General features: G+C 36.7%; 1 protein-coding gene across 4 annotated transcripts; it reads left to right on the forward strand.

Annotated features, from left to right (window-relative positions):
• Nucleotides 1–13,789: 13,789 nt before the first annotated feature.
• PICALM (phosphatidylinositol binding clathrin assembly protein) lies at nucleotides 13,790–117,417 on the forward strand (the record flags this gene model as incomplete). Of its 4 annotated transcripts, XM_079708180.1 has the most annotated exons (22): nucleotides 13,790–14,162; nucleotides 44,963–45,105; nucleotides 48,462–48,537; nucleotides 51,942–52,044; nucleotides 68,160–68,253; nucleotides 71,324–71,435; nucleotides 73,048–73,154; nucleotides 75,437–75,478; nucleotides 78,787–78,872; nucleotides 80,952–81,075; nucleotides 81,348–81,484; nucleotides 83,644–83,747; nucleotides 88,893–89,042; nucleotides 92,437–92,517; nucleotides 96,637–96,744; nucleotides 98,289–98,420; nucleotides 98,513–98,543; nucleotides 98,724–98,823; nucleotides 102,594–102,617; nucleotides 104,006–104,065; nucleotides 105,558–105,662; nucleotides 117,325–117,417. In XM_079708180.1, exons 1-22 carry the CDS (start codon nucleotides 14,033–14,035, stop codon nucleotides 117,415–117,417), a joined length of 2,142 nt encoding a protein of 713 aa, XP_079564306.1. In that variant the 5' UTR covers nucleotides 13,790–14,032. The 4 variants fall into 4 exon arrangements, with proteins under 4 accessions (XP_079564306.1, XP_079564307.1, XP_079564309.1 ...); XM_079708181.1 differs by lacking the exon at nucleotides 92,437–92,517; XM_079708183.1 differs by lacking the exon at nucleotides 92,437–92,517 and having other exon boundaries at nucleotides 98,304–98,420.
• Nucleotides 117,418–141,013: the final 23,596 nt, after the last annotated feature.

The following is a 141,013-nucleotide window of genomic DNA, read 5'->3' on the forward strand; positions in this document are numbered from 1 at the left end:
ATGGAGGTTCCTTAAAAAACTAAAACTAGAACTACCATATGACCCAGCAATCCCACTATTGGGCATATACCCTGAGAAAACCATAATTCAAAGAGTCATGTACCACAATGTTCATTGCAGCTCTACTTACAATAGCCAGGACATGGAAGCAACCTAAGTGTCCATTGACAGATGAATGGATAAAGAAGATGTGGCACATATATACAAGGGAATATTACTCAACCATAAAAAGAAATGAAATTGAGTTATTTGTGGTGAGGTGAATGGACCTAGAGTCTGTCATACAAGTGAAGGAAGTCAGAAAGAGAAAAACAAATACCATATGCTAACACATATATATGGAATCTAAAAAAAAAATTGGTTATGAAGAACCTAAGAGCAGGACAGGAATAAAGATGTAGACGTAGAGAACGGACTTGAGGACATGAGGTGGGGGGAAGGGTAAGCTGCGATGAAGTGAGAGAGTGGCATGGACATATATACACTACCAAATGTAAAATAGATAGCTAGTGGGAAGCAGCCACATAGCACAGGGAGATCAGCTTGGTGCTTTGTGACCACCTAGAGGGGTGAAATAGGGAGGGTGGGAGGGAGATGCAAGAGGGAGGAGATATGGGGATATATGTATATGTATAGCTGATTCACTTTGTTATAAAGCAGAAACTAACGCACCATTGTAAAGCAATTATACTCTAATAAAGATGTTAAAAAAAATGCTGGTGTCTCAGTGTGGACAAGCCTGAGAGTTAAAATCTCCAGGGGAACTCAGGAATAAGGGGCCCCCCATTTCTGTGAGTTTTACTTCTAGGAGCTCCTCCAGGCCCTCACAGCAAATACCAGAGAAAATTCCCCTGGTGTTTCCAGCAGAGGGAGGAGAAAAGGAACCATTTTGAAATACACCAGAGCATTCTGTTATTCTTAATAAGGTCTATCTTCAGGAGAAACTAGAAGAGTCTAACCTGCTGGGTTTTATCAGAGCCTAACCTACCTGGGGCAAGGGAAATACACAACTCCAGCCCTCTCTGGCCATCCTGTCCTACCTAAGGGGGGAGAAAAACTGAGAAGCACTGGCAAAGTTCACAGTCCATGGGCACAGGCTTACTAAAAGACTGAGACCCAAAATCATAGAACTAGAGCATGCTTTTCCTCCCCTGACACCTTAACACCACACCACAAAAGGCCTATTCACTGGAGTTTCTTTCACTCAGTACCTCACATCCAGATTTCAACAAGATATTACAAGGAATACAAAAAGGTAAAAACACAATTTGAAGAGACTGAACAAGCATCAGACTAGAGTCAGGTATGGCAGGGGTGCTGGAATTATCAGACTGGGGACTATGATTAAACAACTATGATTAAAATGTTAAGGGATCTAATGGAAAAAGTAGACGACATGCAAGATAGATGGATAATGTAGGCAGAGAGATGGAAACACTACGAAAGAATAAAAAAGAAATGCTAAAGATCAAAAACACTGTAAGAGAAATGAAGAATGCTTTTTTTTTTTTTTTTTTTTTTGGTACGCAGGCCTCTCACTGTTGTGACCTCTCCCATTGCAGAGCACAGGCTCCGGACGCGCAGGCTCAGTGGCCATGGCTCATGGGTCTAGCCACTCTGCAGCATGTGGGATCTTCCCGGACCGGGGCACAAACCTATGTCCCCTGCATCGACAGGCAGACTTCTCAACCACTGCACCACCAGGGAAGCCCCGAAGAATGCTTTTGATGGGCTCATCAGTAGACTGGAAATGGCAGAGGAAAGCCCATGACTGCATTCTGAGCTTGAGGATATACTAATAGAAACTTGCAAAACTGAAAAGCAAAGAGAGAAAAGCCTGAAAGAACAAAACAGAATATCCAACAACTGTGGGACAACTACAAAAGGTATAACATGTGTAACAGGAATACCAGAAGGAAAAGAAAGAGCTAAAGGAACAGAAGCATTATTTGAAGCAATAATGCCTGAGAATGTCCCCAAATTATTGTCAGACACGAAGCTACAGATCCAGGAAGCTCAGAGAACACTAAGCAGGATATATGCCAAATAAAAAACAATAAAACAAAACAAAAGCTACATCATGCCATATCATATCCAAAGTTCAGAAAATCAAAGATAGAGAAAAAAATTTTGAAAGAAGCCAGAGGAAAAAACACCTTACCTATAGAGGAGCAAAGATAAGAATTACATCTGACTTCTCAGAAACCACGTGAGCAAGAAGAGAGTGGAGTAAAATATTTAAAGTGTGGAGATTAAAAAAAAAAAACTATCTAATGAAGGAAGACAAGAAAAGGAGTTAAAAGATATACAGACTGGGAAGGAAGAAATAAAAATATTTTTGTTTGCAGATGACACTATTGTCTATATAGAAAATCTGAAAGAATCAACAAAAGAAAAAACCTTCTGGGCTTCCCTGGTGGCACAGTGGTTGAGAATCCCCCTGCTGATGCAGGGGACCCGGGTTCGTGCCCCGGTCCAGAAAGATCCCATATGCCATGGAGCGGCTAGGCCTGTTGCCACGGAGCGGCTAGGCCCGTGAGCCATGGCCGCTGAGCCTGCGCGTCTGGAGCCTGTGCTCCACAATGGGAGAGGCCACAACAGTGAGAGGCCCGCATACCGAAAAAAAAAAAAAAAAAAGAAAAAACCTTCTGGACCTAATAAGCGATTATAGTAAGTCTGCAGAATACAAGGCCAATAAACAAAAGTCAGCTAGTTTCCTACATTCCAGCAACAGAGAAGCAGAATTTGATATTGAAAACACATTATCATTTACATTAGCACTCAGAAAAGTGAAATACTTAGGTACAGATCTAAAAAAATATGTATAATGTTGATATGAGGAAAACCACAAAACTCTAGTGAAAGATATTTTTTAAGAAACCTAAATAAATAGATATTCCACATTCATAAATAGGAAGACTCAGTATTGTCAAGATTTCAGTTTTTCCTAACTTGATCTATAGATTCATTGCAATCCCAATCCAAATCCCAGCAAGTTATTTTGTGGACAATGACAAACTGATTCTAAAGTTTACATGGAGAAGTAAAAAACCCAGAAAGTCAACTCAATATAGAAGGAGAAGAACAAAGATGGAGAACTGACACTACCCAACTTCAAGACTTACTATAACACTACAGTCATCAAGACAGTGTGGTATTGGCTAAAGAATAGTCAGATAGATCAATGGAATAGAATGGTGAGCCCAGAAATACAGCCACATAAACATAGTTAACTGATCTTTGACAAAGGCACAAAAGCAATACAATGGAGCAAAAATAGTCTTCTGTATAAATGGTACTGGAATACATCCACATGCAAAAACAAAAAGACCTAGACACAGACCTTACACCTGCCACAAAAATTAACTCAAAATGAATCATAGCCCTGAATATAAAATGCAAAATTATAAAACTCATAGGAGAGGGCTTCCCTGGTGGCGCAGTGGTTGAGAGTCCGCCTGCCGATGTAGGGGACACGGGTTCGTGCCCTGGTCTGGGAAGATCCCACATGCTGCAGAGCAGCTGGGCCCGTGAGCCATGGCCGCTGAGCCTGGGCGTCCGGAGCCTGTGCTTCGCAACGGGAGAGGCCACAACAGTGAGAGGCCCACATTCCGCACAAAACAAAAAAAAACAAAACAAAAAAAACCTCATAGGAGATAACATAGGAGGAAACCTAGATAACCTTGGGTATGGCAATGACTATTTAGATACAACAACAAAGGCATCATCCACGATAGAAAAAAAATTGATAAGCTGGAATTAATTAAATAAAAAACTTATGCTTTTCAAAAGACAATGTCAAGAGAAAGAAGTCAAGCCACAGGTTGGGAGAAAATATTTGCAAAAGACACCTCTGATTAAAGGACTTATTCAAAGTGTACAAAAAACTTTAAAAACTGAACAATAAGAAATCAAACAACCCACTTAAAAAATGGGCAAAACACCACAACAGGTACATCATCAAAGAAGATAGATACACAGATAGCAAGTAAGCATATGAAAAAATATTAAACATCACACGTCATTAGGGAATTACAAATTAAAACAACAAAGAGATACCTCTATACACCTATTATAATGGCCAAAATTCAGAACAATGAAAACACTAAATGCTGGTGAGGATGTGGAGTAACAGGAACTCTCATTCATTGCTGGTGGAAATGGTACAGTCACTTTGGAAGACAGTTGGCAGTTTCTTACAAAACTAACCATACTAATACCATACAATCCAGCAATCGTGCTCCTTGGTATTTACTCAAATGAATTGAAAACTTATGTCTATACAAAATACAAAAAACAGTATACAGATGTTTGTAGAGCTTTATTTATAATTACCAAAACTTGGAAACAACCAAGATGTCCTTCAGTAGGTGAATGAAAAAATACCTTGTGGTATATCTAGATCAGCATGAAAAAAGGGGAGCTATCAAGCCATGAAAAGACATAGAGGAACCTTAAATGCATACCACTAAGTGAAAGAAGCAACTCTGAAAAGCCTACATACTGTATGATGCCAACTATATGGCATTCTGGAAAAGGCAAAACTACAGTAAAAAGATCAGTGGTTGACAGAGGTTGGGGGTGGGGAGGAAGGAATAAAAAGGGAGAGCACAAAAATGTTTAGGGCAGAAACTTCTCTTTATGATACTACAGTGGTGGATGCTTGTTATTATACAGTTGTCCAAACCTATAGAATGTACACTGCCAAGAGTTAACATTAAAGTAAACTTCAGACTTGGGCTAATAATGATGTGTCAGTGTAGGTTCATCGGTTGTAACAGATGTACCGCTGTGCACGTCGATAGTGGGGGAGTTTGTGCATGTGTGGGGACAGAGGTGTACGGGGACTGTCTGTACTCTCTACTCCATTTTGCTGTGAACCTAAAACTGCTCTTAAAATATCAATTTTATTAGTTAAAAAATAAATTATATCCAAATTGAATGCATCATTCTCTCCCTGCCATCTTCCCAACTTCCTCTCCCTCTAGGTTCCTCCGTTTCAATAACTGGAATCATGATGTATCCAGATGAACCCTATCAGAAACCTAGGAATCAACCTTTACTTTGTGTCCTCCCTTGTATATTTCATGCAATCTCTTTATCAAGTTCTATGCATTTTCCCTCATATATCTAGAATCTATCTTCTTCTTCCCCTCTCTAATGCCACTGTTACAATGCCCTCTACCCACCAACCAGTTTTCCCTTGATCTACCCTTGGGCTAAGTGTTATGAACAAGTACAACTATTTTTATAAGCTTTTTGTTTTCTAATCTATCAGACTTCTGTAAATCAGGCCCAGTGCAGACCATAAAATGCAAAGCTTAGCTGTTCAGAACTTTCTTGATAACTTTTCTCATAACAAGGCTTTAATTAAATTAAAAACCAAGGCATTACACAGGTAGAGAATGAGGAAAGAGATGGGATAATGGTTTATGGCTTTGGGACATCTGTTAATGTATTAATCGAACTAAGAAAATGAAAGGGACACAAAGGTCAGTTAGACCTCCATCTCATTCCTGTACTTAGAATATTTCAATGCATTCCCTTTGCCTTCAGGACAATATCCAGATTCCTAAACACAGCATACAAGGTTCTTCATGACCTGCCTACTGTCTTCATTCCAGCTTCATCTGCCCCTATTCTGCATTCACCCACTTGTTCAGGCCAAATTTTAGAAGTCATCATTGTATAATCTCTTTCCCTTGAGTCACTGTCCTCAGATTCTCTCCCCACCATTTGAGCCACCAGCAAATTCTGTTGATTCTACATTAAAAATATACCTAAATCTATCTACTGTTCATTTCCATGCCTTCCACTCTAATCCAAGTCACTGTCACTGACTGCTCTTCTTGTCTAAAGCAATTCCTTCCTACTTTCCCTGCTTCTATCTTGCTCTAAATTCCATTCTCCACACAGCAAGAATGTACATTAAAAAAAATATATATATATATATATATATATTTTGAGATCCATCTGATGACTTCTCATCTCACTTAGAATAAAATCCAAATTCCTGCCAAAGTTCTCTGCATTCATTTCCTATTGCTACTGTAACAAAATTACCACAAACTCAGTGACTTGCATAATAGAAATGTATTCTGTTGTCTTATTTTAGACCTGTAACCTCCAGAATTCACTTCAAGGTGACAGTACGGCTGGTTCCTTATAGAGGCTCAAGAGACAACGCATTCCTTGTTTCTTCCAGCTTCTAGAGGTGACTGGCATTCCTTGGCTTGTGGTCACATCACTCCAATTTTTGTTTCTGTTGTCACATAGCCGTCTTCTCCCTCTGACCTCCTCTTTCCCTCTATAAGGACCCTTTACATCAGGCCCACCCAGATAATAAAGAATAATCTCCCCATCCTCAACTTAATCTTATCTGCTACATCCTTTTTAATATGTAAGATAACAAATTCACAGGTTCTGGGAATTAGGACATGGACACCTCTGTGGGGCATATGATTTAGTCTGCCACATTCCATACAAAGATCATGAGAAAAATATTTCATCATAAAAACATGGATTTGTTAAAGTTGCTAATAAGGGGAAGCATCACAGTAATAGAGTCTCAATAACGTCTCAAAACGGGGTGGTAAGGGGAAGATATTTATAGGATCAACCATAGGGTGCCTTTGTGGTGGATATTAGTAGCCTAGGCAGGAATTTTACAAATTAGAATTTGTAAAGTAACTGAATTACTAGAATCTATGAATCTGTGCAGAGTTACAGTTAAATCAGTTTATTTGTGGTCTTATATTGTTACAAATGGGCCTAAATAAGCTGGTGTTAAAACAATAAGAGCTTAAAGAGTTTTTATTACATATCATGGAATGGTACAGTGGATCATTTCAGTTTTTGCTTCATTTCATTTTGCAAATCATTAGTTTTGGCTTCATTTCTCAGTCCCCCTTCTTTTGGTCACTCTGCAGCCTAAGCCGAAAGAAAGACGATTATTTTCCTGGGGAGGTGATAAATCCAGATCTGCACTGCTATTTAGTAAGTTGCAATTACATATTGAATTTTTCATGGTAGTCATATTGACCTCTATAAGTATCAGGCTTTCTTGTTCTTTTTGTTGGATGATCATTTGTAAATCATCTAGTGTTAGCAGTGGCTGTGCAGCAGCATTTAAGACTCTGAAGATCATATATCTGGTAACTGCTATGCAGACAGACACTAAGACAAAAATTATTAGAGTTTGAAAGGCATTTGAAAGCCATATTCTTAGATTTTGAAAACTGAACAATGAAAGCATGTGACAATCTATTGGGACTTTCCTTATGTAATCAAGTTTCTTTTTCCCTTTAATTTGGGTAGGGTTTATTCAACCTTACTAGTGTATGAGGAATACAGGTCTTGGGGATACCATGAGTAAAGGACGCAGATGTCCATTAGCTATCTAGGACCTTAATCCTGAAGTGGGGGAAGAAAATAGCTGAGAAGATAAAGATGCAAAACCCAAGGGGATACAGGTACAAAGAAGAACATGGCAACAAACGGGGTCTTGTTCCAGCTGTCTTGGTTGGAAACAGCCTACTTCATGCAGTCTTTAGTTGTTCCAAGGACCTAGGGCTGTCTCTTCTCATGGGACATCTACCTCTAGATGTTACCTAGATTCCTCAACATGCCTTATAAAGCCCTTCATAATCTGGTCATATCTCTGGGATCATTTCCTAAATCTTTTTGTCTTCACTCTCTCTTTGGTGGCCACACTGTTCTTACTGTTCCACAAACAAGTTAATCTTGTTCCTGTCTGAGAGACATTGTACTCATTGTTCCCTTTATGCAAAATGATCTCCCCAATATTTGCACCGCTGACTCCCACAATCCACTCAAGTCACATGTCACCTTCTTAGAAAGGCTTTCCCTTGTCATCATCCAATTTAAAGTCCTCTTGATTCTTTTACCTTGCTTAATTTTTCTTCTTAGCACTCTTCTCTCCCTGCATCTGTTTCATATTTATTTGTTATATGCCCCACTTGACTATACACACCATTCAAGAAGGCAGAAAACTTTTCTATTTTGTTCACTGATGTGTTTTCAGGACCTAGAACACTATTCAGCATACGTAGGTGCTCAATAACTACTCGCTGATTGACTGAATAAATAAAAACCTCACATACACTATGTTTCAGCCGTATATAACAATTTGCAGTCCCCAAATGGCTCCTTCTTTTGCAGATGTGGTTTTCCTCTGCCTGCAATAACTTCTCCTTGATTCCTTCACAATTCCTAATCATCCTTCAAGAGTCTGTTTATGTGTCACTGTCCCTGATAAACCTTCGTTGATCCCATCAGGAAGAACTAGGTGTCATCTCTCTTTGTTCTAATAGTACTCTAGGCATACCTCTATCATATTACTTAATACAGTTGACCCTTGAACAAAGCAAGAGTTACCCCCCATCTCCCACCCCACTGTCAAGTCGAAAATCCGTGTATAGCTTTACAGTCCAATCTCTGCATCTGCAGATTCAACCACAGGGATCATGTAGCACTATAGTACGTATTTATTGAAAAAAATCTATGTATAAGTGGATCTGTGCAGTTGAAATCCATGTTGTTCAAGGGTCAATTGTACATTGCATTAACATTTTGTCTAATCTATGTCTGTATCCTGAGACTCTAGTAGAGGGCTTTGCCCATAGTAAATTCTGAGCAAGTGTTTGTTGAATGATTTTATTCATTGAGTGACAACTGTGTGTCAAGCACTGTACTAGTTTTTATGCACATTATTTTATTTTTTAAAATTTTTATTGGGGTATAGTTGATTTACAATGTTGTTTTAGTTTCAGGTGTACAGCACAGTGAATCAGTTATACATATACATATATCCACTCTTTTGTAGATTCTTTTCCCATATAGGCCATTACAGAGTATTGAGTAGAGTTCCCTGTGCTATACAGTAGGTCCTTATTAGTTATCTATTTTATATATAGTAGTATGTATGTATCAATCCCAATCTCCCAATCTATCCCTCCCCCACTCCTTACCTCCAGTAACCATAAGTTTATTTTCTACATCTGTAACTCTATTTCCATTTTGTAGATAAGTTCATTTGTACATATATACAATGGAATATTACTCAGCCATAATAAAGGATGAAATAATGCCATTATCAACAACATGTCTGGACCTAGAGATTGTCATACTGAGTGAAGTAAGACAAAGACAAATATCATATGATATCGCTTATATGTGTAATCTAAATAAAGGCTACAAAGGTACATTATCTTAATCCTGACAAGAAATCTGTAAGATATATGCTACTACCCCTGTTTTACATACGACGAAACTGAATAACTTGCCCAGAGTTTCAAACCTAAGTGTGTCTGACTCCAAACTGGTATTTCTCCCATTGCCTCAAATGAATTAATAAATCTCCTTAATTTTAGTGATACTTACTGGTCAAAATTTAATATCCTAATTTTACCATTAACATTGAAACTCTGATCTTTTAGTTCAGTGTTGCATGCTGTAATACATTTTTACATGATTCAGCCTCTTTATATTACAGGGAAGAATGGACCCCAGGTACCTTAACAGCACAGGTATCCTATTTTTATTCTGCTTCATAATTAAAGAGTTTTTGATGATGATTCAGGGTCAAGGTTTGGTTACTCTTTCCTTTTAAGAGAAGGATTATATATATATATATATATATATATATATATATATATATATATATATATTTTTTTTTTTTTTTGCGGTACACGGGCCTCTCACTGTTGTGGCCTCTCCCGTTGCGGAGCACAGGCTCCGGACGCGCAGGCTCAGCTGCCATGGCTCACGGGCCCAGCCGCTCCACGGCATGTGGGATCTTCCCGGACCGGGGCACGAACCCGTGTCCCCTGCATCGGCAGGCGGACTCTCAACCACTGCGCCACCAGGGAAGCCCGAGAAGGATTATATTTAAAAGCTAGTCCACATGTCATCTTTCAAGAGGTATAAAAGGCCCAAATACATGGAAAGTCATATTGAAATTATAGAATTAATATACCTGGAAGAAAGGAAAATGTGGCAGGAATGAGTTAAAAATAGTAAGACAGTCACACATATGTGGGAGAACCTGGTGGTCACCCTGATTTCTGTCTTTTCTGCATGCTAGGTGAAGCAGTGTGTACTAAATTTTAATAAAGTTTTTAGAAGTACATAAAATAGTATCACAAGGATCTCAAGCAGTGAGAGCCCAAGCTCTAAAGTCAGACACCTGAGATCTAATCCTTGCTCCCCTACCTAATAGCTGAGCAAATTTAAGCAAGTTACTTAACCTTTCCTAAGCCTCAATTTCTTCATCAGTAAAATGGAGAGAAAAGGGCATTAGGTAGGGTAGCTAATTACTACTATAACACACAGCATTAAAATTTTAGAGGCATAATTTAATAAAACAAGTAAAATCCAATACAGGCGTTCCTGGTCATGCAGTTCTCTGGGGCACGATTCCTTCAAGGACTAATTTGGGGCCCCATGCTTCTTCTATTTTGCAGTTTTGACTTCCTCTAGATTTTTTGAAATCTTCATTCAGCTGGTAGGTAGGGAAAGAAAGAGAATATGGCACATGTGTAGGAGGTTTTAGAGGTTTTGTGGGTCCAAACTTAAACAGCTTTCATTGTTTCTGTCCACAGTCTATTGTGTATTGTCAGTCACATGACCCCAACTAATCACAAGAGAGGCTGGGAAACATAGTATATGTGCTCAGGAGAAAAGGAAACAGACTTCGGGGAATTCAGAGGTGTCTCTGCCACTTCAGGTCATGAGGTGGTCTCAGGGTTTAACTGAGATAATGCATGTAACATGCTTAGCATAGGGTAAGTAATCAACACAGTTGCATGTAATTATTATTATCACAAGGGTGTATGCTGCGAGTCTGAATAAGGAAGTGAAGTCCTTGCTTGGAGGTTCTAGCAAGAGAGCTCAGCTACATTCAAAGAAAAGTCCTTACCTTTGTGTAAGGTTATATAAGATTATGATCTTTAACTGATTTGGCAGCATCAGGAAACATAAACATTGAAAGGTGAGGGATGTAGGGGTTGCCAAGTTGTTCATGTCAGCTTAGCTAACAGAATGTCAAAAGATTATAATTTAGATAAGCTTAATGTCTAAGAAGAGTGGGAATAGGGAACTGGTAGACTCTTTGGATTTGGGAATGGGCTTAACTGAAATAATAAAGGGTAAAAATTCTGATTAATCCCCTCTTCCATATTCTTTTTCTCCCTCATTTTTCTTACTTTAAAGTTACAGACATCATAAAGATTCTTCAGGTGCAGCATATTTTCTTCTCCCCACTTATTTTTCTCCCCTGTTGCCATTTTAAAATAGTGTAAGAACTCTGAGAACAGAGACCATGTTTGCCTCACACATTATTACATCTTAGCACCTAGCAATGCCTAGCACAGGGTATGCAGGCAAGAAGTATTTGTTGAATGAATTTAATATATATGGTTGTTGCTTCAAGTCTTGCTTAAAGAATCTAGATAAAGTAATGGAAAGACAATGAGTTTTTAAATTTTCCTTCTATCACTTGAGTATTTGTGGGATTCTGGGGCTTCTAAGACTTAATTTTTTTTTTTTTTAAGCAATAGAGAAAAATTGTATAAGCATTTAATCTCTAAGACTTTTTTCTTCCCTGTATTAAGTGGCACAATTCTTTTTAGAGTTATAGTAATGAGAACTAAATGAAAAAATTCATGTAGTGTTCCTAGCACACAGAAAGCATTCAAAAAACGGTTGTTCCCTCCCCTGTACCTCGCACCTCTCTACAATATACTTTTTAATTTAGGGGACCCTAACAATTAATTGACACTAATTGTTTACATATTTAGAAACTTCTAAAATATACCCTTGGAAAAAAGTACAGTGATATTTCTAACAGAAGCTAGTTTATTTATAAGGTGAACATGTCTACAGTTATTTGAATAATGGTGGTTTATACGAATCTCTTTGGTAAAAGTAATGGTGAAATACCTTCCTAGAATGTCATTCATAGTAGTGCAAAAAATACATGTTGCCTTCTGTGTGTTTAGGTATAACTTTTACATTTTCCCTAAAGATGAAATATTTAGCTACTGATTTAGCTCCTGTTGACCTCAGCAGGGGTCTACCAATGCAGAGGCTCAGGCCACCTGGTAACTTATTAAGTGGAACCCACAGAAGAATAGTAAGGATGTCTTAAGAATTGGGTAACTCCATGGCCCAATGGACACAGGGCAGCAAACTGGGCACCAAACTGCAGATGGATTGCAGATGCACTGAAGGAAGTCATTACAGTTTCGAGAAATTTGGGGCTGGCTTGACAAAGATGAAGCCTGCTGGTTTAAGCACTTTATGTTCTTGGCAAAAGCATGGTGTTGCAAATTTTCACCAGCCATAGTGAAAAAAAGGGGGGAAAGGGAATGGGAGGAGACCACAAAATTCATGATGATACATAAAATGTTAACCATTAGCTTTGCATCTTTTGAGAGTCACCAGATTGAAGCACAGTATTTTGGACTTGGCTGGCAGATGGTGTACACAGACTTTCTGAGTATGTTAGCATTTCATTTGAAACTAGCAAGATTACATAGGACTATCATGATAATTTAACATTCATGGAGATTTTAAAATTTATCCTTAAACTTGTGTTGAAAGTGGGGCGTTTTAACATTTTAAAAGGCTTTGTGAAATAGATCTGGATCTCATAGAACAGATTCACAGGATATAATAATTCCTCTAAAATGCCCACAGGACAGTTTCAAGTGTCTTCTTTCCCTGAAAATCCGGCTTACGCAAGAGAAAAAGAGGCCAAAGAGAACAAAGACTAAACCAGGGGAGATGGCAGGTAGTGATGTCTGGATTCTCTGAATGGGACTTCTCCACTTACTACCTTCTCACTTCCTTCTATGGTCTGGACCTTTAATCACCACAGCAGTCAGCCTTGTAGGGTCAGCTAATCTCTGGTGACATCACCGTACTACTTCCCTTTTCAAATTCCAGTGAAGCTATGTGTTTCCTGTCCTATTTGACACTCTAGAGAAAAAATACTGGCCCATTAGTATCCAAATTTAGACTGGCAGCAATGTGTCAAGTTTTCAGGGAAGAGATAAACAAAAACAGGTGACATTTCCAAGCCTCTCAAGAAAAGGGGAAAAAAACCCCAACCCTTCTGGGGTAAGTAAGCAGGGAGAGCTTCAATACCCACTGTAGGGAGAGGCCTGCTGACAGCCTCCGAGAATGGGCCGACGGAAGCCTTTTCCTTTTCATTAAAGCCAGGAGGATGGTTTTGGGGGCCTCCCTAAACACATTCTTGATTCTGCTAGGAAAGCCCAAGCAGCTCTGACACCCCCTTGCTCAGGGGGAGCTGTGAAGGTAGCTGCACCTCCTCTTCGGGAAGCCGTTGGTTTCAACCACAGACACTAGGACACCCTTGTGGGGGAAAGGGGAGAAGCCATACGTCCCTCGCCCCGCCCCCTCCCCCCCCGTGACCCCAGCGAGCCCAGCCTCGGGCGACCTGTTGGCAGCGAGCATCACGTGACGCGGCGGGCCGCGCACTGCCCCCGCGGGGGAGCCTCCTGTTGCGCCGGCCGGGCGGGTTCCAGCACGTAACGCGCGGGCGCCGCCCCGCTGTTCCCTCGCCGAGCGAGGGAGGGCCTGCGTCGAAGAGGAAAGAGAAGGGAAAAGGGGCGGGAGACGGAGAAGGAGGGGCGGTGCCCGAGTCACGTGACCCGGGGCAGCCCGGAAAGCTCCGAGGAGGAGCCTGGCGCCGCCATTTTCCTGCAGCTGCCTGTCCCTTTTGCCCTGCCCGGCTTCAGCTGACCAGGGAGGGGGTGGGCTGAGCTGAGGCGGGGGCAGGGGAGTGCCCGATATCGTGCCTGACCCCGCGGGTGACAAGAGCCGGTTCTTTCCGGGCTGGGTGGCAGCGCGCGGCCCTGAGCCCCGCCCCAGGCCGGCAGGCGGAGAAGGAGCCGGTGGGGGTAGGGGGGGTGGGGGTCCTCCGGCGCTTGGGGGTCCCAGTCCCCGCCGGCTGCCGAGCGGGAGGGGTGGCGGAGGAGCCGCAGAGATGTCCGGCCAGAGCTTGACGGACCGAATCACCGCCGCCCAACACAGTGTCACCGGCTCCGCCGTGTCCAAGACAGTATGCAAGGCCACGACCCACGAGATCATGGGGCCCAAGAAAAAGCACCTGGACTGTGAGTGAAGCCGACCGCTGCCCCCGCGACCCGCATCCTTCTCCCCATCTCTTTTCTTCCCCGCTTCAGCTGCCTCTTCCCTCCCTGCGTCTTCTCTGGCGCGGCGGGTCCTGTGCTCATCCGAGCTGTGTTCTTTTTGCTTCCATCACACCTGCCTTCACGGCTTCCGTTCCCTGTCGAAAAATCCCTGACAAGCCACTCCCCTCCGGGTTCCTAGGGGACCCTCGCTTCTCTGCCCGGTGCTCCGCGATACACATCACAGCCGGCCAACTTGCCTCTCCACCTAGCCCCTCACCTCCCGGCCTCCTCTGTCTGCTGCAGCCTTCTACTCTTTCTTCCCACCCGTCCCGTGCTGCCTAGCCGCCCTCTCCTGAGCGTCTCCCCGCTTGCTCTCGGCCTCACCGCCCTATTGTTTCCCCACTAGCATTCTTCGGGTTTCCGTAAACGCCCGGTTCCGTGGGCCCGGATCCCTCTTTCTCTGCAACCCTGAGGGCCGCCTCCCTTGAAGTGATTCCCACTTCCTTTGCTCCACTAGCCTCTTCTGTCCCTTCCTTTCCCGGTTTTCTCGTCCACCTTTCCTCTCCCCCCCCCCTTCTTTGCCTCTGTAGCTTCACTTAAGTTCCTTCGTCTCATTGTGAATATCATACTCAATATCCGACTTTTTTACCCTGACTACTTTCTTCGTGGGCGTGAAAGTAAAAGGGATTCCATTGGTGTGGGGAAAGCTTTGTGGAACGTCGGGATTTTTAATCACCTCTGGTGGGGTTTAATCATTGTATTTTCATGCTTTTGACTGGGATAATTTGTGAATGTCAGTCACCCCCCCCCCTTTTTTTTTTCTAATGGGGATATGGAAAAGGGTTTGCTGATTTTGGTATCAGTTCCTAGAGCTGTTAAGTCTGGCGGTTTGAATTCAGAAGCTTGAGTGAAGCGTAGACTATTGGAATTCAAAATAGATTAATAATCAAATCTACAAATAATACATCCTTTAAAAAACTGGTAAAAAGATATTTGGTGATGCTTGAGTTTGGACTCCGTTTTAATTTATGCTGGTTATCTTTTGAGGAACTAGCTTTTCTTACACGCATGATATTACACCATTCACTAACTTAGCTACAGTTACTAGAGCTAACTCCTCCCAACTTTTTCCAAACCTGGAAGCCACCTGTAATATCCTCCTTTTTTATTCCACTCCTTTACCTCAAGGTACAAAGATCAGTGGATTACTCAAGCTTTGAATCAATGGAGATTTGACCTGAAACTTTTCAGGGAAACATAGGGGAAAAGGCATTGTAATAGATAAGTTCCTTTTTTAAATGGCTACTGGACACATAAGCCTGACTGACTTCATCCTACGTGAAAGTTACTTTGCTTTACTGTTTGAAGCAAGAGTGAGCATGTCCTGAAAGGGAATTCACTGACGGGAGTCCTGTTTTGAGTTCTCGTTTGGACTTTGGCCATAAGGTTTGCGCTTTTTAAAAAAATGTACAAAATGTGAATTCTTCCAAGATACTTTGCTCATGAAGTACTGTTAGAACAAGTTACTGCTACAGACAAACCCATTATTCATTGTGACTTATTCCTTCCTTGTGGAAAAGTTTAAAAAAGCATCATTATTGCTTGGTTCTTCTTTTGATGTGCGGTTCATGGAGGCTGCTTGTTAACTATCAATCCTTGACTGTTTTAAAGAATTCAGAATATATTTAAATGGTGACACATTTATAAATGGAAAATTCTTTAAAATATATTATGAAGCCGTAAGTGCCTCTTTTGATTGTCTGATATTTGGAGTAGACATTTCTACTGTTTACTTCTCTTCAAATGACTACTTGGCTTGCTCTACCTAATCTATGGTTTGCCCTAATACTGTTAATGCTTTTGTTAGGTTGGTTTTGTTGTTTGTTTGCTTTTGGCGTTGAAGAAACTACTTGTGACTTTGTGAACTGTTATCCTCATCTCTCCCTTCAAAATGATAAATTATAACACGAATAGATACCACTTTTAAAAGTCTTTTTAAAGGTTCTTGTCTTATTTCAAATGTTGCAGTTCTAACACATTGTGGAAAAGGTCAGAAAATAGGCTAGGTAAATTTAGGAGAGTGAGACTTGCTTGTGGTTTTATGAATGTTAGCCTTTTCTCTTGTAATGGAAGCTGCTGCAGATAAGAACTGGGATTAAGTTTGGTATGGATAATCTCACATTTGTAGTCTTTTTCTCTACCACTGCTGTGTTTATAAATTCCCACTTTAGAACCTGAATATTCCTGGTAATGTTTGATTTTTTAAAAAAACCTGTATGAATAAGGAGCCACTTACTCTATGAGGTTTTTAAAATACAGTAATACTATTTTCCTTATATTGTTGTTTAAAACACCCTTATAACCAGTTCCACTAATGGAATAAATTTAAGTCTGACCAATGAGTGGTTTTTGTAAACACCTTCTTCCCCCACACACTTTAACATACTTTGAGGAAATTGAAAAGGCTTTCACAAACAGTTCTGTGTTTTGACATCATGGACTTTTAAGTCTTTAATGTAGATACAATTTTTCCTCTTTTAGGAATTTTTCTTTCTAGTGAAGGCTTAGTTCTCTTGCGCCTTTTAATATACTGAGAAACTGTTGCCTAATTAGTTGACCCTAATAAAAATGATTTCATTTTTTAAATATTAGTATTTAACAAAAATATGCTTAAGACTGTTTTTTTCCTATAAGCCTTTAGAGTGTGGAGGTGCTTTCTGTGTACTTCGCCAAGGTCTGTCTATATTAGGAAATGATGATTGTAATCCATGAATTATGGCTTAATTCATACTACATTGTATACTTGTTTAAGCAAGAGCTTTTGCTTTGCTTATAAGGGTCAGTAGATAATAATGTTAAGTAGTGTCCCTAGTGTGAAAAGAGTTGTCAAACCTGAAACATATTTTTAAAAATAAGCATGGTTTGCATTTAATTTCAGGCCTCTAATGGCCGTAATCAAGATAGAAGAATAGCAGCCTTGTATTTGAAGGACTTCAGTTTGCCAGGCACTTATTAACCATTATCTAATTTAATCCTTTCTCATAGCTATGGGAGAGGCAAGTCATATGCATAGAAGGTCATCTCTAACTAAATTTAAAGAGGGTATAGAATACTTAAAACATTATTGGTTGAAGTACAGACAGAACAGAGTTTTAAAATTTATAAATTCTTAAAGTAAAAACATTCCTACCTGATTTCACAACCTTTACTCTTGTTTTTTGACAAGAACACTTTTTTCTATACTTGTTTACTTTCCTTGGGCATTTATGTTGGGGCATGTTTCACTGAGATGAAATATTATGTTAATGGCTCTAATGTTTTCACTTTTTTATCCATATTTTTTCCAGTTAATTTCAAGGGACACTTCATTCCAGCCACCATCTGCCTTACATTCTGTACAACAAAATCAAGATCATGTTCTTATTAAGTATCCGTTATAAGCATATCTCTAAGGTAGATACAGTGTGGGTACTTGTGTGTTGTGTACTGGCTCTAGACTCTGCCTACTTTTAATTGTGGAAACATATTTTTTTTTAAAGTAAGAATTTCTGAATGTTTTGAATATGCAGAGGGTGGAATTTGTATTTGGGTTCGTGGTTTGTATAACCATTGAAAATACATATAAAATATTGACATGCACCCAAAATAATTATCTTTCTAAGCAAATTATTGATTTTTAATGTCTTAGTTAATGATATCCAATGGGTGCTTAGTTTATGTATTGTCAAGAATATATCTGGTAACTGGGATCTGATTTGAAAGAAGGTACCTGTGAGGAAGATAGTAAGTAGAAGATCTGCCCCTAGATGGCGCTTGTTTAGAAATAAGGTAACTGGGGCTTTCCAAATGGACAATTATTTCGTAGTTATGTTTGGGCTTACTGTTCTTTCCCATAAGAATTAATCGTATAATTTATATTTTCATTTTCATTATTTGACCTATTCTGTCCCTTACTACTTTAATAGTTCTGAAATACAAAAAAAAAATGGTAATTAAGTCATCAAAGTGGTAATAGTAAGATTTGACTACTTATGACAAATGCAGGAGGTATATAGTAGAACTACACAAATGTAAGTTTTTCCTCCTTGACATATTTAGTTATGTTTCTGAATAGTATGTGTTTTAAAAGAGAAACCTGAAGAGAATTTTACCTATAGCCATTTCGGTAGCTGCCTTATTTGTAACTAGCAAATTAATTCTAAAATTTCTTTGTAAAGTAATTAGGTTTCACTGGTGGACTTGTTACTTTAAGAAATACTGTTTGGACTTTATTCATCTATTTTTTATCCTTGTAGCAGTTCTTTTTATGTTTATATATTTTATATATCTGAATACTTTTTAAAGATGTCTTAGAATTTAATTTCAACTGAAAAGAAGTGAAACTTCATTATGAAGTAACATGCTTTTTTTCTCTCATTTGAGTTGTAAAGCACTTGTATGATATTTAATTAGATGTTTTATTTTTTTAACTTTTTTAAGCTCTTCCACTTTACTTTTTAAATTAAAAAAAATTATTTATTTATTTATTTATTTATTTTTGGCTGTGTTGGTCTTCATTGCTGTGTGCGGGCTTTTCTCTAGTTGCAGTGAGCGAGTGCTACTCTTCGTTGTGGTGTGTGGGCTTCTCGTTGTGGTGGCTTATCTTGTTGAGGAGCACAGGCTCTAGGCATGCGGGATTCAGTAGTTGCGGCACCTGGGCCCAGTAGTTGTGGCTTGCAGGCTCTAGAGCACAGGCTCAGTAGTTGTGGCGCACGGGCCCAGCTGCTCCGCGGTATGTGGGATCTTCCCGGACCAGGGCTCGAACCCGTGTTCCCTGCATTGGCAGGTGGATTCTTAACCACTGCGCCACCAGGGAAGTCCCTATTTTTTTTTTTTTTTGGCGGTGCCGCACAGCTTGGGGTATCTTAGTTTCCTGATCAGGGATTGAACCCGTGCCCCCTTTAGTGGAAGCGTGGCGTCGTAACCACTGGACCGCCAGGGAATTCTCTAGATGTTTTAAAAATACATTGTTTAATTTATTTTAACTAATCAGAATTGCTTTAATTTAAATAATGTGAAAGTTCACCAATTTGTTTAAAATAATTGATTTTAATTATTCATCAGAATTGCTTTAATTTGAATAAAGTAGTTTATTTTGTTTGACTTTGATTATCATTTAGAATATTTAATGTGAAAGTTCACCCTAATACATAGAAAGTCTCTTCTGTTTTCTTCAGTTTCAAAGTGCTTAGGTCCGTGATTTTTCCCTTAAAGTCAAAGAAGCAAGTAAAATAAACTTAAAGACTTCTTGGCAAGAGGTTAGAGCCCTACCAAGAAGAAGTAGGGTTAGATTTTCAAAGTAAAGGCTTAATATTTGCTTTTCCTGTTCTTTTGGTGGCTGAAGTGGCATTTCCGTTACTTTGTGTTCTGTCTCAGTATGTTCCCAGTTAAATGGCTTTATATATTTCTTTAGAGAATTGAAATTTTTGGATTTGATCTTTCAGAATTTTGTATATTCACTGTGTATATGGTTCTTTTCGTGGAGAATTGTTTGTAGGCAGTTACAATTTACTAATGATATTCCTTTAAAAGGGAATTTTAATGAACTTAAACCTTTGTATTAAAAATTATGTTCAGAATTGTAATTTGCCAGGTTATCAGAATATTAAGGATTTCTCGTTACATTAGAATATAGTGGCAATACTCACAGCTAGATGTGTTTTTTGTGTTTATGCCTAGGTTGTGTTTATATTTATTTAACAAATGTTTATTTATGCTTACTTTGTGCTGGGCACTCACATTACTGAACACTTTGCATTTATAAACTTGTTTATTCCTTTCAGCAACTTTGTGAGAGATTTTATTATTATTATTATTTTTTTTAAATTTATTTATTTATTTCTGGCTGTGTTGGGTCTTCGTTGCTGTGCACAGACTTTCTCTAGTTGCAGCGAGCGGGGGCTACTCTTTGTTGCAGTACGTGGGCTTCTCATTGCAGTGGCTTCTCTTGTTGCAGAGCATGGGCTCTAGGCGTGCGGGCTTCAGTAGTTGTGGCATGTGGGCTCGCTCAGTCGTTGTGGTCGCGAGCTCTAGAGCGCAGGCTCAGTAGTAGTTGCTCCACAGCATGTGGAATCTTCCCGGACCAGGGCTCGAACCTGTGTCCCCTACATTGGCAGGCAGATTCTTAACCACTGTGCCACCAGCGATGTCCAAGGGATTTTATTATTATCACCATTTTACTGAAGAGGAAACTAAGGCACTGAGTTTCGTAATTTGCCCAAGGTCACATTGTCAGGAAGAGGAGAACTGGGATTTGAACCCAGGTAGTTTAGCATCAGGTCTGGCTTTCACTTTAGTGTAACTTTTTATGTAATGCTTTTCTATTCTAGAGAATGAATAGACCATGTTTATCTATTCATGGCTGTTTCTTAAAAGTGTGGTCCGGGGATTCCTGGGAGTCCCCAAGACCCCTTCAGCGTATTTGTGAAATCGAAACTATATTCATATGCTGAGACATTATTTTCCTTTTCCATTTTCATTCTTCCACTATTGTACTGTGGAGTTTTCCAGAGGCTATGTGATACTGCAACAAATTGAATGTAGTAGCAGATATGAAAATCTAACTGTTTTCTATTAAGCCAGATAGTAAAGAGTTTTGGAAAAAATGTGAAACAATGCCACTGTTCTAAATTTTGGTTTTGGAAAATACAGTTATTTTTTATGAATAATGCTAACATATGATGAATTTTATTATTTTAAAATGAACTAATATTTTAAAATTTCTCAGTTTTAATTTCTAACACAGTAAATACCAATAGAGAAAAACCACATAAGCAAAAGCTCTTTGGGGTCTTCAATTTTTAAGATTGTAAAGGTTCTGAGACTAAAAAAATGCAACTCTAAGGAAGGGTGTTTAGAAGAGGGGAGAAAAGAATACTCAGAGAGAAACTAGATGTAAGTGGTCCTTTAAATTCTCAGAGTAATTTTGATTTGATTTGATGGGTATCAGGGGCCCAATCATTGTAGGACTGAGCAAGAGATGTGACGTGGTCTTTTGATTACGTCATACTGTTGAGTAGATTGGAAAGAATGTGCTGTTTGACTTGGAAAGGAGACCTCTGGGGGGCAAAAAGAGTCTCTAACAGTAATATTGTAATTTTTCCTAAAAGGCCTTGATAGAGTCCATCATTAATTGAGACTCTTGATCTATTTTTCCTCACTTGTGTTGTTTTGTTTTAAATATATCTAAGCTATTTCTTTTCAGCCAAGCAGGTTAGGTACCAGTTGAGCCAAAATAAGTTCTTGACCCTCAAACTATTAGCCAGCCTTTGCAAATCCCATTCCTTGGACACAAAATATCTTCACCTCTCTGTCAGTACAGATGCATCCTTCCTTTTAAATCTTCTTTAAAATAACTTGCTTTTGTTAACATTCACATTTAAAGTAACCTCTTTCATAAAGACGTTACTGAATAAGTCCCCCTGGTTCTGTCAGTCTAACATTATTATCACCATTTAAAGTTTACATATATATATATATTTTTTTAACTGTACTTAGTATTATGCTTTTATATATATATTGGGTTCATGTGTGTTTTCTCTGTGAATAGGAACTGTTCTTTTTTGTACTGTTCTATGTCTCTTCTCAAAGTACCTAATCAGTGACCCTTTGGGTACCCAGTAAGTACTGAATGATTACACATAATCTCTGGTCACAGCTCAGGCTATTCCATGAACAACGTATGGACACACCATAGAGATCTATTCCAGTAGATATTTTAATAATGTTTTTATGGCCATTATCTTAGTTGCAGTGAATGGTAATCACCTGGTTACAAAATTATATATGGAGTCATTCAGTAGCATTGATAAAAAAGATTATAACAAATTGCTATGGCACCCATGAGGCATTGAGGTTTAGTTTTGTTTAGGTATTATGTGGTTTTTCCAAAGTATTGTTATAGCAAAGAAAAAAAGTTTCTTAGTTACAGCTACTCAGTTTGAAAGCTATATTCAAATGCATGTTTTTGAGGATATGGTCTTAAAAGTAGAAATTAATTTTAAGAATTAAACAGGGGACCAGAATTAGATTTGAAATGTTCATCAGAGCTGCTTCCTTGTACAACTCTAGGAGGTGCTGATCACATTATAATCTATGTGCACGGTGCCTCCAGTATATAACTGTATGGCAGCCTCACTTTAGATATAAGGAAGGATAAAGTACACTTAATAGATGATGTCAAAATGCAAAAGAAAAGAAGTGACTGTTTTAGAATTAAGGCTTGTGAGGTATGAAGCAAAGGTTGGAGTAGTAGTAGTGATGGCCTAAAGTACACGTAATAGATAACATCAAGATGCAAAAGAAAAGAAATGACCATTTTAGAACGAAGCCTTGTAGGGTAAGCAAAGGTTGGAGTGCTAAGTAGTGATGGCCACGATAGTAAGACCACTAAATCCAGATCATCAATTCATTCCAGGGGCTGGTAGGAGTTGCTGCAAGTCTTCTCTGAATGCTTGGAATTCCAGCAGTGATTTCTGAAATGGTGCTGGTATTTATAGTCATAAACTTAGTACTTGAAAGTTTGCTAGGGGCCCTGATTTTACTGAAGGGACATTTCTTTCAAGTAGTGGTTGAGGAAGCTAGATATGCTTTCCATACTTCTTCCCTCACTAAAGATTGCAGGTATACTTTACAAGTGACTTCCTAGGGTATACTCAGTTGCTGTATTTTAATGTACATGTTTCTGCTGATTATAGATCTCCTCATGTGATTTATAAGCTCTGAGAACAAGGGTGTGTGTGTGTGTATGTATGTTAAAATTTTTATGTGCTGGTAATAGAGTTAGTTATCCTGTGGAAGCTTGAAAAATACAAATGTAACATTTTAAGTACATCTAATATGCAAAAATATTATCGTAATTCAAGTATATACCAAAAAGTAAATAGGGTGGTATTCACACCGGAGAGGATTTGCAGACCTTTTTGGTGTATTAGAAACAATTGTTTGCAGAAATTTATTATCATGCGTGGTATTGACTGATTTGAGATATTGTCATTTAATCCAAAGCTAATGTGAAAAGGGGGATTGTGAGGCAAAGTGATTTTTTTAATGCAATTTTTAAATTGAGATGTAGTTCACATAACATAAAATATATTCACAGTGTTGTGTGCAACCATCTCCAGTATCTAATTCCAGAACGTTTCCCCCCACCCCAAAAAGAAACCACCTATCTGTTAGCAATCACTCCCCCCACCTCTCCACCCTCATTCCCTGGCAACCAGTAATCTACTTTCTGTCTATGGATTTTCCTATTCTGGACATTTCATATGAGTAGAATCATACAATACATGGCCTTTCATGTCTGGCTTCTTTCACTTAGCATAATGTTTTCAAGGTTTATTTATGTTGTAGCATGTAACAATACTTTATTCTTTTTATAACCTAATAATATTCCCTTGTATGGATATACCACATTTTGCTCATTCATCCATTCATGGACACTTGGGTTGTTTATCCCTTTAAATCCAGAAGAATAGTATTGCTATGAACATCTGTATAGAAGTGTTTGTGTTAACGTGTTTTCAGTTCTCTTGGGTATGTACAAAGGAGAAGAATTTCTGGGTCATATGGTGGTTATATGTTAACTTTTTGAGGAATTACTAGACTGTTTTCCACAGCAGCTGCACCATTTTACATTCCCAACAACAATGTATAAAGGTTTCAGTTTCTCTGTATTCTTGCTAACAATTGTTATTTTCAGGGTATTTAAAAAAATTTTTTTTCATCGTAGTCATCCTAGTTAAATATATATAGTATATATCATGATTTTGATTTGCATTTCCCTAATGACTAATGATGTTAAACATCTTGTTAATGATGTTGAGCTTATTGACCATTTGTATATCTTTGAAAAAACGTCTATTCAGATCCTTTGCTCATTTTAAATTTGGTTCTTTATTATTTGGAATGCTGGAAGAGTTCTTTACATATTCTGCGTACTAGATCCTTACATGACTTGAAAATATTTTTCCCATCCTGTGTCTTGTCTTTCCACTTTTTTGATAGTGTTCCCCCTGCCCTTTTAAAAATCAAAGTATAGTTGATTTACAATATTATATTAGTTCCACATTTACAACATAGTGATTCATAATTTTTTTAATAAATGATAGTGTCCTTTGATGCACAAAAGTTTTTAATTTTGAAGTTCAGTTTGTCTATATTTTCTTTGAATATTTGTGCTTTTGGTATAATATCTTAAGAAACCATTGGCTAATCCAAGGTTACGCAGATTTACACTTCACCTACTCCTAAGAGTTTTAGCTCTTTTAGGTTTGATCAACTTTGAGTTAATTTTTATATATGGTGTGTGGACACAAGGTGACGTTAAGGAAAATTAAGGATATTTGAGTTTTTCCCCTTCTTTTGAGTTTTACATGGGGTACAACTTTGCTACCTCTTGTAATGTGGAAATAGAGATTAGTGAGGGAGAAAAAATTTTCCTTGATGGCATTCTCCTGTACTGGTAATAGTTCATTGACTATGGAAAATTCAAGTCAAACATTTTTCAACTGGATGGACTAATTAGTCTAATCCAACAAACTTTTTTTTTTTTTAAGGTTCTTGGGATACTTTAAATGTGTGAAGAGATAATACATAGTTGCATGAGTGTCCATAAGCAGTTATTTTTGTCTATACAGAATGGTGTGTATGTTTCCATAGTATCTTGCACTTCTCTATAATGACTTGTACTTCTTTTTTTTATTGGAGTAAAATTGCTTTACAATGTTGTATTAGTTTTTGCTGTACAATGAAGTGAATCAGCTATATGTATACCTATATCCCCCCTCTTGGACCTCCCACCTCCCCATCCCACCCATGTAGGTCGTTACAGAGCATGGAGCTGAGCTCCCTGTGCTATACATCAGGTTCCCACTAGCTATCTATTTTACACTTGGTAGTGGTGCATTTATGTCAAACCTAATCTCCCAATTCGTCCCACCCTCCACTTCCCACCCTGTGTCCACATGTCTGTTCTCTATGTCTACATCTCTATTCCTGCCCTACAAATAGGTTCATCTGTACCATTTTTCTAGATTCCACATATATACGTTAATATACGATATTTGTTTTTCTCCTTCTGGCTTACTTCACTCTGTATGACAGACTCTAGGTCCATCTACATCTCTACAAATGACCCAGTTTCATTCCTTTTTATGGCTGAGTAATATTCCATTGTATATATGTACCACATTTTCTTTATCCATTCATCTGTCATTGGACATTTAGGTTGTTTCCATGTCCTGGCTATTGTAAATAGTGCTGCAGTGGACATTGGGGTACGTATAGCTTCTATAATTATAAGTGTTTACAGAAAACCCTTGTGTGTCCTCTTTACTGTGCTAAATAGAGCATATAGCAAGTATGTAATAAAAAGATGCTGAAAGAATGAAGGAGGGATGAAATTTCCATGAGAGGTTTCTAATGTGTTATCAAAGAACGTTTTAGGATTTTTTCCATAAAGGAAGAGAAAGATTACTGTAGGGGTAATGCCTTTGCTATAAGTAGTAGTTGTTTGTTTAAACTTCTTTCTGTTTCCGTGATGAAGTAAATTTTTATTCTTTATTGGTTGAAAACGTGAAGAATTATGGAAGTTAAGAAGTAAATTTCCAGAGTTAGATTATATAAAATTAGGGTAGTTTGACACACTTAAAATATTATTTATTCCAGGACCTACTTAATATTGGTATATTTGATTTCAAATGTTTCTTTTGTTTTTTTCTTTTTTTTTCCCTGTTATTATGAGTATTATTTGCTAATGTATGGTTGTTGTAAGTGAATTCCAGGCAGTCTTTGATTTTAGAGTTTGTGTTATTTGTGATAGTTCACACCTGATAGCAGAATGCTATAGGCCTTATTTGCTAAATGCTTGTGTTTTTTGTTATAAGATATTGGCAAAACTTGTAAAGTGCAAAGAAAGATAGAAATGAAGTATATGTCTTTAATAGGCTATAATGAATGAACTGGATGTTGACCTTGATTGGCTTCTTCCTACTACCTACTTCACCTATGCCCTTTTTGTCCTTGTCTTAGGGCTCTGTGGTGAATTGCCTATGGAAATCCAAATTAATTTTTTTGGAATGTGTAATGTAGCTAAATCTTAATTCATTTGTGTACCAACAGACTCAAGAGTTTATTATTTTGTGTGACTTTATATTTCTTGGAGAAGGCCTGAGTGGAAAAAAGAGAATTATAAGAGCAGATCTTTTTCTAAAATTTCATGTTATTTTAGTAAAATTATCTAGGAAACTGTATTAAAATCTTTTGCTTGTTCTATGAGCAAGAATATGGGGTGAAAGTTCTGAGATTGAGTTCTGTTGAATTGAACGGTGCTGGCAAAACCCCTGGTTAGAAGCATTAAATGGGGTGCTGAGGAAAAGTGATCAAGGTCTAGAAAGTAATGTAAAATGAATGGCACTTAATCGTTACTCTAAAAGGAACATGAGATCTGATGTTGAAAATGTGTAAACAAATAATTGTAATAATTGAGATAAATGCATAATACTATTTACATGAAGTATCAAAGTAGGGGCTGGAGTAATTTTGAAGGAGTTAATGACAGCTTCGTAGAGGAGGTAACAAGAATTTTAAGGATGAACAGTGATTTGCCAGATGGACAAAGGGATTCCTCCTAAATTGATTAGCACATTTAGGGACACAGAGGCAAGAAAGCATTATGATGTGTTTGGGGAAAACTTTAAGTAGTGCTGTATGGTGGAATGTAAAGTGTTAATGAGAGTAAGAGGGAGATGAGGTTGGAGAGAGAGCCCTTAAATGTCTTGTAAGGACAGGAGTTATCTTGATAGACTCTGGTCTCTTCTCCCCAGATCCTGATTTTAGGATCCCCTTTCCTCCCATTTATTAGCTGCTTTCCTAGCTGTAGATGCCAGCATTACGGAACTGGAGAAGTACGCTTTCCTTTTTCCTGGTAATTTGTGGCAGGGTTATTGAAAGGGAAGGAAGATAGGAATCTACAATCCTGTTGCCATTTGTGCAGGGGCTAGATGAGCTTTGGCACCTGAAGTGTACTTCTGAATGTTGTTATACATGGTGGTTTGGCTCACTGAATAAATAAAATCAGGTACACTGATCTCATGGCTTTTGTGGGCTTGGGTGCAAGTGAAGTTTTTTTGAGTTCCAAATTTATGAATGAACTTAAACACAAACTATCTTATCATCTGATGATGGTCAGCGTGAAGAGGAAAAGTTTGATAAGATTCTTGGGGGCATGTTTGATTTATGTGGTTTAACAATTGATATCAATTTATCTACAAAGGATACATTAATTATTAGTTTCTTTAGGTTTTTAAAGCCTGATTTCTACCAAACAAGACTTTATTAGTCTAGTGGAAATTAATATACACATTAGCAATTGCATATTGAGTGTCTGTTATATAAACAAGTTACCGTGTTGAGATTATTGAGAAATCTAAAACTGAAATTGCTGATCACGTCCTCAGTCTAGTAAGGAAGATGACATATACAGATAGTTGTATTACCAGGCAGTGTGAGATAAACTCAGATCAAATGTCATTGAAAACTAGAGGAGAGAGAGAGAGATAACTGCTTTCGATAAGGGGAAGAAATGGACCTTAAATGATAATTAGGGAGGAGCGGTAGGCATTTCAGGTGGAGGAAAGAGCACTGAGCAAACATCTGTAGGTAGGAAAGCTGGAACTGTGCTTGGGGAACAAAGGAATCTGTACAACTGGAGATGGTAAATGGGGTGCTTTGAGGCCAGAGGAAGGAAACACTAATAAAAGGAAATAGAGAATAAATTTAGCACTTAAATGGCAGTGAAGAACCTTGAGTAGAAGTCAGGCAATCTGGGGAATCTCATAGCTCACAGAGAACTTTTAGGGAATGGGATGTAGTTAGGAGAAAGCCTTTCTTTGAGAAATATAATTTCTGTAAATATGTAAGATTACATTTGGAAACAGCAACTTCTTATACTTCCTATGCTTTTAGAGGAATAAGCCCTGAACTGGAATGTGGTGTGCTGGCCCCAGCTCCATATGACCTTAGGAAAATCCCTTACTCACTTAAATTGCTTTTTTTCTAAATTACCTCCCTGCTCTGCTGTTCTGTGATGCTATATTTGTGCCCCTTTAGCTTTTTTGTTCTTGGCTTGGTGCTTTGGAAACTAAGATTAAGGATGGTTTCTTTATGAGCTTTTGCTTCATTCTCCATTAATTAGAGTAGTTCACCTACCAATATATCATCTTTCCTTGAAAAACAATTTTAACTTACATATTTTACTGTCATTGGGAGGGAGGGGTAGCACTGTTTTCTGTGACTTTGTTTTAGGAGAAAATGGCCAACAAAAATGTGAATTTTCTTCTATCATATTAAAAATGTGTGAATTATGTAAAATATTAAAATACTTGATAATAAAATACTTCCTATTAGCCTTTCCAACCATGTTTCAAATGCTTTCTTTTCTGAATTTTTCACTTCAGTCAGCCAGGTTGACCACAGGATGTTTATCTTCCTTTAATGTTTGCCCCCTTGGGGCACGTATGTTTGAGTTGGATGCCCTTATTTGGTGAGGGAGAACAGGAACCTTCTCCCCTCTTCCCCTTTCCCTGGTTGGTCAGATGAGCCATATCTGTCAACCTTTCAGTAGCAGTTGTAATCAAATTGCTCCTCTACCCCTCTGCAGAGGCATTTTCTTTTTTCTGTTTTCCTTTTCTTCTTCTTTTTCTTTTTTTTTTTTTTTAACTCAGAGCATCCTGAGCATGTTTATTTCTCCTGAAGACAGGGACTCTGCTTTGTCTTGGTATCCCCAATACCCAGAATATAATGAATGCCTGGTGCATAATAATATCTTAGTAAATATTTAATAAATTTTTGATGACGATAATGGACTTAATATACTGGGCTGATGAATGAACTATTTAGTCAACAGTTTTTTTTTTTTTTTAAAGGGCTTCAAATGCTTGGCTTTTTATTTATTTATTTGTTTATTTATTTATTTTTGGCTGTGTTGGGTCTTCATTTCTGTGCGAGGGCTTTCTCTAGTTGTGGTAAGCAGGGGCCACTCTGCATCGCGGTGCGTGGGCCTCTCACTATCGCGGCCTCTCTTGTTGCGAGCACAGGCTCCAGATGCGCAGGCTCAGTAGTTGTGGCTCACGGGCCTAGTTGCTCCGCGGCATGTGGGATCTTCCCAGACCAGGGCTCGAACCCATGTCCCCTGCATTAGCAGGCAGATTCTCAACCACTGCGCCACCAGGGAAGCCCTAGTCAACAGTTTTTTGTTTTATTTTTTAAATGTGAATTTCCTGGACAGAATCTTTATTGCAAATACTCAGATATGATCTTGGTCTTTAGCTAGTTGGTTCACCTGATAAGTTCATAGTGTTCATGCTAGGATTATGAATTTGATACCTGAAAAGCGGTGATGATGGTGGTCCCTTAACTACTGCCACAGACTAAATGATGTACACTGGTGATTGTCTTGCTTTTGTTGGCTGTTGGTTATAATGGGAGATCAGTTGAGGGTATATAATGGAGCATCACTAATCCATCCCCTTGTGTTCATTTGCACAGTAATTTAAAATTATTTGGTTAAGTGATGAATTTGTGAATTAATGCCTTACACCTTATTTTTATCCCTTAGTTTAATTTCATAGAACCATAGAAATTAAGCGTTATTTTTGTTTCAAAGGTTATTTATTTGTTGGGGAGACTGTTTCTTGAAGTATGTGTATACTATGGATATATATTGTGGATGGGGGTTGCATATGTCTACTTATTAATGCTGGAACTTGTAATAGACCAACACTGCATCCGTTTTTCCGAGTATAGCTGTCTACTCTTTTTTGGCCTGCAAACTTTTGTGTTCTTAGGACCACCACTAAGAGAAGATCAGGGAATTCCCTGGCGGTCCAGGTTTAGGACTCCATGCTCTCACTGGCGAGGGCCCGGGTTCAGTCAGGGAACTAAAATCCCACAAGCCGTGCAGCGCAGCCAAAAAAAAAAAGGTTTTACTTGCAGGTACATGTATGTGTAGTTAGTTTTGAATTAACTTGTCAAATACAGTGTGAGCTATCTTTCTTTTTGGCATTTTTTTACCTTTTGTAACTTTAATTAAGCAACTTATTGAAATCATTTAGAATAATCTTTAGTTGTATACAATATGAATTATACCTAGGAAACTTGTTTTAATATTTGTTGGTATCTTTTTTAACTGCTAAGTTTGTCTATCTTCAGGTAGCATTTTTGGGGAGGGAGGGGCAAGATTTTGGAAATGTGTAGCATTTATATTAGGTGAGTAGAAAACAAAACATCTCACTAATTGCAGTTACTAGCTTTATTTCAGATGAGATGTTGTGGGGAAATGGGTCTAGTTTTGATTTATAAGGCCAGTGTGAAGATTTATTGGTATAAATACGAAATTGAATGGATTGCTCTGCAGTGAATTTGTTTTTAAGAACTGCATATCCAAGAGGGTTACAGGATAGCTGCGTTTCATCTCTTGGTATGAAACTCAAGGAGGCAAGATCTGGTTTGTTCTTTACATGGTCACGTTGTCTTCAGTTTTCAGATCTGGAAGATATAACCACATTATCCTTATTCCCATTTGTACATTTCTTTTTAGAAGTAACACCAGCTTTTCAATGACTGAGAACTTAAGGTTTAGCAGGCAGTATTTCCTTTTTTATTTTTCTTTTCTCAGCATTAACTTTTGTAACTTTTCACAGAACTATGTAATTGTGTATTATCAGGTTTGGAATTTGTGTTAGGTATTAATTCAGTATGAGACTTTAGACATGGTATGGTATAAACCCTCCTTTATTATTTATTTATTTATTTATTTATTTATTTATTTTTGCGGTGCGCGGGCCTCTCACTGTTGTGGTCTCTCCCGTTGCGGAGCACAGGCTCCGGACGCGCAGGCTCAGCGGCCATGGCTCATGGGCCTAGCTGCTCCGCAGCATGTGGGATCTTCCCGGACTGGGGCACGAACCCGTGTCCCCTGCATCGGCAGGCGGACTCTCAACCACTGCGCCACCAGGGAAGCCCAACCCTCCTTTATTTTTGTTCTTCATATTCTTGCAGAATGTTTTGAATTGGCGACCTAGAGTGGACCAAGGCATTATTTGCAGGTGATTTCTGTAGCACATCCCAGGAACACTGCATAAACATAGCTGAGTGGCAGTAAACAACAACCATAAGTACTGATTTAAAAATCAGTTACAGAAAAAGAAATTAGTACAGAGTTGCAACTGGCAGCTAAGTTAGAAAGCTATTGATATTTATAAAGCAGCTGAGGAGGCTGAGACACTCCTTGTTTAACTGCTGGGAGAAAACCATTTCTTCCAATCAGGAGCTGGAAACCTTTTTAAGACAAGCTTAAGCTGCTTCCTGTCCTTGGGCTTGTAGACTTAACCTAGAAGTGCCTTTTCTTTGACTTTCTTCATCAGAGTTATGTTTTCCTAACTTAGCTGGTGACCAACGAGAAGGTATGGTAGTTTTTGAGGCCCTTTTTAACATAGTTTACCTCTTCTCCTATTACTTAGAATTGGGAATGATTACATCTCTGGCAGATGACTGGAAAACTGCCTTATGTGTTCCTCTCATGTAAAATCATGTAAGCCCTACTCACCTAAAATCTGGTGAGTTGACTTTGTTTTGTAATATTCTTGGCTTTTTAAACCTTGCTTATAAATTAAGGCTTGCAGTTTCTGAGTCACTTGGAGATGGGGATGCCAAAACTCTTTAAACCCATCCCTTGTGAACTTCAGTTGAATGATATTCAGTTTATTGTAGTCAGAATGAAAACGAGGATGCTAATGAGCAGAATATACTATACTAGATAAGAGGTGGTTACTGGAGCAGAATATACTGTACTAGATAAGAGGTGGTTACTGTCTGTACTAGTAATTATATTTGTGAGCGCTAAAAAGAAATGTGTGAATTTTAGAATAATTAGAGAAGGTGAAGACAAGACTCAAACCATGTGAAATGAAGAGAGAGAATGGAGAGGAAAATATGTATATATCTTCATCCATTCCTCTAGTGGAAAATACTCTTTTAAAGACTAATTCCAGCACAGCTACTAGTTTGTGTTACTTTAGGTAGGCAAGGTAAGCAAGTATTTAAATCTTTATAATGGAAATAACAAAGCATCCCTTGCCTTGTCACAAGGCTGTTGTAATACAAAATCAAAAGACTAAGGATGTGAAAGAACTTTGTTATAAAGTATGAAGAAATCCCTATGTATAAAGATTTTGCCCCTCTTACGATCCAGTGCAAGTAACTGGTTAACACTTCTCAGTGGAAGAAGTTGGGCTTTATAAACATTCTGAAGAAGGTTTTGCAGATGTCCTTGAGTTTGAGGTGGTTTCATAGTACTGTATTGGAAAAGTGATGGAGGAATAATCTACTAAAATGAGGGAAAACTCACCAGTAAAATATGATACTAAGTAAAATGAATGATATCTAATATTTAATCGTGCTTTAAAGCTTGTAAAGTACTCTAAATATGTTGTCTTACAGTATATATTGTGAAAATTAATTACTGCCATCCCTGTTTTTAAAATGGCGATATTGAAACTGAGTGGCTAATTAACATGCTTGAAGTCATAATGGTAAAATAGTGAATCTAGAATTTGGTTCTGGATCTTTTGGTTATTCTGATGTCACTTCATCCTGTTATAGTACAGTCCTAGCACATGGAAGTGGATTCAGCCATGCATGGGAGTGTTGGAAGGAGAGCCTAGAGCAGAATTTTAGTGATTGGTGGAATTAGCATCCCCGTCATTACTGTTCGATGCATTTTGGAAATGAATAGCACTTAGGATAGACTGTCAAATAAGTGGAGTCAGAGAAGAGCTCTACTAGGGAGAAATGAACTTTAAAGGAATAGAAAGAACTAAAAACAGACATGCCTTCTCCTCACTGGCCAATCCCAGTCATTCTGGAAGGTATCCAATATAGCAGGGTCCCCAGTCCTGCTAGGCCAGGATTCCTGGCCTAGCAGGACCCGGGCCGCACAGCAGGAGGTGAGTGGTGGATGAGCACGTGAAGCTTCATCTGCTGCTCCCCATCGCTCACATTACCGCCTGAGCCATCCCCCTACCTTCAGTGGGAAAAATTGTCTTTAGGCAAGGATCATAGCCTAAAAATAGTAGTCTTCAAAGTGGTAGCATTTTAGTTGGGTAGAAGGCTACTTGGGGAACCTTTGTCACTGCAGCAAAAGGGAAATTGGTGAAAGGGTGGTATTGTAAATTGAAAGGAGAAAGGTGGTTAAATTTTCCCTGCTACTTGTCTGGACCATTTAAGATTTGTATTACCTTACCATAACAAATCAAGTGAAAGATACATTCTTTCAAATTTGAGGAACTCTTCAGATATCCATCTACAGACAGAATGTGGGTTTTGAAAATACATGTGATATTATCTGTCTACCTAAATACAGATACTTGCATGAAAGAATCGACTGTTTTTATTCTTAGTCTTTTATTATTAGTGTTATTGAAGTTGGTACATAAAAGCAGAACTAAATTAAAACCCACTGTAAGTACTATGTACAATATATGTTGTGTTAAATTAATTGTTTCCAAATTCTCTAGCAGCAGAGATCTGTTTATCAAAATGTCTTGTATTGAGAAATACTTAAAGCCTATATTTAGGGGAAATAAATCTGTAACTAACTGTGTAGAATAAGTTGTGATCCTGCCAACTTTTAACAGAAGAGCTAATCGGTTGATGACTTTTAAACAACTCAAATAACTTTATTTTAGAATTTAAATAAATGTACCAAATTCCTTCCCTATTCTCCTGCATAATTTGAAAAAGTGTTGTTTTCAGATCAACAAACAATTTTTAATGGCCAAAGCTTGGATTTTTAGATTCAAACTGGTGTTTTTTTCTTTAATATTATTGCATAATTTACATGGAATTTTTTTTTTTTTTTTTTTTTTTTTTTTTTTTTTTGCTGTACGCCGGCCTCTCACTGTTGTGGCCTCTCCTGTTGCGCAGCACAGGCTCTGGACACACAGGCTCAGCAGCCATGGCTCACGGGCCCAGCCGCTCCGCGGCATGTAGGATCCTCCCGGACCGGGGCACGAACCCGTGTCCCCTGCATCAGCAGTCGGACTCTCAACCACTGCGCCACCAGGGAAGCCCTACATGGAATTTTTAAGTTAAAAAAGTAATATCTTCAATTTTGACATCTTATAAAGCATATTTTTATCTCAGAAGATATTATGCCTTTCAAGAAAGTCATTTGTCATGAAATTTTCAGCTTTTTTTTTTTTTTTGCTGAGAAATAGGCAAATGTGGGTTATAGTGAATTTCATAAGAACAGTTGTATGGTTACGAAATGTGTGAGAATGGAGATCTTTTGGCTGAAATACTCTGAGTGATTATTTTTTCCTGTAGAAACTTAAAGGCTCAAGTTTAAACTTACTAGGAAAAATACTTTGGCTTTAGTTTATTGGGATTTGTTAATAATATATTAATTGCTCACATTTTCCACTTAGCATTATTTCAAAACTTAAAGCCATGTAGGTGGGTTATTCTTTAGTGCTTACTATTTTTGGTTATATCTGTCATTACTGTTTACATCAGTTTGGAAAAAGGTTTTTCAGAAATGGCATTCACTTTGTTACCCACTGGCTTTGAGGGGTCTCTTGATGCCTACTTCATGAACTGTAGTAGATGGCTGGTACCATTTTGACTCACTGAAGGTGAACGTATTGCTTTGATTTAATTGTGAAGTGTGTGAATAAATGAGATTTCCGCTGTCTCTACTTAACTACGTAAAACTAGAGGCTTTGCAGAATCAACAAGATTGTTGTTCATCATGACTTTGGTTTGGTAAGGGAGAAGCACACATAGGTGATGTAGAATGAATGGGATGCCTCCGTACTTCCCTACTATGTGGAAGATGGTAATTAATCATGGTGGTCAGTTCCATAGGCCTCCAAGCCACTGGTGACACCCTACCATTGTTGCTGTTAATTTTTAGAAGTCTCTTTATGCAGGACCCCTGATTATCATGTATAAATAGCAACCTCCCCCAAGCACCTGCCCCATTCTTCTTAAGGGCTAACAAATCCTTAGCACTTCTCACCATCTGACATGTTTTTGTTCATTTGTTTATTGATTGTCTCCCCCACTAGTATATAAGCTTCATGATGGCAGAACTTTGTCGACTATTGTATATTTCTAACTCGTCAGACTATTTGGCATATTATAGTATGCAGTGAGTATTGTAGAAGAAATGGGATTTCTGTTTGTTTGTACTGAAGTTTGCAAAGTTGTGGGAAGGTGGAATATAAAGATTCTATTGTTGTAATTGCATTGGGGACATGAAATTTGTGTTTTCTGGGTGAGTAGACTTTGGCACAGAGGCTAACTGCAATTTGTTATTCCCTCTGTCTAGGCAGATTTAAATTCTTAAGAGAAGCCATTAAAATTCTTTTGGATTCCTACTTTTTAGATGTGGGGTTGGCTGTTACTGAATAACATTAACCTAGCTATGGGGAGGACTTTTTGCCTCTTATTCTCTTCTTCCCTCTGGATCTTAGAGTGGAGAAATGGACTTTTGTTTCACCTATAACTCTACAAGTATTTATACCATCATATCAACACATGTACAAGAAACCATGCCACACGTTGTGGAAGATAAAAGGAAACAAAAGATTCCTGAATTTATTTTAAAAAAGCAAAGAATGAATCTTTATCACTTAAAACAAAAATGGTGGGACAATCAGGTTACAGTTAAGATTATGTTCCTGTTTTTTAAGCAAAAGATATTTTTGGACATAGAGGTGAAAATTTCTAGTATTTCCAATTCCCCAGAGAAGAAACTTGAGACTCATTTGCATAGAGGTTTCTGTTGGGGATGAGAGGACAAAATAGAATGGTATAACCCTCAGAGAAAGAAAAATGCAAATATACTCAGAGTAGATGGTGATTGTCTATTAATTCCTTAGCTACATGTAGACTTTTATTAGGTCATTTATAATAGAGTGACATATGATTTATTATCCAAACTGGGTCACTTTCAAGAGTGAAAGTATATGCTATCTGAAGTATATGCTATCTGAATGGAACACTGGGACAACAGGTGTAAACCAGGACTGTTACGGGAAAATCAGGGCACTGATCACTGCTTCCTAATAACATACTTTTCTACAGACTTAGTCCCAGTTCTTTGAACCTCTCCACATAATTTTTTTCTCCTTTAGAGAACTCTGATCTGCACTCATAGAGTCTCTCAAGCTTTGGTTCCTTTTTCCTGGTCTCAGTGGAATGAAAGAATTCTTTCCATATTTTCTGCAGCCCTGGACTGTTCTGGTTTACAGCATTGTTGGAGGTAAGTACAGAACTTGTAATGTATTGTTAGTTGACCTTTTATTTTGCTTAGGAAATCAGGTTTTGTGTGTTTCTGATCCAGTGTTCGATTGTTTTTGAGAATCCTGGTTGTATCTCCTTAACTGGGCTGATGAACTATTATTAAGTTCCTAGAATGTAGTACAAAGAGAATTTGTAATTTTGGCATTTACTCTTAAATTATTCAATCCGTACTTTGTTTTCTTTTCTACAGGTGGGATTGTAATTCTGAAATTTCAGATCTCCAAAGAAGGGAAGGAGAACGCCTTGTGCTTATACCATAGACATGTGATTTTTTTTTAAAGTTGGAACACTGTAATGTTTTTATTTTGTTTAAATAAATTTAAATAATTTTTTTATTCTTATATTAAGTGATGTGTTTTTATTCTGTTAAGTAACTTTCTATTGTTACCTTACATTATCTGGTAAATTTAACATTAACACAGAAGTAATAGTTACCTCTGAGGTAGTGCTTACCAAAATGTGATTCTCCTCACCTCTAAGATCTTATTTGGAATCTGGGTTGGGACTAAACTTGTCTAGGTTTGGAAATTACGTGGAATCCTAAGCAGTCTCAAAATTAAGGGGTCTGTTTATAGGTAAGCTTGAACCCATGTCTGTTCTTGCCAGTCCTGTTGTTTCTCTGTACAGTCTCCCATCTAGTGGTAGGAATGCAAAGTACACCACAACACCATGGAGAAAGCTTTAGGTTTTCAGACTTTTTCATATTAAGAATGCTTTTACATAGTAGGCTAAAACATTTTGATAGTGGGGGGGGGGGAGAAAGAAGAGAAAGAAGGTAGTGGCAGTGAATTCTGAGAGTATTCCAGGAGTATATGTTTCTCTGTGTAGCGCTTTCATGACTTAAACTTTCTTCTGCTCTTGTTCTAAGACTTTTATGTATGACAGATTGCTTGGTAAAGAGGCAGATGCATAAATAATAATAGATAATTTAAAGAGACAGGTTGAGCTGATTTGAAGAAGATGCTTGGTGTGTGATTAAAATTTTACGGCAACTACGTGATGATTCCATTAACTAAAACAATTTATTTTGAACTTTTAAAATTAAAGTATGGACAACTCAGCAAACTTGGCTTGTGTTAATCTGTGACATAAGAGAGCTAAATTTCAGTGAAATATTAATGTAGAGTACCTTAGGGTTGGCTTTGTTTACCTAGTTCCATCTGAATTCTTCTCTTAGGAATTCCCTTTTTAGTTCTACTTCTTTCTTCTGCTACAGATGTAAAGGAGGTCAGTCCTTTATCTTCTATTGGTTTTTAGAGTGTTCTGAAGGCACCGAACACTTCCTAAATCTGTTGTTTTTAATTCCTCTTTCTAAAAAAATTGATTTCTTTTGGTGGCCTCCATAAGCACCTGAAATTAGCACTGATGGAGGTGTTTTCAGGTTAATATCTTCTTCAAAAAAACTTTGTTTAAAATAAACAGAATATCAGGTAATGAGAGAATTTGTGAAGATTTATAGCAGCTTTTCTGTTGAATAGTTTCTAAGGGGTAAAACACCTCTCCTTTTACATGGTGATTAAAAAAAACAGTTAAAGAAAAACTTACTGCTCAATAACCAGGTTAAAAATAATTATACTATCATACTATTAATATAACTATACTAATACATGATTATCAAATTGTAGAGTTATCTTTACATTTCTTAGTTTTCACGTGTGAATCCTTAGTCCATTCATTTTGCAGAAAACACGGTGACAGAAATAGCATATCTAGTTGTGCTAATAGATTGATTTTTCCTACAGCTGCAACTTGTTTCTTTTTAGTAAGATGGGAGTTTGCCTTACTTTCTTTATGGGTTCTGGAGATTCCTCAAGACTTACCTACCATGGTGAGAGATTGAGCTTGTATTCAAAATATTGGCCTACCTCTGCAAGAGTGGCTGCCGAATTTCCAGCTGTTATACCATGCAACTCTTGTACCACCTCTTCCTCACATCCTTGAGGAAATAAAGGAACATGTCAGTGCTGTCCTTTCAACCATTGATCATAATATGCTCCAAAGGGTCTGGAATGAATTACAGTACAGGATTGGTGTTTGCTGTGTGACATGAGAGGTGCTTACTGAAATTTGTGAAATTATGGAAATAACAGTGATATAGTTCTGTTACATATTGGTTTTAAGTACATGTTCATATATAACAATTGCTGAGTAATTTTGAAAGTTCAATTCTTTTTGCATCATCCCATATTTGGGCAAATACACTATATATCAAAATATAGTATATCTATGATTTTAAAAAATGGAATCTTACTCTGCATTGTTCTTTAACATGTGTGGTTTTTTTTTTTTAATCTATTTATTTATTTATTTTTGGCTGCGTTGGGTCTTTGTTACTGTGCACGGGCTTTCTCTAGTTGTGGCAAGTTGGGGCTACTCTTTGTTGCGGTGCACGGGCTTCTCCTTGCGGTGGCTTCTCTTGTTGCAGAGCACAGGCTCTAGGCGCGGGGTCGTCAATAGTTGTGGCACGCAGGCTTAGTTGATCTGCGGCATGTGGGATCTTCCTGGGCCAGGGCTCGAACCCATGTCCCCCGCATTGGCAGGCGGATTCTTAACCGCTGTGCCACCAGGGAAGTCCCTTTAATGTGGTTTTGATATAATATACTGTGAGCGTTTTCCCCACTCAGCTTTTCTTGCCATGTATTTGTTGGCCTCATAGTATTTCACTGTCAGACTGCTGCCATTTAATGAACTATTGCTCCATTATTGGACGTGTCCACTCACATTGTGACTTAGGTATCCTAGCATCATAGTACTTTTATCAAAGCCTTTTAGATACCTTTGTCATTTCTTTTTAGTACTTTGAATGCTCCTTTCTCTCCTCTTTTCAAATTAATTCAATCCTTATTACTTGTACTGAGCACTCTATATTTTGTGAGTCTTTCCCTAGTTTTAATTTTAACATCCAACTAAAATGTTGGTTAGATTTATTTCTTAAGGTATAAATCAGTCTGTGAAGACTGTATTTTTGAGTGAATTCTAATGGAAGTTATGTTAAAGTGCAACATGTTTCTCACAGAGGATCCCACAAACGTTAAAGATAAAATTGTAACAGTTACATCTTAATTTGGACCGTGTTTTGTGACCCCTTACACAAAAAATTGAATGGAGTAAGGTATAAGACTGTTCATTTTGTTTCCCAGACATCTTTTGGCTGAGGTCTGATTTCAGCTTGCATGTTTTCTAAATACTTTCACACTTCTGCTAAGTGAAAAAAATTGTGCCAGTACTTTATAGCAGAAGTTCAGAAACTGTTTTCTTTATCCTCTAGTTACTGGATATTTGGTGAATATTTCTTCTTTTTATTTGTACTCCTACCCAGGGAAAATTTCAGAGATCTGATCAGTGAAGGAGCATTTGATGAACCACTTAATTTGTCTTCCAAACTGAGTGTGTCTCCAGTTTTCTGGATGGTTGACAAAGTCAGTCTTGTGTTACTAAAATCAATTATGAAAGCATTTGCAAAAAGAGTATCTTTCAAAGTGACCCTTTTGAAAGAGACGATGATATGTGGCTAAATGATTATATATATATATATATATAAATTTTTTTTTATTTTAAAGACGAGTTTTAGGCAAGCTCATTTATTAGAAAATCTACTTGAGTGTCAGCATAGTTTTGATATAGCCTAGAGAGTGCCTGTTTAGATGGGAACTTGAGGCCTCTACATTCTGCTAATGGTGCATGCCACTGGCTGGGTTGCCTGACTTGCTGTGGAAGTCAGCCCCAAGTCCTGTAAGTTTCTAAAGTTGGTGAACTTTGCCTGGGGAGGTCTATACAGATGTGTGGCCTGTTGTACAAATACGGCTGTAAGATTAATGAAACCATCTGGTAACTAGTTACTTCTGAGTTTTTGTACTTTGCTGAACATTTTCCCTTGAATACAAAATATTTTTTTTTTTGCATTTCACTACTTTTCTTTCTGTTTTTTGTTTTTAGTTAGCTAGAAATTTAGAACTTGCATTAAATTGGCTGGTTAGGTATTCACTTCGTATATGTTTCCAAGCACCCTTATCTTTTACAAAAATTTAATTCTATTAATAAATCTGTTATATTTAGTAGTGAGCTCCTGTGACCTTACCGATGGGTAAGCACCTAACCTGTGTTAATACAATTAACATTTATTTTATCTACCCCAGACCTTGTTTGTTGGAGAGGCATATTAAATAATAAAAGTGAGAACATTTTTTTAATATAGTAGGGATTGGTTCCTTCTGCTGTCTCTGTATGGAAAAATGCTCTTCATTTCCATAGTGGGCCTATTTTCTCCCTGCCCTTAAATACTGGAAATCCTCATGAATTCTCACCTACCTAAAGCAGAGAATCTATATGCCATATAGTAGTTGCTTTTTGAGTGTAGAGTTTAGAATTTGTTACTAATGTAATATTAAAGAAGGTTTTACAGTTTTTAATATTTGTAAGGTAAATAGCTAAAAGAAAATATGAGTTTCTACTTTGGAAGCCTTTTGATTGGTAAAGGAAGTTTAATACCAAGTTTGTGCTTTTTAAGAAGTGAAATCTGGATTGAGAATGAAAAAAGCAGTAGCTATCAAGATTCCTATGATATGCTTGACTTTTGTTTGAAACAGTTTGCTTTTGGTTAGTCAGAGGTGGGGAAAACATTTTCCTTCCTGAGTTGTTGGAGCTCAGACTTAAAAGCGTTTTCAGGTTACTACTATAGTAGAAACATTGTTCAGAGGAAAAATTACCCCTGGAGAAAATGACTGCTTGAGTTAAAGTACTATGGGGAAGTGTGTTCTGCAGAGTTTGTATAACCCGTGCAGTATTTTTTCTCCCAGTAATGTTTGTATATCTTTGGTTTTGCTTTTGGTCTACTCTGAATTCATGGCATGAACTCTTATCTCATTTCTCCTGTTATATGTGAAGTGTTACATTTTAGCTTCTGGAGTTTTCCTTCAGTTTTTATGTGGTCATTTCTAAAGCATACTATATAGTTTTCATAGCATTACGATAAACCATTAATTGTTAGATCCCCTTTAACTTGAAATTGAAAATTTTTACATGCGATGGGCTCAGGTTTGTTTTTCAACTTTTTGGGAACAGCAGGTTGTGCAGAGAGTTGTGGATCGTTGGTTTAGTCTACGTAAAAAATACCATTTTGGATGGTCCTGTTACGACTGTTCTCCTGCATACTAAAATAAGTGTATTTATTCAAAAAGTATGGGTGACCACTGTATGCGTTGCACTATTCTAGGCCTTTGGGGATACAGCAGAGAACATAATAGAGCCCTACCTACATGGAACTTATACTTTAATTGGGAGAGAAAGACATTAAACAAATTAAAATGAGTTAGGTGATGATAAGTGCTTTGGAGAGAAATAAAGCAGAGTAAGAGGGTATAGTGAGGGTATGGAGGTAGAGGAGTGCCCTTAAGGCTTTATTACTTTTTATAAATATTGAGAGATGTTCTTCTGATGGATGACATTTGAGCAAAGATCTATAGTAATAAAGCCAGGGAGTAAGAGAAGTGTGGATATCTGGGAGAAGAGTATTCTAGGCAGAAGGAACAGAAGTACTGAGCTCCTGGGTACTTGACTCGTGGGAGGCATTGCAAAGGAGACATTAGTGTAACTGAAGCAAAGCGCTGCAGAGAGGAGAGCTGATCACAAAGGGAATATAACATAGATAGAATATATATATTCTAATATATAAAATACTGTAGTTGTTGAAACTGCAATCTATACTTTTGGCTTCATTTAGGATCAGGCTCTATCTGACTAATCTAGCAGTTTACTTCCCTCCCTGATTAAGAGTATGGAAATTACTAACAAAAGTGTTTGCAGGTTACTTTTAAAATCTCTCATTCTAGAAGAAGAGAATGATGTGGAAGTAAATAATTAAAATGTAGAATTATGTACCAGCTTTAGTGTCTGTTTGGCGGGTACCTTAGTCTGTGGAGGAGAAGATTTCACAAAGGAAAAGACATCATTCATTTTGAAGAATGAGCAAGAATGGAAGGATTTGGTTGTGTAACAGCAAGGTACATTACAGAACACTGGAAGGTGGTTCTGTGTTGGAAGCTAAGGTTCAAGAAGGAGGATATGGACAAAGATGAAATGTATGCCAATCCTGTAAGCAGTTGGGACATCATTGAGGTTAGGCAGTGACAGTCAGTGTTGTGTTATAGGTCAGTTTATGGCCAGTTTAGAGAATGTTTGGAAGTGTGGCGTGGGTAAGACCCCAAATTAGGTATCGTTAGAAGTGAAGAGACCAGTCAGTCCAGTATTTTCTCAGTGGGGACAGTTTTGGGTGGGGTAATTTTTAATTGTGGAGTGTTAATTGTGCATTGTATGACAGTCTCCCTCATCCTTGACATTAAGTGCCAGTAAAACTCCTCAGAGAGCGTGGTAATCACTCTCCCCAATTTCTGAATGCTCTCGGAAGTGGTGACCTCTAGTTAAGGAAAAATAGGATCTGAGCTCTGGCTTTGGCAGTGATAACGGGTTGGAGAGGAGAAGGTGGGATTGCTAGAGGTTTAAGAGACTTGGTTACTGATTGGCTCTAGGGAGTGTTTATAAACACACACACACAGGTAGGAGCACCTTTGGGCAAGTATTGCGACAAGAAATTTTGTGACAGGTTCAATTTTGGAAACTAAAATAAGATTCTGAGGAGTAAAATGACTATTGATGTCATTGTGAGAAAGTAACTATTATATTTAAGAACTGAATAGCTTATCAAGATAGTTTCTAGAAGGATATAGAAAAATATATAAGGATAAATCCATGGGAAAAAAGGAAGCTAGAAGTATAACTTCTTATAAAGTTCAGAACTTGACCACTGTGCTTGAAGTTTTAAAGGATTCAGAATGAGCAAGACATGGATAGGCCTTGCCCCCAGTAAATTATATTTTGAGAGAGACAGAAAATTTATCTTTGGGAATAAGGCAAGTACAGTATATTCAGTACCATAGGACAGGTATAAAGTACTATTCAAGAAGTTTCAGAGAAGGCAGAGGTCAAATTATAAAATACCAGAAGTAAAATATCAGAAGCTGAGCCATACAAACCAAGTTGAATGTACTATTTAATTTTTGTTGCAGGTAGTCTCAATTGTGAAAACCTTGTGTTCTCCTGTTCCATGGGCATTCTGTTTGACTGTTTTGTGCTTTGTTCTTCAGGCATTGTGGGCCAGGGTAACTGCTTATCTAAAATGCATTTGCTTATCAAATGTTACTTTGTATAGTAATTAGACCTATTAGAACAAACATTTTTGAAAGATTATAAGCAGATAAACGGTCGTAGTTAACATTGATGTTTCTTACTAGCAATCACAGCCAAGTTAGGTCGCTTGAATTCATATTTAATCATTAGGTACTAAAGGTTAAAAGTGGACAAAACTGCTGATAGTCACAGATAACTAATTTTTTCCCCTTTATGGTAGTTATAACTGAGGTATTTATACACTTTGTTTTATGCATACTTTAAAAATAAAACAACTCATTTCTTGGTCTTCCTCTTCATTAAGTCTCTAAATTGGACCATATTTTGTATTTTCTTCATTGAATTTGCCAGTAATATCTCTGAAGCAGATTGGAGGTGAAACTCTGAGGTATATTAACTTTTTTTCAGTTTTGGTGCTAAAACAATTGTGTATTAGATGATTTTATGGTAATGCTTTCCAATTATTTATATTTTAAAATATAAAATTAGAACTTACATTGTTTTAACTGTTCAGAGTAATAATCGAGTAGAATTCCTGGATCACTTCTTTGGAAATTTGTTGCATTGAGAAACTTTCAGTTCATTTTCAGTTTTGTTTGTCAGTGTTAGCTAGTTGATATCAAGTGAAAACTGAGCTAACTCAGTAGAACTGAAGGGAGAAAAGAATGAGAATTATTTTATATAAACAAACTGAGAATCCTATCCACTCACAGACCACATATCTGCTCTTTCTATTAGTGCAAACACAGCATTCTAGGGGGGGATATTAATAAAGTGTTTGAACCTCAGCTTGTTTATGCTTCCATATGTATGAATTTTTAAAGTTTTTTTTTAAATGTAGGGATGAATAATATTAGTATTGAAACTCTGAAGGTTTATGAGTAGTAAGAGAACTGAAAGTGTTACTCAAGGCCTTGAAACAGTTCCTTTTGAGATAAATAAAATACTTAAGGGTGAAAGGAGTTTGATTTACTTTCTGGTATTATTGATCAATTGTGTGATATTAATCAATGCCCTGTTTACTTCTCAGGTAGAAGTACTGTCTCAATTGTTCTCTTGAGAAATTTTTAACAACTTCTGCAAACTGTCCATTGTTGCTCCACTCTTTTTAGATCTTTACCCTATTAGTATGCAGATCTAGCATTAAAAATAAATGAAAGCCAGAGTAAATTAATCTTTTTTTTTTATTGCAGACTTAATTCAGTGCACAAATGAGATGAATGTGAACATCCCGCAGTTGGCAGACAGTTTATTTGAAAGAACTACTAACAGTAGTTGGGTGGTGGTCTTCAAATCTCTCATTACAACTCATCATTTAATGGTGTATGGAAATGAGGTAAGCAGTGTTTTTAGTTAACAAGTATACTGGGGAGTTGACTGATTCAGCTAGTTTCTCTCACTGACACTACAGAAATGGCTATAGCAACTGAATAATATAGGTAAAAAGGGCAAGGTGCTTATACAGAAATATAACTGTAGACCCTACACTTTGAGGAAAGATGGCCTTTAAGTCAGAAAGCAGAAAATGGGTCAGAGCACAGGGCACTTTCAGTAATGGGATCAAGAAGCAAAGATTAATGCCTAGAGATGGGTTCTATAAGCATCACTGATTTTTTGCAGGCCTTTGTGTATAGATTGTATGTTCGTCTATTTTAATTTGCTTTTTTATCATAGCCCAATCAGATTTCTGTCTGATCTGATGTAGTTGTCTATAGACGCTCTTTGCCTAGTTCAAGGCTGTGATATTAAGGACTAAGATGGCATTTTGCTGAGGAGACTGACTGAAGAATGCCTTCTTCAGCAAAGAGTTGTGTCTAAAGCCTTTGTTTCCCAAAAAAGGGTAACAAATAAGATGCATAAGCTTTTTCAATTTACTGTTTGGAGAGAATCATCTTGTTTTCCATGATAGCTAATTTTTGAGTTCTTACCTTAGGTGATTTTCCCAGCCTAGCATACTTACTTGTAAAATTCTGTCAAAAGGAATATTTTAAATTGTGTTAAAAGAAAATTTGAATGGAACTAGATAAATCTAGTACCTTGGTATGTGCCTTAGAAAAATGCAGACCACTGGTTGCTGGGAGATAGCTCCCATAGAGATGGGGAGGGACTTTATTCATTGGTGTCAGATTTATAAACATGACTTTCTGACATCCATCACTTTACTCATTATTTTGGGTTTTGCAGTCATGAGACTCTGCTGTTATCTTTGACAGATACCAAAGAGAACATCATTAGAGTTCAGAATTAAAGCAGAAATTTACCCATAACTCTTACATTGCAACAGATCTGTTTGCATGTTTTGGTGTTCCTTTCTGGTCCTGTCCAAAGTATTTTTTATAGCTATAATCATAATCTATATAAAATATTATATTTAACTTTTTTACATATCACACCATAAGAAGCACCTCCATGTTCTGTGTTCTTTCTGTTTATCATCTTCAATGACTACATAATTGCTCATATGGTCCATCATTTTCTTAATTCTTCTCTTTCCTGCAAATTTAGTTTTCTGATTATTCACTGTTACAGTACCACATTGAATGATTTTATTTCTAGTTCTTAAGTTTTAAAAATTAGTTCCAGAGGCGTTACCTGAAATATGATTACTTAGGTAACAGACGTGACCATTTTTAGGACATATGTTACTCAGTTGCTTTCTCATTCATTATAAGCAGTATATAGAGTCAATAGAAAAATTTGGATATACTAACCTCCGTGTAACTCGAAACGTTTTGATCTTAACTAGGATATTAGTTTCTATTTTCATCAGGAATGTGTTTGTCTAAGATCATGATCATTTATTCAGAAGAATTTCAGGCTTGTATGTATTTTTTACCTTTTAAAATATATATATAATTTATTCTTTAAAAAGAAAAAGCCACAAATATAACCAACTACAATGCTGGATAAAGAGGCACACTATCAGTGGTGACTTTCAGAGGTAAATAAGGTGATAATACCAGAAGCAAAAACTTTATAAAGGCAAAAAACCCAGAAAGTTGACTGTCATTCCTTACAGTTGACTGATAGAAAGAGAAAGGTAGCATTTCAGTAGTGGTTTTCAGATAAACTCTAGTTTCCCGTCAGCAGCTAAGAGAAATCCAATGCTCTGCTCTTTTTTTGGTGCTAGTTTGTACAGCCCTCAGGTTTTTGCATTGGCAGGTGTTATTAGTCTGTAAGAGAGTATGCATAGGATTTCACTATGCTATGGTGTTGGAAATTACATAGAACAGTGGTTCTCAAATAGGGCAAGGGCGGAGAGTGATTTTCATCCCCAAGGGACCATTGCTCATAACTGGAGGGGATGCTACTGGCATGTAGTAGGTAGAGAGGCTACTGGCATGCTAAACATCTCATAATGCACAGGACAGGCCCCCACAAAAAAGAATGATCAAAACTTATAAAAAATCATAGAGTGTAATATTTTCTTAGGATATTTTAACACCTTTTTGAAACAGGTTATTTTAGGATAAATGATGAAACAGGAGTCTTCGATTTACAAATTGTTTTTCAAAATCCTGGTTTGTTTGGAGTGATCTCTGATGAACAAGATTGAGTCAGAGAAGTGATGATGTGCATAAAATTGATAATAATCCTCTGCATACATTCACAAAAAAGTAATCCTTTTAAAGGAAATCGAAAGGAGTTTCTTTAGCTATTTTAGAGGTTGTATGTAAAGGGAAGCTAAGGTAGTGTTCTGTGGTAAGCACTTTGGAGAGGGTTTTGACAGTATTTTGAGAAAATGAACTTTCATACGCATACTGACCCAACAATTCAACCCTAAGTATATATCATGAGAAACTCTTGTATGTTTGCAGGTGGGAGACCAGTTCAAAGATGTCAGTGAAACATTGTTAATAATGGTGAAATTGCAAAGAATTTAAATACCCATATAGAAATGGATACATAATGATATAGTAGTTCATTTAAATGCTCAAACATTGTTTAAAATGAATGAACTAGATGTACATGTATTAATAATTCTTGGGAAGAAGTTGTTAAAAATCACATTGGAAAAGAATAAGTACGGTATGGTATTTCTGTAAATTTAAAATAGAAAACAAAATTATGTACAGTTTATAGATACTTATATATGTAGTAAAATTGTAAAAACATTTGTGGGAATGATGTAAACCTACTTCAGAAAAGCCATTGCCTCTGAAGAGGGAGGGAAGGAAGGGAATGGTTTTGAAGGCGTGTGTCTTCAATACTCTGTAATTTGATTCTGTAAGGGGTCTGAAGTGATTATGGTAATGTGTTTAATCTGGACAGTGGGTAAGAGGATGTCTGTAATATTATACTCCAGTATGATTACAGGTATTTTGTTTTTTTAAAAAAAGTCATAAAAATTGTTGAGTCACCAGGTATCTCTGTAAAATAAAGGCACCATCTGAGTATGATTAACTATAGCCATAATATGCTATAGTAAAGCCAAAAATTACTGCTTGTAGTTTAAAAGTGCCTGTTTCCTTTTATTTTAATACCATAGCTGTGGGCATTAGACTTTAATAAATTCCTGCATGCTAGTGAAAAATATATTTTATGTTTTTAGGAGGATTGAGGATGATAAATTTAAACTAGATAAGATTAATGGAATGTGTTAACCACCAGTTTCTCCCCTAATTCTCAAATTAGAGTTTCTTAGATGGCAGTACTATTTGACATAATTATTTGTTTGTTTTTTTTCCCCAGCGTTTTATTCAGTATTTGGCTTCAAGAAACACATTGTTTAACTTAAGCAATTTTTTGGATAAAAGTGGATTGCAAGGTAAAAACAACTTATTCATTATAGAAAATCAAGAGTGACCCCATTTGAGGATTACTGCAGAGTTGAACTCTTTCCTTTAGAACATGTGCTATGGAGGAACCTCATGTTTTAGTGAGGGTTGTAGGGAAGGAAAAACTGTATTTTCATGTGAAGATAAAGATGGACTTCACTACTTGACACCCAGAGCTTTTTGAAAAGTAGCATAAGGTAGCAGTTTGAGAGCATGGGTTCTGGAACTGGACGGACTGCATTCAAATCCCATCTGTAACACTTACCAACTGCATAAACTTGAGCAAGTTACTTCACCTCTCTGCATCTGTAAAATCAGGAATAATGATAGCACCCACCCTGTAGGATTATCATGAGGCTTAACCTAGTTATACATGTAAAGTGCCTAGAGTGATGCCTGGCAAATAGGAAACACTATGTAAGTATCTGCTTTCATTGTTGTTGTTCTTATTATTTTATGCTTTATTCCAAGAAATGTAGTTGGGAATATCATACATTTTAGTAGCAAAGGTAAGCATAATGTGTTATTCAGATGAATTGTTCATTGATACTTACCTGTTATTTATTTTACTTTTAGTTCAGTAAGTTGAAATTGCTGTAATCTGGTATTCTCACCCTCCATGTACATTCTGTCTTAATGGGATCTGTTATACTTAGTTCCAGAACTAGGCTGTTAGCATTATAGAATGTTAACTCTAGGAAGAGCCTCATAAAGGACATACTAAGACCATACTAAGACATACTAAAGGAGTACTCAGCAATAAGGTTCAACTGGGAAGTATCTTTAGAGATCTGTGAGATGTGTGCTGCGCGGTGAGAACATGAGTTGGCTTAAGCAGAGGTACACAGATGGACGTGGATGTGAAAGAGAAAGAGCATGGGGTGTTTAACATTTATAGAGCAAATGAATGTGAATAGAATGTAGGTTGAGGTATTAGAGAACATGTAGTGACAGATAGCCCTCAAGAAGCTGTTTGGGGCCAAAATCATGCACAGAAGATTTTGATATAGTTGGGATTTTGTAATGCAGCGAGAAACCATCAAACTGTTTTGAGTTGAGGGAGGAGGAGAGAGGGAGTGTGTGTTATAAAGAAAGCACCATAGCACAGTGCAGGCTGGATTCGAGTGGATGAAGTCTTAAAGACCTTGAGACTGCTCTGGTCATTATTTTGGTCATCTGGTAGAGAGTTAATGAGGGCTTGAATTGTGGCTTTTGTGGCAATAAAAATCAATGGAATTTAGTGACTAACTGTGTTTGTGTTTAGGAACTGTCCAGTTCAATACTTACTTACTTTTGGCAGATGGAAGTATTAATTAGAATGAATTGAATACCCAGTCTTCCAGAGATTCTGGAAGGTCAGTAATCTATACATAGGACCAAGTGTTATAAGATTGATTTTACTTTAATGAGAGATATAATGCCTTAAATAGTTAAGGGGGAAAAAAATGAAGCAATGGAATCCCTTTTTCAAATAAAATCTTTTTTTTTTTTTTTGCGGTACGCGGGTCTTTCACTGCCATGGCCTCTCCCGTTGCGGAGCACAGGCTCTGGACGCGCAGGCTCAGCGGCCATGGCTCACGAGCCCAGCCGCTCTGCGGCATGTGGGATCTTCCCAGACCAGGGCACAAACCCATGTCCCCTGCATCAGCAGGCGGACTCTCAACCACTGCGCCACCAGGGAAGCCCTCAAATAAAATCTTAAATATAAGCTAGATATATATAACAGATGAAACTGGAGCTGCTATGTTTTCCGGAACATGGAGAAAACTCTGCCTGTTCATCTTTTTATTTCTGGTTTCCCCCTTATTCAGTTCATTTGAACTATGAGAGTCTGTGGAAAGCAATATGCAAACCACTACTCTAGAGCAGAAAATATGCATATGTCCAAGTGGGTTTTTTGTGTCTTATTAGCTACTGATTTTCTACTTTCTTAAGATGGAAATTAAGCACTTCTAGTGATAAGGTTTTAAGGCTTTCATTCCTTTTATGTAGAGAACAGTTTTTGGGCCTTTTATTTAAAGCTCATATTCTAAAGAGATTATGAAGGTAAGACTGAAATGGTAATTAAAAGTATATAATTCAGTGGTGTTTTTGTAGTTTTGATTGCTGATGTATTTTGTTGGGTGGAGTCTGATATGTTTTCTTAAATATATACTGGGTGTATATAATATAAACTTCCAGTCTGGTGAGTGAGATAGACACTGTGTACATCTAGTAGCTTTGAGCTGTACTTGGAGTAAGAATAATATGGGAGCACAAAGAGTTCAGGGAAAGTTTCAGAGATTGAGCCTTGAAGGATAAGAGAGATTTCTCCCATTAGTGAGGATGGAGTAGAGTGGATTAGAGGGAACAATATTAACTAAAGAGCTGAAGGATGTGAGTATGTAACACCTTATAAAATGCACTAGTAGCTATGAGAATATCTGAGGACAGTGATTTTTTTTTTCTATTTACTGATTTTTCTCCAGTGGCAAGTTAGTAGCCACTCAAGAAATATTTGCTGAATAAATGAATTGGTGATTACATTAAATCCAGTCACTTTACTTTTCTTTCTTTTTTTTTTTCTTTTTGCTTGTTTTGGTATTATCTTTTTAAAGTAGCAGAGACCATCAACAACTAAAGTTGAATGTGTTAGATGAAGATGACCTAAAATAGAATGATAGAATGGACCTGCTTTTACAATGAGAAGCAAAAATTTGTAGACCTCACTGAGCCAGGCAATAGCTAAAACACAAGTTGTTTTTTTTTTTAATAATATTGATTAGATTTTATGGTGCTGAAGTTTTCAAATCTCATGATTGTGATGAAACAAAATCTTAGAATGATTTAGGTATTCATTTTGAAAGTTTAGTTGAAAACATTCACATAATTGTTTTTTGTTGGGCCTTAAACTTGCATATTGCCATTTCTTTCATTGTACTATGCAGTAATTTTCTCTACTACTTATAAGGTTGGCACACATAAGTTATAATTGTTCTAAGTCATGTGCAACTAAAGATTGGTAAGTATGAAAATTATTAAATTGATTAATGATTTAAGGAGTGGGGTTGTGGTTCCATAGGACGTTAAATTTGAGTTATGAGTTTATCAGGTAGTATAAGAAAACAGGCTTTTCAATTCATGTTAACTAAAAGATAGGAATATTGGTCAGAAGTAAAACAGAATTATTATGTTAGTGAAATTCTAAGGGGGAAGATTTTTCTAAGCCACATATGACATAACTGACTTTAAAAATGTTAAGTATTAGAGATTTTAATGTCACTTAATTTACATCACTAAATTGAAGGTGGGATAACAAGACAATATGGCCATTGGATGAAATGAGTTAGTTTTCTAAGCTAATTGGGATTTTAATAATTTATGAAGAAACCCTTTTCTGTTTCTTTTCTTACAGGATATGATATGTCTACTTTTATTAGGCGGTATAGTAGATATCTAAATGAAAAAGCAGTTTCATACAGACAAGTTGCATTTGATTTCACAAAAGTGAAAAGAGGGTGAGTTAAGCTTGCTTTTTTTTTGACATCTGATGTATTTGAATATTTTAAAATATAAATCATAGGCATTATTGATTATGAATTATTGAATTTCAGGCCAGTTTTAAAAGGTGAACTTCATTTTTCTCTGAAGAAGTATCAGATACTTTTTGCACTAGGATTTTCAAAGTTCTTTTCAATTTTATAACAGCTTTATTGAGAATTCATACAACATAAAATTCACCCTTTTGAAGTGTACAATTAAGTGGTTTTTTGTATATTTACAAAGTTGTGCAGTATCACTGCTATCTAATCCCAAAACATTTCATTGCTTCCCATTTTCTTCTTCCTCTAGACCCTGGCAACGACAAATCTACTTTATATCTCTATGGATTTGTCTGTTCTGAACATTTCGTATAAGTGGAATCGTACAATGTGTGGCCTTTTGTGTCTGACTTCTTTCATTCAGCATAATGTATTCAAGTTATAGCATCTTTGTTGTAGCATGCATCAGTACTTCATTCCTTTTTATGCCCAAATAATATTCTATCATATAGAGACACCATATGTATATACATACCACATCTTTATACATTCATCTGTCCTTGATGGACACTTAGGTTGCTTCCATGTCTTAGCTATTGTACATAGTGCTGCTGTGAACATTGGGGTTCATGTATCTTTTTGAATTAGAGTTTTGTCTGAATATATGCCCAGGATAGGATTGCTGGATCATTTTTTAAGGAACCTCCATACTATTCTCCATAGTGGCTGCTCCAGTTTATATTCCCACCAGCAGTGTAGGAGGGTTCCTTTTTCTCCACACCCGCTCCAGCATTTATTGTTTGTAGACTTTAATGATGGGCATTTTGACTGGTGTAAGGTGATACCTCGTTGTAGTTTTGATTTGCATTTCTCTAATAATGAGTGATATTGAGCGTCTTTTCATGTGCCTGTTGGCCATCTGTATGTCTTCTTTGGAGAAATGTCTATTTAGGTCTTTTGCCCTTTAAAAAAAATTTTTTTTTTATTCTGCCCATTTTTGGATTTTATTTTTAAAATTTAATTAATTTATTTTTGGCTACATTGGGTCTTTGTTGCTGCACAAGGGCTTTCTCTAGTTGCGGCGAGTGGGGACTACTCTTCATTGTGGTGTGAGGGCTTCTCATTGAGGTGGCTTCTCTTGTTGTGGAGCATGGGCTCTAAGCACATGGGCTTCAGTAGTTGCTGCACGCAAGCCCTCGAGCATGCGGGCTTCTGTAGTTGCTGTGCGTGGGCTCAGTAGTTGTGGTGTGCGGGCTCTAGGGCTTGCAGGCTCAGTAGTTGTGGTGCATGGGCTTAGTTGCTCCGTGCATGTGGGATCTTCCCAGGACCAGGGGACAAAGCTGTGTCCCCTGCATTGGCAGGCAGCTTTTAACCACTGCGCCACCAGGGAAGTCCCGATTGAGTTTTCTTTTTTTGATGTTAAACTGTATGAACTGTTTGTGTACTTTGGAAATTAATCCATTGTTGGTAGCATTGTTTGCAAATAATTTCTTCCAGTCCATAGGTTGTCCTTTTTTTGGTTTATGGTTTCCTTTTCTGTGCAAAAGCTTTTAAATTTAATTAGGTCCATTTGTTTATTTTTGTTCTTATCTCTGTTACTCTAGGAGATGGATACAAAAAAATATTGCTACAATTTACGTCAAAGAGTGTTCTGCCTGAGTTTTCTTCTAGGAGTTTTTATAGTATCTGGTCTTACATTTAGGTGATTAATCCATTTTGAGTTTATTTTTGTATATGGTGTTAGAGAATGTTCTAATCTCTTTCTTTCCATGTAGCTGTCCAGTTTTCCCAGCATCACTTACTGAAGAGATTGTCTTTTCTCCATTGTATCTTCTTGCATCCTTTGTCATAGATTAATTGACCATAAGTGCATGGGTTTATTTCTGGGCTTTCTGTCCTGTTCCATTGATCTATATGTCTCTTTTTGTGCTGGTACCATACTGTTTTGATTACTGTAGCTTTGTTTTATAGTCTGAAGTCAGGGAGCATGATTCCTCCAGCTCCATTCTTCTTTCTCAAAATTGTTTTGGCTATTTGGGATCTTTTGTGTTGCCATGCAAATTTTTAAATTTTTTGTTCTAATTCTGTGGAAAATGCCATTGGTAATTTGATAGGGATTGCAGTGAATCCACAGATTGCTTTGGTTAGTAAGGTCATTTTAAGAATATTGATTCTTCCAATCCAAGAACACAGTATATCTTTACATCTGTTTGCATCATCTTCAGTTTCCTTCATCAGTGTCTTATAGTTTTTGGAGTACAGGTCTTTTGCCTCCTTAGGTAGCAAACTGTTTTTCAAAGTAGTTGAACCATTTTACATTCCCACCAGCAGTGTATACAGGTTCCAATGTCTCCACGTTCTTGTCAGTGCTTGTTATTTTCTGTCTTTGATTATAACCGTCCTAGTGGGTGTGAAGTGATGTATCGTGTTTTGGTTTGCATTTTCCTGATGGCTAATAATGTTGAGTGTCTTTTTATGTGCTTATTGGCCATTTGTATATCTTCTATGGAAAAATGTCTGTTCAAGTTCTTTGCTTGTTTTTTAATTGGGTTGTCCTTTTACTGTTGAATTGCAAGAGTTTTTTTAATATATTCTGGACATCAGTTCCTTATCATGTATATAATTTGCAAATATTTTCTCACCTCCCATGGCTTGTCTTCACTTTCTTAATGGTATTCTTTGAAAAACGTAAGTTTTTAATTTTGATGGATTCCAATTTTATTTATTTATTTTTCTTTGGTTGCTTGTACTTTTGGCATTATGTCTAAGAAAGCATTGCTTAATCCAAGATCACAAAGATATACTCCTACATTTTTTCTGTTTTGTAGTTTTAGCTCTTACATTTAGGTTTTGATACATTTTGAATTAATTTTTGTATGTGGTATGAGGTATGGGTGTAAATTCATTCTTTTGTATGTGGATATTCTGTTATCACAGCACCATTTGTTGAAGTCTTTTCTTTTCCCATTGAATGGTCTTGATGAAAATGTATTGATCATAAATGTAAAGGCTAATTTCTGGGCTCTCAATTCTATTCTGTTGATCTATGTCTGTCCTCATGCCAGTACCACACTTGTCTTAAAGAATGTTGCTTGGTAGTAAGTTTTGAAATTAAGAAGTGTGAGTTCTCTGGCTCTCTTCTTAATTTTCAAGATTGCTTTGCGATTCTGTATCTCTTGCATTTTCGTATGAATTTTAGGATTAGCTTATCAATTTTTGCAGAAATGGTAGCTGGATTTTGATAAAGATTGCATTTAATCTGTAGATCAAATTGGGAAGTGTTAAGTGTCTTAACACATTGTTTCTAATCCATAAATACAGGATGTCTTTCTGTTTATCTCGTGTAATTTCTTTCATTGCTGTTTTGTATTTAAGGTTCTTTTTAATCTTGAAGGCAGAGGTTGAATTTATTTCTTGCTATGCCCTAAATCATAGTCTTCTTGTCATAAGAACTAATCTCATGAATGATAGAATCAGTGCTTCTATACCTGATAAAAAGTCTGGTGTACAGGCTTTTTTTAGGATATATAATGAGTCCTCAGGAAAGAAGACATTCTTTTTTTTTTTTTTTTTTTTTTGCGGTACGTGGGCCTCTCACTGTTGTGGCCTCTCCCGTTGTGGAGCACAGGCTCTGGATGCTCAGGCTCAGTGGCCATGGCTCATGGGCCTAGCCGCTTCGCGCATGCGGGATCTTCCTGGACCGGGGCACGAACCCGTGTCCCCTGCATCGGCAGGCGGACTCTCAACCACTGTGCCACCAGGGAAGCCCAGGAAAGAAGACATTCTTAAGGGGCATCAATGACCCTTGTAACTATGGAAGCCTGCCCTGAGGGGAATCTGGCTTCTGCGGAAATACTCTGAGTTTCTGAATTTCCCTGCTCTTTTTAAAGATCCCAAAGATCTACGCAATTAATATGTTCCTTTAAATTGTTCTCTTGACATGTTAAATTACTAGACTGAAATGGAAAATTTAATACAAATGTAAAGTAACCTCTCAGTTATTCAAGAAGTTTTAAAGCTGAATTTAAATGTTTCTGTGTCACTGTTTCAAATTAATTGGGAGGTGGTGAGTTTGGAACCTACCAAAACTGAATTCCACAGATTTTTTGTTTCATATATTTAGGTACTTTGTAGGTGATTATGATAGTGGAGGTCATATTAGAGGTCTGATTCTTAACCCTCAGTATTCTGTCCAGTAAACCACTTTCCAGCTGGGTTTATATTAATACTTCCTGTAAAGCATGTTCAGTTAAAACTGATCAAGATATTTGCAGATTTCACATCATATATATATATATATATATATATATATATATATATATATATGTATAAAATATTTGGTTGCACTGTATCTTAGTTGTGGCTCGCTGGCTCCTTAGTTGTGGCACACGGTCTCCTTTGTTGTGGCATGTGAACTGTTAGTTGTGACATGCACGTGGAATCTAGTTCCCTGACGAGGCATCGAACCTGGGCCCCTGGCTTTGGGAGCATGGAGTCTTAACCACTGTGCCACCAGGGAAGTCCCAGATTAATATATTTTTAAAATTGTAACTTTTTTTCTAATCTGAAAGGCCAGTTTCGCGATTGAGGAGTGTTGCTGCATTTTTATATTTAGTAGAGCAAACTTTTATTACTTGGATGAGAACAGCCCTTGATTATACACAATGTAATTAGTACTGATTTAAAGGAAATTACTCTTATTTAATGCTAAGGAAAAGGAAAGTGAATCAAAGAGGACCTATGATTGAATGGAATCAAGAATAGCACAACATGTGTATGTATCTGGGTGTATAAAATACCCAGATACCTACACATACACATATATATCAGTATAAATAAGAAAGAAAAATATAGAACATAAGAATATAAGATGAAGGCGTGAAATTTATTATATGATGGCAAAAACCTGAGTAGACTGTTTCAGTTTTGGAGAGGGTTTGTGTAGTAAGTAGTAAAGTTTTATTTACTAGGGTAACGAATTTTTATGTTTACAAAAGTAATAAACTATTACAAAATTTCAGGCAACATAGCATTCTGACTTAAACAATATTTTGGTGTATCTAATCAGTTTCCTGTGTGTAAATACATGTATGAAGGGACACAGAAAATTACATAATCACATTATTTGAAGACTGCTTCCCTCCCCTAATATATATTTTAGGTATTTTCAATGTCTGTACACATAGTACACATAGATCCATCACATTCTTCTTTTTTTTTTAAATTATTTATTTTGGCTGCATTGGGTCTTCATTGCTGCACACGGGCTTTCTCTAGTTGCAGCGAGTGGGGGCTACTCTTCGTTGCGGTGCGGGGCTTCTCACCGCGGTGGCTTCTCTTGTTGAGGAGCACAAGCTCTAGGCCACATTGGCTTCAGTAGTTGTGGCTTGCGGGCTCTAGAGCACAGGCTCAGTAGTTGTGGCGTACGGGCTTAGTTGCTCTGTGGCATGTGGGATTTTCCCAAACTGGGGCTCAAACCCGTGTCCCCTGCATTGGCAGGTGGATTCTTAACCACTGTGCCACCAGGGAAATCCCCATCTCATTCTTTTGAATGGCTTTAGAATTATGTTCTAGATGTACATTTGATTTATTCCCATTTTTTTTATCTTACAAAAGTAACACATTGACCATTCTTTTACATATGGTTGCATTTTTTCTTATGTAAGTAACATTTAATTATATGTTAGATGTATATACAAGTATTACTGTTTTAGAGAATAAGGGGGAATAACAAACTAGATTTGGGCTTACTCCCTAGGAATGGACATGCGGAATAGGAACCTTTACACAGCATCAGAATGTATGGCAGGGCTTTCAACAAGAAAACTGTGGGCAGAAGGATTAATCAGCATAGTAGTTCTATGATTTACCAAAGGCCCACTCCTCATCTTGACACCTTGTATGTGGATGCTGCTGTGGCCCCAGGGAGCCATTAGCTTTGGGCTTTGTTATAAATTAGCTTCCAGGGATCTGATCAGAGATCCCTGGAGAAGATCCATTCTTCTGCCTAAAGAGGGCCAAACCATATGACTGGGCAGTTTTTTTTTTGTTTGTTTGTTTTTGTTTTTTTTTTAATTAGAATATAGTCATTTCACAATGTTGTGTTAGTTTCTACTCTACAGCAAAGTGGAGTTCCCTGTGCTATACAGCAGGTTCTTGTTAGTTATCTATTTTATACATATTAGTGTATATATGTCAATCCCAATCTCCCAATTCATCCCACCCTCCCCCACCCCCAACTGCTTTCCTCCCTTGGTGTCCATATGTTTGTTTTCTACTTCTGTGTCTCTATTTCTGCCTTGCAAACCGGTTCATCTGTACAATTTTTCTAGATTCCACATACCTGCGTTAACATACGATATTTGTTTTTCTCTTTCTGACTTACTTCACTCTGTGTGACAGTCTCTAGGTCCATCCACGTCTCTACAAATGATCCAATTTCGTTCCTTTTTATGGCCAAGTAATATTCCATTGTACATATATACCACATCTTCTTTATCCATTCGTCTGTTGATGGACATTTAGGTTGCTTCCATGACTTGGCTATTGTAAATAGTGCTACAATGAACACTGGGGTGCATGTGTCTTTTTTTTTTTTGTGGTACATGGGCCTCTCACTGTTGTGGCCTCTCCCACTGCGGAGCACAGGCTCCGGATGCGCAGGCTCAGTGGCCATGGTTCACGGGCCCAGCCGCTCCGCGGCATGTGGGATCCTCCCAGACCGGGGCACGAACCCGTGTCCCCTGCATTGGCAGGCGGACTCTCAACCACTGCGCCACCAGGGAAGCCCCATGTGTCTTTTTTAATTACGGTTTTCTCTGGCTATATGCTCAGTAGTGGGATTGCTGGGTCATATGGTTGTTCTGTTTTTTGTTTTTTAAGGAACGTCCATACTGTTCTCCATAGTGGCTGTATCAATTTACATTCCCACCAACAGGCAGGAGGGTTCCTTTTTCTCCACACCCTCTCTAGCATTTGTTTGTAGATTTTCTGATGATGCCCATTCTAACAAGTGTGAGGTGATGCCTCGTAGTTTTGATTTGCATTTCTCTAATAATTAGTGATGTTGAGCAGCTTTTCATGTGCCTCTTGGCCATCTGTATGTCTTCTTTGGAGAAATGTCTGGTTTGATCTCCTGCGCATTTTTCGCTTGGGTTGTTTGTTTTTCTGACGTAGAGTTGCATGAGCTGTTTGTATATTTTGGAGATTAATCCCTTGTTGGTTGCTTCATTTGCAAACATTTTTATCCGATTCTGTTGGTTGTCTTTCTGTTTTGTTTATGGTTTCCTTTGTTGTGAAAAAGCTTTTAAGTATTGTCGATTTTTGTTGTTATTTCTGTTACTCAAGGAGGTGGATTAAAAAAGATATTGCTGCAGTTAATGTCAGAGAGTGTTCCGCATATGTTTTCCTCTAAGAGTTTTACAGTATCCAAATCCTTGCATCCCTGGGATAAATCCCACTTGATCATGGTTTATGATCCTTTTAATGTATTGTTGGATTCTGTTTGCTAGTATTTTGCTGAGGGTTTTTGCATCTATATTCATCAGTGATATTGGTCTGTAATTTTCTTTTTTTGTAGTATCTTTCCCTGGTTTTGGTATCAGGGTGATGATGGTCTCATAGAATGAGTTTGGAAGTGTTCCTTCCTCTGCAGTTTTTTGGAAGAGTTTGACAAGGATGGGTGTTAGCTCTTCTCTAAATGTTTGAAAGAATTCACCTGTGAAGGCATCTGGTCCTGGACTTTTGTTTGTTGGAAGATTTTTTTTTTTTTTTTTTTGCAGTACGCAGGCCTCTCACTGTTGTGGCCTCTCCCATTGCGGAGCACAGGCTCCAGATGCACACGCTCAGTGGCTATGGCTCACGGGCCCAGCTGCTCCACGGCATGTGGGATCTTCCCGGACCGGGGCACGAACCCGCGTCCCCTGCATCGGCAGGTGGACTCTCAACGACTGAGCCACCAGGGAAGCCCTGTTGGAAGATTTTTTAATCACAATTTCAATTTCATTACTTGTGATTGGTCAGTTCATATTTTCTATTTCTTCCTGGTTCAGTCTTAGAAGGTTATACCTTTCTAAGAATTTGTCCATTTCTTCCAGGTTGTCCAGGTTGTCAACTCTATGTTTACTGGCATAGAGTTGCTTGTAGTAGTCTCTTAGGATGCTTTGTATTTCTGTGGTGTCTGTGGTAACTTCTCCTTTTTCATTTGCAATTTTATTGATTTGAGTCCTCTCCCTCTTTTTCTTGATGGGTCTGGCTAAAGGTTTATGAATTTTGTTTATCTTCTCAAAGAACCAGATTTTAGTTTTATTGATCTTTGCTATTGTTTTCTTTGTTTCTATTTCATTTATTTCTGCTCTGATCTTTATGATTTCTTTCCTTCTACTAACTTTGGGCTTTGTTTGTTCTTTCTCTGGTTCCTTTAGGTGTAAGGTTAGATTGTTTATTTGATAGTTCTCTTGTTTCTTGAGGTAGGATTGTATTGCTATAAAGTTCCCTCTTATAACTGCTTCTGCTGCATCCCATAGGTTTTGGATCGTCGTGTTTTCATTGTCATTTGTCTCTAGGTATTTTTTGATTTCCTCTTTGATTTCTTCAGTGATCTCTTGGTTATTTAGTAATGTATTGTTTAGCCTCCATGTGTTTGTGTTTTTTACGTTTTTTTCCCTGTAATTTATTTCTAATCTCATAGCATTGTGGTCAGAAAAGAAGCTTGATACGATTTCAATTTTCTTAAATTTACTGAGGCTTGATTTGTGACCCAAGATGCGATCTGTCCTGGAGAATGTTCTGTGTGCCCTTGAGAAGAAAGTGTGATCTGCTGTTTTTGGATGGACTGTCCTATAAATATCAATCAGTTCTGTCTGGTCTGTTGTGTCATTGAAAGCTTGTGTTTCCTTATTAATTTTCTGTCTGGATGATCTGTCCATTGGTGTAAGTGAGGTGTTAAAATTCCCCGCTATTATTATGTTACTGTTGATTTCCTCTTTTAGAGCTGTTAGCAGTTGCCTTATGTAGTGAGGTGCTTCTTTGTTGGGTGCATATATATTTATAATTGTTATATCTTCTTCTTGGATTGATCCCTTGATCATTATGTAGTGTCCTTCCTTGTCTCTTGTAACATTCTTTATTTTAAAGTCTATTTTATCTGCTGTGAGTATTGCTACTGCAGCTTTCTTTTGATTTCCATTTGCACGGAATATCTTTTTCCATTCCCTCAGTTTCAGTGTGTATGTGTCCCTAGGTCTGAAGTGGGTCTCTTGTAGACAGCATATATATGGGTCTTGTTTTTGTATCCATTCAGCCAGTCTGTGTCTTTTGGCTGGAGAATTTAATCCATTCACATTTAAGGTAATTATCGATATATATGTCCCTATTACCATTTTCTTAATTGTTTTGGGTTTGTTTTTGTAGGTCATTTTCTTCTCTTCTGTTTCCCACTTAGAGAAGTTCCTTTATCATTTGTTGTAGAGCTGGTTTGGTGGTGCTGAATTCTCTTAGCTTTTGCTTGTTTGTAAAGCTTTTGATTTCTCCATTGAATCTGAATGAGATCATTGCTAGGTAGAGTATTAGTTATAGGTTCTTCCCTTCTATCACTTTAAATATGTTGTGCCACTCCCTTCTGGCTTGCAGAGTTTATGCTGAGAAATCAGCTGTTAACCTTATGGGAGTTCCCTTGTATGTTGTCATTTTTCCCTTGTTGCTTTTAATAATTTTTCTTTGTCTTTAATTATGTCAGTTTGATTATTATGTGTCTCGGCGTGTTTCTGCTTGGGTTTATCCTGCCTGGAACTCTCTGTGCTTCCTGGACTTGGGTGCCTATTTCCTTTCCCATGTTAAGGAAGTTTTTGACTATAATCTCTTCAGATATTTTCTCGGGTCCTTTCTCTTCCTCTCCTTCTGGGACTCCTATAATGTGAATGTTGGTGCATTTAATGTTGTCCCAGTGGTCTCTTAGGCTGTCTTCATTTCTTTTCATTCTTTTTTCTTTATTCTGTTCTGTAGCAGTGAGTTCCACCATTCTGTCTTCCAGGTCACTTATCCTTTCTTCTGCCTCAGTTATTCTGCTGTTGATTGCTTCTAGTGTGTTTTTCATTTCAGTTATTTTATTGTTCATCTCTGTTTGTTTGCTCTTTAATTCTTCTAGGTCTTTGTTAATCATTTCTTGCATCTTCTCGATCTTTGCCTTCATTCTTTTTCTGAGGTCCTGGATCATCTTCACTATCATTATTCTGAATTGTTTTTCTGGAAGGTTGCCTGTCTCCACTTCATTTAGTTGTTTTTCTGGGGTTTTATCTTGTTCCTTCATCTGGGACATAGTCCTCTGCCTTTTCATTTTGTCTATCTTTCTGTGATTGTGGTTTTCATTCTGCAGGCTGCAGGATTGTAATTCTTCTGTCTGTCCTCTCTCTGGTTGCATTAAGTGAAGTTTCCTATAGAATAAATTCTTAGACTTGACAAGTCAAACATTATAGACATTTACCATTTTATTAGAAAATATTAAGTTGCCCTGGATAAAAGTGGTACCAGATTATTGAGTTAATTACAGTTATAAATACCTCTTCCTCTGTTTTCGTCCATCATCGTGAAAATGTATCTCATTAGATGTTCATTTTATGTTGGTTGATCAACTAATTTTTAAATGGTGATATTGAGCCTCTTTCTCTCTTTTTAAAAATGGCATTCATGCTTTGTTAATTGCTTTTCAATGTCCTTTGCCCACTTCTCTGTTGGGCTTTTACAATTCTTTTCTGTTGTCTTAAGACTAACTGGCTGTTTAATCAGATAAATTTAGGTTGATTTCTAGCTTCACTCCAGTTAGATGAAAGATTTTAGTAGGATACTTCAGCCAGCTTGTTAAGTTTTAAAAAATAATTTTATTTTGAAATAATTTCACTTCCTGAAATTCTGCAAGGATAATACAGATAACTCCTATACACTCTACTCCGATTTACCAGGCTTTAACATTTTGTCACATTTGTCACATTCTTTGTGTATGTGTGTTTGTATACTTCTTTTTTTGATCCATTTGAAAGTGGATTACATACCTCATGCCTTTTTACATTGTATAGCTCTTAATACTTCAGTGTCTATTTCCTAAGAACAAGTATCTTCTTTTTACATATCCATCAGTTTGCTAACTATTTCCACATCATGCCACACAAACTTATGTTATTTGTACAGGACAGTGGGTTAGTTACATGGAGAAGACTGTTTGAGGCTGAAGGGTTAGGCATTAATGTGTTGGCATACATATGATCCAGTTGTACCATAGTAGTCTGCTGTGGCACAACTGGGAAGCCTTGACTTAAGCTCCAAGTTATTTCATCTGTAAATATTTTTTCATCTGTAGAATGGTGATGTTAATAGCACTTATCTATTAGGATTGTTATGAGAATTAAATGATATATTTTATGTAATGCTTATAGCACATGGCAAACTAACAAATAAGCTTTTGGTTTTATTGGGAAAATAAACTGTCACAGGTTACAAATACTGCTCCTGGTTTTATTTTAGCAGTATTGAAACTTAAAAAAATTCTTATGTGTTAAAAATTGTTCTCTTTATTTATTTATTTATTTTTTTGCGGTACGCGGGCCTCTCACTGTTGTGGCTTCTCCCGTTGCGGAGCACAGGCTCCGGACGCGCAGGCTCAGCGGCCATGGCTCACGGGCCCAGCTGCTCCGCGGCATGTGGGATGTTCCCGGACCGGGGCATGAACCTGTGTCCCCTGCATCGGCAGGTGGACTCTCAACCACTGCGCCACCAGGAAAGCCTGTTATCTTTATTTTTATGGCTGTTGTCTTTTAAGCAAACTTGGAGCGGGGTTTTCTACCCCAAAGTGATCAACTAGCTATTTATATTTTCATTGAATATTTTTATGGATCCAGTATTTTATATTTAAATCTTTAATTCATTTAGAATATATCTTGGTATTTAGAAATTGAGGTGGAGATTAGCTGTAATTTTAAATAGAAATATAGGATATTCAAAAGCAAAATGAATTATTACCCTTGTATGGTTAAATGACTTTTCACTTAAATATACTTCTTTTATCTAGCCCCTTATTCGTTATTCTGGCAAATTCTTAGTCATTCTTCAAGAATTCACTCAAACATAATTTTTTTGAGGAAGCCTTATTTCTGTTAGATTTTATATGAGATTGTCCATCCATGAAGACAATATAGTCTTACTCAGATTCATATCTTCAGGACTTTCCACAGTATCTAAACATAGTAGATATGTAGTAGTTTTTGAAAAGATGACTAAGTGTTTCTAAATAGTATATTAAATGGTTCTATGAAAAATGGATCTAATAAATTGCCTGAAGATTTATCTTTTTAGTTGGTTGTGTTAAAGATTGGTCCCTTCATTTTCTATTTGTTTAACATTCCATTTTTTGATAGTGTTAACTTACCATGTTGAATGATCTTGAATTCTAAATTAGTACAGTTCAAAGTAACAAGACATTGTTACATAACAAGCAAAAGAAAGAATAATAGAGGTATTGTCTGTGAGTAAGGATATGGATGATCATCCTTTAACTCGTTGCTCTTATATTTGGGAAGCAAGTATCTGAATTTAATTATAATCTATTTAAGAAGTAATAAAAACTTGTGTTCTGCATGGAGTATGAATTGTCATACATTTGGTCTGAATCATATTTAAGCATTTGGGTTTGTGAGTTGAGTTTTTTGAAGTCTGATGTAAGCATGTGATAACTTAGGATTTTTCTTTAATTGAAAAATTTTAAGTTCTCTGGGATGAAATGATGTGTAGGCTAGTGAGAGAGGGAAGAATAAAAAAACATCCCCATAGTTTCTGGCCTAAGTCATTGGGGAGATGTTACCTTTTACTGGGAAGGTTTTTGGGAACAGGGTAGGGTAGGGTATAGTGGTTAAAAATTAAGGATTTCATTTTTGAAATATTAGTTTTTAGATGCCTGTGATTTTTATAAGTTAAGGTATCAATTAGGCAATTCAACAATACTAACTAGGCACTTTGAGATTTCTAGTCTGGGAATATAAATACATCAGTGGCAGTTTGGTAATTTCTGCCTTGGGAATGACAGTATCCTAGGGAATAAATACAGAATGAGAGGAGAAGGCCTAGAAACATCTTGAGATACACAGCATTTATTTTAGAGAATGAGTAGAGGATGAGGAGTCAATGAAAGAGACTAAATAAGTGATAGTGAGGTAGGAAGAAAACAAGGAGTGGGGGATATAGGGGATGCTAAGACAGAGTATTACAAGAATGAGGGAAACTTTTGAATGATGCTGAGAAATCTAGTCAGGTAATGTTAGACAAGTACCCATTGGAGAGGCAAGAGTGGATCTTATACTGGAGTGAATTGAATAATGAATGAAAAGCAAGGAAGTGGCAGCTCTTTTAAGAAGTATGCTTGACTATGCAGTAGAAGTGGTAGCTGAATGGGAATGTGGGGTTAGTGCAAGTGTGTGTGTGTTTGTGTTTAAAGTGTGGTAATCTTTAAAGTGTGGTAGACTTCACTTGCATGTTCATGGGAATGATCTAGTGTAAAAGAGATTAATGATCTGCACTGTCCAGTATGGTAGCTGTTTGCCACGTGTGGCTGTTTAAATTCACCTGAAATAAAATTAAAAATTCATTTCCTCAGTTGCATCAACCACATTTCAGGTGCTCAGTAGCCACATGTGGCTGGTGGCTACTATACTGAACAGTGTAGGTGTAGAACATTTCTACCATTGCACATAGTTCTATTGGACACTGCTGTGTTAGAGAGAAAGAGGATAACCAAAGATTGTGACAGAGTGGGATCCAAAGGATCTGTGTGAGTGATATTTACATTTGATAGAAAGAAATAGACTTCCTCCAATGTAATATGAGCAGATCAGATAAATGTAGTTTTGGTGGCAAGTTAATCAGACAGTCTCTTTTTGTCATTTTCTATTTCTGAATGAAATACTTTGAGAGTTATGAGCTGAGAGTTTGTGTGTTGGATGTGGGGGAGGGGTGGAGAAGGACAGGTGGGAGAAGGTGGTTTGAAAGTACTCAGGGGAGGGATTCACTAGAGAGGCTAAGAGGGCTGCTGGCAATGCTGAGTCCCCATTTGAGGCTGATGATCAAGAATTTGTAGTTTTACCAGCTTACCCAGTTTTCTTTACTAGCACTCAGCTGCATGTGTACAGGCATGGAGAAGATAAATGTGTGTTCACCCAGGATTGTGAATTTGCCAGGTGACTGCAAGGGAATGAGAGGTATAAGAGAGTTAGGGTATTAGCAAGGGAGTGATTATAATAATGATCTGTGGAATTATAAGCTAGATTAAAGAAGGAAAAATGAAAAGGGATCAATGTGGGTAGTGGTGGGGTTGATGCATTGAAGTTTATGATAAAGTCAAATAGTTTTTGCCATGGGACACTTGACCAAGGCAGCTGGAAAGTTAAAAGGTTATTGTCAGGATAAGGTGTCTGAATTTTGTCTTTTTCTTAAGGTGGGGATAAGGGAGTAGGAGTGGGAGTAGGGATAATGTTGTTTCTTGGGGGGATGGGCAGTTAAGGTCAGGATCTGACTATGGGAATAGGGGTTGTGGTTAAGGGATTTTGCGATCAAGATGTTGGATTGGTTGTGCATGTTAAGATGTTGAAGTTAACTGAGAAAAACTGAGCCAGTATTCAAGTCTTCTGTGATGGAGGGGAAGTGACCAGGAGGTCAAAAATTACTTCAGCAAGGAGAGCGAGGAAGAACTAAAAGGGGACTAACGGTGACTGATAAAATGAGAGTGTGATGTGTATGAGAATAAAGAAAGGGTTACAAAGAGGGAGTGGTGTCCTTATCCCAAACTCCAGTCAATGTAGTTTAATACCTGAGAGGATATAGGTGTCCGTGGGTTAACACATCTTATGTGGGAGAGTTGTTGGACTAAAGCTGGTCAATAGCTGCCTATGTAAGGCAGTCCAGTGTTTGTTCTTTAAACTCTTGTTTTGCCCTGCAAAGCACTGTTTTTGCTTTTCATAGCTTAATTGTTTTTCTGGTATCTGGATTTGTGGTTGAAGGGGTAGCTTAGGGTAGAACAGCTGTTTATAAGTATGGATCATTTGTGAATTAGGGAAAGCCTATATATTTTTTGAAAGGGTCTTGTTCCTCTGCCAAAAGGTTAAGAAAAGCACTGTTTTGGAGCCTCATACACCTGGGTTTACATACTGGCCCTAAAATGAATTTGTTTTCTGAACTTAGATAGTCATAACCTTCCTGAACCTAAAATTTCATTGTCTATAAAATGGGACAAGACTGTCCACAGGATTTTTGTGAGGATTTGAAAAACATACATCAGGCCCTTAATATGGAGCCTGATATATAATAAAGACTTAGTGTTAGTTCTGCACCTTAACCCCAGTACCTCTTATGTAGTGTTTTTGGTGTCAGTTTTGTAAAATTCTAGTTTATTTGGTACTGCTTATATTTCTCTATTTTTAGAAATATCTAAAGAAATATTTAAAGAAATCTTTTTGGAAATATTTAACAGAACATTTTATTAAAAACCATTCCTCTTAATTATCACTTATTTTAATGGCCAGATTAGAATGACTTGGTAAAATTGTCCTTTATAATAAAATAATTTTATTTTGATTTGAGTCACAAATAAAGTACCTTAAATAAAGTGGTGCTCACCAAGACTTGTGTTCAACTGCAGACTCCATTGTGTCCTATTTAGTGATTTGAGGGAAATGATTTTTTTAAATTTATAATTAAAAAAAAATCTATAAAACTGCCCTTTACACACATGAGTGGTGTGAGGATCAGATGATTTTCTCATGTAAAAAGTGTAGTATAAACTTGGCTATATAATGTAAGCTTTTATTTTTATGTCTCATGCTTTACATCTTTTTAGTTATAAACGAGCACCTTGATATTGGACATAGTGGTGTTTGCTGTTTTTGTTTTTTCTATGTGATTTCTATTGATACTTGAGGTTTCAGGTTCAATAATGACTTAAAAACGTGCGATGTTTTGTAGCACCTTGTTCTCTGTTTAAATAGAGAACCAGATGGGAGTTCAAAATGTAGATTTAATAACAAACTCAATTGTTTTCGTTTTTTTGTTTTAAACAGGGCTGATGGAGTTATGAGAACAATGAACACAGAAAAACTCCTAAAAACTGTACCAATTATTCAAAATCAAATGGATGCCCTTCTTGATTTTAATGTAAGTTCATTGCGTAAATGCTTTTATGATTTGAGATTTTAAAAATTATATCATTTTAATTGGTTAGAGTTTTTATTCTCGAGTTATCATAGACTAATTTTTTCACACTAATATCCTCTTTGCCTAAGGATTTTCTATAAATGTGGTCCCAAATCAGATTACTTTCCATTTTTATAATTGTTTTAGATTTACTCTCATTTCTTTGGTGGTGCTTCTCTAACCCCCAAATTATAGGGTATACTAAAGAAAGTGATGGAGAGATGAAGAGATTGATGTGAAAATCTACTTTCTTTTGATAATGGTTTTTAGATATTAAAAATATATAAAGATTTTCTTTATGATGAGCTAACTTAATATTTCACTTTTTGTCTGCATTGTAGAACTCAAAGCATGACAGTTATTGAGAAATAAAGGGAAGTTCAAATATAGCTATTGCCTAAGGACATTGTGTTCCCTGGGATTTTTGTTTTACTGACTGTTACTTGAACCAAGTTGCCAGCTTTGTCATTTGTTTGTAATATGTTAGGTGTTAGCATTTACAAGTCTTTTCTTTTTTGGTGCATCTAGCTTAAAGACATTGTATTTTAGAGCTTGTAAGTGCAAGTTAGTGATTGGAACTGTGACAGTTTTATGCTGAAATTGATTTTCCTTTAATGGTGTGCTATTAATTGGTAGTCTTTAAGCCTCTGGAGGGCAGGGACTAGGTCTTCTTTTTCCCTGTTGTGTCCCCATTGTCAGTAGTGTGTGGCACATAGATAGTGTTCAGTAAACATTCAATAAGTGAATCCTGAAGGTGCTTTATAGACTAGGACAGGTTCTCAAACTAGTATTTTTTTATAGGCTTGTGAACTGAGAACATTTTTAAATGGTTGCAAATAATAAAAAATATTTTTACATTTTTAAATAGTTGCAAATAATAAAAAGAAAAGAATATTTTTAACAGGTGAAAAGTATATGAAGTTTATTTTTCAGTGTCCACAATTGTGTTTTTAGAACAGGCTCATTGGTTACATGTTGCCTGTGGCTGCTTTTTTTGATGTAATAACGGGGTTGAGTAGTTGTGACAGAGACCATATGGCCTGCAAGTCTAAAATACTCACGATCAGGCCCTTTACAAAAAAGTTTGCTGGCCCCTAGTCTAGATGACAGGGGATTAATGTAACTACTGAGCTTTATTTTGGTTTTTATAGAGAAAGGGTCCAACCATGAATTTTTTTTTCACTTAATTTATTGTGGGTACCTTTATAAAATTGCATATTCTTTTCAGTGTCTATTATACTGCATTGTGTGTAACAACTATCTGATCCTCCTGTTGATAAATATTTAGGGTATTTTGGTTTTTTAATTCAGAAAATAAGTGGAGAAAAGAAACAAGAGGGAGGGACACTACATACTCTGTGTGTGTTAGATAATAGTGTATCTACACATTTATAAACCTATTTCTGTAGGGTTAATGCCTAGAAAAAGAATTTGGTGGTTCAAGGACATAAACATTTAAATTTTTTTTTTTTAAGGAATACAAACTTTATTTATTTTTTATTTATTTTGTCTGTGTTGGGTCTTCATTGCTGCGCAGGGGCTTTCTGTGGTTGGGGCGAGCCGGGGCTACTCTTCGTCGTGGTACGCGGGCTTCTCATTACGGTGGCTTCTCTTGTTGCGGAGCACTGTCTCTAGATGTGCGTGCTTCAGTAGTTGCCGAGTGTGGCCTCAGTAGTTGCAGCTCACAGGTTCAGTAGTTGTGCTTCCCGGGCTCAGTAGTTGGGGCTCGTGGGCTGTAGAACGCAGGCTCAGTAGTTGTGGCGCATGGGCTTAGTTGCTCTGTGGCATGTGGGATCTTCCCGGACCAGGGATCAAACCCATGTCCTCTGCATTGGCAGGTGGATTCTTAACCACTGCGCCACTAGGGAAGTCCCAGCATTTAAATTTTTAAGAAATTTAAATTTTAAATCTTGCCAACTTAACACTCCAGAAGGGTTGAGCCAGTCACTTGTCAATAGGTGCCTGTTTTTCTTCATCCTTTTCTGTATAGAATAATACCTTGGTTTTGATTATCTTGATACCTACTAGTCTGGTGCTCAAAAAAGGATAGTTCAGTAATTTAATTTGATTATTTTAATTTACTTGATCAGTGAAGTTGAACTTCTTTTCACATGTTATTAGCTATATGTATTTTTTATTTTGTGAATTGTCTTATAGAATTCTCTCTATAATGGAAGTCAACCTTGTCAGATATTCTGCAAATATTTACCAGTTGGTTGCTTACCATACAGTTTTGTGCTTATATTTTTCTATACCTAACAAGGTAACTGTCATGTACTTAGATATCTAAAAAGGAATTTAAGATAAATTTGGTTGATCCTTTTGATTCTTTCTTTAAGATAAAACTAAAGGTATTTCTTGTATTTCTTGGTAAACAAGTGCTTTTTTTGTTAAAGCATAATTCACTAATAATAATAAATATTGATCATTTATTTGTAAAGTACTGCATCAGGTTCTTTACACTCAGTATATCATTTAATTCTCCCAGTAACCGTGTGAGGTAGAAATATTATTATATCCATTTTGAAGGTGAGCTTGTTTGTAATATTGGGAAAAGCTATATTTTTAAAAAAATACATATTCTGCCTAGCTTAACTCAGTGCCTTGGTGATTGTAGTAGCCATTTAATAAATATTTTTTGATTTAAAAATATTCAGTAAATTCTTCATGACTCAGAGTGAACTTCTACCTAGAAATGGCCTTTATTTTGCAATTAGAAGTATTTAATGTTGAACTTAAAAGACTTTTGAGATGTAACCTAAGAATTTCAAGAGTTAAAGGGTACTTTTGTTCTCTATGACTTATTTCTGAACTAAATTGAATGTTGTAGGATTTGTGTTTGTAGCTTTTAAATAAATCTGAACTCTTTGATCAAGATTTTTGCACTATATGGCTATAACTCTGATTGCTAGAGATAAATGTCTTCCTCTCATACACCTAAATGTTTGAATTCATTGTATTTTAATTTGAAGGAAGTAATTGTCATTTTAAAACAAAACATTAGCTAATCTTTCCTTTTTTTTTTTTCCAGGTTAATAGCAATGAACTTACAAATGGGGTAATAAATGCTGCCTTCATGCTCCTGTTCAAAGATGCCATTAGACTGTTTGCAGCATACAATGAAGGAATTATTAACCTGTTGGGTACATATTTCTATAGTTTAATAACATTTTATTTCTTATCTTGTGTCATATAGTAAATAATATTGTCTAAGTTGTTACTTAAAGCTGCCTAAAAATCCACTGAGATACAGTCATTCATTGTAACAATTTGGAGAAAAGAATTTTATATCTGACTACACATGCTAAGTGATTAAATACTTATACAACTAGAATGTTCAGCTAGATGAATTTTGTATTTTTTAGATATATCTGTTTTTTCTATCAGTTTTATTATTTTTAGAAATACAGAAATTTCATAAAAATTAAGTTGGAATTTTCTGTCTCAGGAAAATCATTTCCTCATAATTTACTCCAAAATGAACTTTAACTGTAAAATTGGTATTTTTTTCTAAACTTAATTTTCAGATTGCAAATTATTTTAAAATAATTAAACACGCATTTTTAAGGATGCTTTTTACTTTTGAGGCATTTTAGGAATGTGGTGCTTTACTGTGTATTCAGTATATATGGAATGCAGTTAATTTTGCCTAGAGATGCTAATTTTTTTAATGGGATTTGGTTGGAGTAGACAATTAACAGTCTGCCAAGTGTGCCAAAGTATCAAGTGTCAGATGTCAAATATTCCAATGTAATTGTTCTCCCTTTTCATTCCTTTTTTTTTTTAGAATTTATTTAAATTTGTTTTTCATAGTCTGGCTTAATACAGACTCATTCAGGGATGCTTTAATCTATGGAGATAGGGGGAAAGGGTTGGTTTTTTTTTAACAAGTGAAAAATGGAAAGTTTTCTTTTCTACAAAGTTTTGGAAGGCATAGTCTCCCACCCTGTGATTGGTATAAATTAAGCTCTTTACTGCTGTTTATATATTAAGTTAAATTAGCTTTCCAAGTGACATTTGGACATGGAAAAGTTGCCATCTTTCTCTTTTTTTTTCTTAAATTAATTTATTTTTGGCTGCGTTGCGTGTTTGTTGCTGCGCGCAGGCTTTCTCTAGTTGGCAGTGAGCGGGGGATACTCTATGTTGCGGTGCGCAGGCTTCTCGTTGCAGTGGCTTCTCTTGTTGAGGAGCATGGGCTCTAGGAGCGCCGGCTTCAGTAGTTGTGGCACACGGGCTCAGTAGTTGTGGCTCGTGGGCTCTAGAGCGCGGGCTTCAGTACTTGTGGCTCACGGGCTTAGTTGCTCCGTGGCATGTGGGATTTACCCGGACCAGGGATCGAACCCATGTCTCCTGCATTGGCAGGCGGATTCTTAACCACTGTGCCACCAGGGAAGCCCCCATGTTTCTTTATCATTAGTAAGAATATTTGGAAATAGATGTTAGCACTGTTTTAAATGGAGTCAAATGTGATCTGTATTAACATGCAAGTATATATTTAGGGAATTGTGAGCGAAGAAATATTGTAGAACATACTAGTAATATGAGTAAAGTCATAATTTCTTAATTTTTAATATAGCAGCATCTCTATTTTAATTTGCTTTAAATATCTAAGCTTATTTAACACTTTTTTTCTGTAGGGTGAATGTGTTCTCTGAGACATCAATATAATCTCTTTGGAGCTGTTTTAAATCTTTTTCCTTTTTGAGTGTTATATTTTGAAGTCAATAAAAGTATATTTACATCTACTTTTGGCAGAAAAATATTTCGATATGAAAAAGAACCAGTGCAAAGAAGGTCTTGACATCTATAAGAAGTTCCTGACTAGGATGACAAGAATCTCAGAGTTTCTCAAAGTTGCAGAGGTAAACTGTCTTTAAATGACTGTATCTCTTAAGTTGCTTTTTTTGTCTTTAAGTGTGCATTTCAAAGAAATCAGTCTATATCCAAGTGAAAGAAGTGTCTTAAGTATAGTAAGGTATATATTCAATTATATCACTATGCTATATTGAATTCTGTGCTATGGTATGAATATGATATAATATTGAATAAAAAATATCCTGTATATTTAATTCAGTATTGAATACTGAAAGGTAATCTATTTTTAATTTGTTTATTTCTCTATAAAATCAGGTAGGTGGCAGTGACTTTTATGTTTGGAATTGGCCATGTATTGTAGAAGATTTATTCTATTCAATATGGTAGAGAATATTCTATGTTAGTGCAAGTCTCTTTTCTCCAGCGAGAGTTGCAGCTGGACCCACATGGTTCAAAATGTTTTGTTCCCTTCAGAAGTGAAAATAGTGCATTTATTGTTTGTCATTGATTATGAAAACCATGAACGTAGGTTATAGGATAATCTAATTTTACAAATCTGTTTAAAAAATAATTTTCTGAGACTGTCACAGAAGGTAGTTGTCGTAATGCTTGTGTGCATTATCTTTCTTGCACAGAGGCAGCACTTGAAGTGTTTTTGTTTGTTTTCCCTTTCTCTGCCCTCTATGCATTACCACCAGAGGTGTCTTGCTAGGATAATTCTAGAAGATGAATAGACTATATAACTGATTAATAATATCAAAGTAGTTAATCTGAAACTAGCAAGTTGGTGATTCTAGCTCTATTACTACAGTGATGTTTTATTCTGTAGCAGATGGAATAGGAGAAAAGGATGATGAGACCTTTGAAGAAAATAGCTTTGTGGTGTTAATCAGCTATTTTATGAAGTGTACTGAAATTTATTTTGGATTTAAAGTATCTCTCAAGGAGAAATCCATGTTTTTTTCCCCGTTTCTTTAGCGTCAGTCACATACTAAAACCAGAAAAAGGTAGTGTTTATGCTATGATTCTAGTAAATTCTTTAAATAAAGTTTTAGTTTGTTGGCTTTTCCCTTTGGCTTCTTTTGTTCTTTCATGAGGCGGTCTTTGGGCTAGCAATTTCGTTATGAGACCTTAGTTCTTGGAGTAAAGACACAAATAACTGGGACTTCCCTGGTGGTGCAGTGGTTAAGAGTATGCCTGCCAATGCAGGGGACGTGGGTTTGATCCCTGGTCCGGGAAGATCCCACATGCTGCAGAGCAACTAAGCCCGTGCGCCACAACTACTGAGCCTGTGCTCTAGAGCCTGCGAGCCACAACTACTGAGCCTGCGTGCCTAGAGCCCATGCTCCGCAACAAGAGAAGCCACTGCAATGAGAAGCCCGCGCACCGCAACAAAGGGTAGCCCCCGCTGCCCGCAACTAGAGAAAGCCCACACGCAGCAACGAAGACACAGCGCAACCAAAATAAAAAAGTCAAAATGATACTTAAAAATGAAAGAAGACGCAAGTAACCTTTTCAAATGTGTTTGAAGAGGACAAATATATCAATTAGTGATTAGCTCTTAAGATCTTAGTATGAATTATTTTATCAAGTTTTCTACTGCTGTCATTCTGGGACTGGCCCTTGAGAGGTTGAGAAAATTAGAAGATGAAATATAGTCATATAGTCATGGGAGGGAAAAGAATTTTTAAATTTGGGTGTTGGAATAAATAGAAATGGTTCTTATCTTTTTTGCTAGAAATTACCTAGTACCTGAACATCATGAAAGTGTATGGGGATTGCTTTGTGAGGACAGTTATATCCTGGTTAAATATCACTTGGTATTTGTATAAAACCTGACCTGCTTGAGTGAACATAGGTTTTAAAAATTGTTATCTGTGGTGATTGCCAGGGAAAGCATACTATATGGAGAGAGAGTCATTGTCATTAGGTTTGTTCCTTAACTTCTTATGCCCCAGGGGACTTGTTCATGGTCAGCCTTGCTCATTCTTGGTGTAATGTTTTTGTCATAGAAGTGATAGATTTTTCAGATTGTGACAAGGTAGTTTATATAGGTGCTTAGAAGATGTGGAGATGGTAACTTAATAGCCTTGTTGAATTTCCAGCTCTTGCTCCCCTTCTGTTAGAACTTTTAGAGCCATCAGACAACATCTGAGTCCTTGGAAGTACTGAATGATATCTGTGGGGATTAAATATTCTTCTAATTTTAAAGAATTCTTTCTAAAATATTGCTCATAGTACTAGTCATAAATGTCATTTTCTAAATTTTACTTATAAAACACCCTATTGTAATTTTATCTATTAAATACAATGCTGCTTCTTCTTACAGCAAGTTGGAATTGACAGAGGTGATATACCAGACCTTTCACAGGTAAGTATTGTTATAATACCAATCACTGCCTGCTATATTCTGCTAGGTATGAAGGGTACAAAGATGAATAATAAGCAGCCCCCGCTGTCAAGGAGATCAGTGTAATTTTTCTTGACAGATTTTAACATTTTGATGCATTCCTGACAATTGTTCTAACATTATTACCGTATGAAATCTACTCATCTCTTACATTGGTGGAGCTAGCCACTACTCTACTATTCCTTTAGTTTATTCTCTTTAATCTCTCTTTGTTTCTCATCATTATCATTATCAAAAAAAAAAAAAAGAAAGAGCTGAACTTAGAGAATGGTATTTTAAAAACAAAATTTTCAGTGTACTGTTGGTAGAGAATTATCTTATACAGGATTTATTTTTCCTGTTTTAAACCTTCCACTTTGGCTCTTTGGCTCAGGTAAATATATTAAATGGGATAAACCTCAAAACATGATGTTGGGTTAAGAGAGCAGGCTTTGTCTAAGTTTGAGTCCTGGCTGTTCCACTAGCTGGCCCTGTGATTTGGAGAAGTTACTCTCTATGCTTCAGTTTCATCTCTAAAATGCAGATATTACAATACCCATCTCATTAGGTAGTTGGGAGGATTAAATGAGTTAATTCCTAAAAAACATTTAGAGCATTAAGTACTCAGTGTTAGCTATTATAATATTATTTTTATCATCATTATCTTTTAAAAATTTCTGGGAAGGAAACTTTAAACCTGAAGTTCTGGCCTTTTCTGGTGTTTGTTTACTGAGTATTAAGAATGAAAGTACCTGGCATAAACTATCCTTATGTATCAAGGTTCTTACTGTTTTTCTCTCTACTCATTTGTTCTGATTCATCCCTTTGATCACCAGGCTAAGAGTATGCGCTAGTTATGGATTGTATGTAAATAAAAAATTTCTGCATATGCCCACATGAGATAATTGATGTCATTAAGATTAAGCACATTACTGTAGGCTAAATGTGAGAAGAGTCATTGTTTGAACAATATGTACTATAAGCTGATTTGGCAGCTTCAGATAAGCCATTACCCCATTTGTCATGTCAGCTTCACCTATCTTTGTTTAAAAAGCATCAGCCTCAGGCCAGACTGTTATCATCGGTCTGTACTTTAATATTCACGGTATTGTGATTGGGTAGGGTTGGCTAGCCTCTGACCCTCTGTCCCTCCCTCTTCATTGATGATCTCTGAATGATTCAGAAAATTTTCAAGTGAATTAAAACAAAGCTTTTTATACTTTAGGGAAGATGGTAGTTAAACACAAAAGAGGAAATTTGAGATTATTCTTTTTTTGTTTGTTATAAATTGCTCTTTTTAGGATGTGAAGCATCACATTTCCTTCACTCTTTGTAATGTGGGTTTGACTTTTAAAGAATAGCCAGATACATTTAGAAGGGATTTGGGAAGTAGTTTATTAATTATCATAACTAGGTAGTTTAATATTTGTAAGCACAGCTTAAACCCTTCAGAAGAAAATAAAGTACAGTTTAAATGACCACAGTTTTAATTTAGGATTCTGTAGCATAGTAGTTAGTATCTAGGCTTTCAGATCAGACAAACCTTGCACACTGTGTTAGCTCTTGCTATGTATCAGATATGTGATCTGGGACAAGTTGCTTAATTTTCAGTTTCAGGTTGTTTATTTGTAAAATGGATATGTAGTAGTGTCTTTCTCGTAGAGTCAGTGATTACATACAAGGTAGCTTAGCTTGCACAGTGCCTGTGGTGTTACAGGAGCTTTTAAAATGTTAACCGCTATTGTTAACATTCCCATCATCATCTCCGACAATAGCTCTTGGGACAGTAGTTGGCCTGCTGATTCGTTGGGGGTGAGGGAGTGCACATGTATTCTCAGATCAACAAAGAAGTCAGTGTTTTCTACCATATCTTTCTTGTGCTAAAGTCTTGATGTGTAGAGAGAAAATACAGGATGAAGGAAATTGTTCAGGTCATAATTGGCAGAGAAGTTGGCTAGTATTGTCTCTTCCAACTGCTTTTGGATCCCTGTAATTGAGAAACTCTATCTGAAATCCTAAAGAATATCTGATGTAAGTGAATGCCACTGATGTATTTGCTTCACTTAAAAATAGTGAACAATTCCTTTTCAAGTCACAGAAAAGATTTCCTTTTGAAAGTAATTAACTGTTCATATTAAGTTGAGATTTGACATATAGACTGAAGGTTTAAAGCTAGTCTTTAAAAAAAATTGAGGTAAATATCTATTTGAATGAGGATTGATAACCATTAACACTTGTGTAATCAACACCCCATTCAAGATATAAATCAGTTCCATCACCCCAATCCTCCTGTCCTCCCTCCAGTCACTCCCTAATCTGCTCCACACAAGTCACTATTTTGAATTCTAGTAGAATAATTTGTATCAGATTTTGAGTTTAATATAAATGGAATCATGCAACTATTTTCATATCTGGCTTCTTTTGCTCATAATGTTTTGAGATCTGTCCATATTGTTGAATATACCATTGATTAATTCTCTTTAATTGCTGAATAGTATTCCATCCTGTGAATTTACCACAATTTTATCTATTTTCTAAATTGGAAAATTTGGAAAGTTTTGGATTATTCGCAGTTTTTTAACTATCATAAATAAAGCTGCTTGAAACATTCTTGAACAAGTCTTGTGGAGATAACGTTTGTCTCTCTCTTGAATAAATAGCTAGGAATAGAATTGGGTAATTAAGGTAGTTGTATATTTAACTTTATTTTTTGTAAAAACCCATAGCTTTTTTCAAGGTGGATGTACTCCCACCAGCATTGTATGACAGTTGCATTTGTTCTATATCTTCATCAACATTTGATATTACTAGTCTATCTAACTTTAACCATTCTAGTGGGTAAGAAGTTATATCTCACTGTGATTTCAGTTTGTGTTTCCTTGATGTTAGTCTTCAGTTTCATTTATCAATAACTATTCAGAAATAGTGTTTGGACATTTTCAGTTACTCAGTGAGTAGTTATTAAGTACCAGGACCATGCTCAACAGTATGTCTGATTTTTAGGATTGTGTTTCTATTTAAAATTTAAATAACTTAAATATAGAAAATTCTAAGATTCTCTTAATGTTTCATGTTCACATAGTCTTAGTTTTTATATCTTTATGTTTGTTAATACCCCTTACCAGGTCATGCTTATGTAATAAAAATAATAGAGTCATTCTTAGGTGGCTGAAACTGCACTGTTAATTAGATCATGAGGAATATACCTATTTATTTTTATTGCTCTCCTGTGTTAGACGATACTTGATTTATTTTGATGAAAGAAAGTCTTAATATTTGTACAATTTTAGGCCCCCAGCAGTCTTCTTGATGCTTTGGAGCAACATTTAGCTTCCTTGGAAGGAAAGAAAATCAAAGATTCTACAGCTGCAAGCAGGTACATTATTCTTCGTGGGGCAAAGAACAGTAGTGATGTTTCTGAGAAAATAGATGAGTCTAGCTGAAGTTCCAAGTTATTGAACTTCTCTCTATCTTGATTTAACCATTTGTAAGTCGGTTTAATAATAGTATCAACCTCAGAGCTGTTAAGGATTAACAGATGTAAGTTTTGGGGATAGTTCCTAATTTTCAGTAAATGTCAGCATCTGTTAATATGATGACAGTGAAAACTACGTGGTTTAGAATGGTGTTCATAATGTCAGTATTTCTCTTGAAGATGAAATGCATAGGTTCATATGGTGTATTATAATTACAAGATGCCTTTTTTACAGATTTGACTAACCCTCACAATAGCCCTGTGAAGTATGCAATAGTAATTCTGGGACTCAAACCTAGGATGTCTGACATAAGATTTCATCATCTTTCTCTAATGCCAGTTCATGGGGTTGATTGTGGACATATTTTAATCATTCTATTAGACTTTTAGCTGATTTCCAAGACCAAGACCAGCAAATTGAAAGTAATATAGATCATCGCTTATTGACCTTGTAACGTGATTTTTGTGTTGGTTAGTAACTTGAGTAATTCTCATGTTTTCTTATGAAGATTTCCTTTTAGCAGTATGAAGAAGAAATTTGTATGAATTATAATGAGAATTCTTTTTGATTGTTGTTTCAGAACTTTTTTTTTAGCAACAAAATTTAAGTAATTTGTAAAGGAAAATGTCATTACTGGATTTTAATGCTTTTTAATTGCCGATTTGTTCTTTGAATTTTCTAGTAGGTTTTTAGAAGTATAAACCAAGTTATAAGGCCCGATTATTTGAGAAAGTAATGAAAAATATAGCCAGGTAGCTCAGGTACACCGATTTACCTCATATGGTTTTTTGGTTGTTTTTTTTTTTTTTGCCGTACGCGGGCCTCTCACTGTTGTGGCCTCTCCCGTTGCGGAGCACAGGCTCAGCGGCCATGGCTCATGGGCCCAGCCGCTCCGCGGCATATGGGATCTTCCCGGACCGGGACACGAACTCGTGTCCCCTGCATCGGCAGGCGGACTCTCAACCACTGTGCCACCAGGGAAGCCCCTTCATATGTTTTTTAACATAAAATATTCTGGGTTTCTTGTATTTCTTCACAACAGTATTACTCTTCCTTTGTCTTCTGAGTTATATCTTTATATTGGCTCATTTATAAAATTTATTTTACATGAAACTTAGTTTTTCCACTTGTGTGCTTAGAGTAGAAATTAGTGGTGTTTGGTGTGTGGGAAAAGGAAAATTAATAGCAGTCACTGAGGAGTAGTTTCCTGTTAGAATTCTTTACCACACATGTTTATTTTGCCTAGAATTAACATTTGGGAATTAAATGTTGGGGTTTATGATCTGGATAAGGTTTTGATATAAGGGAAATGAGGTGGTTTGCTGTGAATCCACCAGTAAGGGATGATGTATTGTGCATATATAATATGTTTGAAAAGAAAATTCTAGCTTGGCAAAAGGGTAACAGACAGACAGGGGGTGCCAGATGGACCAGTGACTGGAATGAAACTGATCTTCCTTTGAGAGAACCTGTGGGTCCTCTGGGAATGACATCTTTGGGTGTTATTATAAGGGAAACATACCTAGACATACATTATTTATTGCTGGTACTTATGTTTTAGTATTCTGTAGTAGTACTGCCAAACCTAGGCTGTAAATTAGCAGAAGATCATTTCCTATGAGAAATTCAATACTTTTTACACATCAGGGTTTTCCTAGAAGTATGTAAGCTCTTCTCTAATTGCATTGGTTCCCTACCTTGGGGCTTGGAAGAGGCAATGTCCCTCACCTTTACTGTGAACCCTTTCCAAAGTCTAACACTTACTTTAAAAAAATAAATGAATGTATGTGTAGATCAACTAATTTCTAATAATCCTCTAGGTCAGTGGGTAGAATATTTCATCTGAAGTATGGGTTTTGACTCCATAAGTTTATTTCATAATTATGGTGCTTATCCATGGCTAGCTTGCTAGACCATTTCATAACCAGTGAAATAAATGTTCGGCAAAAAACCAAATTACCTTTGTCTGATTATCCTAGGGCGACAACACTTTCCAATGCAGTCTCTTCCCTGGCAAGCACTGGCCTGTCTCTTACCAAAGTGGATGAAAGGGAAAAGCAGGCAGCATTAGAGGAAGAACAGGCTCGTTTGAAAGCTTTAAAGGTAGGTGTGTGCATTCTCTTTATTTGGAAAACCAAGTATAGGAGTTGATAAAGTAATTGGGACTTCTGTACAGACTAACAGTATTTAATAAATATTTGTACAAATGGGGTGAAATTCAGTAGTCTAATTTTTCATCCTGACATTGAATGACTAGCAAAACAGAGAATACCTTTCTGCTATCAAAACAAAATTAGAAAATGCCTTTTTTTTTCAGAGGCCATACAAACACATCTGGTTTCTGGATTCCTTATGGTAGTTCCCTTTCTCAACAGGAACAGCGCCTAAAAGAACTTGCAAAGAAACCTCATACCTCTTTAACAACTGCAGCCTCTCCTGTGTCCACCTCAGCAGGGGGTATAGTGACTGCACCAGCCATTGACATATTTTCTACCCCTAGTTCTTCTAACAGGTAGGTGGAGTGGTTAATGATTACCTTTGAATACTTAGGCTTAAAGACTTCTAACAGAAATTTTGCAGAGTTTTTCAGGTTTAGTTTGATACATGATTTTGTAATCATAAATTCACACAAAGGAGGTAGTGATAAATGGTGGTAGTGGTATAATAGCTAAATATAAAGTGATAGACTTTATATTTCAAATATTTAAGAAATGGGATATGGCTAAATGATAGACTTATACCAATTGGAAAGGTGGTGGTATACCAATTGGAAAGCTGGTGGGTTATCTGGGCAAACGTTTCATTGTAAAAAAAAATTAACTATAGTTAAACGCATTTGTGAAGTGTCTAATGGTTCAAGACCCTGTGTATAACATGTTAAATGTTTTTCATTTCTAGTCCCTGGTGTTAAACTCAGTAATTTGGAACACAATAAGAGTTTAGTTGCCAGATTTCTATGGTATTGAAGCCTACCAGCCCAACTTCAAGCTACTTAACAATAGGAATATTATATTTCCAGGCAAATTAGAATAACTGGATTTTTCTAAATTCCTCCTATGTTTTACCTCAGAGTGGTTTAGAGAAGTTTGAAGTTCAGATTCTGGTTTGAATCCTGGTTCATTTATTTCTTAATCTTTTCTTTTCTTTTCTTTCTTTTTTTTTTTAAACCTGTTTCCAAGCAAGATAATGTATGGTATAGGTCAGTGGTTCTCAGTCTTTACCTAACGTTAGAATCACCTGGACGGTTTATTAAACCATAGATTTCTGAGCCCCACCTGCAGGGTAAGGCCCAAGAATTTTCATTTCTGCCAGGGTCACAGGATCACTAGTATAGGGTTTAACACAGTGCTTAGTGCATGGTAAATGCTACATAGAGAGTGATGGGGTGTTTTGTTTGCTTGTTTTTCTTTGATTTTGTTGTTGTTGCTGTTTATTTTATTAACTCACCCTTAAACGGTCTTCCCTTCCACCTACCGACTCCCGTCACAGCTCAGTGTAACTTTTACTAACTCAGCTGCTACCTGCTCCCTGAAGTCTTAGTAGATGTTGAATTTAGCTATGTGTTTCTCTTTCAGCTTTATCTTTTTGTTTTGATTTTTGTATAATACCTTCCTTAGTCTCCAATAACATTGAACCATTAAGTGTCAAGTTTTTCACTTAGGGACCTTAAAAAGAAGTCTGTCTTAGTGGGGTGGGGGGATGGGGGTAAATGGAAAAGAATGTTGACGGTTTGAGGATGAAACAAATTATTAGATAAAGAACTAATCTTTTTACTTCACTTAATACCCTCAACATTTTCACCTTTTTAATAGTAATTGAGGACAACCGACAGCCTATTACAGAATGCTTATTGCATATTCTGTACTTTTCCCCAAAGCACTAAATGCTTTTGTATTTTGATTTATATACTTATAAAACTATGTTTTACATCTGAAAGATATGTCTTCAAAACTTTTGTTTTTGAGTAAGTGTAAGTTAAAAATAATCTATGCTGAGATACACATAATGCCTCAATTCATGGAAACTGGGATCTTTTTTTGTGTTGTTCCTTAATCACGTAACACGAAATATATTACGTAAGTAGTACTCCCCTAGAGTTGCGTAATGGGATGGCTTTGTTATAAATTTATATCATATATGCATGTATAATTTTTTCCATGTATTGTTGATATATTTGATATTTGAAGCAATAAAGGTAAGGTTAACAGGTATTTTACTTTGTAGGGGTATTGGTGTTGCAAATGTAATTGAAGTTTTTTGAAGATTAAGAGTAAGAAAACAAATTTCTTTTAAAAAAAATTAATTGCCATGACGTTTCATATTTTAAAATTATGTTGTTTAGGTTCTAGGTTCTTTTCAATAAAGAAATTAGTTTTTTCCTGGGGAAGTCATTGATTCTTTCCAGAAGGGCTATTATTATTTGAATCCTATGTAAACTTAAGATATGGTACTTGAATAATTTTCCAGGCCTCCTTAGAAATATGCTGTTACATGAGGGGTATGCAGCTGTTAGCTTGCTGCACCTGTTCTTCCTTTGGAGATTTATATTATTGGGGCTTTTTTTTTCACTTTTCTTTTTAATGTTTTTATTTACTGGGGTGGATGAGGGGAGTGGCTAATGTAGCAAAGTTTATCTAATAAATAAAGCATCTTTTCAAAATATCTTCCTAGCACATCAAAGCTACCAAATGATCTGCTGGATTTGCAACAGCCAACTTTTCACCCATCTGTACTTCCTATGTCAGCTGCTTCTCAGGTAGCAAGTACATGGGGAGGTAAGCATTAATGAACCTACTTTGTTGTATAGGCATCTCCCTTCCCCATTCTGTGGGGTTTACTTGCCTTACACTTGATACATGAGTACTTGAAAAATATTAATATGACAGTGAAGTTGTTTTGCCCCTTGAAGACATTTCCTTTCATTTATAAATGCAGTTTTGGAATGTATGTTCAATTAAATTATGAAATGAAGTTTAATGAAGATGAAAAAGGACCAAATATATGTTTAATTGTGAAATCATTCTTTCAGTGTTGAATTTCTGTTCTATTACCCAAAAACATGTAATGGTTATCTTACCTTTGGTATAGAAAAAAATTTACTTGCAGAGGGGAAAACTCATCTAATAAAGTTCTAATAAAATTCGGATGGTGTTATCAGGCAGTGCACTATCTTCTCTGCAGGAATGTCATGACAGACTTTATGCTACTTGTATCTAAAATGTTGATTTAATTCAGACCTGTAAGATTTTGGTATTCAAAGAATTTTTCCCCTAGTGCCAACAGGAAAGTTTGCTGACCTTGAGTAGTTCTTTGATCTTAAGGTGACCATATAATGATCATGACCTGGCATCTTTGAAGGAATGAGCCTAGTCCATGTCAGTTTTTAAGCAGTTTTGCTTAGACATTTAGTATGTTTTCAAATCATTTCCTTTGTTTGGTTTTGGTACTTCTGTTTGTTTTTATGTAAGTATCAATATTATTTTATAAACACTGAAAAATTATTTGGGAGGGAAAGATAGTCTGAGGAAGGACACTGTCTAGAGAACCGTTAGAGAACGGCAAGCTACCTTAAAATTTATGTTGGCTCACATGTAAAATCTGAATTGACTGGCTTACTTCTCATAGCGGGATTCATTGTTCTAATGAGTTTTTATGGTGTATTAGACTTTTTCATCTTTGTTTTAATGATTTGAGTTAATAACTTTTGGGGGGTTTTTTAATAGTTATTTCTTAAGACTATATTTTATATAATAGAATGTAAACTATTTGAAGGGAAGAACTCTAAAATATTTTGTTGAGTGATATATCCCTGATGCCTAGAACACTTATTGATATATAACATGTACTTTGTAAATATTTGTTGAATGATTAGACATTTTCTTTTTTGGGGGGCAGGTTATTTCTGGTTCAAGACAGGGCAGGGAACAGGAATAGTGAAACACTAAAATACTAGATTTTTAGACTAATTTTGTGAGCCATAACTTGATTTTTAAAACTAATTGATTTTGAAAGCTAGTTTAATTTAGCTAAATCTTAAGATCTGGGAGTAATTTCTAAAAGTGATAAGCTAGTTTAAAGTCAGTAAATATTTTAGAATTATTTATCTGAATGATCTGTAGACAGCAAATTAAGGTTAAGAAAGCAGTTTCTTAATATCCTAATGGTCATTACAATTTTAGGATTTTTAATCTACCAAAATTTACATGCTTATTTACTACTTATTGTGAATTGCTTTAGGAAACATTAGTAGGATTAACATGACCGTTTAAGCAGTTTTAGCTTGCTCACCTTTTAAAAAGACAAACCAGCTTTTCTAAAACTAAGGCTGAAAAGTTATATTTTTAGATAGATGAAAAATTTTACAGAAGGTTTAATGAGAACTAATATAACATTTCAATGAAACTGAGCTGTGAAATTGTTTTGTCTGGATACTATGTACAATTAATTCTAACAATGACAAATTAAAGTTTCTGCTTGGAATTATTGAGCTCGTATATGAAGGCAGATAGACTGTTACTGTGGGAGAATAATTTTAAGTAATTTCAGCCTATAAAAATTGTTTTATATTCTGTTAGAAGAAATATTCCATGGCAATTTGTGTGTGAATACAGTGTGGGAGTACATTTAATCATGATTTCCTTTTCTATTTTAGGTTATTTTGGTTTATGTACTATTTTCATCAAAATTTCTCCCATATTTTAACATTAAGCTTGCTGTGTCCAAGTGACACTGTTAAACTGTTTAGAAAAAAAAAAGTATTATCAAGTATAGTTGAGAGCAGAGGCAGTAGCAACTGACTACTGTTTTTCCAAAAGCTTACAATTATATATGAGGAAAGGACAGTGATCTTATATAAACCCCTCAATTTAAGAAGAATGAAATCTTGTCTTATATTTCATATAAAGATATTTGGTTTCTGAGTTGGTGATAATTTCAGAGTTTTGACTTCTGCATAATTGGATAGTGGAAGAGTATTTTAAGCCAAGAACTTTGAATACTTCCTAATTTCGTCATTGTATTGTTCATACCCATGACATTCAGATTAAGACTTTTTACTTTATTTTTAAAATTAAAGTTACTAAGATAAATAAATAAATCTTTTATATAAAAAGCTTTGATCATAACAGTAAATTCTAAAAGGCATTTTTTTTGACGTTAACCATTTACCTGAACATTTGAAATATGTAGCATTTTACATCATGCTTTTTTATAGTATGTGACAAAACAAAGGTATGCTTTTTTTTAAATAATTCTAAAATCTTATTCTATGCTTTCCTTGCTCTCATTTGCTAAAAATGGGTGTTAACAACAGATTTGGTATTTAATTTAGTTCTTATCATAAGCACCACAGAAACAATGTGTATTCCCAATCACAGCTAGGTTAGTGATACAGAGTTAAGAGGAGGTAAAGTTCGTATGTTTAATGTGAGAGGCATTTTAAGGTTCCACCTAAAAGTGAACATTGAAGAGAGAGAACACAAGCTCTCCTGTTTCTCTCATTGCATTATTAGTGAGCCTTTGATTTTTCAAGAAATGGTCTGGCATCTAAACAAGCACTTGGTGTTGAATACTAATATCTTGAGATATCAGTTTTCATCACCTTGAAAACTTTTGAGTTACAGCAAATCTAAAAATATACAGTATTACCAGGTTAAGTATGCTGTTGTATATTTTAAGCAAGATTTCAGAATTTAATTCAGGCAAAAAAGAATGACCCTTTCTGAAGTTGAATTTGTTTTAGCCTCAGCTGGCATGAGACACACAACACTGTGAAAACACTCAATTTTCTGTGAATGAATGTAGATATCAAATATTTACCTCAAGACTGTAATATGACTGGTACTATTTTTGTTTTAATTTTTTGGATTATTTTTCTATGACTCTAATGTAACATAAAATTAAACTTTCAAGTGAATAATGATAAAAATAATGGAAAAAGTATTTATTAAAAGTATAAGGAATTTTAGAGTTGCCAGTCTGATAAGTACAGTTTAAGTTGGAATAGCTATAACATTATTACTATATTTTTTTATCTTTAATGAATTTGAATTAATCATTTATGGTATAGTAGACTAACATCATTTAGATTTAAAAATCATCATCTAATCTAAATGATGTTAATCTGCTATCCATAGTAGTAGTGTTTTGTCAAGGTAGATTAAGAGCTGTTTTTTCTTATTGTCTGACTGATCTAAATATACAGATTCACTTAATGCATTTCTGCATATTCTTCTTTAGGATGTTTCATATAATAGGAAATGATTGATATTAAGTGCTTAGGTAAAAAGTGTCAATCAATAGAATAGCAGATAACTAGTAACTTTTTCCAAACATGTCTTTTCTCATGAACCTAATAGATCTGTTGTAGAAATGTGTGTACTCTTTTTGAATGACTTCTCTCATGACTTCTTTTGCATGGAAAACCAGAGAGAAGTTTTGTTACTTGTCCAACAAAGTATGATGTACTTTAAAAACTCCATGCCTCTATCAAATATTTAAAAGTAGTACTTTCAACCAAAACAGTCAACTCTAAACTTAACGCAACTCTTTCTTATACAAGAAGGAGTTAGAGCGGTCATCATTACATTTTTATTTTAGTACAAAAAAATGAATCTTGTTTTTGACTATTTTCTGTTTTTTATTTCTGAATTATTTTTTCTGTTTCTTTTCCCCCATTGTTCCATTTATTGAGAAGTGGAGGGGTGGGAAAGATGTTTAACATGATCATTTGAGTTAGAATGTACCTCAGTGAGTTTTGATGTTTGTAGGACTTCATACAATGACCTCAATATTATCTTGATATTTTTCTTTTTAAAGTTGCAGTTGCAGGATTTGTGGAACACTAGCTTTGAATTTATTGACTTTAAGGATAAAGTGTGCCTATATTGTTTTGCAGAAGCTGATCCTCAGGCCATTGCTTCCTTATTGTTTTATCATACAGTCTTAGAGTAAAATACAGTGCTTAATACTGTATTCTTAAGTAAGGACCACAAACTAGACTAGAAGAGGCAAGAACAGGCACTGGTTGGAAGTACAGGAGTATCTTTTCATTTTTAATTGTGTTATAAGAGAAAAAATTATGACACTATATTTTCGCTGCTCTTTATTTTTTCTTCTCCCCATTTACTTAAAGTATGATGAATGGCTTTCAATCATTACAGTGACAGTTATCTTGAATGAGGTATAGGTATAGTAAATACGTGATTCTAAATTTGATAATAAAGTACATATTTGGTACCATTCTAGTAGGGAACAATACTTTTGTTATTCCTTCCAAATCATTTAGGCTTTAAAACTCATAGCTAGGCCTTCAAAGCTAATCCCAGTCTACTGGGATGGCCAGTCTTTTGTCTCTGTTCTTAATTTTTCTAAAATTCCTTTCCCATCATTAGACCTTTTCTTCGTCTTTATTATTTTGTTTCCTACATCTGAACCTATACAAGAGTTTATATTCACATGTTAGAAACCCCTAATTCCCTTTGGTTTTTGAAATACTGCTTATTCCACATTTGAATTAATTATTTATATCAATTATGTGAGTAAACATAGCTATGCCACCAGAACTGATACACTCCCACCTTGGGTGGGAACACGGTTCAGGGTAGATGGCTCTTTTATAGAAACATTTTTGTTCTTACATATCTTCTTTTTTAACTACATGACTGTTGGCTTTCTGATGTAAAGCAGATCTAGCCTTCGTATGCTACTGTTGTTATGGACACATAAGTATTTTTTTCTGAGGGTTCATTTTGAAATATGTTAAATGCATTTCTTCTATCTTGGTGATTAGATTTGATCATTTGCATTTAGATTAATAATAATATAGCTACTACTTTTCACTTTGCATCTTTTGACTGATTACAATACTAATTAATTTACTTCCTTTCTTCATTTTGCTATAATGCACTTGGACTGCACAGATCCTTTCTCTGCTACTGTAGATGCTGTTGATGATGCCATTCCAAGCTTAAATCCTTTCCTCACAAAAAGTAGTGGTGATGTTCACCCTCCCATTTCTTCAGATGTATCCACTTTTACTACTAGGACACCTACTCATGAAATGTTTGTTGGTAAAGTACCATTTAACCTTTCTTTCCAATTAATGTTTATACTGCCTAAGTATTTTTTTAACGTATCCATTATTTTTAAAGCACTGCAATAATTACTTTGTATTTTAATAACAAATTTTAAAGTAAACTAAACAGCAATAGTGTAGTGAGATTTTTTACGCCAATATCCCTAATTTTATTTAATGCAAGTTTTTAGGAAAGAAAATTTCCTTTGAAATTGGACTTTGTTTTGTTCTCTATCATACTGTAGCCTCACATGCTACATCCTGTTTATTAGTTCAGAGAGATAGTTATTAGGAGAGTTGATTGAAGGAGTAACATCTCTTAAACTTAGTTAGGTGTTTATACGTGCTTATATTTTTCCCTCTCTGCTTGAGAAAGAGGGTGATTGTCACTCTTAGTAGCTTTCTGAATCTTTCTTTTTTTTTTTCCCTTTTTAATTTCAAATAATGGTACAACTTTATATTGTCTAAAACCCACTATACCCTCTGTCCAATCTTAAGGGTCTCATTTCATTGTTAGCCTGGGGTGAAAAGTAGAAAATGAAAAGCAACTTGACTGAATAGCCTTAATTGTGGTATAAAAATCTGTAAAAAGGCAAAATTTCATACCAAAGTTGTACAAGGAAGAATAAGTTTTTAAGTACATACTAAACTGAAATAAATGTTTTTGAATCCTGCTAAAAAGATGCTAAACCCCCTTAAAAGATGATGAAAACTGCTTTTATTCAATTCAAAGAAACAGCGTAAGGTGACACATTTAAATCTTTGATTAAAGCAGCATGCAGAAAGTCATCTGTGTACCCTAGGTAGATCATGTGGCCATATTCTGTTCGATATATCTGAGAGAGGGGAGGATGGAAGGTGACTAGAAAGCAGTAGTTGGAGATCTGAGAAAGTTTCAAGGCAGGTGCTCCAGTTATACAACTAGTCTAATAGTTCTAAAATGTAATATTTGGTTGCAATAATTCCTTTATTATATTGTAATACATTTAAAAATTATATAAAAAGTAATTGAAACTAAATTATACATTTTGTTGCTCTAGAAATTTGTCAAATGGAGTGCCTTTTTGCTTGGTAATAAGGGGTAACTAGAGTTATCTTTGGAGTGTTCTGTTGGGGTGGTGGTTTTTTAGGTTTATCTTTTCTTCATATTTACTGAATATGAGTAGTCTGTATATTATAAATATGGCTGTTTGTATCTTTTTAAGTCAGTTGCCTTAATTTGGGGATATGAAACAGATACATCTTTGCTTTGGGACTATATATTTAGATCTTTTAGGTCAGAGCAGTGCATGGGCTTCAGGATGTCATATCTGTATCCCCTGAAGGGGGACAGAATGGAGGGCAGTAACCTTAAGTGCTGAAGGTTGTAGCTATTTCACACATAAACAGAAACAGAGTAAAAAAATATAAAAGTCATGTGAGAGAGTTAATTATTATTTTGACTTTTCAAGGAAAGCCTATAATAAGAGGAATATACTAGAAATGTCATATTCCTAATGTTTTTTAAGCTTAAGGCCTATAATTTGGGGCAAGAGGAAGACCAGAAATCAAAGCAGATTAGTAAAGTTGATGGCTATATACTCCAAGGTCAGTCGGTCCATTTGAAAATTAAAATCATAGAATTGGTGACTTAGAGTTTGCAAAAACCTGCAGAGAATGTTTGGTCCAGCTCTCAACTCTCACAGTGATAAAAGAACAACATTTTATGGATGCATCACCTGAGCCCTAGAAAAGTTAATCAAGATAACCCAGCTAGTGGGAGCAAAGCCTAAAGCAGGAGACAGCAGCTTTGCTCTGCAGTGCTCTTTCCCTTATGGAAGTGCAGACTTTCATTTAAACCCTATCTTCCTCTTTCTGAGGGCAAATAATACAAATGAAAGTATGAAGTATACTTAAAAAAAAAATCACATCTGCCAAGTTTTGTCATTAGAGAAAAAAAAACTTGTTAAATACTTTTCTTTTTTTAATGAAAATGAGTGCAGAAGGGGAAATTAAAAACCACTGATGTCAAACCATTAGGCGTTAGTCTAGAATAGGGGTCAGCAAACTTTTCCTTAAAAGGTCAGATTGTAAATATTTTTGGCTTGTGAGTCACACGATCTCTTTCTCAGCTGCTCACCTTTGACATTATAGCATGAAAGCAGCCGTAGACAAGACATAAACACATGAGCTTGGCTGTGTTCCAGTAAAACTTTATTTACAAAGACAAGCAGCTGTAGTTTGTTGATGCCTGTCCTAGAAGAGGCTTTTTATAAGTCTTTCAATGCAAGTTGAAAGTTCCTGAGAAGTAGAGTTGTGTAATAAAAATTCCAATACTTTCTTACTCAGAGTAGTAAGAGCATGAGAGGACCACCCAAGGTGTGCCATTCCTGGCACTGTATCGTCTAATTAGCCACTAGCCACATGTCATCATTTAAAGGTTAAAATTAAATGTTAAATAAAATAAAAATTTTACTTCCTCACTTGTACTAGCCACATTTCCATTCTTCAGTGGCACATGTGCCTAGTGGCTACCATAATGTACCATATGCACATATATGCATATTGTGTGGATTTATAAAACATTTCTGTTATTAGAAAGCTCTGTTGGATAGTGCTCTAGAACAGTGGTCAGGAAACTTTTGGTGTAAGGAACCAGATAGTAAATGCTTTAGGCTTTTATAGGATGCATAAAATCTTTGAGTCGTCATCTTTTCTTTTTTCTTTCTTTTTTTTTTTTTTAAAAACAACCCTTTCAAAAGGTAAAAACCATTTTAGCTCACATGGGCATATAAAAATAGGCCCCAGGCTGTAGTTTGCCAACCCCTGCTCTATAGGATTAAGAACGACCAAGAACAATCAGAGTTAGGTATGTAGATACCTTCCAACCCTTCCAGGGGAGAACCTTGATTGGATGATATGGTTCTCAGTGTACTTGGTAGCTTGTCCTCATTAAAGCTATAAAAATACTGAAATTTGTAAGTCAAGGGGAGTGGGTTGTGGTCCCAGCTATACCATGTTTGTGACCTTGTCTAGGCCTGCTTCCTCATCTGCAAAAGAAGACATGTTGGTATTGACTAAAAAGCCAACTGGTTCATATTTCTTTATCTAAAGAAATGCAGTATTGGTTATTTTTAAAAATTTGTTGTGAATATTATTTATATATATTTTTTAAATATAGTACTTATAATGGAGGTTTAAGTGCTTTTTTTTTTTTTAGTAAGTTGTAATTTGAAGAACACCAATGGCTTGGACTCCTCTGTTTTTTCTTTTGTTTTGTTTGTTATTATTTGTTTCTGTTTGTTTTTAATTACTCCATTCCACTCTTAACTGTTCCTCCTCACTTTCTCACTTTTCTCTTTTTTCTTTTTTTCCTGTCCTTTCTTTTCCCCCCTTATATGCCTTGTCAGATTCTTTTTGTGGTACTCAAGCTTATCGTAATACTACCCTTATGTACCATGAGCCTTCTACTGTAGCTGGTTTATTTGGAGGTAGGTAACAATAATCTCTAAAATTTATCAGTTCATTTATGCAAGAGGGGTTTCTTTTTGTTGCTTTCCTTAAAATGAGTTGGTAAGAAAAAAATACTTGGTTTTGAAGAACAGGTAGTTTTTTGCTTAATTTTGTTTTCCTTGATTAAACACGATTGTTTTATGAATGGATGCCTGTCATCTTCCTGCTTTTATTCATTCTCAAAACTTTCAAATTTTCAGAAGAGTTTATAACATTTTAATATTACAAGCTTATGGAATTTAAAGCTCTGTGTATAGATCTTAGTGATAGAATGGCAGATAATTTTGATTTGAACAGTTGTGCCACAGGTGAAGGGAGATTATACGGGAAAGAAGCATGCTTTTCCAGTGCTATGCAAAGGCCATAGAAATGGGAAGTAGTTTCCAGGAAGGTGTAACCAATTTGATCTGTATCTTTCCAAATGTATTCTGTCTAGGCCAGTGCAGTAGCAATAAGACCTCAAAATCCAGCTGAATTTTTTTGTGTATAGGAGTTGTTACCTTAGTTAAGTTGGCATTAAAAAGTAGGTTTGACACAACTGAAGAACTGAGGTTCTTGACTGGCAGTAAGAATTAGACGTGGTTAAAAGTGTTTAAAAATGGAATTGTTGAGGGCATTTAACGGAAAGAAAATGTTTGGAATACGGTGAACTTGGGTGTGAATTCCAGTTACACTCCTTTACCTGTGTGACTTTAAGCAAGTATTTAACCTTTCTAAGACTATGAAAATTGGGATAATAATGTCTTGCAGGATTGTTAATGAGGTGTACATATATGCCTGTATAACATCTAGCACAATGCCTGACACAGAATTATCATTAAAACTACTTGTATTGAGAACTATCCTGTGGGGACTTCCCAGGTGGTCCAGTGGTTAAGACTGCACGCTTCCACTGCAGGGGCAAGGGTTCAGGCCCTGATCGGGGAACTAAAATCCCACATGCCGCAGGGCAAGGCCAAAAAAAAAAGCAATTATCTTGTGTATGCAGATCATTTCATACTTGGAGTGTACTTCTTACCTAAATTATTTAATCATCAGATATAATCTTGAAAACTCATTGTTTTTGTATTGCTTATAGATTTTTAAATTGCCAAGGGCTATTTAATTTTTAGCCCAGTATTTGCTATTTCAAAGCTCAAGAAGTTCATAAAACTTGAAGAGTCCTGATAAGTAGATATAATTATTATAACTATAATAATAAAAACTAATTTTCCTACCTACTAATTTATATAAGATGAAATACTCAGGATAAACCACAAACCGTTAATAGATTCTGGAATCAAAGAAATTGGGGTTTAAGTCTTGATTCTGCCACTTACTAATTATTTTACCTTGGATAAGTTGTTTAATCTCTTAGTTTCCTCATCTGTAAAATGAGGATAATAATAACTGTCTCATAGTGTTATTGTGTGGTTTAAATAATAACCTATCTATAAAGCCCTTGCATAATGTTTAATAAATAGTAGCAGTAATTTTCTCAAAAAAGAATGAGGCCTATTTATTACAGAACTACCACCAAAATCTATTAAACAACCCAGCTAATTTTTCTCAAAGGTGTTTGGATTGCCTTTCTATCCCAAAAGTTTTTCATCTTGTGCCTTTCAGTCACCTTACTATTGCCCTCTCAAGGTTTGCCCTGTAGTACAGTGGTTTCTCAATGTTAATCTGTGAACTGGAGCTGTTCAGTGACAGAGTTTTCATTGGGCTTTGTGAAATGAAAGAGTTAGGCAGTTCAATGTAGTGATTTTAACTTTGATAGCCTATTCATCTTTTTTTGGGGGGGTCCCTAAATCTGCTCTTTTGAAATGGTGGTATTAGTTCTGTAACTTTGCTTTAAGTAACTTTTAAAAATTAAAGGTTGACAATCTAATCAGCTATTATAATTTACTAAGAATTTCTCTTTTAGTTTATTCTTCTGCTATGTAAAAGCTTTTAAAATTTGAGGTACTAGCTCTGGATTACTTTATATCTTTTCAAATCTTTTATACTTTTAGGCGGTAATATAATTTCACAGATTGGTGCCCCTAGGGACCTCAGGAGATGGCTCCTCTCTTTACAGAAAGTAATGAAGTTGTTTTTGTGTTATTATAAAGGATAGGCTCATCTCTGATATCATCAAATTCTAGAAAGGATTTGGGACAAGATAGCAAGGGAAAAGAGAAATTGGTATGCCGTCCTACTTTATAAATTATTGTTCCCTGTGTTTTCTAAAGTTGAATGATATCATAGCTCAGATATTATTTCCAGGATGATTTAAAGAATGCTATGTGTGGTGGTTTAGCATGGGCATATAATTAAGCATGATAGATTTTTGTCTTTCTTGAGTAGATACATCTGTTTTTTTTTAAGGAGTTATGAGAAGAACCATCAAGCCCATGGTATATTTCTTAAGCAGTTCGTACACTTCAAAGAGCTGTTAAATAAGTATATCTATAGAATTCTAGGAGCCTTTTGATGAATGGTCAGATTTATTTACTAAATTACTTTATGTTTTGATAGTGCTTGTATTCTCATTGTATGACCAGTGTCTTTGAGTTAAGAGTATTTTAAGGGTTAAATAATTATGGAATAAGATCAAACTTGTACATTTAAAAAATTTTGTGCCCTACGGAATATTCATACTATGATGTAAAATGCTACTTTTAAAGTAGTATCATTGATGTATACCAGCTTGTGTGGGTCATTGTTAATAATAAGTCATTGCTTTCTGGCTTCTCTGGCTTTGAGGACCTTCTTGAACTTCTCACCAAATCTTGTCCTACCTTTTGTTTTTCTTTAAGATTAGTCCTTTTAGTACAGCGTTATTGTACTTCTTTATATCCTGGTGGTATACATTAAGAGTTCAAAGTGAGATTCTTACAGACTGAAAGTCCTTTAGCAGAAAGTTGGGACAGGAGGAGAGAGAGAGTCTATGTTTAGGGCTCAAAAGTTTAACTTCTCTTTAATGATACAGTTGTTAATCTTCTAATACCAGACTTTTTTTTAATTTTTAACATTCTGACTTTATAGAATTTAGAAATGGAAGAGAATTCAGGAGCCATTTATTACAGCCTTCCACAAAGCAAAAGAATTCCTTCTTTGTGATCCTTGCTAGGCTGTTCTCTACTTGGATATATACTCAGTGATTGAAAGCTCCCCAAGTCATGTGACAGCCCTAATGGTTTTAGATGATTTTAATTCTTCTTGTCAGCCTCTGGAAATTCAGAGCCTCACCTCACAAAATACAACCTCACACAACTGAAAATCTTAACGTTTACCTCGCATTGCCTGGTTTCAGCAGCATGAGCTGGGTGTCTGTTGGCTTATTGCCACTACCATCAGTGTAACATGGACAGGAAAGAATAAATTTTCTGGTGTTTCAGAGCAGTTAGGTAAATGAGTATATTTGATTATACATGTCAGCTCCACTTTTGGAAGTAGTTAAGTTGAAGTTAGAGGGTGGTTGGGTGTTGAAAATAGTCTGTTTTTTGTTTTTTTTTTAATATTCAGAACACATCTGGACACAAGCGGGGGTCATAAGGATTAGTGGGTTATAACTTTCAGAATCCTGTCACTTCTCAAATTAACTTAAACCATATAGCTTTTGATTAACCACTGAAGGAAGGAAGGGAGAAAGGAAGGAAGGAGAGAGAAATATGGAAGGTGAGTAGGTAGAGGGAGAAAGACTTGGGGGATACTAAGTAGACTCATATGTTTTTAAAGCACCACAGAATACTTACTTTATTCCCAAATGATCCCTTAAATTAAATTTGGCTTCATGCAAAATCCTAGAATTTTAGATGTTTTTGGTTTTTTACCATCAGCTTACAAGTTTAAGGTAAAAAATAAGCAAAAAATGTTATTTCTGTAATGAAACAAACTAGTAGTTCAACTTCACTTGCTCTTTTGTTAGTTTTCTTAGTCAGTGGGATGATTTTGTTTTGGAAAATGTAATCACAAGAGATGTGGTAGTCTAGGAAGCATTTTGCTTGAAAGGTTGGCTTTGTTTTTTGTTGTGGGAATTTACTGCTTTTTCCGTTCTATTGTCATCATTATTAAAGAGCTGTAGACGTAGAGTTATTAAAGAATTGAGCTTTTTCCATTTTGGTTTTTCTTAGGATTCACTCCTTCTCCAGTTGCACAGCCACATCCTTCAGCTGGCCTTAATGTTGACTTTGAATCTGTGTTTGGAAATAAATCTACCAACATTATTGTAGATTCTGGGGGTAAGAAAAAATTGCTTTATTAACATTGCTATAATGTTCTAGTTTAGAGTCTGTGTAAGGACAGGTAATGGTCCTTTTAACATGTGTAAATAGATGAAATTGGGGTAGCCAAAGAAGTGGTCCCTCTTCCCCCAGCCACTAGAAGAAAGCTTCAAGGGACTGTTAGCCTTTACTCTTTTCTTAGTGGCAATTTTGAATCTGGATAGATTTTGTTTCTCCCAGAGCTATTAAATAAGAGAGAAAAAAAGAGATTTTACTCAGATTAGACTGCTAAATTGCTAGTGACTCTGTGTAGAATGCTGTACCTTTTACTCTAATTTTTACCTTTACTGAAATGAAATTGGCTTTTTTGAAAACTAGGAAAATATGACCTGTGGTACCTTGACTTGTTGAGGCAGTCTGTGTAATGAACAGCTAGAATAATTAAATATCAGAGTTGTGGGTTCAGGGGCTTTTTATTGTTTTATAGTATGCTTGTTTAGTCATCTTAAGAGAACTTTATAAATCTGTAGAGTTGAGTTTCCATTTAACATCTTGGTAATTTGAAGTTTTGTAAAGATGAGTTCCTATAAAGTTGGCACCAAATTATATTCTTAATCATGGGGTAGTAAGTGTAGTAATTAAACTCAAGCCATTTAAAGAAATATATTGAGGTGTTGTTAATTTTATAATATACAATTAGTTATCATAAGTATACATACAAAAGTAAGAAGCAAACTTATAAAGAATGTGTATGGACTAGGAATTTATTTTTTTCTGTGCACTAGTAGGTCTTATAATTATATTTTTTGATGCATTTGACTTTTTCCTCTTGAGTTTATCTTGCTGGGGAAAAGGATAAAGGAAATAGAAACCAATTGTTACTATTTTATAAACCCCCGTTTTTGGTCACTTTCTTTTTCATATTCTCTAGTATTTCTGGGTTGTGCCGTTTAGTCCTTTGGTGGTTTGTTGATTGGATTTGTTTTACCTTCTACCGTTTGGTAGAGAACCTTAAGGGATTTTATTTTATTTATTTAGTTATTTTTATTTTTAAGCAGTGTTCTACTTTACTAGATAGTTTTATGCAGTTTGAGTGTAGTTTAGCTATTTCTTATGTATAATTTAGGCTAGCTGTTTTTAGACAGGAAAAGAGATACCTAATGGTTCATTTTCACTTGCTTCTAATATACTGTTTTACATATACCTTACATTCTCCACTTTGAAGAGTATAAAAAGGTCTATAAAATATTATTTCTTAAAAGGAACTTTTTTTTCAAAGTTAGAGATATATTTTTTACCTGTATTACTTCAGGTATAAGTGAGTCTTCAGAAAATTTTGTCAGCTGAGGGGAAGGATTAATTCCATTCCCTTCTCTTTCACAGAGAAGGGATTTGAAATGGTGGATTTCTCCTTTTTCCACTTAAGAGCATTTATTAGTGCCCATTTTCCTGGAGGACTTCTCCAGTAAACAAACGAGGAGAAAAGGCAGAGACCTCCTTTAGAAAGCTGTAGCACCATAAAGTTCCTTACAAATCCTATTTCGTCTGTTTGTAACTTTAAGGCTTTGATGAACTAGGTGGACTTCTCAAACCAACAGTGGCCTCTCAGAACCAGAGTCTTCCTGTTGCCAAACTCCCACCTAACAAGTTAGTATCTGATGACTTGGATTCATCCTTAGCCAACCTTGTTGGCAGTAAGTATTTTTTGTATTCTTTAATCTTTAAAATAAGTTGTTTTATAAAAATTAGTCTAGTTTTTAAATGCTTTCTTTTTCTCCTGTCCTAGATCTTGGCATTGGAAATGGAACCACTAAGAAGTGAGTGTTTTATTTGTATTCTTTCCCTGTGTGCCATTTAGAGGTTGATTAGGCTTTCCTCTCAAGAAAGTATATGTAGAGATGTCATCTGCATCTTAAATGCTCTGTTCAAGCTAAATGTATAGTAAAGAAACTTCATAATTACACACACTTAATATTCTCACTCATATTTATTTAAAGTGATGTAAATTGGAGTCAGCCAGGTGAAAAGAAGCTAACTGGAGGATCTAACTGGCAACCAAAGGTTGCACCAACAACTGCTTGGAGTGCTGCAACAATGGTGAGTTGGAAAAGCTCATTCTAACATGAATGATATAGGTAAATGTGTAACATGAAAATATTTTTAAAATAGTGATAAGGCATAAGTGGAAAGATTGTTATCAAGTTTTAGAAATATAAGTAATTTGTATTTCTTTTAAAGGAAGCTTGGTTGACTATGTTTGCCAGGTACATTTTAGTAGCTAGCATTTATTTAAAGGTTACTTTGTGTCAGGCATCATTCTAACAAATAATATGTGGTTTTGTTTTATATAATCCTCAAATTAACCTTACACGGTAGTAACTATTATTATCCCAGTTTTACAGATGAGGAAATGAAAACACAGGGTTATTAAGTAATAAGCCCAGATCACAGAGATTGGGCGGGTTTTTAGAACCCAGGCAGCCTTACCTCAGAGCATATTCTCTTAATCACTATTCTCTACTGCTGGTTTCAAATCTATTATTTATTTATCTACAATAAACAAATAACCTTAACACTAAACCCGTTGCTAGATTCACACACATACACATATTTCCCCCAACAATGGCTCAGTGTTCACTAATGCAGGGGTCCCCAACGCCTGGGGCCAGAGACCATTACAGGTCCGCTGCCTGTTAGGAACTGGGCCACACAGCAGGAGGTGAGTGGCGGGCAAGTGAGCGGAGTTTCATCTGCCGCTCCCCATCGCTCGCATTACCGCCTGAGCCATTCTCTCCCCGCTCCGCTCCTCCACCCGAGGAAAAATTGTGTTCCCTGAAACCCGTCCCTGGTGCCAAAAAGGTTGGGGACTGCTGCACTGATGGTGCAGTGTTCACTAATTTAGTGTTCTGGTGACTTTAAGAATATAAGTGCAGCAAATAAGAATCAACTATATAAATTATATGACAGTATTAACAAAAGCCAAGCAAGTATAGTTTTAATTGAGTATGCCTATACAAGTACACATCTCACATAGATTATAATCTTAAATCCCAAAACAAAAAAACTCATTCTAGTGGATTATATATTTTTTTATTTCACAAAAGAGAAAAGGAGTGCCAGAGGTGTTAAGTGACTTGCCTGAGGCATCCCCACTAATAGGTGCCTGAATTGAGAGACTCTCCCTATCCAGCTGGCCCCAGAGCCAGAGCTTCTTGCAGTACACTACACTGTTCCCTACTTCTCCATCTTCTGGCCATCTTCATGTCAGAGCTGAAACAAGGCACAGCCCCACCTTGTTTGACCTCAGCTGGGAATGAATGCATCTGGTGACAAATTTTTCACCACTTTGCGCACATATGTGAATGACTTCAAAAGCACCACAAGTATTGATTTTAGGATTACAAATAAATTTCAGTGCTTAGCAAGTTTGCAAATACAGAATCCATGAGTAATGAAAATTAATTGTATATGATAATTAATGAGTTAGCATCTAGTACTGAAGAAGTTCTAATGGTTTTAATTAATATAAGGTATGGTCGTCCCACAGTAGTTTTGTCGCCGTACCCCATCCTTGGTCAGCTGCTGTTTTACCAATCCAGTAAGTCTCCCTGGGTCGGAGCAAACCAATTTCTTTTGGCAGAAAAATTTGAAACATGCTTTCTTGCAACAGTGTGTGCTAATAAGCAGCATTTGATTACACAAGCCACACATTGTATCCTTTCTGTTGTTGTTAGAGACCCCCGTTATCCTTTTTTTTCCATTTATTATTTTTTTTATTGGAGTATAGTTGCCTTACAATGTTGTGTTAGTTTCTGCCGTACAGCAAAGTGAATCAGCCACACGTATACATATATCCCCATTTGCCCACTTTTTTTTAATATACCTTCAGGGGCATTAGTTCTTTTTTTTAAAGTTTTTTTCATTTTATTTATTTATTTATTTTTTACATCTTTATTGGGTTATAATTGCTTTACAATGTTGTGTTAGTTTCTGCTGTACAACAAAGTGAATCAGCTATATGTATACCTATATCCCCTCCCTCTTGAGTCTCCCTCCCACCCTCCCATCCCACCCTGTAGGTCCTTACAAAGCACCTAGCTGATCTCCCCACATTATCCTTGTTATAGCTACTTTTTGTTATTAAATCTCTTCCAGAGCACTGTGCTGTTGCTGTTTCCTTGGGTTAATTGTATGCTAAAATTAATAGGGCTGAGCTAAAAATAGTGTGCTGTTAAAAGTTTTACATGACATTAAAGAGTTTTATTAGTTTCAGTCTTCATTAATGGAAAATAATATTGAAACTTAGCCACCTTTTTATTATTTATTTATTATTATTTTTTTTTTTACTTTTTAAAAAAATTTATTTATTTACTTTTGGCTGTGTTGGGTCTTCGTTTCTGTGCAAGGGCTTTCTCTAGTTGCGGCAAGCAGGGGCCACTCTTCATCGTGGTGCTCCGGCCTCTCACTATCGCGGCCTCTCTTGTTGCGGAGCACAGGCTCCAGACGCGCAGGCTCAGTAGCTGTGGCTCACGGGCCCAGTTGCTCCACGGCATGTGGGATCTTCCCAGACCAGGGCTCGAACCCGTGTCCCCTGCATTAGCAGGCAGATTCTCAACCACTGCGCTACCAGGGAAGCCCTAGCCACCTTTTTAAATCAGTACTTTTTCTCTGGTAGTGGTCACTACCGTCACCAATAATAAAACCTTGCATTTAAATAGTTTACATTTTTACACACACACACACACACACACACACACACACACACTATCCTGAGTCTGTAAATAGTGCACTCTTGGAGGAGTTTGAGCAGCTGTTGTCCCAACTGTAAGGATAAAGTTATGCAATTTTTTTTTTCTCTCAAGTGCAAAGCAACTAGAAAGCAGATTTAAATTGAAATCCATCCCTTCTGACTCGGAATCCAGTGTTTTTCCCACTCTAACACACCTCTCTGACTAGGGATGGCAGGAGGTTAGGTTAGTAGATGTTACAGCCTCAGGAGTGAATTATACATTGATAATATATGAGGAATGATATAAATCCAAATGATGATATAAAAATACAATGAATATTTTCTTATTTTGTATTTCTTATTTTGTATTAAATTAGTATTAATCTGTATGAAGTATTAGAAGTTTGCAAATAACACTTGACTTAAGATTGTTAGCATGTAATAGGCATCTAACCATAGATATTGCATCTTTATCTTAGTCAGTGGGATGGTGCTGTGTTGTATATGGTAAGGTATATCATCTCTTAAGGATTTTGTTAAAACATTTGTATGTATGTGTTTTATAGAGGTTCTTTTTAATGACTAACATTTAGGGCTAGTGATGTGATTCACTACTTAGATAAACTGCTGCTTTTGACATTTCTTTACATTTCTAACCTTTTAATTAATCCTTAAACACTGTCAAGGTTTTTAAATTTTTTTAAATTTTAAACGTTCATTGATGTTTTATTAAAATATATAATGATGTCACACTACCAACTCTTTTCATTACTGTTTGCTTTTTTTCTGTGGTAGACATTATGCAATGCAACCCTGTTTATGGGATGCACTGAATTTTGCACTGTTGATGCTACTGATAGATTTTATGTTTTGATGACACTTGTAAAACTATTCGATGACACTCAATAAACTATTATGTAAGTAAGGTGATGATGCCAAAGACTAAATTTCCCTTGTCAACCTTGATAGTGTTTTAGTATAGATGTTCTTCCATTAGATACTGGAAATACAAGGGATTTTAGGTAGTTAATGAATGTTCATGTGAACTAAAATGCTCTCTATGTATTTTCTGTTGTGTAAGTACTTGTTCTAATCCAGTGTTATTGCATTATGTAATTGTTCTCCCTGGGAAAAACAGAATGGCATGCATTTTCCACAATACGTAAGTGACCAAAAACTAGCCTTTTTTGCAATAAATTGGCATGCTGTTAACCAATGCTGTAGCAGAATCTCATAACCTTCTAGCTATTACTTGTTTTCACATTCAGATTTTCGATGTGCCAAAAATTCTTCCTAGCATCTACTGATTTTGTGGGTTTGTTGCAGAATTGATTCTGATGGTGGCATGGGAAATATAAATTTTTTTTTCTTGCTTAATATTCTGCCATTTGCTGCCAGATGGCTGGGTGTCTGTGTCTGTATCTGTGCTGCCACTATGCACTTGATGACTTCTGAATGAAGGGAAATGTTGATTGTGGTAATGTTGAAAATAACAATTGCATGAAATCTTACAGGCTTCTGCTGAACTTGGCAGTTTGTCTACTGCTCTTGCAGCTCTTGGTTTTTAAGTAGGGAGAGACCAATAAGTCCTACATGCTCACCCAAATACTAAACTTGTAACTGTTCACTTTAGTTATGCTTCATTTAACTTCTCCATGTGTATGTTCAAATTGCCATATAATTTGTTGTTTTTTTTTCATGTTTTAGCAGTGTTATTGGTCTTTCACCTGTATTCAGCTTCAGTTTTTATTATAAGATAACACACACAGGGAATGTTGTTAAGACAGCAGATATATCTAAAATGATTCTGTGCTGAGATTGTATATTTTGAGTTAAAGTGGGAGGAGGAAGGGACCTTAAACATCTTAGTGGTAGATGGCTCTTTTAGAACTTAAAGCATAAACAGACTTAAAAATGTATTGCTTTTCCAAATTAGTGCTTTGCAGAAGATAGTTTAAATAATTTATGGAATAAATTAGAAGGAATACTAGTATACATACTCTATGTAAGAACTTGTGCTTCTTAGAAATAGTCATACTCCAATAGTGGTTTGAAATCTTTGGAGTTATTTGAAAAGAGTGAATGAGGTCCTTAGAAACTAATTTTTTGGAAGATCAGATTGTTCATTGATTTGGGATCTTTTTTTTTTTTGCTCAAAAAATGAAGTACCTAGGAAAACATTCAGTAATGCTACTTTTTGAGGCATACATTTTTTATGTTAGTGATAGACTTTAAATTTTAGAACTTTGAGTATATTTAAAAATCTGAATATTTTTAAAGCTTGTAAAAGCACATTGAAATCTTAGATCACTGTTGTATCTAACTTTAAATGGTATTTTTTCTTTCTGATAATTCTGCTTTTCTGCTAATTTCAGGACACTTTTTTTCATTGAGCTTTAATTGACGCAATTATTAACGAACACAAATGTCATATTTAATCACAGCTGTCTTAGCAATTCTTTTTAGTGGAACTGCAGCTATTAATTCCTTGAACTCTGTTGACATACATGAGTTATACTTCCTTGTTTATTTTTTCTTTCATCATGTCAGGCACCCCCTGTAATGGCCTATCCTGCTACTACACCAACAGGCATGATAGGATATGGAATCGTAAGTATTTTTCCCAACACAGGTTTTTGAAAATAGGTTGACTCACAATTAAAATGCATTTATTTCCCAACTTAACTGAAAAGAGAACTTAGTGCCACATATATCCTTAACGCCTAACACAGAACCTTGCACCACAGCATAGGTTTCATAAGTATTTCTAGAATAGTCATTATACAACAGATACTATTTATTAAAGTTCACTGTATCTACTTGGCTTATTTTTCCTCTCATAAGTTTGCTAAGCATTTTATACTTCATTATGAACTCATTTAAACATTAATGTTAATTCCAAGTCTTTGTTGCTGTGACCTTACATTAATACCAGTGAGGTCTTATAACCTGAATACCACTCTAGGGGAAGGGGGGAATTAATATTTCTTGAATAGTGTAGGGGTAAATTTATTTTAGTAAAGGCCGCAGAAATTTTCCTATGACATGAGTGGGATAGTACAGAAACAGTCCTTAAACCTTTAAGCTGCCCACAACCCACATTCTAGACTGCCCTTACTCTCCCAACTCTCTTAATACATAGACTCACATAAATAAGAAATGAAGGTAGTGGCTTCAGCCCACCATACACTTGGCAGAACTGTTGCTGTTGGGAGGCATCACTCCATACGTTGGTATTGCTACTGTGGCTGCTTCTGCTACTTCTTCATTTATTATACATCTGTAGCTCTTTTCCTGCATATGAAGAAGTTTCACAGCTTTTGGATTAGTAGTCATTACATAAAAAAGGTGTCTGCACAAAAAACTCAAAATGAATCTCTCACTACAAATAGGAGTCATCCTAAAAGGCTAAATAGAACTTGCAGAAAGATAAGGCTTTAGAATATAGCATTTTAACCAAAATAATATGGTGGTCAGTGTGTACTCTATTTTGTCACTTACGTTAATTATATACCATGGAGTGGTAATTTTTAAAGAGATGGTTGGTTGAGATTTATTTTCAATTATTTAAGAATGAACTAACCTCTTTGTGTGTAATTTAAGCCTTTTGGTTTTCCCTAAAAATGCCTGAAGTAAAATGAAAGAACCATTGGGAGTAAACTTCTTCAAACAGTCAACTATTTTCCCTTGTGCTTATTTGCATAATGGCATAAGAACTTGATTTGATATACAAAGGCAGTTTTCTTTGAAATGTCTTAGCCATTTTATAGTTTCAAGTTTCCCATGTCTAAAGCTGGCAAATTTGGAAATATTTTTGGTCTAAATTATTTTGTCTGTTTATCATAGTTTGAATTTTGCAACTCATGTAGAAAAAGTTGAGCTTTTTGCAAACTTTAAAAGAGCACATTAAAGACTTTCCATATAAAAAAATACTCTTAAAAATTTGTAGCTGTCAGTCTTATTTGCATTTACAGATATTTTCCCTTTGAGTTACTACAGAAGTACTAGTACTGTTCATCCCTGTCATCCTTCTTGTTTACTTACTCATAATAAGGAAAATGTGAGTTAACATCCTTTAACTTGACATTTTTTGTTTTTTTAGCCTCCTCAAATGGGAAGTGTACCTGTAATGACACAACCAACCTTAATATACAGCCAGCCTGTCATGAGACCACCAAACCCTTTTGGCCCTGTATCAGGAGCACAGGTACTAATTAACATGCTACACGTAACTGTTTTAATGTGCTTGATGTGGAAGAAATATAATAACAAAAAATCCTTTTATACAACTTGAGAAGCAGGTTATTAGCATTTTTTCCCCTTCATTGTGGATGTTATTTTCTTCGCATATCTTTCTCATCTAAGAGTTTTTAGGAATATTGATTATTTGGAAAGAAAGGATAAGCAGATTACAAATATTAAAGATGGAAAATTCTTGATAACTTACAGTTGGTGGGTCCAGAGGATGGTTTTTCTGAGGTTAAGGAGCCTTTTTTCTGATAATAATTCTGACATGCTCTCCTTTGTGGGCATTAGAAACCTTGAACTCAGAACTCAGTGCCTTGGCTTGAATGGTGCTACAGTAAAGGTGTTGCCTTTGAGATGTTTGTGAAACTTGACAAGTCTTCAAAAGTTGGGAATGCTGTTTTTTCATTAGATAACTTCCTGCTGCTAAAGATCATATTAAAAAGCAAACCCCCCGAAAAGGGCAAAAAAGCTTGAAATGCCATGCTGACCTAATGTCTTCACAGGAAAGACTTTCCTCTTCAAATGTTTCTAAGGCCTTCTTCCAGTTCAAGAAAATTCACCTAAATATTCACTCTTTCTTTTTCATCTCATTGTTAGCATCAGGGGAGTCTGTTTTTTTTCTGAAAAAAGCTTCTCATTCTGGTTAGAAGAGGAGATATGAAGTTTCTCTGTTATTTACTTCTCTGGCGGCATACTATGGAATGAGATCCTTGTAAAGTGATAGGACAGCTTGTCCTTCTATATCTGTGGCTGTGCTCATATCGTTTAACAGTTAGAATTAATGACATGTGATTGTTAAAGTACACCTTTCTTGGCTTCTGATGCCAACTGATTGGTTACTTTATGTGTTTAATGCTATTTGAAAACATTCATGGGAGCGTTTGGTAATGGACTTACTCCTTTTCCACTTGAATGGATATAAGTATTACACTTGCCAGTGCATACAGTGTTACATTGCCAAAATTATTTGTATTGATCCAGTTAAAGTTCTATCTCAGAAACAGAATATACTGTTACCTTAACCTTGGTTGCTGCCTGACAGTTTCCAAGCACTTTCACATACATTATCTCATCTTATTCTCGAAATAATCTTTAAGGTAGATGGGCCTAGGATCACTATTGTCATCATCCTTTATCTTTATAGGTAAAGAAAGTTGAGACTTGGAAAGGTTCTTCAACTAAATAAGTGGTGAGATGCAGCTTAGCTCCCAGAATCCTTGATTCCTGGTCGAGTGCTCATTTGTGCCACACTGCCTCTCTACTAGTGCAACTCAGCCCCTGTGGCCACTACAGTAGTACTGTCTTCCTTTTGTCAGCAGCGAAGCACTCTGCTAATTCCTTGGGTTTCCTGTTGTATTATAAACTATATTTATGTATTTGGGATATAACTACTGTAGTTGTCAAGAGCATCCTATACAATTTTGGATAATACTTTTAACCTTGAAACATTTTATATGAGGTGTTTTTTTTTTAATATGGTAAAAAAAAATCTTAGTAAAAAATCTACCTTTAAAAAAATTGCTGGCCCCCTGGCATGTGTTCTTAACACAGATTTTATATCCTGTTTCTTTTTGAAATCCATGTAGCTTTCACTGAAACACCAAAAAAAGTGCAAGAATTTCCAAGTTCTTTAAATGAAAGAGTGATAGAACTGCCTTTTTCTAATTATACCAGAAGAGAAGAGAATGAGAATATTAAGGTAATAAGTTTCTAGTTGAGAAATCAAATTTGAAGCAAGTACTTAATTTTAAATATTACTGATTGAGAAAAGCCTGTGAAGGAAGGAAATTGATAACTAGGAAAAGAAAATCAGGTGTCAGTAAAGTGGCTCAAAGAGGCTTTGGCTTCTCCTTACGCAGTTATTTGAATCAGTTGAAAGTCAGAATCTTAAGTTTTATAATGTTACTTTTAATTCCTTTTCCCCCTTTGTTTTCCATATGTCTTGTCATAAAGTCCCACTAATTGTTCCTCTGCTATTATTAGCTCCACCCTTCTTGCAGTCTATATCCTTTGCCCAGATTGGAACTTTTCTTGCCTTTCTAATTTAATCCATTTTGTAGATACTGGAGTAAACTTTTATAGGCAGCATTTGTATCATCTCCATATTCAAAAATCTGAGGAGACTAATATAACTGAAATGTAAGGCTTTCCTTCTGTCATAAAAACTACCTCACAAAATCTCCCTCTTTGTAAGAATAATAATGAATAAACAGAATATTCAGCTTCTTCAATTCCCATGCCTTTATAACTCTCAGTAAGTATCCAGTATTCTTCTGCTGTTTGTCTTTTCCAGAAGTCCTTTGTCTGTCATAAAGTGCATTTACTCTTTACTCTATCTTAGTCATGTCTTGTCCCTTTTCAGTTCTTCTGAGATCTGAAGTTCTTTTCCTTATTCTGCATTATTTTTCTTTATAGAACTTACCACTACTTGACATCTGTTTGTCCATCAGTCTATCCATTTGTCCGTTCATCCATCCATCCATCTGATCTAGCAAGAGGCTAGATTGTAACCCTCATAGAGGCAGGCTTATATGTGGCTTGTTTACTTCTGTGTTCATGGTTCCTAAAACAGTGCCTGATTCATAATAGTTTTTGAACATTATTTGTCAAACAAGTGAATTTGGTTGAAAACTTACCTTTACCATTTCATAACTTACTCTGCTTCTCATTGGTATATCTTTTTACTTATAACCATTGTAATAATTTATAGCAGTGTTCAAAATTGGTTTAATTTCATGGCTAATAGACCATAAGTTAAAATGTTAGATGACTGTCACCTGAAGAATGAAGACACCTTTAATTTCATGATTGAATATTTTTAATCATTTAAAAATTAAACTATTTATCTTTGAAGTAGGAAAGACTTTCTCATGCTTGAGTATTTTAATGATTCTTAGCCAGTCCCTTGCATTAACTTTGTCCATCCAATGGTAGTAGTAACCAAAATAATTTTTCTTAATGAATTACCTTTTAATTGTTCTCTCATTGTTTTGCTCTTTTTTCAATAAAAATTCCTTGAGGCAGAGACGTCTCTTTGTACATTGTAAAGTAAATGATAGTTTAAATGTAAGTCAAATGCCATCAAAATAGAATCTTTTAATCAAATCCCAGTTCTCCAGCTCTTGTCAAAAGTCTTTTCCTTTTCCTTGAAGTATTTCTTTTGGGAGCCATTACTTACCAAAGGCGTAACTTGTAGCTCCTGGTCTCTTGCCTACTTACCATTGAACCAAGTTAATATTCTTGAGAGTACCTCAACCCTCCCACATATATTTATCATATTACCATTAGTGAGGTATTTCAAACAATGTGTTGTGTGTTCTAAATTATATCTAGATTACTCTTAGTGCTGTGTTAGGGCCTGCTAGTGAGAAAGTAGCTAATACCTTCCACATGACTGTTAGCTCAGACTTTTTGTTCTTTAGGAAATGGTCTTCAGGATAGCTTTAATCTAATAGACTACACTGTAATGTTGAAATTATGCCTCCCTATACACCTATACACTTCTTCTGTTCTGTTCCCATTTTTTGTGCTGGCTTATTCTGTATTTTTTAAGATATTTTTAACACAACTATTAGATGCTTAAAGATGGGTATTATGTTCTTGTGTTTCATGCCTAACATTGTAGCTTTTTTTTTTTTTTAAATGTTTTACATGAGTGCATCTTTCTAGGTGTTTGACTACATGGAAAACACTAGATACCTATGGTTAATGCTTTTTTTTCTCTTCTGTGCTTCCTCACACTATTTGATTGCCTGTTACCGGTTACTAATGTGTTTATTAACTTGGGGAGAGTGGGGACTCTTAATGCCCTCTCACTCATGCTTTGTATAAATCTTACTGGTACTTACTGGTATATAAATTGAAATGTCCATTGCTGGTCAATATTTTATAAACTCATTCTGCATTGCAATATGCAGCTATTATGTTACTAAGCATGAAGACAGTTAACCTAGTTAGTTTCGCTTTTTTTAAGTTACTGTGACGTGAACTAACATTCTCTTAATGAATGTTTATAAGACAGTTTAGATGTTGAAGATTTTTGAGGGGGAAGGTTGTGTTTATTATGTTCTTATCACTTATTTATATGAGAAACTCAAACTGATCCCTTATCTGTTTTCCCAAAAGCAATATGAAAACCATAGTAGAGTGTTACATTTGGGGATTTAATTTTTTAAATAAGCATATTAAAAGTTTTATTGTTTTCTTGATTGGTATTGGGGGGCTTTGAGGGTTTTTTTTAATGGAGGATGTGGCTAAAGATGTAAAATGGCTGCTGGGTTTTGTTTGTATTGGCCAAATTTAAATAAGTATGACATCAGTTAAGTGTCTGAAAGGACACAATGGCTAGTTGTGAGTGCTTTTTACCGATCTAAATGGGGGCACTGTTGGCTTTGGACATTGGAATAATTCAAGTCTTACCAAAAAAAAAAAAAAAAAGCCTTTTTAATGACTTTCCTGTGTATAAGAACTAATAGCTCTCTTTGCTTTTAGGCTTAGTTTAGTTTTTTTTTGTTTTTTTTACTTTCTTGGTATGTTAACTGGGTGTTGGCAGTGCCTCTCTGTCAGCTGATCTCAGCTGCATTTCTGTGAAGGCGTTTTGCCTTGTCAGCAGTGTGTTGTGCTCATTCATCCTTGCTTAGTAGAAGATCCCATGAGGGGATTTACTTTGGGAATTGGGATTTAGGGCTATAGGTGAGAATGTTTCTGCAGTCCCCTGGACACACCCAAATCAGTCAAAACAAAAATTCGAGGAGTCCCGTCTGCTTACCATTATTGTTAATAAGACAACATGTACGACCAGGCCTTTTCACTGGATTTTTGCTGAGAACATTTTTTCTAAAAGGTGGAAATCTAATTCTTGTTTTAAACGAAACTTAGAACATATTCATAAAATCTTGGGTGACTGTGAAGTTCTACAAAATCTTCATGATGAACATCAGTGATTGTGTACAGCACTGTGAATATAGAAAGCACACAGGTGTATTAACTGTCTAACATTTACTAGAGAAGTCCTTTTTAAAAAATTATTTCTCTACTCTTAAACTTTTTTCTGTACATTAAAATATAGCCATGAATTCTAGCTGAGTTGAGATTGAGATAGCAGATTTTAGAGAGAAAGCAAAGCACCAGCCTTGGAGTCAGCAGATCTGCTTTCGAGTCTGTTATTAGTGTCCTGGGGCTGCTGTAACAAAGTGTACCACAGACTCGATTTCTTGAAACAACAGGAATTTAATCTCTCACAGTTCTGGAGACTTAAAGTCCGAAAACAAGGTGTCAGTAGGGCCATGCTGCTTCTGAATTCTCTAGAGGAGGATCCTTCCTTGCCGCTTCCAGCTTTTGGTAGCCCCAGTCATTCCTTGACTTAGAGCTGCAGCACTTCAGTCTCTGCCTCTTTCACATGGCGTCCTCCTTGTATCTCTGTCTTCACATGGCCTTTCCCTCTTTTTACAAAGACATCAGTCATTGGACTAGGGCCCAGCCTAATGACCTTGTCATAACTTGATTACAACTGCAGAGACCCTATTTCCAAATAAGGTCACATTCATAAGTACATTCATAGGGGTCAGGGCTTCAGCATATCTTTTTAGGGGATACAGTTCAACAGACTCTCAGCTCGACTCCTCACTAACCAGGTGTTTCAGAGAAAGTTGTCTACGTAACTTTGATGAGTCTCAGTTTCTTTATCTATAGAATGGTGATTTTTTTACCTTGTGTACTTTATAAGTTTGTTGAAAGGTCCAAATAAAAATATTTGTAATTCACTTAGGAATGTGGATGTTTATGTTTTTTTATTGATGATTATAAGGAACCTTTTTTGTCTTTAGAAGAAAATGTTACAAGGTTGTCCTATTTTCAGAAATTGTTTCTATTCCATGAGGCGTCCCTATTCCCAACTTCTGATTTATAATAATACAGTTTATATTTCTTCCCATGTGTTACAAATTATCTTTATTGTAAATATAATAATTCATAGTTCATTATTTTGAAACCTTAATCATGACTCACTATTATCTCATGACATCAGATAAAAACTCATAGAGAACCACAGGCTAGGGTGGTCACTGGGGTGTGGGGATGGGGCAGGCTGGGTGAGCACGGTCTGCATTAGGGCCTGAATCATCCACATGAGGTGTAGACGCTGGACATTGTTTATAGGAACCCAACACACCGCTCTTGAGGACTCTGTCAGCAGCACCAGAATTGGCTCATCATTTGTGGAGGTGGTGTTACCCTAAAGTACCAAGCTTTATTTTTTAGTAATTAAAATCTTTATTTGGTCCAATTTAATACAGTTTATAAGTCTCTTTTTGTGTGGAGGGGCAAACCTCTTTTGAAAATGTCTCAGTCTAAGGAACTCTGTCTTAGACATTTTTAGTGGAAGCCCAATAGATAAATCAGGTAAAAGCAGGTAGCCTCAAGCTCATATATGGAACACAGTTTGGAAAATTTTTTTAACCAAACAAAAGTGCCATATTTTCAATAAACAGCAAATAAGTGGTGCATTGTAGGCACATGTAATTATTATTTTGTCTCCTTATGTACCAGTTGACATAAACCTTACAGCTTTTCATTTTCTTTGGTTTTCAAGGGGTAAGAGTCTAATATGAATGAGCAGTGAACATTTTATTCAAATAAGCTGAGTCAGTTTTCATGATTTCCATCCATCAAATGGAACTTTAAACAGACTTCTCTTACCCTTGCAAATACTTCTGATATACAGAAATGTTGTTTATTTTTGGCTTAGGTCAGTTAATAGTATTTCCTCCCATGAGTTTAGGAAATCTTCTGATCTATTTCCCTCTCTCCAATTTGGTCTTCTTTATTAACTCTTTGTCAGTTTAGGTTGCCATAATTCTAAGGAGATGACTTAGATGCCATTTTGGAATAATGTCACTCCTATGTTAATAGTTTTAAGTTATGTGGACTCTAGTAGTAGAGAGGTTTAGAAACAACATACATTCAAAGAAATCCTCTTAGGTCACTGTGTGGTGCCCCTAAGACAAGATGAAGTAGTGCTTTGAAGGTGACAGGAGTAAGGTTGGCATAACTTTGTGATGTTATTGATGGGCAGAAGCCCAAGATGGGTTGTGTTAAGCATAAACCCAAGAAGCAGTTATCAAAAGGCACTAGACTCAACGTACAGGACAGGCCCTCTACCTTATGCAGTAGAGAAAGAAGTCCTCTCTTTTAGCCATACTTCACAGAGGCAGCTGAGAATAGCATTATCTTTAGTATAAAATTTTGGAATGCAGCACTATATGTTTATATCCCTATGCATCTGGATTCAGTGGTCTGGCTGTGGTCTAACATTATTCAAAAACAACATACCTTTCTGTACTCAGTTTTATATCTGACATCTCTGAAGTCATATTAAGTAGGGCTGAGGTTTCTAAAATGTTTCCATTGCACAGCAATATCAGGAAAATATTCTTTAAGCATGTACCCTCAGTGTATTTATATTTATATATCCCTACAACAATATGTTATGTACATTAAATAACATGTAAAAATAGACATTTTAAAAGGGTAAAAATTAATCGGGAAGTTCTAGTACTTCTAATATCCGACTTTGGTGACCATTTTTATACAGAGCTTGTTTTATCACCAAAAAACATTTTAATTTAGCATGTTATAGAATGCTTATAATATGTGTAAGTCACTGCTAGTTGCTGAACAAGAGACAGGGAGAATATATTTCTTACATCTGAGGAGCCTAAAGGTGAGTATAATATGGAAGCACAAGTGACTGGTTGATGGTAAAATAAGAACTCTTGTAAGAGCAACACAGACAAGACAGAGTGGCTCCTAACATGTAAGACTAGATGAGCATTTGATTGTAGGTGGTAAGGAAGGTTGAACTAATATTTGAGTGACTAACATATGCCAGGGTGCTTTTTGTATATTTTAATCCTCAAGATAGCCATTAACGGGGATGTGGGTATTGGGTCTTGATGTTCTTAACCTCATTTTACAAAAGAGCCAGGATTAGATTCCTTTCCATCTTTCCATAAAACTGTGCTCTCTCTTGGGTTTCCCTGGTGGCACAGTGGTTGAGAGTCCGCCTGCCGATGCAGGGGACACGAGTTCGTGCCCCGGTCCGGGAAGATCCCACATGCCACAGAGCAGCTAGGCCGCTGAGCCTGCGCGTCCAGAGCCTGTGCTCTGCAACGGGAGAGGCCACAACAGTGAGAGAGGCCTGCGTACCGCAAAAAAAACTGTGCTCTCTCATCCCAGGCAAAGGAAATATACCCATTTTTTCCTAAGATGTTAACTTTGCTTCTTCAACAAAGACAAAATGAGTCTTTACAGCATTGCTATTTGCTATCCAGGCTTTTGGATGCAAATTCAAATGTAAAGATGTGGCAAAGGTGCTTCTTCTCTAAGAATTTTAAGCACAGCCAAGTTTGTCCTTAAATACCCAGTCTTTTATTCTCCCGTAAGCTTTCAATTGCACTAGGTTCACTTTCTGAGACTGATGCTATTTTCCTGTTCTAACATGAAATCTTCTTTCTTTGGTGTTGAATAGGAGTAGAATGAAGGAGTAACCATTTTTATTTATGGTCTTTAGTGTACTGATAGAATTCTTATTAAAAAATTCCTTTACTGTCCGTATGTTTGCTTTTTTATAAAGTTAACTTATGATTTCTGTACTCTTGTCTTTACTATACTAAACACACACTACAGCCAAAAAAAAATCTTTGCTCTGGAGATAAAAACAAAGGTTTTTGGTAACATTAGATTTTTTTTTTTTTCTATTTCAACTTTTTTTTTTTAAAGGTTGATTAGAGTGGCAGGAGGGGGTGAAGGAATGTCAACTGAGAGTTGCCATCATCAATTACATGTACATTTTAATATTTTTATTTATCTGTGACTCTTCTTTCACTGCTTCTCAGTATTTCATTTTCCTATAAAATGAGAAGACTTTAAGTGTGTCTGTATTAGACTAGTGAGACTGACTGCTTTGTTTAAATGGCATATTTAGTTGTGAGGTAGGTCGATTTAATTTGAACAAACTGATAGCTGTACTAATTTTTTAGCTCTGTGGGAATTTTGGTATAGAGAACATTACTTGAAATAAATGAGTGAAAGTCTTTTTCTTTTGTTTGGCGTGTGTGTGTGTGTGTGTGTGTGTGTGTGTGTGTGTGTGTTGGCATATTTGTAGTAGAATTTTACTGGAATGGTCAGTTACAATTTGTCTTATTACAGTGGCTTGTAAAATGTGGTGATTTTGTAATTAATGGTGGTCATTGGATTTTTTCTTTTTTTAAATTCCTTATCCTCCAGTACGTAGCAACCCTACGTGTTCTTTAATCTACTCCCAAGAATTATAAGTAAAGGAGGGTTAATGTGACTTTCTCAGGCTCTTTAAATCCTGCTGCTTCTCACCCACCAGGATCCTGTTGCTCCTTTGTGTACTTTGTTCTTCCTTCTTTCCTTGAGCATTAACTGGGCGACTGCAGTATATTTCCTTTCCTTCTGCTTCCTTATTTACTCGCTGAGCTGACTACCTTCTCACCAGTGCATGATGTGCCTATGCTTTGGTACAGGTGCCAGGAAGGGGTGGGGCCAGCTGGTGAAGAGCTGCTCCATGGCCCAGTCCTTGGCACTCTCTGCAGTCAGCCAGTCCAGTCTGGGCCAAGGTTTCATCTGCTTGAAATGGGTGTTGATTATATGAAACTTACTGCAGGGATATTAAGTCTTGTTTTCTCATGTTTTAATTTAGCTACATATTTTTTATAGGTATAAGACATATGTATGTGTTTATTTTGCCAATTTAACAGAATAGTAGAAGTATTAGTTAGAAACTAGCACTTCTTCCCTTAAGGAAAATTGATCCTCTTCAACATTGTTTTTAAGCCTCCAGGACTTTTCTCCAGCAGTATGCTCACATATGGAAAAGAACAGAATTCTGGTGTTCCATTTGACCATATTCTTCAGGGGCATTTTCCCCTGAGACTGTCAGGTCTTCAGACTGCTGCCCTCATGAAAATTTGATTTAAGAAGATGTTTTAGTGTGGGGCTCTCATGGGGGAGTGTTGATTTTGGATGCTTATCTATCTGCAGTAAGCAGCGGGTTTTTGTTGTTGTTGTTTTTTAACTTCAAATGAAAAAGAAAACCTGTTTTGGAGAAAAACCCAGTTAATCTTAAACTCCCTCCAGCTCAGGGATCACTTTACTTAAAATCATTTCATTTCTGAATGGTCATCCTGGTTGGTCTGAAAGGTGAGAAGGAAATGTCTTTCTAATTAAGTTGCACCTTATTCTGTCTCAGCACGTATGATACTTGCATCTCCAAACCCAGACCTGCTGTCCTGTCCTCCCATCTGTAGCTGCTTGTGTAATTCCATCAACTTTTCCATTGTCTCTTCCCATTGTCTTTGAACATTTATTTCTGAGAGGGTATGGATTAAGAAAATGACTCAACCACTAATATAAATGAAGATGATTTCTAAACCTGTAAATTAATCTTGGCATCCAAAACAACAAATTGCATATACTTGTGATGTAATATTTGTTGAAAACTCATTGGCTCTTCATTCTCTATAGTGCTTTTCTTAAGAAAATAAAAAGGTAGAAATGAGATCACTTTGACCCAGCAAAGACAGATTTTGAGCCTTGAAATCCTTTATAGGAATTCGAATGTTGAGGTATGAATTGAATCTATTTCTACTTAGTCTTAACTTTGATTTAATGCTCAGTTGAACATTCCTGTGCTTGCATGCCTCTGCAATCTGATGCAGGAGGAGGAAAAAATTAAAAGATTTGTTCCAAACTAAAATGGCTCATATTTGGTTTAAAATACTCTTAAAGTAGGCTCGGTGAAGGAGATACATATATGAAATGAACATCTTGGTACTTTAGGGATACTAAAGACATGTTTTGGAGTTCAACGGTCTGCTTGCCTTACTGTATATTCAAATTAAACAACAGGAGCAAATTCCAAGAATCAAGTGAATGTATTCTAACAGGAAGCTGAACCAAAGATCTTAAGTATTCCATGTATTCAGGGCAGTATGTGGGTAGTTGGACCAGATAACCTCTAAGCTCCTTCTGCCTCCCAGAGTATAAGCATCAGCTGTGGCATGTCCAGATAAACAGGCAGGAGACAACTCCATGTCAAAAAAGTGTGAACACTGAGAACAGGACTTTCCACCTCTTATGAGGAAGGAAGGAAAGGGTATTGCAGCTAGATGTGTTGGGTCTGGACTGAGGTCAGATTTGACACACCGTTTGACAGACAGCCTGGACACAGGAAGCCATTTTCTGTGGCTCACAATTAGGCCGTGGTTCCCGTCTTCCCCTCTCCCACACACACATACAATAAAAGTCTTAACCATGGGTCAGTTTATTTCGACCTTTTCGGGTAAAAGACTTTATTCCTTTGGAGTTCAGAAACAAGAATTTGTTTTCTGAAAAACACATGCCATTGGATACCCTTTAACTCGACGTGTGACTGAAACTTTTGTTTTAATAATTCCACCTTCTGCAAGGGCTGCCATTATATTTATTAAAGATGACAAAACAAAAACCACTTCTTCTTTCATTACATTTTCTGCTTTCATATTCTGTCATTCTGAGATCTTTTTTTCTTTCCCTCTCTCTGTCTTCTTTTCCCCCAGCTGTCGGCAGCATCCAGCCCCTCCAGTCACAGTCCTCACAGAGCTTCAGGAAAGGACCCTTTTGCAGAGCTCTCTTTGGAGGATTTCTTATAAATCACTTTAGGTATTGCTGCTTGTTGGGGGAGATGGGGACTTAAATATCAGTACTTTTAAAAATTACCAAACATTAAGCACAATTTACTCTTCTCCTTTGTTTCTTTAAAGGACTCTAGGTTCCCTCTCTTCCTCCTCCTCCTCTGTTCTTTAGGTGAAGAATAGATCAAGACAGGGCATAAGGACAAAGAACTTTTGGAAAATATCTTTAACATTATTAGAAGACGTGAAATCAAAGGACCATCTCACATATATACATATAAGCATCCACTGTGCACAGCAGATGGATGAGCTCAAACACCACCCGTTAAAAACTGGGTGTTTTATTTAGTCTTAAAAGATTTATAGAGAACAACACAATTTTACACACTGGATTCAAGCTTTATTAGGAGCATCTTTAGTTTTAATATAATGGCCAGGATTCATTGTGAAGAATTCATTTTAACAATTTCTTTAAAGGGTTATAGTTTTATGTATGCCTTTTTCATTTTAAAATAGTATTTTCCAAAAATACAGCTTATATATTTTTTTAAATTAAAGGCAAGTGAATGCTTAGTGCCCGTTTTGATAGAAAGATTCTGCTTTTGATCCACACTGCCTCTTTTCCTGGAAGACAATGTCATTTGTTCTTCTTGATGCCGTAGCCCCCTTCTGGATCTTTGAGAGTTTGTACTCTTCTGAGTTGACAACAGTTTATTAGCACATCTATTTCAGTAATGTCTTTGGATGCGCAGTTTAAAGGATAAAGATACCATGAGTGAAATATCTGAGTGACTAGTTGACACCCTATTGAAAAGTATTCTTTTGTAGATCTTTCAGATTTTGATTTATATTAGAAATTTTTAGTAAACATAATATTACTGTCTCCTTAATTATCTCTGATTTTATTATAATATTTGGAAATGATATTTCAGATTTTGCTTGTTGCCTAAAGGAGATTTTTATGTGGAATATTTGTGTTCATGGAGAGATTTTCTGAACTTGTCATGGAAAAATCATTCGTTCATCTTCTTTCTTCCCATATCCCTTGGTTTTTTAGTAATTAGATATTTAGAAGTTCCTGTAATTATGCTTCAAATATTGAGTTCTGGCTCATGATAAGCTGATAATACTGACTTCATTTTGTACTCAGGGTTTGTGATAAGTATGCCATGAACACTTCCAGGCAAGTTGAATAGTAAGAGGCACAAAGCATTTTTACTTATGAGAAGATATCCTACAATGCCGTGAATTAACTTACACTCTTTTTTTTCCCCCCAGATACAGTTTATGTAACTAGATGGAAGAGAATGGAATTATTCCAAAAAGACAAGTGCTCAAGCAGCAAATACTTACTTCCAGCAAAATCCAAACTGCTGTCTCTTAAACTCTCATTAGAATGCTACAGTAAACCAATGAAGGCCCATGAAGGAAATTGGGACTAGTCTATAGGAGAACGTATCAATACAGTTTATAAAGCCAAGAATTGCCATGAATTCAGACTGTCTTTTTGGTGACTAATTCTTCAGTTCTTTCATCTCCTATTAATACCCATAATCAGTAACCTACCAAGAAAAGCCCTTATTTGGAAAGAGTGAAATTTGTATTTGAAAAAGCTGCCTGGAGAGAAGAGCTGTGTCCTTTACTGTAATGCAACAGGACTCTTCTGGGGGGATCAAATCATAATTCTTAATTATGCAGTATCTTTCTTTTCTCCAGTCCTCACAGATACAGAAACAGTAACTAAAATTAACTTTTCTTTTTAAAAAATTATATATTCAGTTTGCAGTAGACATTCCTTAAGTATTTGTATTTATTTATGATTATCAATTTACATAACATTAATATTGTATCAAACCTCCTTATGAAAATGAGTATGGATGTACACAGTATGTTTGATTTTTATCCATAAGAATGAATCTGATTCAGAATGCTTTTCAGCTGACATACAGAGCACTAAATATTTTAAGGCAAGTCCATAGGTCTGAATCGCTTAAGAATTCTCAGTTTCTATGGGATTTAGGGAAGCATTATAAATGCATTAATCCTTATAGTCAATTCTGTGCCTAGGATTTTGCAAGGGAACAGTTCAGAGAACTGGGGAAAGCACTACATTTTAAATTCAGCATTAGTGCATTGGGAAGGAACTTTACTGCTTTGTGCTTGGCATGTCATTATTTTCCATTTGACATTAGGGCCTTTCCAAAATGAATGTGAGGAATTGCTTTCACTTCAAGACTTTCCTTCTTTTCAGTAAAACTCTAGGAGGTGTTATGGGGGGAGGGGAGGGGACAAAATCCTTGAACCTTTTATTTGGCTCATATGCCATGTTATGATCATGTACCTTTTAAATAAGGGGAAATAGTATCTTTAAAGTTAATGTCTAGCCAAGAGTTTAGTTAACGAAGAATTAAGCTGCACTGTTGATCGGTGCTTTGTGTAAATACATCTTAACATTTGGGTTGAGAGGGGCCTTAAGAAGGACAGTTTGTTGTAGGAAAGCAATTCTGTACATGAGTTAAGCATACTTGTTGCATTGTCTCTGCAGATTCTATTTTTGTTTACAATATTAAAATGTATGTTAGCAAAAATGGGTGGATTTTCAAATAAAATGCAGCTTCCACAAAACTTTTGTTATGGTATTCTGGTCTGAGGCACATTTACTTTTTTCCTCTTTTCTTTATCATTGGTATTATTATTTTTTGCTAATAAAAGTATACCCAAGTGATTATATTTGATGATTTAATAAAATGTAAAATTTATTTCTCTTTTAACTTAACTTCCAAAAAGCTTGATCTTGGTACTTTTGTTACCTTCTAGACACTGATAAACTGAACTACTTATTAAAACTGTTCATTTTTGTCTTTTGATCAGATGCCTTTGGTCAGGTAAGTTTAAGGGAGAAAATGCTTTGAATTTGACATATTGACGCATGTGATTATGTCTGCCAAAGAAACCTCTGACTGTATCGTGTTTCATGTTGAATAGTAAGTAGGATTCAGAGTACATGATAGAGGGACTAAAAGCTTTGCATTGATAAATGTCTGCATACTATTTGCCGTGGTTGGAAAAAATAGTCTTTAACCAATATACTTTGTTAATCTTACCACTTTTTAAGTTTCACTATTATTAAACCATTTTCATACAGACTGGAAAATGTACTTTTGTAAGTTAACTTCCTTAACATCATCACAGATTTTGATTTGTCTCTCCTGGTGGTGTTTGACTGGATGTTATATTTGAGGTCTATGGCTTGTTCCTTTTATACTACATTTTTTTTCAACATATTCAAGTTTGTGAAATCCTTCATAAACATTTCCATCTTATTGTTCAAACTTTTGGGCTTGTTGGGTTAGTATTATCCACATTTTACCCATTTTACAGATTGGAATAAGGAACTTGCTCAGGTTGACAAGCTAACAGACATTGGAGTCAGGTCTTTGTTTCATGGTCCATTGTTCTGTCTGTGCATAAACTGAAAAGGGAATTATTTCCCTCTGTGGTCTAGCCTGATGACCACTCTCTATTCTCAGATGGCCTTCTCCTGTGAAGCATACTTCCCACCTCCTGCTCTGATGTCCAGACATCATTGACAGGGAAAAACACAAAACACATGAGCACGTTAACTTTAATCAAAATGTAACAAGTGAAGTAAGTCAGCTGTTGAATACATTAAAAAATACATAACTAAATCAGGTTATAAACCTGTATATGCCCCCACCATCTTACTACCCAGCTAACAAGTTGGTAGTGGCTGCAGAAAGAGATTGAGATTGTTAGCAGAGGGCAGCTAACCCATCCCAGATCATTTGCAAAATTTTTTCTTTTAACATCTCATTATTATTGTTCATTATATTTTTAAGATATACTTTTCTTAACCATTGACTGTGAGAGTCCATATTTAGGAAGAGGCCTTATGTTAGAGCAGGAATCTTTTACTTCTCCACGAGCCAACAAAACATTACCCCTGGAAAGCAGGCCTTTATGGGATAAGTTTCGCCTTGAACTAAAGTAATTCCAAGGCTCTTCTCCTGTTTATTGTCACTAATAAATATGTTTCCAAATTCTTGAGAATTCAGAGTACTGATGTAAATGCTTATTCTCCAGCACTCCATGGAGAAAAACGGAATCTCTCTATTCAGGGGAGGGTGGCTCCTGTGTGTTCAGCAGTGGCTAGCTCACAGTATATGGAAAGGCCACAGCATTCAGCCAGGTGAACTTAATCTATCTTATCCTCGAGAAAAGATGGCTCCACAGCTTCCATCAGTGGCCTTTGCATCTAGCTTAGATCTTTGTTCTGTCACATTTGCTACCTTCCGTGGGTCTGACTACCCCTAGAATTCTGCAGTCTGAATAGGCTCTGAATGGAAAGGCTGCAGTATCATCTTCCATGCAGTCTCTCTCAGAAAACCTCAAGCTGATTCCTTGCTTTTACTAAGAAGTGGCATTCTATTTAGTGTGTCACCAACCAGAAATGTTTTCTAAGTCTCTAGCTAGTATTTTAGTCTAATTTTGCCATAAGCACTTAGGAAACGTCCCCTTTGTTACTGATGTAGCATGCAGGTGTAGTTTTTATGCTGTATGAAACTACCCACATTGTCAAAAGTTAGGGTCTTTCTGTGGTGTTACTATTGGGGCAGACCATTCTGAGGCAGAGTAGGTTACGCTGGGTTTAGGCATACACCTAGGAACGAAAAGCAAGGAGAAAGCTTTATGGAAACTTCACTTCCTAATAAGTTCTCATTCCAAAGAGCTTTTCCTTTATCTGCTACAAAAGCTAATTCCAAAGTTGGTTTTGAAATAAAAGTCTCTGTGTGAGAATCACCTGGGGAGCTAAACCTCAACCTGTCGGAGCCTTCTGCAGTTAGGCGCCTGCCCGTCTGCCTTGATCCTGGGCACTTGGCAGCTGTCCTGTACTCTTGATAAATAAGCACTGGGTTATTGTGACCTTGGCTTGGAGTGGAGGCAAAGAAATATCAGAAGAGAAGTAAGCAGCCCCCGCTCTCCTTCACGAACCTGGACTCCGGAGTCTGCACTGATGTGCAGAACTTGCAGTTGATTTGCTTGACGTCTCAAGAACACTTCAAATAGAAGCATCAAGCATGCTGCACTGGCACTGCCGTCTAGTTCAGTGGCGTCCTAAAAGGCAGTGAAATCTGCGTTTCTCTCATCATTTTTGTCCTGAAGTAAGGTAGCAGCTGAAAGCTCTTCACTTCTGTGTGATTACTCATTGATGGCAGATGTCAGATGTCACGTACCTCGAGGAGGCAGAGGCACTGCTGTAGGAGAGGAAAGACGGGGGAGATATCCCAAGGAGCCCAGCCAGCAGTCTTCAGAGGCAGGTGCAGGAATGGCCGCGCCAGTGTTTGCTGCTCATAACAGCTATTGCCAGGAGCTGACCTTTTGACAACTATATTGAAATGTAGAATTTGGAATTCATGGTGGACAGAATTTGCATCACTATGGGTCCAAAGTACAAATCAAGGAATGACAGTTTGCTTCATCCGATAAAGGTACGATAAACTGGTGTCATATTGATTTAAAAGGAAGACAAACGAAATAGCATAATGTGAAATGATAGAAAATACATATTGTAGTCTCTGTCCCTGGTTCCTGGCACAGAGCTCCTAAAACCCCTATTATTTCCTAAGTGATAGGCGAGCACTAAGAGCATCTTTTGTTCTAATAGTTGGCCTTTGACCCTAGTTCCTGGCGCAAAGTTTATAAATCCCTTGGAATTTCCTGGGTGATAGGAGTGTTTTTTGTTCTAATGGGGCGACTCAATAGGTTCCTGGATAGCTTCAGGATGGGGGCCGGTCAGAAAGACCAAGAGATGATTAGAAGCTTGGAACTTTCAGCTGCAGCCTCATCCTCCAGGAAGGGGGAGGGGGCTAGAGACAGTTAATCAGTTGTGCCCTTGTGAATGAAGCCTCCATAAAAATACTAATATTAAGGAGTTTAGAGAGCTTCCAGGTTGTGAACATATCCATGTGCCAGGAGGGTGGTGCACCCCAACTGCATGGGGACAGAAGCTCCTGCATTCGGGACTCTTCCAGACTTTGCCCTATGTGTCTCTATCTGGCTGTCTGTCTGTATCCTTTATCATATCCTTTATTATACAGTAAACTGGTAAAGTTTAAGTGTTTTCCTGGATTCTGTGAGCCATTCTAGCAAATTATCAAAACCAAGAAGGGGGTCGGTCGCAGGGGCCCTGATTTATAGCTGATCAGTCAGGAGTACAGGTGACAACCTGGACTTGTAATTGGCCTCTGAAGTCGGGTAGGGGGAGGCAATCTTGTGGGACTGAGCCCGTAACCTATGGGGTTTGTGCTAAAATAGGTGTGGAAAACCCACACATCTGGTGTATATTGTAAGTGTGAGTAAAGGAGAAACACAAGTGTTTTTCTCATACAAATAATAAACCTAATAACTGAGGTGTTTCTGTGATTGAGATGGCATTTCAAAAGAGTATTTATATAAGCCAGTTTGCTAGCATCATATATCTATTTGGGGAAGGGGGGTGGAATTCCCTCCAACATAATACCAACATAAATTCCAAGTGAGTTAAGTATAAATGTAAGGAACTATAAAGATGAAGGAAAATACAGGTGACTATCTCAGTCAAATAGAAAAAGGGGAAGGCTATGATTAAAAAAACAGTTCACCAAAGATGAAATACTAATGACCAATGAAAAGAGTTCAGTAGTAACTGAAAAATTCAAATGAAAACAACAGTGCTTTCCAAGTGTAAGGCTGTTCTGAGTGGTTTTGGACAGACTGTTCATTTAATCAAGTCTGTGAAGGAGGCACCTTTTGTTATACCTATTTTATAGATAAGGGTACAGGCCTAGCGGCTGGGGTAAGTCACTGTGTGATCCTTAACCACTAAGTGGTTGAGCTGGAGTCCTGAGCCCCTATGGTCTGGCTCCAGGTCTGCCATAACCACTGTGCTGTATACTGTTATGGAGGATGCCATTTGGCCTGTCAAACGGCATCTCTATCTATAACAGCATGGGCAAGAGTACACAGAGTTTGACTGCTAATCTAAAGCTGAAGTGAGTATAAACCAGTACAGCTTTTTTTTTTTTTTTTTGGTGATATGTTAGAAGACTTGAGAGTTCTTACCCTTCACCCAGCAATTATACTTTTAGAAAATGTACCCAGGTGAATAACCTGGGTGTCAGGTTTTAGCTAGGGGACTTCAATTGCTGTATAGCACATAAGTTTAAAAATAGGAATTGTTCATATCAGAGACTAAGAGGTCAGATTAATGGAATGCACTCCTCCCTGAAGCCACGCCCGCCCCATCCCTGCAACACAAAGCAGCGTGAGTTTCATGGATTAGTTTACATCAGCAGATAGTAGACAATTAGAGACTCAGATCTTTACTGTTATCATTCCAGATTAGAAGCCAGTGTACACTACCCCAAGCTCTGCCAGTTCCCAAGCCAACCAAAGGTAAGATATGTTTTCAACCCTCTGGGAAGGGTTGGTCTGCTGACAATGAGGTGGAGGGAAGGAGTCTCCACTGAAGACATGAGGAATACTGGTCTGAAGTGCTTAGAACAAGATTCCCTGCCAGTTACCCAGTAGAGAAGAGGGACTCCCACTCATCAGCAGGAGTTCTACTTTCATATGAAATTTAGAAGGTAAGTGGAACTCCCCAGGAAACTTGTCCTGTATTATGGGAAACTACAGGACCCACAGGCATTTTTAGTTTCACAATTAACAAGCAGCTTCTCAGGCATAGTTTCTCAAATCGCAAGCCTTACCATACATGTTTCACGAAGTTTCCACACTTGACAATTTTCTCCTCAATTTGTAGCTTCCAGAGAAGGGTGGGGATTATCCATCACATGCTGGATTCATCTGTCTGGTTGGCTCCAGCCCCTCCCCTTCAATCCTGCACTTTAACTGCTGGAATCCTTCATTGTACTTGTGTGGCTCAGTGCTCATCAAGTATTCAAGGTCTACAACAATTTCAGCCTTTCTCATACCTCCATTCTAGGTACTTCTGCTCAGGCATTTTCTCTTCACTGAATAGAACTCGAGTTTTCTGCCCCTTTGCATCTATATGTTTAACCTATTTTCACTGTACAAATCCTATCACTCCTGGGAGGGAAAACTAGCAACTCATAATTTTTAGGGGCACTGTAAATTAGTCCTTTCAGAAAGCCATAAAAATATTTGTATCCTTTGCCCTGTTATCCCACTTCTGGAAATCTAAAGAAATTAACCCAAAGTATGGAAAATATGTGGAAGAATACATCACAGTGAACAAGATTACCAAAGGAACAACTGTGTGGAGTAAGGATAAGTTAAGTGATGAGTCCCAGAGAATATTTCCATTAAAGGGTAGTAAAGAATTAATGGAGACCAGGAAAGAACAGTCAACTAGAGAATAACCAATAAAGAGATGTCAAGGACATAGTTGAAGTCAGGAATAGTCAACTCAAGTGAAATAAAGCCTCAAACTTGCCCATTGGACTGAGCAGGTAGGAATTTAAACCCTACCCCTAGCTATACCCAGGCTTTGCAGGGACAGAAGACAGATTACATGGAATCGAGGAGGTGGGAAGAATGTAGAGGTATCAAGAAGCTTGGTTATGAACTTAAAAAGGTAAAAGACAATAAGCAGAGGGCATACAGGCCAAGGAAGAGTTTTCTTTAAGATGAAAGTAAATTTACTTTGTTCATCCACTTGACACTTTGAGAGCCTTCTATGAGCCAGTAGTTTTAGGTGTGAGAAACAAGGGTTTTGTGGACTGTGACAGGGCACCAAGCTCAGCACATGAGTCTCCTCCCGGCTCTCGGGAGAGGGATGCTATTTATTCAGTTTGGGAGAGGAGGGAAAGTATTTCTGACCCTGATGCCAACAGCTTGGGTGGCTATCAAAGCAGGATCACAAGGGATGTAGGGGAGCAGTGCTAATCCACACAGCCTCCACCTGGCCACCCTCACCCCCTGCTGCCACTGCTTCCTGCCCATCATTTGAATAAACGTGTTTCTACAGAAAAAAAAAAGTTTTGCTTTTATGGAGTGTATTTTCTTGTGAGAATAGTCAATGGACAAATATTTCTTGACATGATGAGCACTCTGAAAAAAAGGGTGAAGAGATAGACTGATATGATCAGAGTATGGTGCTACTTTCTATAAGTTATCAAGGAAGACCTCTGATGAGATGACATTTGAGCAAAGACAAATGAAGTGAGGAAGCAAGATGGTAAGATGTGACTGGCTGCCCTCCCCACATACACAGGCAGAGGAAAGACCAAAGATCCTAAAGGAGACTATGCTTGGCTTCTCTGAGCGGCATCAAGGATACCAGGAAGGCTTGAGCAGAGTGGGTGAGAGGGAGCTTGGTGGGAGCAGAGGTCAGGGAGGTGGCAGTGGGCCAGGGCTTTCTAGGTCATGCTGAGGTTTGGATTTCATTCTGAGCTGGGATGCCACTGCACACGTTGAGCAGAGGATTCTTTAAGAACTTTTGTTGTCAAAAAGGTCACTGTGGCTATTGTGCTGAGAGACAAAAGAAGGAAATGGCAAATCAGTCAGGAGACAATTTGAATAGTCCTTAAGTATGAGCAAAACTAGGCCCTGTGAGGAGTAGCTGGAAGAGCTGACCAAAGATAAGACACAAACAGTAGAAGGAGCATTTACTGAAGGTTGACCAAGGTGACAGGAGACTTCTGAACTCCCCTCGTCCCACAGGCACACTGAATGTACAGCTACACGTGGAGCAATTACCTCTATAGGAAATGTAGTCATAGCTGAGCAACCCTACACATCAAGTGAATGAGAACACAAATACCCGTGTCAAAACACGTAGGTAAGTCTGAGACACACTTTCACCATAAACTCCACCCCAGCACAGCACCAAACAATTGGAGGGAACGTCCAATTCCAGCTTTTCCCTGAGGAGTGAAGGGTTTGGATCCCACATTTAGCACCTCAACTTTTAAGACTCCCACACAAGGGATGGGCCCCCAAAACACCAACAAGGCTTGCATTTATAAGAACCACAGCACTGGCTATTTATGAGATGGCTTCACTGGTGAATTCTATCAAACATATAACGAACTAATACCAACACTTCTCAAACTCTTCCAAAAAATAAAAGAGAATACTTCCAAACTTTTTTTGAGGCCATCTTTATCCTGATAATAAAACTGGGCAAGGTCACTACAACAAAAGTAGAAGCCAATATGCCTGATGAACATAGATGTAAAACTTCAACAGAATATTAGCTAATCAAATTTAAACAACTGTGGGTCATGTAGTACTGTAGTATATATTGACTGAAAAAATATACATATAAATGTTTTCCAGTGGTCAACTGTACTTAGGAATATATTTAACCAAGTAGGTCAAAGGCTATACACTGAAAACTATAAGACACTGATGAAATAAATTGAAGAAGACAAATGGAAAGCTGTTCTGTGCTCATGCATTAGAAGAATTAATATTGTTAAAATGTCCACACTACCCAAAGCACTCTACAGATTCCATGCTAGCTAGCCCTATCCAATAGCATTTTTCACAGAAATAGAAAAAGAACAGTCCTAAAATTTGTATGGAATCACAAAAGACGCTGAATAGTCAAAGCAATCTTGAGAAAGAGCAACAAAGCTGGAGGTATCATGCTTCCTGATTTCAAACTACATTACAAAGCTATAGTCATCAAAACAGTATGGTATTAGCATAAAAACAGACACATAGATCAGTGGAACAGAATATAGAGCCCAGAAACAAACCCCGGCATATATGGTCAACTTTCAATATAGGAGCGGAAAATATACAATGGGGAAAGGATAGTCTCTTCAATACTTGATGTGAGGAAAACTGGATTGCCACATGCAAAAGAATAAAAGTGGACCCCTGTCTTACACCATGTACAAAAATCAACTCAAAGGCTTAAATGTAAGAACTGAGCCTGGAAAACCTCTAGAAGAAAACATAGGGGGTAATCTCACCACTGGTCTTGGCAATTATTTTTTGGATTTGACACCAAAAGCAAAAATAAAAAAGTGGGATTACATCAACTAAAAAGCTTTTGTGCAGCAAAAGAAACTAAACAAAACTCAACAAAAAAGGCAGCTTAATGAACAAGAGAAGGTATTTGCAAATGATACATCTGATAAGGGGTTAATATCCAAAATATATAAAGAATTCATAAACTCAACATCAAAAAAAAAGCCAGTTTAATAATGGGCAGAAGACCTGAATAATTTTTTTTCCAAAGAAGAAATACAGATGGCCAACAGGTACATGAAAAGGTACACGGCATCACTAATCATCAGGGAAATGAAACTCAAAACCACAGTGAGATATCACCTCACACCTGTGAGGCTATTAGGATGGCTATTATCAACAAGACAAGAGATGACAAATACTGGTGAGGATTTGGAGAGAAGAAACCCTAGTGCACTGCTGATTGGAATGTAAGCTAGTACAGCCACTATGGAAAACAGTATGGAAGTTCCTCAAGAAGTTAAAAATAGAACATGATCCAGCAATCCTATTACTGGGTGTACATCCAAAGGAAACAGCACCGTTATCTCAAAGAGACAGCTGTACTCTCATCTTCACTGCAGCATTATTCACTACAGCCAAGGTATGGAAACAACCTAAGTGTCTGTTAACAGATGAAGTGATAAAGAAAATTGTGATAAATATACACACATGATGAAATATTCCATCTTTAAAAACAAGGAAATCCTGTCATTTGTGACAAAATAGATGAAACTGTAAGGCATTATGCTAAGTGAAATAAGCCAGAAAAAGCAAAACAATTACTGTATGCTATCACTTATATGTGGAATTAAAAAATAAATAAATAGAAACAAAGTAGAAAATTGGTTTCCAGGGGCTGGAGGGTGGGGGAAATAGGGAGAGGTTAGTAAAAGGGTACAAAGTTTTAGTTATAAAAAGAATAAGTTCTGAGGATCTAATGAATAGCATGGTAACTATAGTTGATAACACTATATTGTGTAATTGAAATTTACCAAGAAAGTAGAATTTAAATGTTCTCACCCTGCCCCCCACCAAAGGTAAGAATGTGAGGTGATGGATGTGTTAACTTTACGGCAGGAATACTTTCACAATGTATACATGTATCAAATCACATTATACACTGTAAATACCTGAAAATTTTGTCAATTATATCTTAATAGAGCTGAGAAAAAGAATGTACTAACAGCATTAATTACTTAGAGTAGAAGGAGTTAAGGAAGTTTAAAAAAAGAGAGAGGAGATAGGCTGAAAAATCAGCGGGAGGAAGGGGAAAGCTGAGTGGTCTGGAGTGGAGGTGAGATGCGCTGGGAGGTGGAAGAAAGGCAAATGGAGAGCCTGGTATACAGGTGTATACGGAGGACAATGTGCAGAAAGTGCTCTTTATTTTGAAGAGCATTCTCTTTCCCTTCTGAAAGCATTTCCATCATTGAGGAAAGCACCTGCTTCTTGATGAGAAAATGCAGCATAGCTGTAACAGTGTGGACTCTGCAGCCTTGCTATGGGTTTAAACCCTAGTTTGGGCAAGTTACATACTCTCCCTGTGCCTCAGTTTCATCTATAAAATGGTATAATAGTGCCTACCTCATAGGGCCAATGTAGTCAATGAATTAATAAATGGAAGCATTTTAAAACAGCCTGGCACATGATAGAAGTTCAATACATAGTTACTATTCTTACTGGAATGCGGAATAGCTTGTGGTTAAGAGCCTAGATTCTGGAGATAAAACACCTGTGTTCAAATCCTGACTGTCTCTTACTAGCTGGGAGACTTTGGGACAGTTACTAAATTTCCCTCTGCCTGTTTCTTTATCTGTGAAATGAGAATGATTAGAGACCCTACCTCATGGGATTATAAGAAGGATCAAGGGCCTCCATGGTGGCGCAGTGGTTGAGAGTCCGCCTGCCGATGCAGGGGATACGGGTTCGTGCCCCGGTCTGGGAGGATCCCATATGCCGCGGAGCGGCTGGGCCCGTGAGCCATGGCTGCTGAGCCTGCGCATCCGGAGCCTGTGCTCCGCAACGGGAGAGGCCACAACAGTGAGAGGCCCGCATACCACAAAAAAAAAAAAAAAAAAAAAAAAAAAAGAAGGATCAACTAGGTTAATGTAAGTAAAGTGCGTTTAATAAGTGCATTTAAGTGTTTGCCATTATTAGTATTACTAAAGAACCTTTGAAAATATCAGTCTTTGGATTTATCCAACCTGCTCTGTTTGCATAGTTGATGTCAGCGCAGTGCTGGTGGAGGTTCCATGAGCTGCTTCCAAAGCAGAACCCCGAGCCCCTGACTCCACATGACCTCAAGCAGGAGTCCTGGGTGCTGAGGCAGCTTCAGCAATACTGTAGTTTGGTGTGACAGAACACTGTTTTGAAAACAGCAAGCCCAAGAAATCTAAGTATACTTAGGTCGGCAGTTTTAGATGCCCTCAGATAAAGCAGAATACTTTCTAAAGTAGTTTGAGCCCTTTTTAAAATTTATAACAGAGAATAGATACTTACCGCAAAGACTTATTTAGTGTCCTGGAGACTACATGTTACTATGGAAAACATTGACTTCAGTGAGATTAGTATTCATGTCAGTCTCTGTTTTAGGATTAGGTTTGGCTGTGTGTAACAGAAAGTTCACACTAACAATGATTCAAACAAGACAGAAGTTTATTTTCTTTCGTGAAAGTCTGAGTGGGCACGGCAGCTTTGCAAGATTGTTAGGTGTCCGTTTTAGGTGTTGGGTGTCTTGCTGTTCCACGGGCCTTAAGGTGTTCCTCTCGTCACACAGTCCACTGTGGCTGAGCAGCAGAACTACATTCCAAGCAACAGGATGAAAGAAGGGGGGAGAAGGGGAGGGAAAGGGATGACCCAGAAATTGTGCACAACATTTATTCACCTTCCATTGGCCAGAACTTTGTCACGTGGCTGCAAGGGAAGCTGGGAAACAGAGACTTTAATTGGGTTGACTGTATTCTCAACAACTAAATGAATGTATTATTATTGAAACGGGAAGAATAGATTTGAAGGAAAACTAGCAGCCGCAATCGTAGTCATACATTTTTTATTAAAAGAATTGCTAATTTCTTGAAACTTTTCTGCTCAACGACCTCAACACCCTACCATGTCACATATTGTAACTTGAGATCTGAGATATCCTAAAAAAGAATTATAGTTTATAGTTTTAGAATTTAAATATTTCAAAGGAATTAAATGCAAAAAAAGTTAAAAGCTTATAAAAGGAAAAATAAAAAAATCCAAACTGTCAGTGTTTGGCAAGTGTTACGAGCATGTTGGAAATGTGTACCTTCTCACGAGATTTTAGGCCCTGCTGTATTCCAAGTTGACATTTTTACATAAATAGCGCAAAAGCCACAGAAGACACTTTTTAAGTGGCTAGGAGAAAATGACCCATGCAAAATGAAATGTAGCAGTCAAAGAACGTCAAAGATCTGAAGTTAATTGCACACTTGCACCAGAACCTCAAGTGAGGCCAGAGCCCACCATCCCTCTGATTTGGTGTCTGAGGGCTTTAAAGATAAAAATGCTTCGCTGGCCTCTGTCAGGCAGAGGGGAATCCAACAGAGTTAATTTTCATTCCTCTTCAGAGGAGGAAAATGTTGCAAGGCCTAGCATATTTTTATAGCTGAGACTATACAAAAAGATGGCCCTAACCCAAGAAGGCGAGAGGTCAGTGAGTTGAGCAAAAGATTTGAGGAAGGAAATGCTGACAAAACCTTTTACTAAGAATCTTTGAGTATATCTGCCTCTGCAGTCCTTTCAAACTCTTTTGCTGGCTGGAAATCTGAAAACATTTCCATGTGAAGAATCTTTTAAAAGTATCTTGATGTTTTTTAGCACTTACGTAGATCATAAGAACAGAATGACCTAAAACATAACCAATCTAAAGAGTCATGGTAAAAAAAGCAGCCTTTCTGGGAACTTGAGCCTCACAAAGTCACAGGAGTAGGAAATGGAAATACTTAATCAAGTTAAAGTCACTAATATTTAGAAAGCCTCCGCTGCTTGAGGGCACAGTTCCTTGTGTCTAGTGCAAAAACCAGTTTTATTCCAAGAAAAATACAGAGAACTGTTGTGTTGAGATCTAGTAAAACAAGCAAGGATCAAGCAGGCCTTTAACAAACAGCCCTTTATTGCCACAAAAATCCCCTTGGTCTCCCTGACCCTGAATCACTCCAGTGTCTGACTCTAGGATTCAGAAAGAAACAAAATTGTTACCACCGACCCACAGTGCAGAGTGCCCTTCCTCCACTGCACCCATAAGAATTTTGGAACTGGGTTTACTACTTGTCCCTACTGATGTAGATCTGCAGATTCAGGGCAGGGCTTCTTAGAGTCCTCACACCAGTGGGTGGCTGAGCCCTCTTTCCAGCCACCCTGAAACCAATTCCCCCCTAGAAGTGAGTTCCTCTGCTGAGTTTCTGACTAACCTCTCTATCCAAAACTATATTCCTTGTTCTCCAGCTGTTCTCCCTCAAGATTGAGGAGTATCAAAGAAAAGGGGAGATTGTAATTGATCAGGATCCTATGGTGCCTTCCCAGGACAGACCCTTCCTATGTTCTCCGCCTGCATCTTGTTTGTAGAAAAACTTTAGCCTCCTAGGCCCTCCCAGAGTCCCAAAGAGCAAATTTAATCAGAGAAATGAGAAAATGCAGAAAGAAAAACAAGCAAGACAAAATAAACAGTTTAGCCATAAAACAGTCCAGGACCTTTAGTTCCTTTTCAAGGGCTGTGGATAATATTCTGAGCCATGTCCTTGAGCTGTTCTGCAGATACTGAAACCCCCACCAGGTAGAGGAAGTTAACTGCATTTTGACCCCCAGGACATAGACCCCAGACTGGTTGGAACCAGAAAGTTGATGATGTTGACTCTCAGTTACCTCACCACCAACCAATCAGAAGAATGTCCACAAGCTGACCACACACCTGCAACCCTCTCCCTCACCCTCTCTTTGAAAACCGTTCCCTGAAAGCCGTCAGGGAATTTGGGTCTTTAGAGCATTAACGGCCCATACTCCTTGCTTGGCCCTACAATAAATGCTGCACTTCTCTTCACCACAACCTAGTGTCAGTAGATTGCCTTTACGCACACAGGTGAGCAGACCCAAATTTGGTTCAGTAACAACCCCAGGACAGAGTGAGCCCCTTGATACAAGCACGCAGGGCCCAGCTGCCATCAGAGCTTTTTTGGCGCCTCACAGCATGTGATGGATCAGACACGGGCACACTCTGTGCACCTTTGAGTGAATGTACTGTAAAGACAAGCAGAAGTCTTAGGCCTTTCTCCCAGAGATTGCTGTTAAATGTCAATTATCATTTCAGCTGCCATGTATTGCATATCTACTGTGTGCAGGTTACATGCAGTCTCTAATCCTTGAAACAATCCTGCAATACAGGAATTAGGTCCATGTAATACTGAGGAGAATAGGCTTGAAAGAGGTGAAGTGACTGCCCAAGATTCAAGGCAGCCAGCCTGATTCCAGAGTGTTTCCCCACACGCTACCCAGTCTCTTTACACCTTAATTTCTTCAAACCTATCCTGTTCCTGGGCCACAGTAAGCACATTCCCAGCCTGATGCTAAAGCTGCCAACACCCTCTCTCCTCTTCCCCAGTCTTGAATGACAACATATAGAACTCACATGCTTGGTTTTTCTGAGAACTGAAACTAACATAAAATCCTCCAAAACTCATCTTAAATTTCTTTTCCACACCTATCGCTAAATGTGTGAAAAATAAAGTATTCTGAGTTAAACACAACCACCGCACCACCTAGAATATCGTGTTCTGCCGTCTCCCACTTTCCTTTCTTCCTTCTCTGCTGTTAGTGTTCAAGAGTGAAAGCAGGTTGGGCCTCCCTGGTGGCGCAGTGGTTGAGAGTCCGCCTGCCGATGCAGGGGATACGGGTTCGTGCCCCGGTCTGGGAGGATCCCATATGCCGCGGAGCGGCTGGGCCCGTGAGCCATGGCCGCTGAGCCTGCGCATCCGGAGCCTGTGCTCCGCAACGGGAGAGGCCACAACAGTGAGAGGCCCGCGTACCGCAAAAAAAAAAAAAAAAAAAAAAAAAAAAAAAAGAGTGAAAGCAGGTTACACCAAGGCTGAGAAGCATCCTTGACCCATCAGGCACTTTTGCTGGACCTCACGGTCTTGAGGAAAGGGGCAGTTTCATGTTGCCTCCCTCATGTCTTACACACAGTGCCTGGGTGCAAAGATTCATTTGATAAATGCTTTGTTGGATAAGTGACACTGATAGGAAGTTCACAGTGGTACAACTTTATTGAGATTTCCTTGTAATGTAGTCATCTAACAGGACTACCACCCTAAGCTAAATAGAATCTAGGTTGTTAGGAAAAGCCCGAAGATTTGTTTTAGAGATACTGCTATCTGCAAATGCTAAACGCAAGGAATAATATTAACAGAAGAAAAGAAAATTCTTCCCTTTTTCCAAAGGATGCCTTTTCCACTCTGACATCTTGGCAGCAAACAGGACTTCTGGTCATTTGATATTTTCTTCTGATTCAATTTCACATTGTGAAGGAGAAACTGCCACACCTAACAAATAAATGCTGGAATCCTACCATGTTATGCCTGGCTTGTTTTAATAATCTCATGGTCTGAACTTTCCAAATGTGAAAGTCAGTTTCTGCTGACCTACTGAAACCAATGAGCTGTCACACAGGCTATATTTGTTGGTTACTGGGAGCTCTTTGGTTTGTCCCAGGGGAAAGTCAGTAATTTTTTTTTTTCCTACCCAAGAAAAGTAAAGATCTTATCTATAAAAAGTTTACCTTTCTTTCTTGAAAAGAAAATTGGCCAGTTCACTCCATATTGTTACTAACTTTTCCAAGAACATTTGTTTCTGTTGACCTTTGAAAGATTGTGCTAACAAAGTATTCTGCCTTCCTGTCAGGAAACACTCTTGCTGCCGTTCACACTGTCACTTCATGGAGTGGATTGGAATGTGGTTATTTGGGGGAACTTTTTTGGGGGGGCTGTGCCATGCGTCTCACAGGATCTTATTTCCCAAACCAGGGATCAAACCCGTGCCCCCTGCAGTGGAAGCATGGGAGTCCTAATCACTGGATAGCTAGGGAATTCCCTGGGTATGTGGTGGGGGGGGCCTTTTTTTTTTAATCTTTCTGAAGTATAAAACATATCAGTCAAGTACCCAATCTTAAGTGTCCTGCTTGATGAATGTTTGCAAAGTGAACACATCCATGTTAACTGCCACTCATCAAAATTACCAGAAAACTCTTTCATGTACCATCCTTGTCATTCCCCTCCACAAAAGTAATCACTCTTCTGACTTCTATCATCAAGATTAGCACGCTCCATATATACAATGGAATATTACTCAGCCATAAAAAGAAACGAAACTGAGCTATTTGTAATGAGGTGGATAGACCTAGAGTCTGTCATACAGAGTGAAGTAAGTCAGAAAGAGAAAGACAAATACTGTATGCTAACACATATATATGGAATTTAAAAAAAAATGTCATGAAGAACCTAGGGGTAAAACGGGAATAAAGACACAGACCTACTTGAGAATGGACTTGAGGATATGGGGAGGGGGAAGGGTAAGCTGTGACAAAGCGAAAGAGAGGCATGGACATATATACACTACCAAACGTAAGGTAGGTAGATAGTGGGAAGCAGCCGCAGAGCACAGGGAGATCAGCTCGGTGCTTTGTGACCGCCTGGAGGGGTGGGATGGGGAGGGTGGGAGGGAGGGAGATGCATGAGGGAAGGGATGTGGGAACAGATGTATATGTATGACTGATTCACTTTGTTATAAAGCAGAAACTAATAAAAAAAAGAAAAGATTAGCACGCTCGTCCTGTTTTTGAACATTGTGTAAATGGAATCATACCGTATGTGTTCTTTTGTGTCTGCCTTCCTTCACTCAATATTACGTCTATAAGATTGATCTACATTGCTGCATATGGAAATAGTTTATTCTTTCATTACTGTATAGTATTCCATTGCATGAATATAGCACAATTTACTTACATATTCTACTGCTGATTGTCTACTACTATTTCAAGTTTTGGCCTATTTTCAGTAAAGCTGCTAGGAACATTCTTATCCATGTCTTCAGGTAAACATAACCACTTGTTTCTGTTCCATATTAAGCCAAGAGTGAAATTGCTGGAGCATGACATACATATACACATATATGTATACATGTATACATATATACATACATATATATGTTCAGCTTTAATAATTACTGCCAAACATATTCCAAAGTGTTTGTGCCAATTAATACTCCCATCAACAACTATGAGAGGAGTTCAAATCGCTCTGTATCCTTGTCAGTGTTTACTATTTTCAACTTTAAAATTTTAGCCATTCTAGTGGGTGTATAGTATATCGTGGGTTTTTTTTTTTCGTTTTTGTTTTTTTTGGCGGTACGCGGCCCTCTCACTGTTGTGGCCTCTCCTGTTGCGGAGCACAGGCTACGGATGTGCAGGCCCAGCAGCCATGGCTCACGGGCCCAGCCGCTCCACGGCATATGGGATCTTCCCGGACCGGGGCACGAACCCGCGTCCCCTACATCGTCAGGCGGACTCCCAACCACTGCGCCACCAGGGAAGCCCCCTATATCATGGTTTTAATTTGCTTTTCCCTCATCACTAATAGTGTTGATCTCCTTTTTAGGCTTACTAGTCATTTGGATATATTCTTCTGTGAAGTGCCTCTTCAAGTCTTTTTTTCTACTGATTTGTACAAGTTCTTTATATATTTTGAATACGATTTTTTTTTGTTGGATATATGTATAGTAAATAAATTCTCCCAATATGTGGCTTGCCTTTTGACTCTCTTAATGGTGTCTTTTAATGAAAAGAGATATTAATTTTAATAAAATGCAATTTATCAATCTTTTTATGATTGGTTATTTTTATTTTTCCCAGGGAGGTTGTTGATACAGGGAGCAGTAGGCTTGACGGAGCCATGTGGAACAGTACCAAATCCACATTTACCCACATACCAGATGTAGTTTAAAATTTCAGGCATAGGCTTTGAGGATCTATTGGATGTGCACAGGGGAGCATGAAAATATTCTTATATTTTCTACTAAAAGCTTTATTGTTTTACCTTCCATATTTAGGTCTCTGATTAACTTTGAGTTGATTTTTGTGTATGGTATGAGGTAAGAGTCAATGTTCATTTTTTCCCAGATATACAATTGCCTCAGCATCATTTATCATTAAAAAAGACCATGCCCCCCACTGAATTATAGGGGCATCTTTGCAGAAGTCAAGAGACTGTAAATGTGTGGCTTTGTTTCTGGACTCTTTATTCTGTTCCACCAGACTGATTCTTCACCTTTGGGCCTGTAGTGCACTGTCTTAATTACTGAAATGTTATATTAAGTCTTGCAGTTTGGTAGTGTTAAGGTCTCCAATTTGTTGTTTTACTTCAAGATTGTTTTGGCTATCCTGGGTCTTCTGCCTAGGTTATAAATTTCCACAATAATGTTACAAAAAACTTGTTAACGTCTACAAGAAAATGCTGGAATTTTGATTTGGATTGCACTGAATCTATAGATCAAGTTGGGAAGAACAGACATCTTAACTCTTTTGAATCTTTCACTTCATGATAATGGTGTATCTCTTTGTTGATTCCATTTATTTAAGGTTTCTTTAATTTTTCTCAACAATGTTTTGAAGTCTTCAGCATAGAAATTTTGCTTATATTTCATTGCATGAATTCCTTGATATTTGATGTTATTGATTCTATTTTATTTTTCCCAATTGTTTGTTGCTAGTATAAAGAAATACATTGGATCTTTATTGACCTTGTACTGTGACCTTGCTAAATTCACTTGTAAATTCTAGTAGTTTGTAGATTATTTTGGATTATCTACATACAAAACCTTGACATCTCTAAGACAATTTGCTTCTTTCTTCTAATCTCTATGCTTTTAATTCCTTTTTCTTGCCTGGTTAGAACACTCCAGTTTTAGTCAACACTGTTGAATAGAAGTGTGATGGTGAATATATATCTTGTTCCTGACCTCAATGGGAAAATGTTTAATATTTCACTATTAAGTACAATTTTAGCTACAGGGCTTTTTTTTTTTTAAAGATATTCCTTCTTTGTTGAGAGCTTTATCATATTATTATGAATTTTTATCACACTATTAAATTTTATCAAATGCTGCATCTAGTGAGATGATGAGTTACCACCTATGTTCTGTTCATTTTACCCTTGATTTTTTAATTTTGAGATAACTTTAGAGTCACATGCAGTTGTACAAAAATAATACAGACAGATCACATGTACTCTTTATCCAGTTTCCCTAAAAATAAGCATTTTTTCCAAAATTATAGTGCAATGTCACAACCAGGGTATTGATATTGATATAATCCATTGATCTCATTCATGTTTCCACTCTGATTACTGAATATTAAACCAACCTTGCATTCTTTATTCATGAAATATTATATATTATAATATTGCTAGATTCAATAAGCTAATATTTTGTGAATGATTTTGCATCTATCTTCATGAGAAATACTGGCCTTTAGTTTTCTTTTCCTGTAATCATGTTGCCAGATTTTGGTATTAGAATAATATTGACCTCATAGAATAATTTGGAAGTGTTTCTTTTTTCTCTATTCTCTGAGTTTGTGTATATTTGGTATTGTATCTTTCTGAAATGTTTGGAAAAATTCAGTGAAGCAAGCCAGCTGGCTTCTTAAATTTTTTAAATGCAGATTGGATTTTTAAAAACATATCTAGGCCTAAATCAGAATTTTTATTTCCTTCTGTTTTGTAGAAATATTTTTCAAGAAATGTTTCCATTTCATCTAAATTGTCAAATTTATGGGGAAAGTTTTTTTCTACTTAATTTCCTTTTATCCTTTTAATAATGTCTGTAATTCTGTAGTGATGTCTCTTTTTCATTTATTTCCTCTCTTTTTTGATTAGTCTTACTATGGGTTATCAATTTTAATTAACCCTTCAAGGAACCAGCTTTTGACTTTGTTGATTTTCTCTTTTATATGTCAACTTTCTATTTAATTAATTTCTGCTCTTTATTTCCTTTCTTCTACTTTCTTTGGGTTTATTTTTGCTGCTTTTTTTAGATTCCTGAGATGAAACTTAGAAGATTGAATTTTCAACCTTTCTTCTTTTTAATACATGAAAGGTTATAAATTTCCCCTTAAACATCACTTCAGCTGGTTCCCACAAGTTTTGATGTCATATTTTTCATTATAATTCAGAGTATTTTTTCCTTGTGATTTCTCCTTTCACACATAGGCTTTTCCAAAGTATCTTGCTTACTTGAAAATTACAGCTTTGTTGTTGTTGTTGTTGTTTTTAGTTATTTTCTACTGTGGTCAGAGAACCGTTCCATGCATCTCAACTTTTTGAATATTTGTTATCACTTACTTTATGGCCCAGGATATAGTCTATTTTTGTAAATATTTTATGTACACTTGAAAAGTATGTGTAATCTACAGTTGTTTAACTTTTTATATCCTTAATGATTGGGGTTTGGTTTTTTTTTTTAATCAGTTATTGAGAGAGGTGTGGTAAGACCTTCAAGTCTGATGGTGAATTTGTTTCTGCCTTTTTTCTTTTTTTATTGTGGTAAAATATACATAAGGTTTACCATATTGCTTTTTCGTTTGATAAATTTTGTTTTATATATTTTGAGATTATATTATTATTTAGAATTGTTATATCATCCTGATGAATTAATCTGCTTATTATTGTGACATATATTTCTTCATTTTCTCTTTATTTTCTTAACACTTCTTACCTTAAAATCTACTTTGTCTAATAGTTTGGTCACACCAGCTTCCTTCTGGTTAATGTTTGCATGGTGTATTTACTTTCAATCTATCTGTGGCCTTATATTTAAAAGGTATTTCAAAAAAAAGAAAAAAAAAGGCATTTCTTGTAAAAAGCTTTATAAGTAGAACTAGCTTTAAAATGGAAAGCTGATGCCAAATTCAGGCACAGTCAGAGTGTCCTTGGCTTGTGGTACCAATAAGAGGGAAGGAGTAATGACCTTGGATAGAGACTCAGCAGTTGAGACTTGATATAGCTGATGGGAGATGGACCTCCCTATTGAAGGAATATTTTTGTAAAAGAAATTACTACCCTCAAATTTGTTTCTAAAATGTTTGATTTTCATTATAGTGTTAGGTTAAAGAAGAGTAAACTTGAATTGTGGACTGGCTATCTATCTTTCAGCACCCTCAGAGGGAAAGATGTGTAGTCAGTGCTATGCAAACCTGTAAATTTTCTCAGAAAATTCCTAATTGAACTATTTCATATTGGCATCCTAGACTGATGAGTAAATTTTTTTTTTTTTTTTTTTTTTTTTTTTTTGTGGTACGTAGGCCTCTCACCGTTGTGGCCTCTCCCGTTGTGGAGCACAGGCTCCGGACGTGCAGGCTCAGCGGCCGTGGCTCACGGGCCCAGCCGCTCCGCAGCATGTGGGATCCTCCCAGACCGGGGCACGAACCCGTGTCCCCTGCATCGGCAGGTGGACTCTCAACCACTGCACCACCAGGGAAGCCCCTGATCAGTACATTTTTAAGTGGTAAGCAACCTCAGAGACCATCTTGGCCCACTGTCATGCT

The sequence above is a fragment of the Hyperoodon ampullatus genome, assembly GCF_949752795.1.
Source record: "Hyperoodon ampullatus genome assembly, chromosome: 7".
NCBI lineage: Eukaryota > Metazoa > Chordata > Mammalia > Artiodactyla > Ziphiidae > Hyperoodon > Hyperoodon ampullatus.